General features: G+C 40.7%; 6 protein-coding genes, 1 long non-coding RNA gene and 2 pseudogenes across 13 annotated transcripts; all 9 read right to left on the reverse strand.

The window, feature by feature from the left end:
* Positions 1–639: 639 nt before the first annotated feature.
* On the reverse strand, positions 640–1,581 carry Or1f32 (olfactory receptor family 1 subfamily F member 32). The gene has a single exon (NM_001006598.1). It carries the CDS (start codon positions 1,579–1,581, stop codon positions 640–642), a length of 942 nt encoding a protein of 313 aa, NP_001006598.1.
* Or1f38-ps1 (olfactory receptor family 1 subfamily F member 38, pseudogene 1) lies at positions 12,876–13,538 on the reverse strand (annotated as a pseudogene).
* LOC134480654 (uncharacterized) lies at positions 14,145–15,751 on the reverse strand. The gene is made up of 2 exons (XR_010055298.1): positions 15,091–15,751; positions 14,145–14,320 (listed from the first exon to the last, which is right to left on the reverse strand). It is a non-coding gene; the product is annotated as an uncharacterized LOC134480654 (long non-coding RNA).
* Positions 15,752–16,184: 433 nt separating this feature from the next.
* Or1f21 (olfactory receptor family 1 subfamily F member 21) lies at positions 16,185–17,147 on the reverse strand. The gene has a single exon (NM_001000858.1). It carries the CDS (start codon positions 17,145–17,147, stop codon positions 16,185–16,187), a length of 963 nt encoding a protein of 320 aa, NP_001000858.1.
* A 34,036-nt stretch (positions 17,148–51,183) lies between these two features.
* Positions 51,184–108,646, reverse strand: Or1f20 (olfactory receptor family 1 subfamily F member 20). Of its 7 annotated transcripts, XR_010055220.1 has the most exons (4): positions 108,501–108,636; positions 107,694–107,827; positions 60,484–60,649; positions 51,184–54,261 (listed from the first exon to the last, which is right to left on the reverse strand). XR_010055220.1 is itself a non-coding variant. In XM_039086527.2 (3 exons), the coding sequence occupies exons 1-3, from the start codon at positions 108,621–108,623 to the stop codon at positions 60,619–60,621; spliced, it is 288 nt and encodes a 95-aa protein (XP_038942455.1). In that variant the 5' UTR covers positions 108,624–108,630; the 3' UTR covers positions 59,907–60,618. The 7 variants fall into 7 exon arrangements, 6 of the variants coding, with proteins under 6 accessions (XP_038942455.1, XP_038942453.1, XP_038942454.2 ...); XM_039086527.2 differs by lacking the exon at positions 51,184–54,261 and having other exon boundaries at positions 59,907–60,649; positions 108,501–108,630; XM_039086525.2 differs by lacking the exons at positions 51,184–54,261; positions 60,484–60,649 and adding an exon at positions 86,031–100,030 and having other exon boundaries at positions 108,501–108,646.
* On the reverse strand, positions 64,101–65,042 carry Or1f20b (olfactory receptor family 1 subfamily F member 20B). The gene has a single exon (NM_214824.1). The coding sequence runs from the start codon at positions 65,040–65,042 to the stop codon at positions 64,101–64,103; it is 942 nt and encodes a 313-aa protein (NP_999989.1).
* Or1f22-ps1 (olfactory receptor family 1 subfamily F member 22, pseudogene 1) lies at positions 109,540–110,500 on the reverse strand (annotated as a pseudogene).
* On the reverse strand, positions 121,055–121,996 carry Or1f20e (olfactory receptor family 1 subfamily F member 20E). The gene has a single exon (NM_214825.1). It carries the CDS (start codon positions 121,994–121,996, stop codon positions 121,055–121,057), a length of 942 nt encoding a protein of 313 aa, NP_999990.1.
* A 17,376-nt stretch (positions 121,997–139,372) lies between these two features.
* Or1f20d (olfactory receptor family 1 subfamily F member 20D) lies at positions 139,373–140,314 on the reverse strand. The gene has a single exon (NM_001000494.1). It carries the CDS (start codon positions 140,312–140,314, stop codon positions 139,373–139,375), a length of 942 nt encoding a protein of 313 aa, NP_001000494.1.
* Positions 140,315–144,179: the final 3,865 nt, after the last annotated feature.

The following is a 144,179-nucleotide window of genomic DNA, read 5'->3' on the forward strand; positions in this document are numbered from 1 at the left end:
GATGGAGGAAGGGTGGTTGGAAGGGAGAGTGAGAGACAGAGTGAAACAGAAAGAAACAAAAATGAAAAGAAAAGATAAAAATAAAAGGAATGAATATTTTCATTACAATTGAAAAGAAAAATCTTAGAAATAAAAATACACAAGATCAGTAAAACCAAGTTACAGGCACTAACTTTAAAATTTTTACTATGAAATGGAAATTGAAAGCTAATAAACTTTTTACTAAGTGAAACATCCAGGACAACTAGACCTGCATAGCAAGACTCTGTCTCATACAAAAGAAAACAAAACAAAACAACAGCAGCAGCAACAACAGCAGCAGCAAACAAGAACAAAAGAATTGCTACCTGGGAGCACCAGCAGACATTGACAGAGACAGGAAAAAGGGAAGAGGGACTGACAGGTCTGAAACCTAGAACTGTAGAAGGCACAGATCATTTGAATTGAATCGACCTATTTCCTGCTAAATGTTAAATGCCATAAAATGCCCAGATATCATTTTACAAGTTTACATATTCTGGGCTGTGTATTTGGGAAAGATAATTGATGCTTTTCTTACAAAAGGTAAGTGAGAAGTTTCAGATAATTGACAAAAGATGAAGAATTCTTAGACAATAGCTCCCTCTGTGATGTGCAACATTACTGCTTAGATGGAAATCTCATGGCGAGCACTTTCCTTAAAGCCACTTTCATGTCCCTGTTTCTCAGGCTGTAGATGAAAGGGTTCAGCATTGGGGTCACCACTGTATACATCACTGCAGCTGCCGTATCCCTCCCAGCTGAGTAAGAGGTTGAGGGGTTGAAATACACAGTGATGACTGTGCCATAGAAGAGGCAGACCACAGTCAGGTGGGAGCCACAGGTGGAGAAGGCTTTCCATCCTCCCCTGGGTGATGAGACTCTCAGGACAGCCCAGGTGATGTGGATGTAGGAGATCAGGATGCAGACAAATGGGGTGACCATGACCACAGCTCCCTCTGTAAGAATCATCAGCTCATTGAGATGCGTGTCTGAGCAGGAGAGTTTCAGGAGAGGAGTCACATCACAGAAGAAGTGGGGGATGATGTTGTCTGCACAGAAGGAGAGTCGAGCCATGAGCAGTATGTGCAACAGACAATTCATGTTGGCTACCACCCATGACCCCATAACGAGAAGGGCACAGACCTGATGGGTCATTTTTGTTGTGTAGCGTAAAGGGTGGCATATGGCCACAAATCGGTCATAGGCCATTACAGCCAGCAGGAAATTGTCCATGTCACCAAAGATACAGAGAAAATACAGCTGGGTGAGACACCCAGAGAAAGAAATTTTCTGACTCCCAAGTATATGGTTGGCTAGTACATTAGGGGCAGTGGTGGAGGAGAAGCAGACATCCACAAAGGACAGGCTGCAGAGGAAGAAGTACATGGGGGTGTGCAGGCGGGAGTCTGTGCTGATGGCCAGGATGATGAGCACGTTTCCCAGGACAGTGGCCAGGTACATGGTGAGGAAGAGCAGGAAGAGGAACTGCTGCTGCTGGGGCTGCCTGGAGAGTCCCAGGAGGAGGAACTCGGTGACACTGGACTGGTTGGTGCTGCTCATGAATCTGAGCCCAGCTACAGAATGAAGACGCAGAGGTCAGAAGGCCATCTTCAGGTTTGGATGCTACAACCAGGTTCACACTAATCCTGCATTACGGTTTCTGAATTAAGATTCACTCCTATTTTCTACACACTCCATTTACAAATCCCAGTTTAGATAGTGTTGGTTCCCCAGATTGACCCCTTCAGTTTTATTGGATATAGTACACAACCTTTCATGCATGTCACTCTTACCTGTATCTGGTAACATTTCCAATTTCCTCTCACTCCTTAGAAGCTCAAAGGAAAGGAGAAGAAGCCAGCTATTTTAGTGATCTCAAGCTCCAACTGGTGGAACTGTGACTCCTGCTGCTGCCCCCTCTATGGGAGAGAGTGAGCAGCACTTGGTGCAGAAGAAACATCAGAATTTCTAATGCCCTGAAAATACCAGAACATGGGAGCTCTATTATTTTACCTTGGAGGTGTTGAGTAATTGTGTTCATTATTCTAAGGATGGGGAAAACATGGGAATATGGTTAGGTTCTGAGGAGCTCAAGAGTGGATGATCACTGTCCCAGACCTCTGTGTCAGAAGGAGTTCTGGGAGAATTAGATAAGATGTCCCACTGGGGATAGAGTCCCTGAGTATCTCATTAAAGACCAGCAGAAAGTAGTTGTGCAAGCCTGCTCTTGGTCCCTCTTGACCAACAAGTGTGGAACATATCATGTAAGTTCACAGTCAGAACTTGGTGATGAAGCAGTCTGTGTGGAGTGAAGTCCCAAAGAGAATTCCCTGAGACTGATCTAAGCCTTAAGGGTTGAAGGATCTGTTCCCATTCTCCTTTCCCTCAGCACAGAACATGATGTTGTGGCACTGTCTGATGGAAAGTTCTGTCTTCCTCACATTTGATTATTTACCACATAGGGCTTTTAGCTGATCTGCCCATAGGCAGCCCTGGGAGTAACTGGCATTTCAGGGTCTGGTTCAATTCTGTGAAATACACAGTGCAATGTTCAGTGAGAGAAAGGTAGATTGGGGAGTGTGTAGTCCTCCATGCCTGAAGGATACCCATCCTCAGGAAACCTCCATCCTTGGGAATTGTGTCTTGCAAGCCCACAGTGATGTGTGCAGTTCTGAAAATGTATAGACCCTTGAGTGCATCTCCAACAGCTTCCTTTGTACTCCCCACCTTTTTCCTAGATACAATTCATGACAGGACTTCTAAACCTAGCATGGGTACATCCTCAATGTGATTATCCTGTCCATGTGCCTCCAGAAGCTTACAACCTACTTCTACTTCATTTACAGATGAATAAGCAAAATTCTGAGAGATGACAACAAACCTGCAAACACACAAGAGTAGTGGAAGGAAGTTGGAGAAAGTCCTACTTGCAGTTGAGTTCAAGATTTGGGGCACTTCTAATGACAAGATAGGTGAGGCCTTCCTTCCCACTCAGTGTCAAACTGTAGAAGCCAATTCTTTCTCAGCTCAGCCTGGGAAATAGTTGATAAAAATGATAGCATGTGCTGGCTTACACCTCTCATCCAGAGACACTGAAGTCCGAGAGAATGAGATTGCTGTCATGTTCCAGGCTAGCCTTATCTACCATACCAGACCCAGTCTCATAAAAACAAAAACAGCACAAAGGAAAGAGATATTAGAAGCTGGAGAGATGGCTCAGTGGTTTAGAGGACTGGTTGCACTTGCACAGGGACCAGGTTCCATTTCCACCCACAGGACCAAAGAAATAAAAAATAAAACAGGAAAATAAAGTTTAAGGGCACAGATGAAATTATACCAGGTTCTATTTAATTCTTGCATGTATGTGCTTGAATGTCTGTGCTGTCTATTCTTAACATATATTTGAAATTGTCTACAATAAAGTTCTTAGTTTAAAATCAGTCTTTTTGTTGGTCATGGAGGTCCATGATTTTATTCTCAGCACTTGGAAAGCAGAAGAAAGTGGGTCCCTGTGAATTTGAAGGCAGTCTGGCAACACAATGACTCTCTCTTAAGAAACAACGAAAATAGCATTACTTTAGCAAACTTGGATGGTGGCTCATTGGGCAAAGTGCATTCTCTGCAGCCTTAAGGACCCAGTTTATATCCCAGAACACCCAATATATGAAACAAGTATGGCAGCCAGCCCGTAATCCAAGTGCAAGAGTCAGAGAAGACATGCTGGCAGGGTAACCAGTTGAGTCAGCAAGCTCTGGGTCCAGTGATAGAGCCTGTGTCCACAGAGACTGTGTAAAGAGATCAGAGGATACATGGCCCCAATCTCTGAGTTCTACATGTATGTGCACAAGCATGGACCCCACTTGTGTGCATATATAGGAGCACACAAATATAAATGCATGGACATTGCACCCACAGACATGTGCTTTCACAACATAGCTATTCATTGATTAGTAAAATTTAAAGAAGAGGAATATCAGATCTGAGGATGAAGCAAAAGATAGCCTCATGACCTCCTTTAGAATAAGTTTATAGGCTGAGTGATGTTGTCCAACGCCTGTTTGTGTAATTCTCATCAAGAAGACTGAACAAGGATGATCTAGAGGCCAAAGTCAGCCTGGGTCCCACACCAAACCCACATGCACATGCACCCACACACACATGCATAAACACACACACACACACACACACACACACACACACACACACACACACACACACACACACCACTTTGGAGAATTTTCCAGAGTTAGAACAAATAGCAAGAATGACGGCAGAAACTACTTTTTGTAAAGATGCTATCAATGTTAATGGAATTTTAATTTTTTAAAAACTTTTTTTATTTGTATAAGTGTGTAGGACGTCCTTGTGCTCACATATAAGCCTAAGCAAGCCATAAAAGTTAAACTTACAGGTTTGTCTCTTCAAAAGGAGAAACCTATAAGGTATTTTCCTTCCAGAAAGATGAGAAAGGAGGTGGCTAATAGTATTGACTCCCTGTGTGGCCAGGCCAGAGTTGTCACACAGATCCTTATCTTGAACTTGTCTCAATCTATAGCACCAGCCTCTTCTTTAGCCTGCTTCCTCAGTTAATCTATGGATCCCATCTTTATGGAAGATGTCACATGTACTTTATGACTTTCCATTCAGTCATGTCTGAAGCTTTGTTATGCACATGGCATTGAGTTAGATACTCCCAGGAAACTTGTTTTCAAATTTACTTTCTGAAATATGTCTAAAATAAACTTCTTGGTATCAGACTTGCTAGGTTGAACCAATAGCTACGACTGAGTTGTGATGAATTGTATTGAACTGCATTTTTAAAAAATCTTTCCAAAGACTGTACAAAGAAGGAGAACTTCAGATTAATTTCCCTCATGAACATCGATGCAAAAACATTTAAAAAAATTCTTGAAAACTGAATTGAAGAACACATCAAAACAATCATTTGCCATGATCAAGTAGGCTTCCTCCCAGGGATGCAGAGATGGTTCAATATGTGGAAATCCATCAACGTAATTCACTATATAAATAAACTAAAAAAACCACAAGCTCATCTCATTAGACCCTGACAAAGAATTTGACAAAATTCAACACCCATTCATGTTAAACATTTTGGAATGATCAGGAATTCCAGGCACATACCTAAATATAGTAAAAGCAATATACATCAATCCTGTAGTCAGCATCAAACTAAATGGAGAGAAAGTCGAAGCAATCCTACTAAAATCAGGGACTAGATCAGGCTGCCTACTTTCTTCCCACCTATTCAATAAAGTACTTGAAGTCCTAGCCAGAGCAATTAGACAACTAAAAGAGGTCAAAGCAGTACTAATTAGAAAGAAATTAGAAAATATCACTATTTGCAGATGATATGATAGTATACTCAAGTGGCCCCAAAATTTCACCAGAGACTCCTAAACCTGATAAACAATTTCAGCAAAGTGACTGGATATAAAATCAACTCAAACAACCAGTAGCCTTCCTCTACTCACAGCATAAACAGGCTGACAATAAAACTTGGGAAATGACACCATTCACGATAGCCAGAAATAATATAAAATACCTTGTTTGACTCTAACCAAGCATGGGAAAGATCTATATGACAAGAAATTCAAGTGTCTGAAGAAAGAAATCAAAGATGATCTCACAAAATGGAAAGATCTCCCATGCTCATGGATTGGCAGGATTAATATAGTAAAAATGGCCATCTTGCCAAAAGCAATCCGCAGATTCAATGCAATTGCCATGAAAATTCTAACTCAATTCTTCATAGAGATAGAAAGAGCAATTTGCAAATTCCCCAGGATAGCAAAAACTATATTCAACAATAAAAGAAATTCTGGGGGAATCACTATCCCTGACCTCAAATAGTATTACAAAGCAATAATGATAAAAACTACATGGTATTGGTACAGAGATAGGCAGTTAGATCAGATTAATAAAACAGAATTGAAGACCCAGAAATGAATTCTTAGGTACATAGATTGAAATAAAAATTATCATCCTAAGTGAGGTAACCAGTCATAAAGAGCACACATGATATGCACTCACTGATAAATGAATATTAGCCCAAACACGTACAGTCACGTGATCTTTGACAAATGAGCTTAAACCTTTCAGTGGGAAAAAGATAGCATTTTCAACAAATGGTGCTGGTTCAACTGGAGGTCAACATGTAGAAAAATGCAAATCATCCCTTTCTTATCTCCTTTTACAAAGCTCAAGTTCAAGTGGATCAAAGATCTCTACATAAAACCAGATACATTGAAACTAATAGAAGAGAAAGTTGGGAAAAGCCCCAAACACGTAGGCACAGGGGAAATTTTCCTGAACAGAATACCAATGGCCTATGCTCTAAAATCAAGAATCAACCAATGGGACTTCATAAAACTGTAAACCTTTTGTAAGGCACAGGACACTGTCAATAGGACAGAACATCAACCAACAGATTGGGAAAAGATTTTTAACAATTCTACGTTCAATAGAGGGCTAATATCTAATATAGAAAGAACTCGAGAAGTTAGCCTCTGGAGAAGAAAATGATCCTAGTTAAAAATGGGGTAGAGAACTTAACAAAGAATTCTCAAATGTAGACTATTGAATGGCTGAGAAGCATCTAAAGAAATGTTCAACATCCTTAGTCACCAGGGAAATGCAAATCAAAACAACATTGAGATTACACCTCACATCAGTCAGAATGCTAAGATCAAGAATTCAGGTGAGAGCAGATGCTGATGAGGATGTAAAAAACACTCCCCCATTACTGGTGGGATTGCAGGCTGGTACAAACACTCTGGAAATCATGCTAGTTGTTCCTCAGAAAATTGGACATCATACTACCTGAGGACCCAGCTACACGACTCCTGGGCATAACCCAAAGGATGCTCCAACATAAAACATGGGTATATGCTCCACTATGTTCATAGCAGCCTTACTTATAATAGCCAGAGGATGGAAAGAACCCTTATATCCTTCAACAGTGGAATGGATATAGAAAGAATGGTGCATTTACACAATGGAGGAATACTCAGCTATTAAAAAGAATGACTTTATGAAATTTTTAGGTACATAGATTGAAATAAAAATTATCATCCTAAGTGAGGTAATCCAGTCATAAAGAGCACACATGATATGCATTCACTGGTAAGTGAATATTAGCCCAAAAACTGGGAATACAATTTAAAGACCAGATGAAGCTTAAGAAGAAGGTAGACCAAAATATAGATGCTTCAGTCCTTCTTAGATGGAGGAACAAAATACTGATGGGAGAAAATACTGGGAGAAATTTTGGAGCAGGGTCTGAAGATCCAGAGACTGCCCCACCTGGGGATCCATCTCCTATGCATTCACTGAACCCAGATACTGTTGTGCATGCCAAGAAGTAAATGATGACAGGAACCTGATTGATATAGCTGTCTTCTGAGAGGCTCTGCCAGAGACTTACTGATACAGATGTGGCTTGCAGCTAACCATCAGAGTGAGCACAAGGACTGCAAAGGAGGAGTAAGAAAAAAAAACTGAAGGAACTTAAGGGAGTTGCAAACCCATAGGAAGAACAACAATATCAACCAACTGGATCCCTCAGATGTTCCAGGGACTGAACCACTAACTAATACTAATTGGAGGGACTAATACACATGGAGGGACCCATGGCTCCAGCAGCATATGGAGCAGAGGATGGCATTTTATGGCGTCAATAGGAAGAGAAGCCCTTGCTCCTATAAAGTCTCATTTCCCCAATGTAGGGTACTGTTGAGGTAGGAGTGGGTGGGTTGCAGGGGGTGGATGGGAATGGGTACATCTTCATAGAAGCAGAGAGAAGTGTGGAGACCTGAAAGGAGAATGGGGAAAGAGGGATAACATTTGAAATGTAAATACATAAAGTATCCATTAGTAGAAAAAGAAAAAATCTTCCTTGGATTGTTGCTTTGCTGGCCTTGTGGTCATGAAGAGGTCATACAGACCCTTCTGTGAGTGTTTGTCTTGCATGCATGTATGTGCATCACATGCATGTCTCTTGCTCATGGAGATCAGAAGAGGATGTCAGATCTCTTGGATATTGTTTTCCTGATGGTTGTGACTGGCAATGTAGGTACTGGGTATAAAACCAAGGTCCTTTGAAAAAGTGATCACTGCTCTTACCTCTGAGCCTTCATTCTAGACCAGATGCTTAAGTGCACTTTATTTCTATCAACATAGTAAGTCATGGTGGTGTAACATACTAGAGTTTATCAGCTCTTGTGGTCAACAAACTGGAAGAGAGTTTAAATAACTTTTGGGCCATGCCAGGCTGATGACAGGGTGACTGAAAGTTGTTTTATGTGAGGATCCTCATCAGAGGATTCCAAGTGTCAGGGAAATAGACTGCATAAAATAACCCAGCCAATGATAAACAAGAGCAAACACAGCAAGGGGAACCAGAACCTCGATATGCAATGATATATTCCCAAAATATCCAGTTTTTGACAACAAAATGAAAGATTGCAAAGAAACAGGCAATTATGCACAAATATGTATGACCTTACAGCAGAAAAACTAGCAAGAGATATGCCTTGTGGCAAGAGCAGTAGCCATCTTTAACAAGAATATTCCCAAGAAGCCACTGTTTAAATGTTGGCAGATGGAAAGAAACAATATTGAAGAGGTAAAAAAAAAAAATGAAAACAATGTCAAATCAAATAGGGAATAAGGAGCCAAAAATTATGGAAAAAAGTCAAGTGGAAATTCTGAATTGGAAAGTAAACAATGGATATAAGCTGTTCACTAAATGTGCTCTACAAATTTGAACAGATGAATAAATAATGGGAAATTTTTCAAATAGTCATATAGACATTTGGGAAGTTGAAGAAAAGGAAATAGAAGCAGGAAAAAAATGAATACAGGGTCATGCATAGACAATGCTGCAAATACATACATTAAGGATTCTTAGGCGAGAGAAAGGAAAGATGATGTATGAAAAAATACTGACTGTAACCTCATTTAAAAATGATCTATGAATATAGGAGGCTCAGTTAATATAATTAGATTTTCATTTCCATGGCAAACACAGTCAGGAGTCATATTTAATCTGCTGAAAATAAAAGATGAGAAGGTACAACAGAGCAATGGATACAGAAAATGTGGTATATTTGCACAAGGGAGTACTACTCAGCCATTAAAAATAATGACTTCGTGAAATTCATAGGCAGATGGGTGGAAGTAGAAAATATCATTCTGACTGAGGTAACCTAATCACAAAAAACATACATGGGATGTCCTCACTGATAGGTGGATATTAGTCTAAAAGCTCAGCCTACCCAAGATACAATCCACAGACCACATGAAGCTCAAAAATGAGGGCAACAAAGTGCATATGCTTAGGACCTTCTTAAAAGGAGGAATAGAAATATTCATTGGAGGAGATATAGAGACAAAGTTTGGAGCAGAGACCAAAGGCAAGGGTATTCAGAGACTGCCCCACCTGGGGATCCAGCCCATATACATATAGCCATCAAACCAAGACAATATTGCTAATGCCAAAAAGTGCATGCTGACTGGAGCCTGATATAGTTGTCTCCTGAGAGTTTCTGCCAGAGCCTGACAAATGAGAAATACAGAGGTGAATACTTGCAGCCAACCACTGAAATGAGAACAGGGTCCCAATTGGAGGAATTAGAGAAAGGATTTAAAGAGCTGTAGGGACTTGCAGCCCCATAAGAAAAACTATACCAACCAATCAGAGCTCCCTGGGACTAACCCACCATCCAAAGAGTACACATGGACAGACCCATGGGTCTATCTGTATATGTAGCAGAGGATGGCCTTGTTGGGTACCAATGGAAGGGGAATCCCTTGGTCCTGTCAAGGTCCTCCCACCCCCACCAAGTGTACGGGAATGTCAGGGCAGGGATGCCAGAAATTTTGTCTGGTTCAGTGGTTGAACACACTCATAGCAGAAGGGGGAGTAGGGATGGGGATAATATTTGAAATATAAATTAAAAACTCCAATAAAAATTAATAAAAAACAAACAACTAAACAAACAATAGGGAGAAAATATTTTGTGTTTTCAATTTATTTCCTTTGGTTTTCTTTTTGCTGTTGTTGATAAAGACAGAATTTCACAGTGTAATATATGACCTGGAACTTATAAGATAAACTAGTCTGGCCACAAACTTCTGATTCTCCTCCCTCAGCCCCCTGGTGCTGGTACTGTAGGCCTGTGATACTATGTCAGCTTTATTAGGCATTTTCAAAATAATTTTCAAAATACGTGGTGTATTTACATGTTTTAAAAGAGAAATAGATTTACTTAGTGGTGGACATATATCAAAATCAATAAAAATGAGAGTACGAAGACTTGCAGTAATTTTGAAAGTCTGTTTTATACAGTAACTGTTGGAGACTTAAATGTAGACTCCTATTTGAGTAAAATTATCTGAGCCCATTTTCATAGGTATAACAGAAAGGGATAAAGAGTGCAAGTGACTGACATGCTGGATACTGGGATTGTAGAAAGCTTTTCCGTCTTTTTTTTTACCCTCCCATTTTCCTCACACATGTTCATGAGAAGATAAATCATCAGCACAAATGAGTAGTAGCATTTTTTTTGTAGCTTCAAAGAGTTTTTCCCTATCTGCACTATCAATATTGTGACATTGATATTTATTGATATAAAGCTCTCTGTCTGTCTGTCTGTCTGTCTCTCTGTGTGTGTCTGCCTTTCTATCTCTCCCTCTTCCTTCCCCCTCTCTCTCCACAGAAAGAGTCTCCACATAATCATAATCCCACTGCCCCGGAACTCAGTATGTAGACGATCCTGGCAGACATGCTCCCTGCACAGAAAACATGCACAGTAAACAATCAACAAACAAGCAAGTGTAAAACAGAACTAATGGAAAGTTTGACCAAAATGCCACCTCAAACAGATACTCAGGAAAGAGGAAATGTGAGAAAAGCAGGGATCGGGTGGAAGTTAGGGAATCAGGAAGATCCTGATATTGTATACAGCTCGTCAGAGGCCCTCAGCAGACTTGCACTGGAGGAACAAAGACTGAGCAAACCAGAAGACAGAGGGAGGGACAGTGCAAGCTGAGGCTCACAAAGGAAGGAAGAGCCAAGGACAATGGACAGAGGGTGAAGGCAGGCAGTGCTGCTAGATACATACAGAACCGGATTCTACAGGGAAGAGACAGTAAGGAGTTGGGGAACTGATTTTAGAAATAATGTCTGAAGTTCTCTCAAATTTCTTTGAGAAAAATAATCTAGACATCTCAGAAGTCTTACCAACTTCAACCATAAAGAGTGTTAGAACTAGAGCTGGTAGATGTCTTACAGGTCAAGCTGCACACATAGGCTCACAGTGGACTGACGATATATATGAGACATGTAAGCAGAAGTTAGACACAAGCAGTAGAGGAAGTGGGTATGAAGTTTCACCACTTGCTTCTAGAAGTAGAGCTCTTGATAAATGTTATCCAATAGGAAAGGAAGAGACAGTTTTCATGAAGACTGTAGTCTCTTAAATACAACCACAGTCCAGTGGAGGGAAACACATCGAAGTACATGGCAGCAGAAGTTAAACAGGATGGGGGTGAAAGAAAACAAGAACAAAATGAAAAAAGAAAGTGAGGAATGGAGGGAGGAAAGGAGATGAGGAGGATATGAGGGACAGTGCGACAAGCAGTCAGAGTGAAACAGAAAGAAACAAAGGAAAATGAAAAGATAAAAAAGGAATGAATATTTTCATTACAATTGAAAAAGAAAAATCTTAGAAATAAAAATACACAAGATCAGCACAACCAACTTAGAGTCACTAACTTTAAAAGTTATATTTTGAAATGTACATTGAAAGCTCATAAATTGTTTTTGCTAATTGAAATTTCAAGGACAGTCAGGCCAGTACAGTGAGACTCTGTCTCAAACCAAACAACAAAGCAGTTGCTACATGAGAACACCAGCAAACACTGACACAGGCGGGCAAAGAGGACAGAGGGGCTGTCCTGTCTGCACACTAGAACTGTAGAAGTCACAAATCAGTTTTATTAAATTGACATACGTGCTGCTCAATGTTAGATGCTGTATAGTGCCCAGATATCAAAAGTAACATCATAAGTCCAAGTGAGCTGCAGAAGTACAGTTTCCTGGAACTCCAAACCCTCCCTTCTCAACACACCAAGTCTGATCTTCCTGTGAGATTGGCTTAGGCTGAGGTCTCTGTGGTGAAAAAGAACAATCATCTGTGGTTTCCCAGAAGTGTCCCGGATACTCCTAGTTGGGTGCTGGTTCTGTGCCTAGGGACACAGAGCATTGCAAAGAATGTCAGAAGCAGATATAGGTGTCTGACACAGTGACAACACAAGATTTTGTAAGCACAACTGAGCACAAGAGCAGAGGATCTGCCGATGCCAACAAAATAGCAGCACGCCCATTGCCCTGGATATGGTGTAGTCATGTGGATGCTGCTGCTTGGCCAGTCAGAGCTCAGTCTTGTAGTGAACATCATGAAGAGAGTTATCCCAACTCCGAAACCTCATCCCATCTGGAGCAGGAGTCAATTCCAACACCCAACCCAGTTTTGAGCTTACCATTACTCACTTTCCAGTGTTGTCCCATTGAGACCCCTCACTCATGCCAAAATTGTGCAGGGGTTTTCATGGTGCATTCTGTCAAGGCATTGACATGGCAATGCAAATAACAACATTTGTTAAACACTTTTTCATTCTTTTACATAAAGGGTTTGTACATTGGGCTCTGTATCTGGAAGAGATAATTGATGCTTTTCTTACAAAAGCTAATAGCTAAGTTTCAGATAATTGACAAAACATGAAACATTCCTACACAATATTTCACTATGTAATGTTCAACACTTTCAACATTACTGCTTGAATGGAAATCTCAGGATAGGCACTTTCCTTGGAACTCCTTTCATGTCCCTGCTCCTCAGGCTGTAGATGAAAGGGTTCAGCATGGGGGTCACCAGTGTGTACATTATGGCACCTACTATGTCCCTCCCAGCTGAGTGAAAGAATGAAGAGGAGAAGTACTCAGCGATGATGGTGCCATAGAAGAGGTGGGAGCCACAGGTGGAGAAGGCTTTCCATCCTCCCCTGGGGGATGAGACTCTCAGAACAGCACAGGTGATGTGGATGTAGGAGATCAGGATACAGACAAATGGGGTGACCATGATCACAGCTCCCTCTGTATGAATCATCAACTCATTGAGATGTGTGTCTGAGCAGGAGAGTTTCAAGAAAGGAATTGCATCACAGAAGAAGTAGGGAATGATGTTGTCTGCACAGAATGAGAGGGGAGCCATGAGCAGTATGTGCAACAGACAATTCAGATTGGCTACCACCCATGACCCTATAACAGGAAGGGCACAGACCTGATGGGTCATGTCTATTGTGTAGTGTAAATGGTGGTGTATGGCCACAATTCTGTCATAGACCATCACAGCCAGAAGGAAATTGTCCATATCAGCAAATACACAGAAGAAATATATCTGTGTGAGACACCCAGAGAAGGAAATGGATGCTGTATAATGCCTAGTAAGTGGTTGGCCAGTACTCAACTGTGTGTTTCCTGGGCTACTAAGTACCAGAACACCTTTTCATCTGAGCAGAAAGACCAACAATTGAATTTATAAAGGGAACAAACTTATTCTAGTTCTCAGAGTGGGACAAAAACTTCCTTAGAATTTTCATCAGAGTAGCCATAAAGGAATCCATGTAAGGGTAAAAATATGTGTCTATAATGTGGAAAAACCTTCTCCCCAAATGAAGAAATTCTGCTTCATCTGCAGAGTCCATGAGACTGAGAGGCCATACAGTTATGGAATAAAACAAGAAACAAAGAAACATGGGAGAAGATTTGATCACATGAGAGAATTCACTCAGTTAATAAGATCCAGGAGCAGATATGGAACCAGGAAATGTCCTATCTCTACCTGAAAAGTTTCATAAAGAACCTCAAATGTTTTGGGATTAAAGAACACTTTGAAATAAACAGGTCAAAGGAAAAAAGTTTGCTGACATGTTGATATGAAAAACATGCAAGTAAAATTTAGCTTACAAAAAATTTCCAGATAAACCAAGAGAGGTGAGCAGGAACTCTGTGTCTTCTAGCGCATGTATAACCAAAGAGATGTGTAAGTAAGGGATTTATCTATTCATTTCTGCAGCAAAGTGCCTGAGAATATTCAGAGACTCTGTGTTTGACATCTCAGTCCACATTTGCTTGGCCTTGTTGCTTTGGATTTATGCAGCTCCACATTTCAAGATGGACATGTGTGTTGGAGAGGTCTGTTCACCTCATGGCATCCTGAAAGCAAAGAAGAGCACACACAGGAGAGGGTTTGGGAGTCCAAAATCTCCTTCAGGATCTGCTTGTGACCTGACATCTTTGCAGTCAGTCTTACCCCAAGATGTCCCACCACTTCCCAATAGCAACCAGATTTGTAACACATGAACCTGAGACCAGGTATCAGAAATCCCTGAGTAAGCATTACTACTAATCCCCTTGACATTAAAGAATGATAACAAGAGCTGGAGAGATGGCTCAGTGGTTAAGAGGCTGGCTGTCATTCCAGAGGAACTGGTTTGGTTCCCAGCATTCATGTAGCAGCCAATGTCTGTAACTCCAGTGCGGGAAGATGCAATGTTGATCTCTGGTCTTCTCAGGGACTGCACATATACAGTACACAGTCAAACATCAGGCAAAGCATCCATACACATAAATAAGGATCTCAAAGAAATAAAGAATGATAAAGGAATACTATGAAGAAATCTCACAAATTTAAAAACCTAGGTGAAACAGACCAGTTCTTTTAAAAAATTATTTATTTTCATTTAATGTGTACTGGTGTTTCCCTGCATGAATGTTTGTGTGATGGGATAGGATCCACAAGACTTGTGGTACTGACACTTACAAGCTGCCATGTTGCTGCTGGAAATTAAACCTGGGTCCTTTGGGAGAACAGCCAATGCTCTTAAACACTGAGCCATCTCTCCAGCCCCTAGAGCAGTTCTTTTAAAGACACAATCTGTATTGAGCCTTACCGAGGAAGAAATGGTCTGAACTGATGTACTCACCTTGCCAGCTTGGGGCTTCTTTTCAGATGGGCTCATTTCAAGGACTATGTTGTAAGAAAGGAAGCTTGGCACAGGCATGCAGGAGCTGGGGGGGCACGTGTTGAAAGTTTTTCTGATGAACACGGAGAGTTTCATAGAACAGTCATAGCAAGAAAAGTCTCTAGAATTGTGACATCACAGACACAAAAGGCCATTAAGGAATGACCTCAGATTACATAAACAAAAGTATTGTCCTAACCACAAAATGACCCACATTGCATGATGAACAGGAGTGGCCAGTCAGAGCTTAAGTTTATCTGTTCCTTTCTTCCAGCTGGATACATTAAAAGAGCCAATCACCAGCATCCTGATAGCAGCATCCTGTCTGAAGCAGCAGTCAAACCCCAATTCCTTTCCAACATCACCCTACATCCCTTCAGAGCTTATCATAATGTCCTTTAGCAGGTTCCAACTGAAACACCCCACTGGTCCCCAAACATGCCTAGTCTTCCCCTTTGTAATAAGAAGTAAGAGTAGCTGTGTTTGTGGTGTCTTCTGTTGGGATGGCATTCACGATTGAAATAAAGCGATTTGCTTGAAACATTTTCTGAGCAGGAGAGAGAGCTCAGCAGTCACTTGCTGTTCTGCCAGAGGAACCAGATTTGGTTTCCAGGACCCACATTGTGTGACTGACAAAGATCTGTAACTCAACTCTAGAGAATCCTCTTCCATTCTTCTTGGACGCCTATATACAGGTGGAACACACACACACACACACACACACACACACACACACACACACACACACAAATATATACATGTGGTACACACACAAACACACATGTGTCAATCACAATGTCATACTACGCACATTTTATGTCTGTAAAAAAAGAATTTTTATATTAATTTTGTCATGACTAGCGAATCACATTTCAACTTTGCATGGACCCAGGAATCGCTCTACAATTGATCTGCGTCCTGGGTGTCTAATCACTTCTTACCTCTTGTCTATAACATGGATTTCATTCTTCCAATAGGAATAGCAGATGCTTTGCTAACAAAAAAATTCTAAGTTCCACACAGTAAAATAAATAAAATGTTTTTTTGGAAATTAATTATGTATAAGATTTTCTTACACTTATCTGTAGATGAATATTCATGGTGAGCAGTTTCCTTAAAGCCCCTTTCATGTCTCTGTTCCTCAGGCTATAGATGAAAGGGTTCAGCATGGGGGTCACAATTGTGTACATTATGGCAGCCGCCATGTCCCTTCCAGCTGAGTGAGAGGATGAGGGGTTGAAATACAGGGATATGATGGTGCCATAGAAGAGGCAGACCACAGCCAGGTGGGAGCCACAGGTGGAGAAGGATTTCCATCCTCCTCTAGGGGATGAGACTCTCAGGACAGCACAGGTGATGTGGACGTAGGAGATCAGGATACAGAAAAATGGAGTGACTATGATCATAGTTCCCTCTGTAAGAATCATCAGCTCATTGAGATGTGTATCTGAGCAGGAGAGTTTCAGGAGGGGAGTCACATCACAGAAGAAATGGGAGATGATGTTTTCTCCACAAAAGGAGAGTCGAGCCATGAGCAGTGTGTGCAACAGAGCATTCATGTTGGCTACCACCCATGACCCAACCACAAGAAGGGCACAGAGCTGATGGGTCATCTTTGTTGTATAGTGTAACGGGTGGCATATGGCCATAAATCGGTCATACGCCATCACAGACAGCAGGAAATTGTCCATGTCAGCAAACACAGAGAGAAAATACATCTGTGTGAGACACCCAGAGAAGGAAATGACCTGACTCCCAAGTATATGGTTGGCCAGTACTTTAGGGACAGTGGTGGAGGAGAAGCAGACATCCACAAAGGACAGGTTGCTGAGGAAGAAGTACATGGGGGTATGCAGGTGTGAGTCTGCGATGATGGCCAGGATGATGAGCAGGTTTCCCAGGACAGTGGCCAGGTACATGGTGAGGGAGAGCAGGAAGAGGAGCTGCTGCTGCTGGGGCTGCCTGGAGAGTCCCAGGAGGAGGAACTCAGAGACACTGGACTGGTTGGTGCTGCTCATGAATCTGAGTCCAGCTATAAGAAGAAGAAGCAGAGGTCAGAAGGCCATCTTCAGCTTTGGATGCTACAATGAAGTTCACTTTAATCCTGCATCAGTGTTTCTGTATTAAGATCTAGTCCTATTTTCCACATACTCAATATACAAATCACAGTTTTAGGTCATGTTGGTTCCCCAGAGCTACCTGTTTAGTGTTTTTGAACTTAGCATAAAGGCGTTCATGCACCACTCTTACCTGTATCTGGCAACATTTCCAGTTTTCTCCCACTCCTTAGAAGCTTAAAGGAAAATATCGGCCAATTGTATTGATCTCAAGCTTCAAATAGTGGACCTATGGTTCCTGCTGCTATCCTTACAAGGGGAGAGAGTAAACAACACATGTTGCAGAAGAAACATTGGAATATGTACTACCCTGAAAATACCTGCACGGGCCAGTTTTATTGATTTTACCTTGATCTTGCTGGGAAATAGGGTTATTTATTGTAAGGATTGGAAAGTCTTGGGAATATAGAAAGGTTCTGAGAAGGTAAAGAGTGGATGATCACCACCACAGCTCTCTGTGTCAGAAGGAGTTCTGGGAGAATTAGATAGATATTTACTGCAGCATGAAGTCCCGCTAGGGAGAGAGTCCCTGAGTATCTCATTAAAGACCAGCAGAAAGTAGTTGTGTAAGGCAGTTCTTGGTCCCTCTTGACCAACAAGTGTGGAACATATCATCTAAGCTCGCAGACAGAGCTTGGGGATGAATAAATCTGTGTAGGGTCAAGTCCCAGAGAGAATTCTCTGAGACTGATCTAAGCCTTGTATGGTTGAAGAATCTGTCCCCATTCTTCTTCCTCTCAGCACAGAAAATGAAGCTATGGCATTATCTGAGGAAACATCTGCTCTTCTTCACACTTGGTCACTTTCCACATCTGGATTATGGAACATTAGCTTACAGGCAGCCCTGGGAATAACTGGCATTACAGGGCCAAATTTGAACCTGTAAAATTTACAGTGTAAAGTTCAACAAGAGAAAAGGTAGATGGGTGAGTGCATAGTCCACCATGTCTGAAGGCGACCTGTGCTTAGAGAATCCACATCCTTGGGGATGATGTCTTCCCAGCCTACAATGATATGTGCACTTATGAAAATCTATAGACTTTTGAGCGTAGTTCCAACAACTTCCTTTATTTTCCCCATTCCTTCCCCAGAGAGGATTCATGACAGGACTTCAAAACTTAGCATGGTTACATTCTTAGTGTGACTTGTCCTGTCCATGTACATCCAGAAGCTTACAACCTTTTCCTGCTTGATTGACAGATGAACATGCAAAATGGTGAGATATGACAACAGAAAGTGCAAGCACATGAGAGGAATGAATGGAAGCTGGGGGACAGTCCCAATGGGAGCTGAGTTCAGGATTTGGGACACTTTTAATGACTTGCATGATGAGGTCTTTATTCCCAGTCAATATCAAACAGTAAAAGCCAAGTCTTTCTCAGCTAAGCCTGGGAAAGAATTAATAAAAATGATAGCATGTGCTGGCTTACACCTCTCTTCCAGACACACTGAAGTCTAAGGCAAGAAGATTGTTCCAGGCTAGCCTTCTGTACCACACCAGACCCAGTCTCCTAAAAACAAAAAGAGTGCAAAGGAAAAGAGACATTAGAAGCTGAAGAGATGGCTCAGTGATTTAGAGCACTTGTTCTTGCAGAGGGATTAGGTTCTGCTCCAAGTAACCATATAGAGTTTCTCAATCATCCATAAGTCCAGTTTCAGGTAATCTGAGATATGGCACCACCTACTAGCCTCTTTGGACATGAAAATGGTGCACATGCAATGTATGTAGGCAAGTCAAATGCAAATATGTCTTTTAAAAAATAAAGTAAAAATGATAATGGCTATGTAGTCTTGGCTACAAAGGCATGCCTCACCATAAAACAACAGTACCAAAAATCCCCCAAAAGAAACAATCAAAAACCAATATACTACTATTACTACTACTACTACTACTACTACTACTACTACTACTACTGCCGCCGCCGCCACCACCACCACCACCACCACTACTAATTATAATAAAATATAGAAAAGCTAGCCAGGCAGTGGTAGCACATTTTTTTTATTCCAGCACTAGGGAGATAGAGACAGTTGGATCTCTGTGAGTTCTATGCCAGCCCTGTCTACAGATCGAGTATCAGGCAATCTAGGGCTGCTGCAATGAAACTCTGTCTCAAAAACCACCCCAAGAAACAAACAAACAAATAAATAAAATAAAATAGGAAATCAAAGTTTAAGGTTATAATGAAGTGATATTAGCTGTTAGGTAATTCTTGTATCCACATGCTTAAACATCTGTGCTGTCTGCTCATAATGTATGTTTGAAATTACTTACAATAAAGTTCTAAGTTTTAAATCAGAACTTTTGCTGGCCATGGTGGTGCATGTCTTTAATCCCAGTACTTGGAAAACAAAAGCAAGTAGGTCCCTGTGAATTCAAACCCAGTCTTGGCTATACAGTGAAACAAACATCAAAAAATCATTTGGAAACTTGGGAAGGTGGCTCAGTAGGTAAAGTGCTTGCTGTATAAGCTTGAAGACTGCAATTCAGATCCCAGCACCCACATATATACCAAAGAAGTGCCTAGCCAGCCTGTAACCTAAGTGCAAGAGGCAGAGAAGGGATCCTGGGGGAAAATTGGTTATGTAAACTATCAGAGTCAGCAAGCTCTAGGTTCAGTGAGAGAGTCTGCCTCTCCATACAGTATGTGAAAAGAGATAAAAAAGGTACCTGCACCAATCACTGACTTCTACTCGTGTGTCCACACACATGGACCCCACCTGTGTAAATGCACAGGAACACACATGCATAAATGCATGCACATTGCATGCAGAAATGTGTGCTCACTCACACATATCCATACACTTTTAATTATTGAGTATTAAAATTTAAAGAAAAGTAATATCAGAACTGCTGAAGATGAAACAAAAGGTAGCCTCATGATCTGCTGGAGAATAATTTTAAGTGATTGACTGAAGTGGTACAATGCATGTTTGTACTTGTCTAAATCTCCTCTGGGAGACCGAGGAGGGATAATTCAGAGGTCAAGGTCAGCCTGAGCTACACACACAATCAAAAGCAGGTAAACTATCGAAACAGGCCCATATCCCCATATCCCATAAGGAAATATAAGTCATTAAAAATGTTTCACCTCCCCCCCCCCGCAAAAAAGCCCAGGGCCAGACAGATTTAGTGCAGAATTCTACCAGACCCTCAAAGAAGACCAATTTCACTTATGAATATCAATGCAAAAGTACTCAATAAAATTCTTGCAAACCAAGAACACATCAAAACCATCATTTACCATGATCAAGTAGGCTTCATCCCAGGGATACAATGTTGGTTCGATGTATGAAAATCCATTAATGTAAACCACTATATAAACAAACTCAAAGGACACAATAATCTCCTTAGGTGCAGGAAAAGCTTTTGACAAAAATAAAACATCCCTTTATGTTAAAAGTATTGGTGAGATCAGGAATTCAAGGCCTATAACTAAACAAAATATATGCAATTTACTGGAAACTAAAAGCTATTATCAAATAAAATGGAGAGATACCTAAAGTAATCACACTAAAATCAGTGACAAGACAAGGATGCCCACTCTCCCCATATCTATTCAATATATGATATGATAGTATACATAAGCAACCCTCAAAACATTTAACAGCTGATAAACAACTTCAGCAAAGTGGCTGGATACAAAACTAAATCAGGAGCCTTTTTTTATACAAATGATAAAGGAGCTGAAAAAGAAATCAGAGAAACAACACTCTTCACAATAGTCACAACTAATATAACATTCCTTGGGGTAACTCTAACCAAACAAGTGAAAGACTTGTATGAGAAGAACTTCAAGTCTCTCAAGAAAGAAGCTAAAGACCTCAGAAAATGGAGAGATCTCCCAGGCTCATGGATTAGTAGAATTAACATAGTAAAAATGGCCATCCTACCAAAAGCAATCTATAGATTCAGTGCAATCCCCATCAAAATCCCAGCACAATTCTTCAAAGATGTATAAAGGTCAATTCTTAAATTCACTTAGAAAAACAAATAACCCAAATAGGGAAAACAATCCTTAACAATAAAAAAACTGGTGGGGGAAAAGGACTGAAGCCCCAGAGGGCCAGCAGGAAGAATGGAAACAGGCAACCTCAGGTGGGAGGTTGGTGGAGATGCTTCAGAATGTACCAGAGACCTGGGAGGTGAGAGACTTTCAGGACTCAAAGGGAGGGACCTTAGATAAAGTATCCTACAATAGGGAAAGGAAACTTGCTGTTGTTTCCCACCTCCAGCAGAAAGACAGGACATCAAGTGATGGATGAAATGTGTGGGGTTGCAATCCCACAGTCAAAACTCTGACCCATAATTCTTCCTGCCTGAAAAACTGCAGGTGTAGAAATGAAGAGAAGCCTGAGGAAAAGAAGGTCCAGCTATAGGGCCGAAGTGGAATACAGCTCTAGGGAATGCCCCAAGATCTAACAGTATTACTGAGGCTATGGAGCTCTCACAAAAAGGGGCCTATCATAACTGCCCTCTGAAAGACTCAACAAGTAGCTGACAGGGGAAGATACAGATATTTGCACCCAACCAATGAACAGAAGCTGCTGCCATTGAGATGGGAAAAGACACTTCATCTTCAATAAACATCTACCAAGATGACACCTCAATTCTGAACATCTATGACCCAAACTCAAGGACACCCACATTTGTCAAAGAAACATTAATAAAGCTTAAATTATATATTGAATACCACACATTAATAGTGAGACACTTCAGTACCCCACTCTCACCAATGAACAGGTCATCCAGACAGAAACTAACCAGAGAAATAATGGAACTAACAGACATAACGACACAAATGGATCTAAGATATCTACAGAAGACTTCACCCAAACACAAAAGAACAAACCTTCTTCTCAGCACCTCATGGAGCCTTTTCCAAAATTGATGGCATACTTAGTCACAGAACAATCTCAACAGATATAAGAATTGTGTTAATTGACATAAACCTTTGAGACACCACAGACTACCGCAGATTAAAGCTGGATTTCAACAACAACAGAAACAACAGAAAGCCTACAAACTCGTGGAAACTGAACAACTCTTTACTGAAGGACCAGTGGGTTAAGGCAGAAATAAAGAAATTAATGACTTCTTGGAATTCAATGAAAATGAATGCACAACATACCCAAATTTATGAAACACAATGAAAGCAGTGCTAAGAGGAAAGTTCACAGCACTATGTGTCTACATAAAACAATCTGGAGAGATTTTATATTAGCAACTTAAGAGCACACCTGAAAATTCTAAAACAAAAGAAGTAATCATACCTAAGAGAAATAGAGAGCAAGAAATAATCAAACTCAGTACTGAAATCAATAAAATAGAAATAAAGAACAATACAAAGAATCAATGAAACGAAGAGTTGGTTCTTTGAGAAAATTAACAGGCTAGGCAAACACTTATCCAAACTAACTAAAATTCAGAAAGAATATCCAAAACTCAAGAACAAAAAGGGACACACACACACACACACACACACACACACACACACACACTACTGCCATCATTACCATCACCACCACCAAAAGAACATAAATTGGAAAAAGAAGGAGATTACAACAGACAGTGAGGAAATTCAAAGAATCATTAGGTCATACTTCAAAAACTTGTACTCCACCAAATTAGAAAATCAAAGAAAAGGATGAATTTCTTGTTAGATACAATTTATCAAAGTTAAATCAAGATTAGATAAACAATATAAATAGATTTGTAACTCTTAAGGAAATAAAAAAGTTCATTAAAAGTCTTCCATCACAAAAAGCTTAGGGCCAAACCAGTTTAGTACAGGATTCTACCAGCCTTTTAAAAAATACCTAACGGGGTTGGGGATTTAGCTCAGTGGTAGAGCACTTGCCTAGGAAGCGCAAGGCCCTGGGTTTGGTCCCCAGCTCCGAAAAAAAAACCCCCAAAAAAAACCAAAACCAAAAACAAAAACCTAACACCAGCAGTCCTCAAATTATTCCACTGACAAGAAACATAAGGAACATTGAAATTTTCATTTCATGTAGCTACAGTCAACCAGACACTCAAAACACGCAAAGATTCAACAAATTACAGACCAATTTCCCTCCTGAACATTGACACAAAAATACTCAATAAAATACGCATAAACTGAATCCAAGGACACATTAAAAAGATAACCAAAGTAGGCTTTACTCCAGGGATACAGGAATGGTTCAACACATGAAAATCTGCCAATGTAGTCCACCATATAAACACACCAAAAAAGCCTATTCAATCATCTCATTAAATGTTGAAAAAGCCATTGACAAAATTCAACACCCCTTCATGATAAAAGTATTAGAGAGATCAGGGACAGAAGGGACATACATAAATATTAAAGTAAATTTACAGCAATCCTATACACAAGATCGACTTAAATGGAGAAAAATTCAAAACAATTGCATAAAATCAGGAAAAGGACAAGGTTGTCAACTCTCTCCATACCTATTCAATAAAGTACTTGAAGTTTGTGCTAGAGCAATAAGACAACTAAGGGAGATCAAGGGGATAAATTGAAAAGGAAGAGGTCAATGTATTGACATTTGCAGATAATATTATAGTATACATAAGTGACCCCAAAAATTCTACTGGGGACCTCCTATAGCTGATAAACACCTTCAACAAAATAGCTGGATGCAAGATTAACTCAAAAGCCATCATTACCCCTCCTATTTAAAATGACAAATAGACAGAACAAAATTATGAAAACAACACAATTCACAATAGTCATGTATTATATAAAATAACTTGCTGTAAGCAAGCAAGTGAAAGACCAATATGACATGAACTTCAATTCTTTGAAGAAGGAAATTGGAGAAGATATCAGAAGATGGAAAGATCTCTTGGATCAGTAAGAGTAACATAGTAAAATGGTCATCTTACCAAAAGCAATCTACAGATTCAATGCAATCACAATAAAAATGCCAACACATACAGGCCTACAAGAGACAGCCACGGGGAACTGGGATCAGACTAAAGGGATGGCCCCACTTAGAATGTACAATAGAAGACAAGGCCCAAGTTGCTTAAAAGATAAACGGACAATGACACACTTGAGGGGAAAGCTATACACCCCAGAGAACAAACAAAAGACTCACTTTGCCAAATACAGAAATGGACTCACTTAGATAAGAAGCTTGTCCAAGTAGTTAAGGTGTATGTAATAGGCTTTAAGATTCTAGCCAGAGAGACAGTAAAAAAAAATATAAGGTATGTCAGTAAGTGAATACTTAACAAGCAAACAGGGCAAAGAGACCTAGAGAGTTTAGTGAAAAGTCGAAGTGAACTTCACTGAGATAAAATCAGGAAAATATGATCACAAGTATCTCCTAGTGCTTGTAGATACCTTTCCAGGAATAGATAGAAGCTTTCCTCACCAAGCAAGAGATGGCCTTGGTAATCATCAAGAAGATATTGGAAGAAATCTTCCCCAGGTAATCTGGTCAGACAATAGCCCTACTTTCATTGCCAAGGTAAGCCAGGGTGTGGCCAAGTATTTAGAGGTTGATTGGAAATTACATTGTATCTACAGACCTCAACGTTCAGGACAGGTAGAGTAAATAAATAAAACTCTAAAAGAGACCCTGACCAAATTGACCATGGAGACTGGTGCAGACTGGGTGGCACTCCTTCCCTCTTGCTCTCTTCAGAGCAAAAAATACCCCTTCCAGACTCAGCCTTACTCCCCTTGAGATCTTATATGGGGCCTCAGCTCCTCTGACTGTATTAGATGATGTTACTAAACCAACATGTCATAGTAATAATGATTTGTATGCCAGGCTAAAAGACCTACAGGTGATACAGAAAGAAATCTGCTCACAGCTGGCAGCAGCCTATGCCCTGGGGACCCCCGAGACATCTCATCAGTTCCAGGTCGGAGACTTGGCTACATACAATGGCACCGAACCCAGACACTCGAGCACCTACCTGGTGCTGCTGACCACCCTGACAGCTCTCAAGTCTCAGCCCTCACCAGCCGTGTACTAGCTGTTGGGGCTGAGAGCTGGGACCTAGAGGGACACTCAGATCTTCAAAAAGTTCCCTAGACTTGCACATTAGATAGGTGGATACATCAGAGACATGACTGGGAGGTTGCTATAATGCTCACTTGAGGAGTGTGCTTTAGAAACAAGAATTTCATGTTTGCCCTGGGTATGGGGATAGGCTTAATTTCTATTGCAAATGATGTAACATCCCCTTACTATGAAGGCATTATGTGCGTTAGTACTTCTAACACTTCTTGGGACTGTGCCTCAGGGATCATAAGTTTAGAAGTTCTAAGATAGTCATGACCTTGGTGTGTAGGTTGAGATAGTGTCCAGATTGGAATCCTGATGCTAAAGACTTAGTAAGACACAAAAACTCATGTTAAGGGACACTTAACAAGATTGGTTTGAGTCTTGGTTCACTCGGTCTCCCTGGATGACTACCCTACTCTCTGCTATAGCTGGGCCATTACTAATAATTTTCTTGGTTTTAGTTTTTGGACCCTGCGTGACAAACAGGTTAATTGCTTCTGTTAAAAATTGAGTGGGTGCTGTGTGGTTGGTGGTTCTGAGACAACAGTACCAGTCAGGACAACTGGTGAGACCAAATACGAGACTTGATATCAAAATTCTAAGATTAGAATTACTTAGTAGAAGAAGAAGGGAATGAAAGGAAAATTATGCAGATTTAAGGTTTAAAAATATAAAATTAAAAGAGTAAGTTTCAAAATCCACAGACTCAGGGCTAAACACTGTCCAGGCAGGGCGGGGCCCGCCCTGCAGCCAGGACTGACAGGCCATAAAGATGCAGAAGGACACCTCCCCCAGCTTACTCAGAGTCACACCTTAACCAGATGTCCTTCAAACCCTGATAAGCCCCTAGCTTCTAAAATCCTGTACACTCCAGTCAGCACGTACTCTTCTGCTGTGCTGTAATCTCACTGCCATGTTTGAATGAGCCAATCACTTATAGCCGTGCCAGAAATAAGCCAATTGTGTGTAAATGCGCCAAACCCCCTAGCCTTCCCTATATAAACTCCTGACTTTTGAGCTTCGGGGTCGACACCTCTGTCTCCTGCGCGGGATATGTGTCGGCCCGGAGATCCCCGTAATAGATCTCCATAATAAACCTTGCCTTTGCTTTTTAAAAAAAATTCCAACACAGTTCTTTTCAGGCCTTGAAAGAACAATACTGAACACCATATAAAAAACAAAACAAACAAAGCAAAACAAACAAACAAACAAAACCAGGATGGCTAAAAGCAATCCTGTTCAATAAAAGAACTTCCAAATAAAAAGAAGTATCACCATCCCTGATTTCAAGCTCTAGTACAGAGCTATAGTAATATAAGCCACATGGTGTAGAATTTTGATCCAGCAAGGGATCACATCCAAAGACCCTCTTGGTCGATATAATCTGGCAGAATTGCAGACATATCCTTAGTATACACCTTTAAGATAAAAATAGTTTGTAGAAAGTAGCCATTTTTTGAATGTGATATCTAATTGAAGGGCAGACAAAGTATTGAATAAGAGAAAGTTTTGTCAGAATGAGTCAGAGGCAGGATATGTCCAACTCTCATGAGAACAGCTATTCTTATAAGGAAAGAGATACTATTTAAGAGAAGTGCATGGAGAGAGAGTCAGCCAGCTGGCAGTTAGTACAGTGAGAGCAATGCAGTGGAGTGGAGTTTGTTCATGAGATAATGCTGTTCAATGCAGATCATAAGGCAGTTGAAGACAGAGAACAAAAAGGAGCCAGAAGATTAGAACACAGTGCCAGAGTTAGTTTGAGGTCAAGCAGAGCAAGTCAGTGAGAAGCTGAGAGAAGCCAGATTGAATCAGTCAACTTGGAGAGAAGTTTAAATCAGAACAGCTGAGTTAAACCAGCCAGCTAGAGTTCAGAAAGAACCTAGAAAGGGTGACTTTATTCACTCTTAAAGCTCCAACACATCAATTACATCTGACAAATAAAAATTATTTTTATAGCATGATATTGGCATAAAAACAGACAGGTAAATTAAGGGAATTAAATTGAAGACCCAGACACATATATGTGGACCACGATCAAGTAGGCTTCAGTCCAGGGATGCTTGGATAGTTCAATATATGGAAATCCATCATTGTAATCCACTATATAAACAAACTCAATTAAAAAACCCTTATGATCACTTCATTGGGTGCTGAGAAAGCATTTGAGGACATTCAACACCCTTCATGTTAAAACTCTTAAAAAGATCAGGAATTCAAGGATCACACCAAAACATACTAAAAGCAATATACAGCAAACCAGTAGCAAACATCAAACTAAATGGAGAGAAACTTGAAGCAATCTCACTAAAATCAGGTACTACACAAGGCTGCCCATTCTCTCCCTATCTATTCAATATAGTACTTCTAGTCCTAGCTAGAGTAATTAGACAACAAAAAAGAAGTCAAAGGAGTACAAATTAGAAAGGAAGAAGTCTAAGTGTCATTCTTTGCAGATGATAAGGTAGTATACTTAAGTGACTCCCAGTATTCCAGCAGAGAACTTCTTCAGCTGGTAAATAACTTCAGCAAGGTGGCTAGATATAAAATTAACTCAAACAAATCAGTAGCCTTCTTATACTCAAAGGATTAACAGGCTAAGAAAGAAATGAGGGAAACAATACCCTTCATAATAGTCCCAAATATTATAAAATACCTCAGTTTGACTCTAACCAAGCAAGTGACAGATCTGCATGACAAGAACTTCAAGTCTCTGAAGAAAGAAATTGAAGAAGTTCTCAGAAGATTGAAAGATGCCCCATGATCATGGATTGACATGATTAATATCATTGCCAAAAGCAATCTACAGATTTAATGAAATCCCCATCAAAATTCAAACTCAATCTTCACAGAGATAGAAAAAGCAATTCTCAAATTGGTCTGGAATAACAAAAAAAACCCAGGGTAGCGAAATTAATCTCAACAATAAAAGAACTTCTGTGGGAATCACCATCCCTGATCTCAAGCTATATTATAGAGGAATAGTGATCAAAATGCATGGTATTAGTACAGAGACAGGCAGGTAGGTCAATGGAATAGAATTGAAGACCAAAAATGAACCCACACATCTATGGTTACTTGATATTTGACAAGCAAGTAGCTAAAACCATCCAGTGGAAAAAAGACAGCATTTTCAACAAATTCTGGTTCAACTTGAGGTCAGCATGTAGAAGAATGCAAATCAATCCATTCTTTTCTTCTTGGACAAAGATGAAGTCCAAGTGTATCAAGACCCTCCACATAAAACCAGATACACTGAAACTAATGGAAGAGAACGTGGGGATAAGCCTTAAATACATGGGCATAGGGGAAAATTACCTGAACAGAACAACAATGGCTTTTGCTCTAAGATCAAGAATTGACAAATGGGGGGCTGGAGAGATGGCTCAGTGGTTAAGAGCACTGACTGCTCTTTCAGAGGTCCTAAGTTCAATTCCCAGCAACCACATGGTGGCTCACAACCATCTGTCATGAGATCTGATGCCCTCTTTGGGTGTGTCTGACAAGAGCTACAGTGTATTTACATATAAATAAATAAATCTTAAAAAAAAGAATTGACAAATGGAACCTCATAAAATTGCAAAGCTTCTGTAAGGCGAAGGAAACTGTCAATAGGACAAAACAGTGCCCAACACATTGGGAAAATATCTACATCTGATAGAAGGCTAATATCTAATATATACAAAGAACTCAAGAAGTTAGATTCCATAGAACAAAATAATCCTATTAAAAATGGTGCACAGAGCTATATAAAGCATTCTCAACTGAGGAATATCGAATGGCTGAGAAGTACCTAAAGAAATGTTCGATATCCTTAGTGGTCAGGGAAATGCAAATCAAAACAACCCTGAGATTCTACATCACACCCGTCAGGATGGCTAAGATCAGAAACTCAGGTGACAGCAGATGCTGGCGAGGATGTGGAGAAAGAGGAACACTCCTCCATTGTTGGTGGGATTGCAAGTTGGTAAACCTGCTGTGGAAATTAGTCTGGTTGTTCCTCAGATAATTGGACATAGTGCTATCTGAAAGAAATGTTCAACATCCATAGTCATCAGGGAAATGCAAATCAAAACAACCCTGAGATTCCACCTCACACCAGTCAGAATGACTAAGATAAAAAACTCAAGTGACTATAGTTGCTGTCAAGGATGTGAAGAAAGAACACTCTTCCATTGCTGGCAGGATTGCAAGCTGGTACAACCACTCTGGAAATCAGTCTGGTGGTTCCTCAGAAAATTGGACATAGTACTACCTGAGGACTCAGCTATACGCCTCCTGGGCATATACCTAAAAGATCCTCCAACATATAACAAGGACTTATGCTATACTATACTATGTCATAGCTGCCTTATTTAAAATGGCTGAAAGCTGAAAAAACCCCAGATGTCCTTCGATGGAAGAATGGATACAGAAACTGTGGTTCACTTACACAGTGGAGTACTACTCAACTATTAAAAACAATGAATTCATGAAATTCTTAGGCAAATGGATGGAACTAGAAAATACCATCCTGAGTGAGATTACTCAGTCACAAAAGAACACACAAAGTATGCACTTATGGATAAGTGTATATTATCCCCAAAGCTCAGAATACCGAAGTATGCACAGACTGTATGAAGCTCAAGAAGAAGGAAAAACAAAATATGGATGCATCAGTTCTTCGTAGAAGGGGAACCAAATACTTAAGGGAGCAAATACAGGGACAAAGAGTGGAGTAGTGACTGAAAGAAAGGCTGTCCAGAGAGAGTCCCATCTAGGGATCCCTTCCATATGCAGCCACCAAACCCAGTCACTATTGCTGTTGCCAAGAAGTACTTGCTGTCAGGAGCCTGATATGGATTTCTCCTGAGAGGCTTTTCCAGATCCTTAATGACACAGATTAAGATGATTGCAGCCAACCATCAGACTGAGAACCTCTATGGTGGAGTTAGAGAAAGGACTGAAGGAGCAGAAGGGGTTTGGAACCCCATAGGAAGAACAACAATATAAACCAACCAGACCCCCTAAAGCTCCCAGTGACTAAACCGACCAAAGAGTACACATTGGGGGGGGGTCACCCATGTCACCAGCCACATATGTAGCAGAGGATGGCATTGTTTGGCATCAATAGGAGGAGAAGCCCTTGGTCCTGTCATGGCTCACTTCCCCGTTGTAGGGGAATGCCAGGGTGTTGAGGTTGGAGTGGTTGGGTAGGAGGGGAACATAGAGCCAGGGGAAGTGGGATTGGAGAGGGGGAACTGGGAAAGGGGATAATATTTGAAATGTAAATACATAAACTATCTAATAAAAAAGGAAAGATCTCAACATAAACCATATACACTGAACATAATAGAAGAGAAAGTAGGGGGATAGCCTTGAACACATTAGCACGAGAGATAATTTCCTGAACAGAACATAATAATACAGGCAATAAGATCAACAATAAGTGGAACCACGTGAAACTGAAAAGTTTCTGTAAAACAAAGGACACAGTGGATAGAACAAAACAGTAGCCTACAGATTGAGAAAAGATCTTCATCATTCCTCTATCTGATAAAGGATTAGTTTCCAAAATATATAAAGAACTCAAGCAACCAGACATCAAAACATGAAATGACCCAATTTTTAAAGTAAGGTACAGAGCTAAACACAGAATTCTCAACAAGGAATACCAAACGGTCAAGAAACACTTAAAGAAATGTTCAACATCCTTAGTCATCAGGGAAATGCAAATCACAATGACTCTGAGATTTCACATTACACCTGTCAGAATGGCTAAGACCAAAAATATCCATGCTAGCAAGGACGTGGAGCAAGGCAAACACTCTTCTATTGCTGGTAGGAGTGAAAATTAGTACAGCCAATTTGGAAATCAAAATAACTTGGTTTCTCATAAAAAAGGGAATCAATTTACCTCAAGACACAGCTGTAAAATTCCTGGGCATATACCAAAGAACACCCCATCACACCACAAGGACACTTGCTCGACTGTGTTCATAGAAGATTTATTTACAACTGTCAGAAGCTAGAAACAATGTAGATGCTCCTCAACCAAAGAATGAAGAAAACGTGGTACATTTACACAATAGAGTATTGCTTAGCTGTTAAAATAATGACATTATGAAATTTGCAGGCAAATGGATGGCACTAGAAAAAATCCTAAGGGAGGAAACCCAGACGCAGAAAGACAAACATGGCATGTACTCAGTTCATCAATTAGCCATAAAGTGCAATCCACACACCCAGAGAAGCTAAGTAACAAGGAGGGCTCAAGGAGAGAATACATGGCTTTTCCTAGGAAAGGGAAATAGAATAGACATCTTGGGTAGATGGTATGCTAGGGAAATGTAAGCAGGTGGGACCATGTAGCAGGAGGATGCAGGGGATACTGGGAGAGACAATTGAAATGGGGGTGTTTCCCAGAGATGATCTAGAAACGCAGTGCAATGGAAACTCCCAGGAATCTATAAGGGTGACCCCAGCTAAGACTCCTAGCAATGGGGGATACAGATCATGAACCAGCCATTCCTGTAACCAGACAAGACTTCCAATGGAGAGATATCAACCCAACCACAAACCTTTGAATTACTATTGCACTTACCTACAAGACATGCAGGGGTAAATGTGATGCAGAAATTGTGAGTGGCCAACCAATGACTGGTCCAGCTTGAGACCCATGCCATGAGAGAGAGTCTACCTCCCACAGTGACTGGATGGCCAGGACCCAGAGACTGGATAGTCCATAAACCTAGGATAGAACCAAACATGACTGGCAAAAAAAGTCAATGAAATGATTCCTAATGATATTGTTATACTCATAGTTGGCTTCTAGCCCAGTTGTCATCAGAGAGCAACTGATGGAAACAGATTCAGAGACCTGCAGGCAAATATTAAATGGAGTCTGGGGAATCCTGTGGGAGAGGTGGGAGAGGAAGAATGGTGGGAGCCAGAAGAGCCAAGGACATCACACAACACACACACAAAACCCCATAGAATCAACTAACCTGGGCCCATAGAGGCTCACAGAGGCAAAACTGACAACCAGGGAGCCTGCATGTGACTGAGCTAGGCCATCTGCATGTATGTTACAGTTGTGTATCTTGGTCTTCATGTGGGACTGCTAACAGCGGGAAGAGTGCCTTTCTCTGACTCCTTTTCAGGCATTTGAGACCCTTCTCCTCATAGTGGGTTGACTTGTCCAGGCTTAATATAAGGAGAGGTGCCTAGACTTATACGATCTTGGTATATCATGTTTGGTTGATATCCATGGGAGGCTTTCCCAATTCTAAGAGAAATGCAGAAGGAGTGGATGAGGAGGGTCATGGGTGGAGGTTGGGGAGACTGAAAGGAAAAAAGAGATGAGAAACTGCAGTAAGACGAAAAATAAATACATAAAAATTTAAAAACTAATAAAACGATTTTTTCTAAACATGAGTTGAATTCATTATACATAAGTAAGACTTTTAGAAAAAATAAGTGTTGCTCTGCCCCTAAACCCTGTGGGAGAGAGACCTCACCGCCTGGTCAGGTGGGCACTCCTGAGACTGCAGAGCGGAAGAGACCACCAACACTGCCCACCCCTGCCCACATCCCTAGCCCAAGAGGAAACTGTATAAGGCCTCTGGGTTCCCGTAGAGGAGGGCCCAAGAGCAGCAGGACCACTGCGTCGGAGACACCGCCAAAACCTGAAAGGATCTACCGGATCAACAGTTCTCTGCACCCAAATCCCTTGGGAGGGAGAGCTAAACCTTCAGAGAGGCAGACACGCCTGGGAAACCAGAAGAGACTGGACTTTGCACACATCTCTGACGCCAGAGGAAAACACCAAACGCCATCTGGAACCCTGGTGCACGGAAGCTCCCGGAAAGAGCGGCGCAGATCTTCCTGGTTGCTGCCGCCACGGAGAGCTCATAAGCAACACCCCACAAGCAAACTTGAGCCTCGGGACCACAGGTAAGACCAACCTTTCTGCTGCAAGAAAGCTGCCTGGTGAACTCAAGACACAGGCCCAAAGGAACAGCTGAAGACCTGTGGAGAGGAAAAACTAGACGCCCGAAAGCAGAACACTCTGTCCCCATAACTGGCTGAAAGAAAACAGGAAATCAGGTCTACAGCACTCCTGACATACAGGCTTATAGGACAATCTAGCCACTGTCAGAAATAGCAGAACAAAGTAACACTAGAGATAATCTGATGGGGAGAGGCAAGCACAGGAACCCAAGCAACAGAAACCAAGACTACATGGCATCATCAGAGCCCAATTCTCCCACCAAAACAAACACGGAATATCCAAACACACCAGAAAAGCAAGATCTAGTTTCAAAATCACATTTGATCATGATGTTGAAGGACTTCAAGAAAGACGTGAAGAACTCCCTTAGAGAAACACAGGAAAACATTAATAAACAAGTAGAAGCCTACAGAGAGGAATAGCAAAAATTCCTGAAAGAATTCCAGGAAAACACAATCAAACAGTAGAAAAAATTAAAAATGGAAATAGAAGCAATCAAGAAAGAACACATGGAAACAACCATGGATATAGAAAACCAAAAGAAGAGACAAGGAGCTGTAGATACAAGCTTCACCAACAGAATACAAGAGATGGAAGAGAGAATCTCAGAAGCAGAAGATTCCATAGAAATCATTGACTCAACTGTCAAAGATAATGTAAAGCAGAAAAAGCTACTGGTCCAAAACATACAGGAAATCCAGGACTCAATGAGAAGATCAAACCTAAGGATAATAGGTATAGAAGAGAGTGAAGACTCCCAGCTCAAAGGACCAGTAAATATCTTAAACAAAATCATAGAAGAAAACTTCCCTAACCTAAAAAAAGAGATACCCATAGGCATACAAGAAGCCTACAGAACTCCAAATAGATTGGACCAGAAAAGAAACACCTCCTGTCACATAATAGTCAAAACACCAAAGGCATAAAATACAGAAAGAATATTAAAAGCAGTAAGGGAAAAAGGTCAAGTAACATATAAAGGCAGACCTATCAGAATCACACCAGACTTTTCGCCAGAAACTATGAAGGCCAGAAGATCCTGGACAGATGTCATACAGACCCTAAGAGAACACAAATGCCAGCCCAGGTTACTGTATCCTGCAAAACTCTCAATTAACATAGATGGAGAAACCAAGATATTCCATGACAAAACCAAATTTACACAATATCTTTCTACAAATCCAGCACTACAAAGGATAATAAATGGTAAAGCCCAACATAAGGAGGCAAGCTATACCCTAGAAGAAGCAAGAAACCAATTGTCTTGGGAACAAAACAAAGAGAAGAAAAGCACAAAAACATAACCTCACATCCAAATATGAATATAACAGGAAGCAATAATCACTATTCCTTAATATCTCTCAACATCAATGGCCTCAACTCCCCAATAAAAAGACAGATTAACAAACTGGATATGCAACGAGGACCCTGCATTCTGCTGCCTACAGGAAACACACCTCAGAGACAAAAACAGACACTACCTCAGAGTGAAAGGCTGGAAAATAAATTTCCAAGCAAATGGTCGGAAGAAACAAGCTGGAGTAGCCATTCTAATATCAAATAAAATCAATTTTCAACTAAAAGTTATCAAAAAAGATAAGGAAGGACACTTCATATTCATCAAAGGAAAAATCCACCAAGATGAACTCTCAATCCTACATATCTATGCCCCAAATACAAGGGCACCTACATATGTAAAAGAAACCTTACTAAAGCTCAAAACACACATTGCACCTCACACAATAATACTAGGAGATTTCAACACCCCACTCTCATCAATGGACAGATCATGGAAACAGAAATTAAACAGAGACATAGACAGACTAAGAGAAGTCATGAGCCAAATGGACTTAACGGATATTTATAGAACATTCTATCCTAAATCAAAAGGATATACCTTCTTCTCAGCTCCTCATGGTACTTTCTCCAAAATTGACCATTGGTCAAAAAACGGGCCTCAACATGTACAGAAAGATAGAAATAATCCCATGTGTGCTATCGGACCACCATGGCCTAAAGATGGTCTTCAATAACAATAAGGGAAAAACGCCCACATATACGTGGAAGTTGAACAATGCTCTACTCAACGATAACCTGGTCAAGGAAGAAATAAAGAAAGAAATTAAAGACTTTTTTAGAAATTAATGAAAATGAAGGTACAACATACCCAAACTTATGGGACACAATGAAAGCTCTGCTAAGAGGAAAACTCATAGCTCTGAGTGCCTGCAGAAAGAAACAGGAAAGAGCATATGTCAGCAGCTTGACAGCACACCTAAAAGCTCTAGAACGAAAAGCAGCAAATACACCCAGGAGGAGTAGAAGGCAGGAAATAATCAAACCCAGAGCTGAAATCAACCAAGTAGAAACAAAAAGGACAATAGAAAGAATCAACAGAACCAAAAGTTGGTTCTTTGAGAAAATCAACAAGATAGATAAACCCTTAGCCAGACTAACGAGAGGATACAGAGAGTGCGTCCAAATTAACAAAATCAGAAATGAAAACAGAGACATAACTACAGATTCAGAGGAAATTCATAAAATCATCAGATCTTACTATAAAAGCCTATATTCAACAAAACTTGAAAATCTGCAGGAAATGGACAATTTCCTATACAGATACCAGGTACCGAAATTAAATCAGGAACAGATAAACCAGTTAAACAACCCCATAACTCCTAAAGAAATAGAAGCAGTCATTAAAGGTCTCCCAACCAAAAAGAGCCGAGGCTCAGACGGGTATAGTGCAGAATTCTATCAGACCTTCATAGAAGACCTCATACCAATATTATCCAAACTATTCCACAAAATTGAAACAGATGGAGCACTACCGAATTCCTTCTATGAAGCCACAATTACTCTTATACCTAAAGCACACAAAGACCCAACAAAGAAAAAGAACTTCAGACCAATTTCCCTTATGAATATCGATGCAAAAATACTCAATAAAATTCTGGCAAACCAAAGACAAGAGCACATCAAAACAATCATCCACCATGATCAAGTAGGCTTCATCCCAGGCATGCAGGGATGGTTTAATATACGGAAAACCGTCAACGTGATCCATTATATAAACAAACTGAAAGAACAAAACCACATGATCATTTCATTAGATGCTGAGAAAGCATTTGACAAAATTCAACACCCCTTCATGATAAAAGTCCTGAAAACAATAGGAATTCAAGGGCCATACCTAAACATAGTAAAAGCCATATACAGCAAACCAGTTGCTAACATTAAAGTAAATGGAGAGAAACTTGAAGCAATCCCACTAAAATCAGGGACTAGACAAGGTTGCCCACTCTCTCCCTACTTATTCAATATAGTTCTTGAAGTTCTAGCTAAAGCAATCAGACAACAAAAGGGGTCAAGGGGATACAGATTGGAAAAGAAGAAGTCAAAATATCACCTTTTGCAGATGATATGATAGTATATTTAAGTGATCCCAAAAGTTCCACCAGAGAACTACTAAAGCTGATAAACAACTTCAGCAAAGTGGCTGGGTATAAAATTAACTCAAATAAATCAGTAGCCTTCCTCTACACAAAAGAGAAACAAGCCGAGAAAGAAATTAGGGAAACGACACCCTTCATAATAGACCCATATAATATAAAGTACCTCGGTGTGACTTTAACCAAGCAAGTAAAAGATCTGTACAATAAGAACTTCAAGACTCTGAAGAACGAAATTGAAGAAGACCTCAGAAGATGGAAAGATCTCCCATGCTCATGGATTGGCAGGATTAATATAGTAAAAATGGCCATTTTACCAAAAGCGATCTACAGATTCAATGCAATCCCCATCAAAATACCAATCCATTTCTTTAAAGAGTTAGACAGAACAATTTTCAAATTCACCTGAAATAACAAAAAACCCAGGATAGCTAAAACTATCCTCAACAATAAAAGGACTTCAGGGGGAATCACTATCCCTGAACTCAAGCAGTATTACAGAGCAATAGTGATAAAAACTGCACTGCATGGTATTGGTACAGAGACAGACAGATAGACCAATGGAACAGAATTGAAGACCCAGAAATGAACCCACACACCTATGGGCACTTGATTTTTGACAAAGGAGCCAAAACCATCCAATGGAAAAAAGATAGCATTTTCAGCAAATGGTGCTGGTTCAACTGGAGGTCAACATGTAGAAGAATGCAGATTGATCCATGCTTATCACCCTGTACAATGCTTAAGTCCAAGTGGATCAAGGACCTCCATATCAAACCAGATACACTCAAACTAATAGAGGAAAAACTAGAGAATCACATCGGACACATGGGCACTAGAAAAAATTTCCTGAACAAAACAACAATGGCTTATGCTCTAAGATCAAGAATCAACAAATGGGATCTCACAGAACTGCAAAGCTTCTATAAGGAAAAATACACTGTGGTCAGGACAAATGGCCACCAACAGATTGGGAAAAAATCTTTACCAAGCCTACAACAGATAGAGAGCTTCTCTCCAAAATATACAAAGAACTCAAAAAGTTATACCGCAGGGAGACAAATAACCCTATTTAAAAATGGGGTTCAGAGGTAAACAAAGAATTCACAGCTGAGGAATCCCGAATGGCTGAGAAACACCTAAAGAAATGTTCAACATCTTTAGTCATAAGGGAAATGCAAATCAAAACAACCCTGAGATTTCACCTCACACCAGTGAGAATGGCTAAGATCAAAAACTCAGGGGACAGCAGATGCTGGCAAGGATGCGGAGAAAGAGGAGCACTCCTCCATTGTTGGTGGGGTTGCAGACTGGTACAACCATTCTGGAAATCAGTCTGGAGGTTCCTCAGAAAATTGGACATTGAACTGCCCGAGGATCCAGCTATACCTCTCTTGGGCATATACCCAAAAGATGCCCCAACATATAAAAAAGACACGTGCTCCACTATGTTCATAGCAGCCTTATTTATAATAGCCAGAAGCTGGAAAGAACCCAGATGCCCTTCAACAGAGGAATGGATACAGAAAATGTGGTTCATCTACACAATGGAATATTACTCAGCTATCAAAAACAATGACATTATGAAATTCGTAGGCAAATGGTTGGAACTGGAAAATATCATCCTGAGTGAGGTCACCCAATCACAGAAAAACACACATGGTATGCACTCATTGATAAGTGGCTATTAGCCCAAATGCTTGAATTACCCTAGATGCCTAGAACAAATGAAACTCAAGACAGATGATCAAAAGGTGAATCCTTCACTCCTTCTTTAAAAGGGGAACAAGAATACCCTTGGCAGGTAATAGAGAGGCAAAGATTAAAACAGAGACAGAAGGAACACCCATTCAGAGCCTGCCCCACATGTGGCCCATACATATACAGCCATCCAATTAGACAAGATGGATGAAGCAAAGAAGTGCAGGCAGACAGGAAACGCATGTAGATCTCTCCTGAGGGACACAGCAAGAATACAACAAATACAGAGGCGAATGCCAGCAGCAAACCAGTGAACTGAGAACAGGACCCCCGTTGAAGGAATCAGAGAAAGAACTGGAAGATCTTGAAGGGGCTCGAGACCCCATATGAACAACAATGCCAAGCAACCAGAGCTTTCAGGGACTAAGCCACTACCTAAAGACTATACATGGACTGACCCTGGACTCTGACCTCATAGGTAGCATTGAATATCCTAGTAAGATCATCAGTGTAAGGGGAAGCCCTGGGTCCTGCTAAGACTGAACGTGATTGTTGGGGGGTGGGTGGCAATGGGGGGAGGATGAGGAGGGGAACACCCATATAGAAGGGGAGGGGGATGGATTAGGGGGATGTTGGCCCATAAACCGTGAAAGGGAATAACACTCGAAATGTAAATAAGAAATACTCAAGTTAAAAAATAAAATAAAATAAAAAATTAAATTTACTTGTAGTAAAACTTAGTGGCATATTAAATCCTAAATCTTAAAAAAAAAGAAAAAGAAACAATAAGTGTTGAATTATATGCAGCAAATTAAGATTCAATCTTTTGTTACAAGTTTTTTTGAAGTTAGTTTTTATTGGATATTTTCTTTATTTACATTTCAAATGTTATGTCCTTTCTCAGTTTCCCCTCCAAAACCCCCCAATCCAATGCCTCTTCCCCAGGCTTATATAAGAGTGTTCCCACATGCCCTCCCTACTCCATGCTGTTGCATTCCCTACACGGGGATATTGAACCTTCACAGGACCAAGGGCTTCTCCCATTGATGTATGAGAAGGCCACCCTCTGCTACTTATGCAGCTGGAGCCATGGGTCCATATATGTGTTCTCTTTGGTTATTGGTTTAGTCCCTGGGAGCTCTGGGGGATCTGGTTGGTTGTTATTGTTCTTCCTATGGGGGTTGCAAACCCCTTCAGCTCCTTCAATACTTTCTCTAATTCCTCCATTGGAGACCAACCAGTTCAATGGTTGGTTGAGAGCATCTGCCTCTGTATTTGTCATGCTCCAGCAGAGCCTCTCAGGATATATATATATATATATCTCCTGTCAGCATGTACTACTTCTTGGCCTCAGCAATATTGTCTGGGTTTGTGGCTGTATGTACAGGGGCTGGATCCTTGGGTCAGGCAGTCTCTGGATGGCCTTTCCTTCAGTCTCTGTTCCAAACTTTTTCTCCTTATCTTCTCCTATGAATATTTTTGTTCTCCCTTCTAAGGACTGAAGCATCCACACTTTTGTCACCCTTCTTCTTGAGCTTCATGTGGTCTGTGGATTGTATCTTGAGTAATCTGAGCTTTTGGGCTAATATCTACTTATCAGTTAGGGCATACGTGTGTGTGTGTGTGTGTGTGTGTGTGTGTGTGTGTGTGTATCTATATCTATCTATATCTATCTATCTATATCTATCTATCTATCTATCTATCTATCTATCTATCTATCTATCTATCTATCTATCTATCTATCTATCTGCTGCCACATGTGGGGCAGGCTCTGAATGGCTGTTCCTTCAATCTCTGCTCCTAACTTTGCCTCCATATACCCTCCTATGAATATTTTTGTTCCTCCTTTTATGAAGGAGTGAAGCATCTGCATTTTGCTCATCCTTCTTCTTGAACCTCATGTGGTCTGTGGATTGTATCTTGAGTAATTCAAGCTTTTGGGCTAATATCCACTTACCAGTGAGTGAACAACTTGAACACCTTGTGTGTTTTTCTGTGATTGGGGTACCTCACTCAGGATGATATTTTTTAGTTCAATCTATGCTTCTGAATTTCATGAACTCATTGATTTTGATAGCTGAGTAGTACTCCATTGTGTAGATGTACCATATTTTCTGTATCCATTCCTCTGTTGAAGGACATCTGGGTTCTTTCCAGCTTCTGGCTATTATAAATAAGGCTGCTATGAACATAGTGGAGCATGTGTCTTTGTTGTATGTTGGAGCATCTTTTGGGTATAAGCCCAAGAGAGGTATAGCTGGGTCCTGAGGAAGTGGAATGTCCAAATTTCTTAGGAACCTCCAGACTGGTTGTACCAGTTTGCAACCCCACCAACAATGGAGGAGTGTTCCTCTTTCTCCACATCATCACCAGCATCTGTTGTCATCTGAGTTTTTTTTTCTTTTTTCTTTTTTCGGAGCTGGTGACCGAACCCAGGGCCTGTCAGCTGAGTTTTTTATCTTAGCCATTGTGACTGCTATGAGGTGGAATCTCAGGGTTGTTTTGATTTGCATTTCCCTGATGACTAAGCATGTTGACCATTTCTTTAGGTGCTTCTCAGCCATTCGATATTCCTCAGCTGAGAATTCTTTGTTTAGATTTATATCTCATTTTTAATAGAGTTATTTGGCTCTCTTGATTCTAACTTCTTGAGTTCTTTGTATATTTTGGGTATTAGCCCTCTATAAGCTCTAGGAGTGGTTAAGATCTTTTCCCAATCTGGTGGTTGCTGTTTTGTCCTAACGACAGTATCCTTTGCCTTATGAAAGCTTTGCAGTTTTATGAGGTCCTATTTGTTGATTCTTGATCTTAGAGCACAAGCCATTGATATTTTGTTCAGGAAAATTTCCCCAATGCCTGTGTGATTGAGACTCTTCTCCACTTTTTCTTCTATTAGTTTGAGTGTATCTAGTTTGATGTGGAGGTCCTTGATCCACTTGGACTTAAGCTTTGTACAGGGCAATAAGAATGGATCGATCTGCAGTCTTCTACATGTTGACCTCCAGTTGAACCCAGCAGCATTTGTTAAAAATGCTATCTTTTTTCCATTGGATAGTTTTAACTCCTTTGTCAAAGATCAAGTGATCATAGGTGTGTGGGTCCATTTCTAGGTATTCAATTCTATTCCACTGATCTACCTGACTGTCTCTGTACCAATATCATACAGTCTTTATCATTATTGCTCTGTAATACTGCTTGGTGATTACCCCAGAAGTTCTTTTATTGTTGAGTATAGTTTTCACTATCCTGGGTTTTTTGTTATTCCAGATGAATTTGCAAATTTCTCTAATTCTGTGAAGAATTGAGTTGTAATTCTGATGCAAATTCCATTGAATCAGTAGATTGTTTTTGGCAAAATGTCCATTTTTACTATATTAATCCTGCCAAATCATGATCATAGGAGTTATTTCATCTTCTGAGAGTTTCTTCAATTTCTGTCTTCAGAGACTTGAAGTTCTTGCCATACAGATCTTTCACTTGCTTGGTTAGAGTCACACCAAGGTATTTTTTTTTTTATTTGAGACTATTGTGAAGGGTGTCATTCCCCAAGTTTCTTTCTGAGCCTCTTTTTCCTTTGAGTATAGCCTACTGAGCTGTTTGAGTCGATTTTATACCCAGCCCCTTTGCTGAAGTTGTTTATCAGGTTTAGGAGTTCTCTGGTGGAACTGTTGGGGCCACTTAAGTATACTATCATGTTTTCTGCAAATAGTGATATTTTGACTTCTTTTCCAGTTTGTATCCCTTTGACCTCCTTTTGTTGTCTAATTGCTCTGGTTAGGACTTCCTGTACTATATTGAATAAATAGGGAGAGAGTGGGCAACCTTGTGTAGTACCTGATTTCAGTGGTTTTGCTTCAAGTTTCTCTCCATTTAATTTAATGTTAGCTACTGGTTTTCTGTATATTGCTTTTAATATGTTTAGGTATGGGACTTGAATTCCTGATCTTTTCAGGACTTTTATCATGAAGGGGCGTTGAATTTTTTCAAATGCTTTCTCTGTATCCCATGAAATGATGATTGGCTTTTTCCTTTGAGTTTGTTTATATAGTGGATTATGTTGATGGATTTCCCTATATTGAACCATCTTGAAGCCTACTTGGTCATGATGGATGATTTTTTTGTCTTGCATTTGGTTTGCAAGAATTTTATTGAGTATTTTTGCATTAATATTCATAAGGGAAATTGGTCTAAAGTTCTATTTCTTTGTTGGGTCTTTGTGTAGTTTAGGTATAAGCATAATTGTGGCTTCATAAAAAGAATTTGGTAGTGCTCTGTCTGTTCTATTTTGTGGAATAGTTTGGACAGTATTGATATGAGGTCTTTGATAAAGGTCTCATAGAATTCTGCACTAATCCACCAGGTCCTGGGCTCTTTTTGTTTGGGAGACTTTTAATAACTGCTTCAATTTCTTTAGGAGTTATGGGTTTGTTTAGATGTTTTATCTGATCCTGATTTAACTTTGGTACCTGGTATTTATCTAGAAAATTGTCATTCCCTTCAGATTTTCCAGTTTTATTGAATATAGGTTTTTGTAGTAGGATATGATGATTTTTTGAATTTCCTCAGAGTCTGCTGTTATCTCTTCCTTTTCATTTCTGATTTTGTTAACATGGATACACCTCTAGTTATTCTGGGTAAGCGTTTATCTATCTTGTTGATTTTTTCAAAGGACCAGCTCCTGGTTTTCTTGCTTCTTTATGTAATTTTTTTGTTTCTATTTGGTTGATTTCAGCCATGACTTTGATTATTTCCTGCTGTGTACTTCTCTTGGGTTTATTTGCTTCTTTTTGTTCTAGAGCTTTTAGGTGTGCTGTCAAGCTGCTAATGTATGCTCTCTCCTGTTTCTTTTTGGAGGTACTCAGATCTGTGAGTTTTCCTCTTGCCATTGCTTTCATTGTGTTCCAATAGTTTGGGTTTGTTGTGCCTTCCTTTTCATTAAATCATAAAGATTCTTTAATTTCTTTATTTCTCTCTTGACCAATTATCATTGAGTAGAATGTTGTTTTACTTCCATGTGTATGTGGACTTTCTGTCTTTTTTTGTTTTTTGTTTTTGAAGACCAGCATTAGTCTGTGGTGATCTGATAGGATGCATGGTATTATTTCTTGTATCTGTTGAGACCTGTTTTGTGACTGATTATATGGTCAGTTTTGGAGAAGGTACCATGAGGTGCTGAGAAGAAGCTATATTATTTGTTTTTGGATGAAATGTCCTATAAATATATCTTAAATCCATTTGGTTCATAACTTCTGTTAGTTTCTCTGTGTCTCTGTTTAGTTTCTGTTTCCATGATGAGAGTGGGGTGTTGAAATTTCCCACTGTTTCTGTGTGAGGTGCAATGTGTGCTTTGAGCTTTAGTAAAGTTTGTTTTATGAATGTAGGTGCCCTTGCATTTGGAGCACATATATTCTGGATTGAGAGTTCATCTTGGTGGATTTTTCCTTTGATGAATGTGAAGTGTCCTTCCTTATCTTTTTTGATGATTTTTGTTGAAAGTCGATTGTATTCAATATTAGAATGGCTACTCCAGCTTGTATCTTGGGACCATTTGCTTGGAAAATTGTTTTCCAGCCTTTTACTCTGAGGTTGTGTCTGTCTTTGTCACTGAGGTGTGTTTCCTGTGTGCAGCAAAATGCTGGGATTTCTTTATGTATTTAATCAGTTAAACTTTGTCCTTTTACTCAGAAATAGAGTCCATTGATGTTAAGAGATATTAAGGAGTAGTGATTGTTGTTTCCCGTTATTTTTGTTGTTAGGGGTAGAATTATGTTTGAGTAGCTTTCTTCTTCTGGGTTTGTTGCAAGAAAGTTACTTTCTTGCCTTTTCTAGGGTGTAGTTTCCCTCCTTGTGTTGGAGTTTTCCATCTATTATCCCTTGTAGGGCTGGCATTGTGGAAAGATACTGTGTAAATTTGGTTTTATCATGGAGTATCTTGGTTTTTCCATCTATGTTAATTGAGAGTTTTGCTGGATATAGTAGCCTGGGCTGGCATTTGTGTTCTCTTAATGTCTATATGACATCTGCCCATGATCTTCTGGCTTTCATAGTCTCTGGTGAGAAGTCCATTGTAATTCTGATAGGTCTGCCTTTACATGTTACTTGAAGCTTTTCCATTACTGCTTTTAATAATCTTTCTTTGTTTCATGCATTTGGTGTTTTGATGATTATGTGACCAGAGGTATATCTTTTTTGTTTCAATCTATTTGGAATTCTGTAAACTTCTTGTATGTTTATGGGCATCTCTTTCTTTAGGTTAGGGAAGTTTTATTTTGTAATTTTGTTGAAGATATTTACCAGCCCTTTCAGTTGGGAGACTTTGTTCTCTTCCATATCTATTATCCTTAGGTTTGATTTTCTCTTTGTGTTCTGGATTTCCTGCATATTTTGGGTTAGGAACTTTTTGCCTTTTACATTATCCTACGGTTGTTTCAATGTTATCTATGATATCTTCTGCACCTGAGATTCTCTTTTCTATCTTTTGTATTCTATTCGTGATGATTGTGTCCATGACTCCAGATCTCTCTTCTAGGTTTTCTATCACCAGGGTTATTTCCCTTTGTGATTTTTCATTGTTTATATTTCCATTTTTAAATCCTAGATGATTTTGTTCAATTCCTTCACCTGTTTGTGTTTTCCTGTAATTCTTTAAGGAATTCTTTACGGGATTTTTGTGTTTCCTCTTTAAGGTCTTTTATTTGTTGACCTGGGTTGTCCTGTATTTCTTTAAGGGAGTTATTTATGTCCTTATTAAAGTCCTCTATCATCATCATCATCATCATGAGATGTGACTTTAAATAAAAATCTTCCTTTTCTGATGTGTTTGGAAATCCAGTATTTCCTTTCATGGGAAAACTGGACTCGGATGATGTCAAGTAATCTTGGTTTCTGTTACTTAGGTTCCTGTGCATGCCTCTCGCCATCAGGTTGTCTCTGGCATTACCTTTTCTTGCTGTCTCTGACAGTTGCTTGTAGCACCTGTACATCTGTGTGTCAGCACTCCTGTAGACCTTTTTTTTTCATCTGCATCTGGGTACAAATATCTGTGGGACTAGGTCAGCTCTGGGCACAGGCGGAAGCCAGAAAGGCCTGTCCCAGACTGCACCTGGGTTTGGGTGTCCTGAAGCCTTCAATTGTGTCCCTTGGAGCAAAAGAGTTGGTTTTACCTCTGCTCTCGGGTATATCAGCCGTTCTGGTGACTGGCTTTCAGCTCTGGGAGCAGACAGAAACTGGAAGTGTCCTGCCCCTGACTGCTTCAAGGTTCCTGTGCCCAAAAGGCACAGAGGGCACTATATAGGTTCCCCTTCAGCCAGAAATATGAGCAGAAGTAGCTGTCTCCTCTAAGCTTTCAGGATTGTCCACACTTCTGAGAGTCCAGGTCTCTCCCCCATGGGATTTGGCTACAGAGGGCTGTGGGACCAGTTCAGATCTGGGCACAGGCAAAAACCAGAAACATCCTGCCTGTGACTGCTCCTAGATTCCTGTATCCAGAGGGTACTAGGCAGGTTCTTCTTGGGCCAGGAATGTGAGCACAGGTGGTAGTCTCTCCTGAGTTCTCAGGATTGTCTGCACTTCTAAGAGTCCAGCTCTTTCCCTCATGAGATTTGAGTACTCTGTTTTCAATTTTTTAAGAATTTTATCTGTATGAGTATATAGGAAGTCCCTGTGCTCACACATAAGCCTTAGTGAACCATAAAAGTTAAGCATACAGGGTTGTCTCTTCTAAAGGAGAGACATATAAGCTGTCTTCCTCTTAGAAAAAATGAGAGAGGATGTGGCTTGTAGCCTTTGGCTTTCTGTGTGGCCAGGCCACAGTTGTCACCCTTATCTTGAATTTGTCTCAACCTATAGCACCAGTCTTCCCCAGGCCCTCATCATGAGCTTTTTCAAAATCTTAAACATGTTTCCTCAGTTAATCTACGATCCTATCTTTATGGAAGATGTCACTTTTACTTTATGACTTTCTATGTAGTCATGTCTGAAGCTTTGTTGTGCACATGGGACTGAGTTACTTATATCCAGAAAACTTGTTTTCAAATTTCCCTTCTGAAATATGCCTAAAATAAACTTTTTGGTATCAGACTCTCAAAGGTTGTATCGACACCCACTACTGCACTGTAATGAACTCCATTGAACTGCCTATTTGAAATCTCCCTTGGATTGTTGCTTTGATGGCCTTGGGGTCATGAACAGATCACAGAGATCCCTTTATGAGTGTTAGGTTTGCATATATACACATTACACATACACATACATATACATGCATATCTGGTGCCCATGGAGACGAGAAGAGGATGCCAGATCCTCTGAAATGGTATTACTGATGGTTGTGAGTTGCAATATACATGCTGGGAACCAAACCCTGTTCCTCTGAAAAAGCAGTCACTGCTCTTACCTCTTAGCCACCACTCTACATCAGATGCTTTAATGGACTTTATCAATACAATAAGTCAGTCTGGTATAAACTAATGGAGCTTATCAGTCCAAGTTAATAACTTCAGAGACATGCCAGGCTGACTGAAGGCTGTTTTTCATGAGGTACCTCATCAGAGGATTCAGAGTGTTAGAGGAAATAGATTGCATAAAATAACCTAACCAACAATATGCAAACAAGCAATATCAAGAACAAACACAACAGGGGGAACCAGAACCTCTATATGCAACGATATATTTACTAAATATCCAGTTTTTGAGAAGAAAGTGAAAAATTGCAAAGAAACAGAAAAGTATGACCTTTCAACAGAATAACAAGCAACAGATATGGCCTCTGGAAAGAGCAGAAGCCATTTTTTGGGAGAAATATCTTCAAGTAGCCATCATAAAAATTTTCGCAAATGGAAAGGAGTGCATGATTGAAGATGTAAACAAAAGTATAAAGACAATGTCAAATGAAATAGGGAATTAATAGACAAAAATTATGGGGGAAAGGTTAATAAATATTCTGAGTTGGAAAGTAAACAATGGATATAAACTGTTCACTAAATGAACTCTACAAATTTGAAGCAGATAAATACATAATTGCCCAATTTGTAAATAGTCACAAACAGATTGTGGACATTGAAGGAAAAGAAAATGAATGAGGAAAAAATGAATGCAGGATCAAATGTAGAAAATGTTAATACAGCAAATACATACAGTAAGGACTCAGGGGAGAGAAATGGAAAGGCAAACTAGGAAGAAATAAGGCAGAAAACTCATTTTTAAGAAATGACTTATGAATACAGGAAGCTCAATTGATTACAACTAGAGTTATAACTACAGAGTAAGGACTCATAATAAATGTGCTGGAAATAAAAGATGAAGAGAGAGAGACCTGAGTGCCAACTGGTTTGCACCAGTGCCTGGAGCAGAGCCTCTGCTCTGGATCCAAACCCACATAGCCCACACTCCAGTGGCAGCTTGACTTCTCAGGAGTTCTCACACATCTAGGACCACAGGATCACAGGCTCACAGGAAGGACAGGATCTGGTCAGATACAGTGAGACCACTCAACACCAGAGATAACCAGATGGTAAGCTTCAAGTACAAGAACATAAGCAACAGAAGCCAATATGACTTGGCAACCTCAAAACCCAGATCTCTCACCGCTGCAAGCCTTGGTACCCCAACAGACCTAAAAGGCAAGATTTAGATCAAAATTCTCATTTGATGAAGATTACAGAGGACTTTAAGATGAACATAAATAACTCTCATAAAGAAATACTGGAGAACACAAGTAAACAAGTAGAAATTCTTAAAGAGGAAATACATAAATCCATTAAAGAAATACAGGAGAACAGGTGAAGGAATTGGACAAAACATTCAGGATCTAAAAATAGAAATAGAAACATTAAAGAAAACACTAAGTGAGTCAGCCCTGGAGATGGAAAACCTAGAAAAGAGAGCAGGAGTCACAGATGCAAGCATCACCAAGGAACTACAAGAGATAGAATAGAATCTCAGTTGTAGAATATACTGTAGAAGACATCAACACAACAGTCACATAAATACAAAAACTAAAAGTCCTAACTCAAAACATTCAAGAAATCGAAGACACAATGAAAAGACCAAACTGAAGAATAATTGGTCTAGAAGAGAGTAAAGATTCCCAACTCAAAGGGGCAGCAAAAATTCTTCAACAAAATTACAGTACAAAACCACCTAAACTAAAGAAAGAGATGCCCTTAAGCATACAAAAAGCACAGAACACCAAACAGATTGGACCAGAGAAGAAATTCTTCCCATCACATAAAAAAAAAAAAAAAACAACCATCAAGTGTACAGAAAAAGGAAAGAATATTAAAAGTAGTAAGTGAAAAACATCAAGTGATATATAAAGACAGACCTATCAGAATCACATCAGACTTCTCAGGAGAGACTATAAAAGCAAGAAGACCTTGGGAAGATGTCATGCACACCCGAAGAGAACATAAAGACCAACCCAGGCTACTACACCCAGCAAATTCTGAATTAACATAGATGGAGAAATCAAGGTATTTAAAGACAAAACCAAATTTACACAATATCTTTCTGCTAATCCACCCCTACTGAGGATAAGGAAAAGTCCAACACAGTGAGGGAAACTGCATACAAGAAAATCAAGAAATTAATCTTTTCATAACAAATCCTATAGAAGAGATAAACATAAACGTAATTCTACCTCTAACAACAAAAATAACAGAAAGCAACAATCATTGGTCACTAATACCTCTCAATATCAATGGACTCAATTCCCTAATAAAAAGACATAGCCAAAAAAAAAAGACATAGCCTAGCAGACTGTATATGTAAACAGGATCCAGCATTTTGCTGCACACAGGAATCACACCTCAGTGACAAAGATAGACATTACGTTAAAATGAAACCCTGGAAAAATTTTGCCAAGCAAATGGTCCCAAGAAACAAGGTGGAGTAACTATTCTAATAGCCAAGAAAATAGACTTTCAACCAAAAGTCATCAAAAACGATGGGTAAGGACATTACATACTCATCAAAGGAAAAATCCACCAAGAGGAACTCTCAGTTCTGAACATCTATGCTCCAAACACAAAGGCATGCAAATTTGTTAAATAAACTTTACAGAAGCTCAGAGCTGACATTGAACATAACACAATAATGGCAGGAAATTTCAACACACCACTCTCACCAATGCACAATCATGGAAACAGAAACTAAAAAGATACAGTAAAACTAAAAAAAAAAAACTTATGTTGCAAATGGATTTAACAGATATCTACAGAACATTTCACCCTAAAACAAGACAATAAACCTTATTCTCAATACTTCATGGAACCTTCTCAAAAAAGAATAATGTATTAGACACAAAACAAAACTCAACACAATCAAGAACATTGAATTAATCTCAGGTATTCTATCAGACCACAATGGATTGAGGCTGGTCTTCAGTAACAACAAAAACAACGGCAAGACCACATAGACATGAAAGCTGAACAACTTTCTACTCAATGATCACTTGGTCAGGGAAGAAAAAAAGAAAGAAATCAAAGACTTTAAGAATTTAATGAGGGGCTGGGGATTTAGCTCAGTGGTAGAGCACTTACCTAGGAAGCGCAAGGCCCTGGGTTCGGTCCCCAGCTCCGAAAAAAAGAACCAAAAAAAAAAAAAAAAGAATTTAATGAAAGTAAAGGTTCAACATACCCAAATTTGCAAATTTATTTGGAATAACAAAAACCCCATGATATTGAAAACTATTCTCAACAGCACTAGAATTTCTGGGAGAATCACCATCCCTGACCTCAAGGTATAGTACAAAGAAGTAGTTATAAAAACTGCATGGTATTGATACAGAGACAGGCAGGTAGATCAGTGGAATAGAATTGAAGACCCAGAAATGAACCCACACCCCTATGGTCACTTGATCTTTGACAAAGAAGTCAAAATCATATAGTGGAAAAAAGAGAACATTTTGAAAAATGGTGCTGGTTCAACTGTTGATCTGCATGTAGAAAAATGCAAATCAACATCTTCTTATCATCCTGTACAAAGCTCAAGTCCAAGAGGTTCAAGGACCTCCATATAAAACCAGATAAACTCAAACTAATAGAAGAAAAAGTGGGGAAGAGTCTCAATCACTTGGGCACTGGGGAAAATTTCCAGAACAGAATACTAATGCTTTAAGATCAACAGTCGACAAATGGGCCATCATAAAATTGAAAAGCTTCTGTGAGCCAAAGGGAACTATTAATAGTACAAAAAGGCAACCTACAGATTGGCAAAAGCTATCAACAAACCCTCCATCCAATAGAGGGCTAATATCCAAAATATGAAGAATTCAAAAGTTATAATCCAGAGAGTCAAATAATCCTATTAAAAAGTGGAATACAGAGTGAAACAGAATTCTCAACTGAGGAATATCAAATGGCTGAGAAAAACCTAAAGAAATGTTCAACATCCTTAGTCATCAGGGAAATGCAAATCAAAATGGCCATGAGATTTCATGTCAACATCAGTCAGAATGGCTAAGATAAAAAATGCAGGTGACAGCAAATGCTGGTGAGGATATGAAGAAAGAGGACCACTTCTTCATTGCTTGTTGGACTTAAAGCTGATACAACCACTCTGGAAATCAATCTGGCTGATTCTAAGAAATTTGGAAATAGTTTTACCTGAAGATCTAGCTATTTATTGAACATATATCTGAAAAATTTTCAAACATATAATAAGGATACATGCTCCATAGGTTCATAGCTGTGTTATTTATAACAGCCAAATGCTGGAAATAAACCAGATGTCCCTCAGCAGAAGAATGCATACAGAAAATATGGTACATTTACACAATGGAGTATTGCTCAGCTATTAAAAACAATGACTTCATGAAATTGACACTGGAAAATATCACCTTGAGTGAGATAAACCAGTCACAAAAGAACACACTTGGGATGTACTCACTGATAAGTGGATAGTAGTCCAAATGTGCACAATGCCCAGGATTCAATCCACAGACCATATGGAGCTTAGGAGGAAGGATGACCAGGGTAGGGATGCTTCATTCCCATCTTTAGAGGGGAACAGCCTCATCACGGGAGGTGGAGGGAGATGGGGACCTGGGAGGGAGAGAGGAGAAGGAGGAAATAAGGGGCAGTATCAGGTACTGGAAGGGATGGGAGAGGTACAGAATATCAGGTAATCAAATACAAGTATGTAGCAGGGGAGGAATGAGGAACCGGGGATAGCCATTGGAGGGTCCCATATACCAGGGAAGCAAGAGGTTCCCAGGATCCAAAAAAGATGACCTTAGCTGAAATGCATGCAGCAAAGGGGGAGATAATACCTATAGAGGCCACCTCCAGCAGATAGGCAAGGTCCCCTCTGGAGTGATGAGGGCACCACCCATTTCAGAGTTTTTAACCCAGAAATGTTACTGTCCAAAGGAAGAAAGGGGACAAAAAATGAGCAGAGTCTGAAAGAAGGGCCATCCGGGGATGCTCACCTGGGGATTCATCCTGTCTGTAGACATCAAAACCTACACTGTAGCTGTGGTCAAGAGGTACTTGTTGACAGGAACTTGGCATGGCTGCTCTTTGGGAGGTCCAGCCAGCATCTGACCAATGCAGGTGTCAGTGCTTGGAGCTAACCATCAGACTGAGCTCAGCGACTCTGGGGCAGAGATGCAAAAGGACTAGAGGAGCACAGGGGGTATTGCAAATCCAGAAAAAGAACAATATAGGCTGACCAGACCATCCAGTGCTCCCAGAGACTAGACAACCAACCAAGGAGTTTACAGGGAGGGGTTCATGACTACAGATGTAGCAGAGGATGGCCTTGCCTGACAGCAATTGGTCCTGGGGAGGTTTGAAGCCTCAGCATAGGGGGATACTAGAGTGCTTGGGCAAGAGAGGTTAGGTGTGACCCATCCAGTGAGTCTAGTTATTCAGGGTTCTGAAGAGGTGCTACCTGAGGGTCAAGGGGGGGGGGAGAAAAGAAGGAGACCAAGCAAGGTTCTGTTGTCAAGGTCTCATTTATTGGGGTGAGTGTTACAGCTTATAAGGCATTCAGATAGGGGGAGTGCCCTTTGTGAAACACAAAGGAAGGAGGGACGAGGGTACTCTGATAGCAGGAGGTGAAGAAGTCATGTGGTGGAGACACCGGGTGTTTGCTCAGGAGACATCTGGTATTTGCTCGGGCTGAAGCATTCTGTGGTTGTTATCTTCTTGTGCCATAAATTCATGGGAAAGGCTTTTGATCAACAATCTCATGACTTTATGGCAGTCATTTTAGGGCTGAACATCTGTGGCATGCAGTCACGTAGGCATTCTGAGCTATACAGTCACAAAACGGCCAGCCCCAAATCTAATACGGCTTCCTACATCTCCCCTATTTTTCTCTTATAAAAGACCATTAGATGGAAGTAGTGGTCTGAGAGAGATCAGACATGCCTCACAGAGTGCCCAGCTCGGCCATGGCAAGCCACTCTTGCAGTTAGGACTGCACCCCAATGTCTAGGAATGAAGTTATGCGGTAACACACCGTTCTGGGCTACACTTGTGTGTTTTTTGGGGGGAGAAACTGGGCAGAGGAGCATTTGACCGGCCTGTACGTTTAAATGGGGTGTAGCCACCTCTGTCTTAGGATCAACCCCTCGAACCCTAGCCTTATCCGTCATAGGATTACCTTGTCACCCTCAAGGCTCCGTGTCTTAGATTGGTCAAGGGTCAGAGGAAGTTGCCCGTCACTAAATATGGCTACTTTGGGTCATCTTCTCATTCCTTTTACTTGAGCCCAGGGGCGAAAGAGTAGGGGCCAGGTGGCATTAATTTAGGAGATTGTGGAAGTTGAGCCTCTCCTGATATGTTGTGGGCACCTCATCTTGTTTATCATCTCTCTGGTTCTCCTCAGCTGTTCCAGTCTCCAAGCAATGATAATGTACTGAAACAGAATTTCTAGGCAAAGCAGAATCTATTTGTGATTTAATAAAGCGTGTAAGTTGTTGAAAGGCCCAAGGACTGAAGGAAATCAACAGATGCAGGCCCACAAGGGGTCCTAAAATCGAAGGCAACAGGGTAGAGAGCCATGGGGATGTAGAGAACCAGTTTTTATACCAGGACTCTTGTTGTTCTCGTTCTCTCTTTCATTTTTCTAGGCTATCTCTCACTTTTCTTAGACTGTCTTCTACAAGTCCAGTCTTACCTACATAAACACAGCATTCCTCTTTTAAGGCTGCACAAAATCCTCCTTGTTGTAGGAAGAGCAAATCAAGCCCTCTTCTATTTTGCAATACTACTTCTGAAAGGGAGGCAACAGAATCTTTTAAATTGGCTAAGCCCTCTCTCAGTTCAGCTAGGTCCTGGTCAATTGCAGCACTGAGTAAATGATAGGGTTGTTGATTTTGTTGGGAGGTCACAAGAGAAGTGATGCCTGTGCCTGTCCCTGCTGTCCCTAACCCCAAGAGAACTGCGAGAGTGATGGCCAATATAGGCTCTCTCTTTTTTTTCGATGAGGTGCACCAGCGTTTCTATCCCAAAAATCCAAGATATCTTGTGGCTCATGAATGTTGAGTCTGGGGAGTAATTGTACTAATACACAATAATCACGCTGCTGCAAGAAATCAGATATTATTACATAGGTAGTCAGCCCTGATGAACATGCCAGATAGGTATGATTTGGGGCAAGCAGGAACTCATGTTTGTTAACAACCAAGGTATGGTTGCATATTTCTAACAGCTGGTGAGGAGGGAACATATGTTCTCCCAAAATACCTTGGTGAGGGTAAATCCTAAAAAGTCTCCATCTTCCTCCAAGGGCACAGGAATGACTCCGGGGACCTGAACCAGGAGAGCTGAATCTTCATGCTCCCAGGATCAGCATGTCTCACCAGCCACTCAGGCAGCTGGCACACTCCTGTAGCATCCTGTAGAAAAAACACAAAGATTCCCTCTTCCCCATAAAAATACCTGGACAGGATCATGCCAATATGTGGATCTTTCTATTTCACCTAGGCAGAAGTATGCCTAGTTGTAGGGTGCCATAAACACTCAGAGTGTTCCTCGGCGTCAAAATTTTAAAATTGAAATAAAAAGACCATTATTTAGCATACAGGGATAACTCCCCCTTTTATTTATTAAGATATTGTTAAAATATATACTTTGATTTTTATAACAAATTATTGTCTCCAGCATTATTGTTTTGGTAATATAAAGAATGAGATTTTTTGACTAATTGTTACTATGTAAGGCCTATAGGTCCAGGCAGTCCAGTTTGAGTTCTTAAATGGCCTATAAAGGAACAGTACTTAGTGCTCTTAACCACTAAGCCATCTCTCCAGCCCCTCATCAGCTTTATTTACCTAAACATAAGCATTAATTAGAAATGCCAAATCCTGTAAACATGGTCCAGATTTAGCCTTACTTAGAAATCCCTGAGTTGGCAAGGTGAGGCTGGAAGTTGAGAGTAAGCAAATGGAGTCTTCCTCTTTCTGTGAGGGTGTGCTATCAACTCCATTATCATTTCCAAGGAGCTGGGTGTGAGTCTATGGTTTTGTTTAGTTGTCTGAGGCAGAGCACTGAAAGGACAGTGAGTTGTCAGACATTCACACTGAAATCATCACTCACTGATTTCATGTACAAAACTTGCCTCTGATAAAGCACTAAGTAATTGTAAAATTTGAGGGTTAGTAGTATCTAAAAAAAAGGAAAACTTTTTAATCAATTGTAAACCTTAAGCCACACATTGGCTATCAGTATATGTATTGAAAGCTTGATTTTTTTAACATTTTAAAAACAGTGGCTATAGCATGTAATTTAATAATCTGTGCTGAAGCAGGGGAGAATAAACAAGTGGTCCAATCATATATGTAGCATTTTTATTAGATGAACTGCCTATAAATACAGTAAGCACATTTTCTATGGGTTATATTGAAAGATCCCCGTTTGATATTAGTGCAGCCATTTCTTAAGAATGAGAATCTTTTAAGGTGGCCCTTGTTCAGCCCCCAGATGTTAGACATTAGACCAGAAAGTACAGAAAGCACATTCCTACCCGCTCTCTAGGAAGCTGCCAGACCATAAGAACAGATGGTATAGAACATATTTACTGCAGGGCAATTACAAGACAAGAAACATCTCTGGGAAGCTAACTGACCACTATAGAAGTGAGATGTCCTTGGTACTGAATGCAGCTATGCTGACATAGCTATAGCTTTGTCCTAGGAACTCCAGAAGAGAAACACCTGCCAAGACAGATATCCTTGGTCCTTGTCCTGGGAATCCCAGGATAAGAAAACATATATCAAGTCAGAAATCCTTGGTACTGAAATAGCTGCATTGATGTGGTTACCGCCTTATCCCAGGAATTCCAGGATGAGAAACATCTGCATAGTTATCCTTGGCACCGAAATAGCTGAGCTAATGAAACTGTGTAATCTTTAATGACCATTTAAGCTGTACATTTCTGTTGTTTGAGGCTCTTCACATCCCTCCTGCGTGAGGACCGTGTTGAGCCCTAATGCATTGGTATCCCAAAGTAAACCTCTTGTTTTTACATCAAGACTGAGTCCCTTATGTTCGTGGGGTGATGAGTGTCCTCAGGACTGGAGCGAGAGTCTCCTCTGTCTGAGGGTCTTTCAGTATGTACTAATTTACAGTAAATACAAAAGCATGCAAAGAGTAAAAGTATGAATTTTGCCTGAAAGATTTGTTTATGTAATAGGCCAAATATCAGTATTTGTAATAACCAATTTAATTGCTGTTTGGAATAAGATATGTTTTACCAGGTTTCTTTTTAAAATACTTTCAAGACTCTAGCCTACAATTCTGTATTAACACAACTGAAGCTTTATCTCCAATGAGGATAACAAACAAAGGCCTAAGTCCTCTGGTAAGTCCTCTAGCCAAGTAACATATACTTAGAAGCTTAAAATTAGTTTCAAATATTCTTTTCTGGAGTAGTGCAACAGCTACTCCCCAAATATTAAAGCTCATTTTGAGAGCAAAGGTTTGTAGTAACAATTTCCATATACACTGAAAGATTTAAAGTTTTAACCTCTTACATTGAAGAAGTGACAAAATTACATAATATAAGGCTATTAGCCATTTTTTGTAAAAATTTTAATGATATTGAAAGGAAAATTATACAGATTTAAGGTTTAAAAAAATAAAGTTAAAAGAATAAGTTTCAAAATTCACAGACTCAGGGCTAAACACTGTGAAAAGCAAGTCCAGGCAGACCCACCCTGCCGCTAGGACTAACAGACCATAAAGATAAAGAAAAGAAATGCAGGAACCAGCCTGAGTTATCAGGACTGACTCAAACCATCTGGCAGAAGGGCACCTCCCCCAGCTTACTCAGAGTCACACCTTAACCAGATGTCCTTCAAACCCTGATAAGCCCCTAGCTTCTAAAATCCTGTACACGCCAGTCAGCACGTACTCTTCTGCTGTGCTGTAATCTCACTGCCATGTTTAAATGAGCCAGTCACTTATAGCCGCGCCAGAAATTAGCCAATTGTGTGTAACCGCGCCAAACCCCCTAGCCTTCCCTATATAAACCCCTGACTTTTGAGTTTCAGGGTCGACACCTCTGTCTCCTGCGCGGGATACGTGTCAGCCCGGAGATCGCCCGTAATAGATGTCTGTAATAAACCTCGCTTTTGCTTCTTACATCCAAAATGGTCTCTCTGTGTCTGGGATCCGCAATTTCCCGAGACTTGAGTAAGGGTCTCCCTTAGGGAATCTTTCATTTGGGGGCTCATCCGGGATCGGTGTTTCCTGGGGCACGCCATCCTGAGACTCGAGCTAGGTTCTTTCAATATCATTTCATGGGCTCTGTAAAATTATAAGCAAGCTCACGAAATGAAAACTTCTCACACTCGCCAGGATGTAAACAAATTGCATAAAAACAATCCTCTAAATCTATCTTGAAATGGCAGTTGGAGTAAACAAACAGGCTGTAATGCTCTCATAAGTTCCAAAACCTCATCAGTCCTTTGTAAATCCTGTAACAATCTCTACCTGTTTGATTTTTTCTTAATTATAAATAAGTTTGAGCTAGTCAATGTAACACTGGCAATCCTTAATCACAATCCTTAAGTTCTCCTTGTAACATCAGAGCACAACCACAACTTTGGGAAGTCACCTGAGTTCTGAGTACATGACTAGGCAGCTGTCCTTGGGGCAGTAGAATTAGTATCAAAATACAGATAACTTCAGGGCAAACCACAACCTTGGAAAGCAAAACTCAACTTCCAACAATCTAGTCTCCAAAATCTAGTCTCCAAGACACCGAGTCTATCCTTCATGCTACAAAGTTTGACTGCCAATTCCTACATATGAATGCATGATGGTGCGGTCTCCAATACCTCAACAAAGAGACATTGCCCTAAATTCTTTTAAAAGCCTGATTGCTAGGATAAGAGTTCCATAAAAATATTATCTCAATTTAGACCTGTTTCCCAAGGTTGGCTCATGCCACATGTTGTCTAGAATGACTCCATACAAATTACCAGTTTTATGTCAACTTTCTGTTACTGACATATAATTTTTTAACCATATCTAATAACTTAAAAGCCAATAATCCATGACCAAGGCATGCAGAATATATTTATACATTTAAAACCAGTCAGAAACAAAATTGAAGTGGCTACACATGTTTTTAATATTTAGACCAAGCACCATTTTTACTTTTCTAGCTGTGATTTTAAGAGAAGCACCTTGTCACCTGCTAATAATAAGTCAGGGATTTTTCTAACAGAAACAGCCATTAGCTCCTGTACCATAGAAGCTGAGGAGCTGTTGGCGCCTTTAAGATCAGCTCCTGCAGACATCAGCCCCCGGGCAGCTTCTCCAGCTGATCTAGGCTCTTAGCTACAGGTGCAGGGCTCCAAAGGCTGATTGAAACTGTTTTTTATTCATTTGTTCCTTTTTTTTTTGAAACGAGTTAAAACCAAATCAAGGTGTGAACGACCAGCAGATAAAGGTTTTACCATTTTTTCTTTTGAACATGAAAAATAAAACAATTAAACAACGAGAAACAAAAACCACAGACATAAACTGACAGACATGGACAGCTTGGTGACAGACAATAGACATAGAGGGGAAAAAGTAGATGGTGTCCCACCGAAGGGACCCAGATATCCTACCTATGGAACCCAGAACCAGAAATAAGCATTTCTCCAATAGGAGCCAGCAGAGAGGCAGGACATCTCCTGCCTTTCTTCTGTTCCCAGGAGAGCTCTGAAAGTTTTTCTCTTTCTCCAAAGCATCCGCGGAGAGTCCGGGAGGACTGTTTTTCCCAAACCCATTCTCTTTCATGTCTAGGGTGTAAACTATCTCTAATCAGAGTCCAAAGACTAAAACATAACTCTAAAAGAAAGCATACACAAAAACACCTTACCATTACCTTGTCCCTTTTTTATTACAAGTTTTACTCATGCTAGTCCAAATCATCGAGGCCTTTTCTAGCCCATCTTACCCCAATATGTCCCTACTTCTGCCCCGGCTTCTTCACCTTGAAACTCCTCTTATGCTGACTTGGCCTGAGCTGTGCTGTTGCCCACACACAGCCTGTAGCTTGCTTGTTAGCAGGCCTGTACGCTTGTCACCCTCAGCCCCACACTTCCCTACTCTGTGTTGTCCCCCCCTTAGAGGCTGGGAGAAAAAGTAATTAAAGGAAGAGGCTGTGAGCCCCAGGGGATAAGGGGATGTTAAAGGGGAATGTCAAAGATACCACAAGTTACAGGATTGTTTTACGGCTCCAGGAGATAAGGGGACACCAAAAGGTTTTATGGCCCCCTGGTTCCTGGAACAGAGCTACTAAATCAGAAGGGTCGGGTCCTCAGGTCCTCATTATTTTTATCTCTTGTCCTGTTAGGGTAAAAGTGTGTCAGAGTTGATGAAGCATCTGCATTTGAAACACATCTGGTTAGGCTTGGGCTGACCGGTTTCCTGGAATGCTCCCTGCAGGAGCAATGGCTGAAAAGGCACAGTGGGGGATTAAACAAACACCACAGGGGCAGAACAGTTACTCACACCGGTGATAAGAAAGTAATTCTCTTGCATTTTTAACAACCTGTCTTCCTGAGTCAGGTCCTGTTGCTGAGTTTTGGGCTAATTTAAAACTCTATCTCTCATTCCCCTCTTCTAACTCGGCCTCAGAGGCAGGGTCTAGACCTGAGTCAGAAGGGCGGCAATAGTAGCGGCTTTTGGCCACAGCCGCCGCACCCGCCGTGTATGTTGCTCCTGGACTGAACCAGCTGCCCATGTCCCGTGAACACCCAGACAGCCCTCCCGTCTGCCCGCTTCAGTCCAGCTTCCCCGCAGTGGCCTGGCGCCTATGGCACCGCGGTCGGCCCACAGCCCCCATGCCGGCTCGGAGGGCGCAGCACTTGGGAGGAGCCGCGCAGGGCGCTGATGCCGCAGGGCGCGCCAAGGAGCGCCCCGAGCAGCAGAGTCCTTTTTTTTTTTAAAACAGTCTAGTTGTCAAGAGTTAGAGAAAGGGGTCGTGCCAGCTCTGGTGGCGCAGGCCGGTAGGATTTGCTGAAGGAGGCAGAGGCAGGAGGATCTGGAGTTCGAGGCCAGCCTGGGATACACATTTTTGGGTTGGGGATTTAGCTCAGTGGTAGAGTGCTTGCCTAGCAAGCGCAAGGCCCTGGGTTTCATTCCCCAGCTCCGGAAAAAAAAAAAAAAAAAAAAAAAAGAAAAGAGAAAGGGGTCGTCAAGTCTGTCCCATCATCAAAGTCACAAGTAACACAAAACAAAGACCTAAGACACACAGTAGACGGCACAAAACACAAAGACACAAAGACACAGACACTATCTCCTGAATCAGAACCGCCTAGGATCCTTTTCTACACAATAAGACATTTAAACATTTTCCAACCTTATTCCAACCATAGGAATTAATTTCTGGTCCTTCAATAATAAACCAAAGACAAGTTTCTGACAAAGACAAAAAAAATTGCTTAAAATTAACCAGGGACACTTTTCATCAATAAAACAAAAGAACTTAATTAAATCTTTTTTCTTAACTCTTAATCCTCTCTCCCTGAGTGAGCCCTTGATCTCTCCTATGAAACAAGCCTCCTTAATCCATATCTTCCCCATGACAATGGGACAACAACTATTCGACAGGTCCTTACCTCCCTTTCCAGCCACGCATGAGTGATATGGCCTGAAGAGCCCTCGATTCCCGCTGCAGCTCTCTTGTCTCCGTCGTCCAGTAGTTGGCTGTGCTTTGGGTCCCTGTTCAGCGCCACTTGACCGGTCCAATGGGTCTAGTTATTCAGGGTTCTGAAGAGGCGATACCTGAGGGTTGGGGGGGGGGGGAAGAAGGAGACCAAGCAAGGTTTTGTTGTCAAGGTCTCATTTATTGGGGTGAGTGTTACAGCTTATAAGGCATTCAGATAGGGGGAGTGCCCTTTGTGAAACACAAAGGAAGGAGGGACAAGGGTACTCTGATAGCAGGAGGTGAAGAGGTCATGCAGTGGAGACACCAGGTGTTTGCTCAGGAGACATCTGGTATTTGCTTGGGCTGAAGCATTCTGTGGTTGTTATCTTCTTGTGCCGTAAATTCATGGGAAAGGCTTTTTATCAACAATCTCATGACTTTATGGCAGTCATTTTAGGGCTGAACATTTGTGGCCATGCAGCCAAGAGTCACGTAGGCATTCTGAGCTATACAGTCACAAAATGGCCAGGCACAAATCCAATACAGCTCCCTATATAGGTGGGTGGGGAAGCACCCTCATGGAGGGAGAGGGGATGGGAGAAAGGGTGGATGTTGTATCAGGGGTTTGTGGAGGGTTGACCGGGAAATGGCATATCATTTCAGATGTAAACAATTGGAATGATTAATTTAAAAAAGAAAAAGAAAGATGAGGAGAAAACATTTCATGTTTCAAATTAATTTTCTTTTGTTTTATGTTGTTTATTGAGACAGAATTTCACAATGTAGCCTATGACCCAGAATCCATAATATAATCTAGGCTGGCCACAAACTCATCACTATAGATCTGTGATATTAGTCATTTCAAAATAAATTTCAAATTCTTCTGTACATTTTCATGTTTTAAAAGAGAAATAGAATTACTAAGGTGTGGACATACATAAAATTAATAAAAATAGAAGTACAAAAACTTGCAGTATTTTGGATACCTCTTTTATGAAATAGATATGACAGAAAGGGATAAAGAGTGCAATTCAATGACATGCTGGATCCTGTGATTGCAGAAGACCTTTCCCTTTTAATTAACCATTTTCCTGATTTAATATTGTATGTCACTCTGCATAAACATCCACTCAAATGTAGTAGAATTGTTTTTCTGTTAGCATCAAATAAAATTTTCCCTATTTGCAGCATCAGTACTGTGATATTGATATATATCAAAATCAAGGTCTCTGTGTCTCTGTCTCTGTCTCTCTGTCTCTCTGACTCTCTCTCTGTGTCTCTGTCTCTGTCTCTGTCTCTGTCTCTGTCTCTCTCTCTCTCTCTCTCTCTCTCTCTATCTCTCTGAAACAGGGTCCTCACATAGTCCCACTGTCCTGGAACTCACTATGTAGACAAAGCTGGCTGACATACTCACTGACCAGAAATCATGCACAGTAAACAAACAACAAGTAAGCAAATGTAAAATGGAACTAAGCAAAAGTTTGACAAAATTGCCAGATTAAAGAGAGACTTCAGAAAAAAGAAATGTGAGAATAGCAGGGATCAGGTAGAGATAGGTAATCGGAAGATCCTGATCAAAAGAAACAGGTCATTAGAGGCCCTTAGCAGACTTGTACTGGAAAAAGAGTGAGCAAAGCAGAAGACAGGGTGAGTGGTAGTGCAAAGCTGGGGCTCAGAGAGGAAGGACAACAGACAAAGGATGAAGGCAGGAAGTACTACCAGATACATGACTGAATTCTACAAGGAAAGGAAGGAAGGAGTTGGGGAACTGCTTTTACAAATAATGTCTGAAGATGTCTCCAATTTCTTTGAAAACAACAATCCACACATCTCAGAAGTCCTACCATCTTTAACCATAAAGAGTGTAAGAACTAGAAGTGGTAAATGTCTTTTGGGTCAAGCTGCACACATTGGCTCACAGTAGTGTGACAACACATATGAGATCTGTGTAAGCAGAAGCTACACACAATTAGCAGAGGAAGTGGCAATGGAGTTTCTCTGGAAGCCTCTGGCTATAGAGCTGTTAGCAAGTGTTAGCCACCAGGAAAGGAAGAGATGGTTTTCATTAAGAATGTAGCAGCTTTAACTCAACCACAGTCCAGTTAAGGCCACACATCAGAGTATATATGGCAGCACAAGTTAAAATGGTGTGAAAGAAAGGAAGGAAGAAAGGGAGAGGGAGGAAGGTAAGAGTGAAGGGTAGATGGAGGAAGGGAGGAAGGGAGGAAGGGAGGAAGGGAGGAAGGGAGGAAGGGAGGAAGGGAGGAAGGGAGGAAGGGAGGAAGGGAGGAAGGGAGGGTGACTGAGAGACAGAGTGAAACAGAAAGAAACAAATAATGAAAAGATAAAAATAAAAGAAATGGATATTTTCATTACAATTGAAAAAGAAAAATCTTAGAAATAAAACTACACAAGATCAGTAAAACTGAGTTACAGGCACTAACTTTAAAAGTTTTACTATGAAATAAAAATCGAAACCTAACAAACTTTTTACTAAGTGAAAGATTCGGCACAACCAGGCCTGCATAGCAAGACTCTGTCTCATAAAAAACAACAAGAACAACAACAGCAGCAGCAGCAACAGCAACAGCAACAACAACAGCAACAAGAACAACAGCAGCAGCAAACATGAACAAAAGAGTTGCTACACGAGAACACCAGTAGACATTGACAGAAACAGGAAAAGAGGACAAAGGGACTGAAAAGTCAACCTAGAACTTTAGAAGGCACAGATCATTTTAATTGAATCATCATATTTCCTGCTAAATGTTAGATGCTATATACTGCCCAGATATTAAGAATAATATCAGAAGTCCAAATGAGCTGCAGAGGGAGGGTTTCTGGAGCTCCAATCCCTCCCTTCTCAACACACCAAGTCTAATTTTCCTGTGAAAAGGACTCAGGCTCTGTGGTGAGAATGAATAGCTGTGGTTTTCCAGAGGTGTCCCAGATATTCCCATTTGGTTCCTGGCACTTGGCCAAGGACAGGGAGCATTGCAAAGAATGTCAGAAGCAGATAGGTCTCCGACATAGTGACAGCACAAGATGTTGTAAGCACAACTGAAGACCAGAACAGAGGATCTGCTGATGCCAACAAAATAGGAGCACACCTATTGTCCTGAAAATATCGTAGGAGTATAGCTGCTACTGCTTGCCCAAGTAGAACACAGTCTTCTATTGAACCCTCGTGAACGTCAGGAAGAGAGGCATTCAGAATTATCCCAACTCAAAAACCACATCCCATTTGGAGCAGGAGTCAATTCCCCATTTTTACACATCACCCAGTTTTGAGCCTACCATTACTCACTTTCCAGTGTTGTCCCATTGAAACACCTCACTCTTCTCCAAAAGTGTGCAACAGTGCACATGGTGCATTCTGCCAAGGCATTGACATGATAATTCAAATAACAATATTTGTTAAAGAGTTTTTCATTCTTTTACCTAAAGGGTTTGTATCCTGGACTACGTATCTGGTAAAGATAATTGATGCTTTTCTTATAAAAGATAAGTGCTAAGTTTCAGATAATTGACAAAACATGAAGAATTCTTAGACAATAGTTCCCTCTGTGATGTTCAACACTTTCAACATTACTGCTTAGATGGAAATCTCATGGTGAGCACTTTCTTTAGAGCACCTTTCATGTCCCTGTTCCTTAGGCTGTAGATGAAAGGGTTCAGCATGGGGGTCACCACTGTGTACATCACAGCAGCTGCCATGTCCCTCCCAGCTAAGTGAGAGGATGAGGGGTTGAAATACAGGGATATGATGGTGCCGTAGAAGAGGCAGACCACAGCCAGGTGTGAACTGCAGGTGGAGAAGGCTTTCCATCCTCCCCTGGGGGATGAGACTCTCAGGACAGCACAGGTGATGTGGATGTAGGAGATGAGGATGCAGACAAATGGGGTGACCATGATCACAGCTCCCTCCGTGTGAATCATCAGCTCATTGAGATGTGTGTTTGAGCAGGAGAGTTTCAGAAGAGGAGTTGCATCACAAAAGAAGTGGGGGATGATGTTGTCTGCACAGAAGGAAAGTCGAGTCATGAGCAATATGTGCAACAGACAATTCAGATTGGCTACCACCCATGACCCCATAATAAGAAGGGCACAGACCTGATGGGTCATCTCTATTGTGTACTGTAAAGGGTGGCATATGGCCACAAATCGGTCATAGGCCATCACAGCCAACAAAAAATTGTCCATGTCACTAAACACACAGAGAAAATACAGCTGGGTGAGACACCCAGAGAAGGAAATGGCCTGACTCTGGAGCATGTAGTTGGCCAGTACCTTGGGAACAGTAGTGGAGGAGAAGCAGACATCCACAAAGGACAGGTTACTGAGGAAGAAGTACATGGGGGTGTGCAGGCGGGAGTCTGTGCTGATGGCCAGGATGATGAGCAGGTTTCCTAGGACAGTGGCCAGGTACATGGTGAGGAAGAGCAAGAAGAGGAGCTGCTGCTGCTGGGGCTGCCTGGAGAGTCCCAGGAGGAGGAACTCTGAGATGCTCGACTGATTGGTGCTGCTCATGAGTCTGAGCCCAGCTACAGAAAGGAGAAGCAGAGGTCAGAAGGCAGTGTTCAGGTTTGGATGGTATAATTAGGTTCACATTAATCCTGCATTAGAGTTTCTGAATTAAGATCCAGTCTGGGATCTTAATTTACATATACTCAATTTACAAATTTCAGATTTAGGTTGTATTGATTCCCCAGATTGATTCATTTAGTTTTATTAGATATAACATACAAGGATTCATGCACAGCACTCTTACCTGTATCTGATAACATTTCCAGGCTTCCTCCCACTCCTTAGAAGCTCAAAGGAAAAGAGAAGCAGCCAGTTTTTGTATTTATCTCAAGTTGCAACTGGTTGTCCTGTGACTCCTGCTGCTGCCCCCTCCCCTCTATGGGAGAGAATGAACAGCACTTGATGCAGAAGAAACATCAGCATGTCTAATGCCCTGAAAATATCAGAACATGCCCCCTCTATCATTTTACCTTGGAGGTGTTGGACAATTGTGTTCTTTATTCTAAGGATTGGAAAATCTTGGGAATATGGTTAGGTTCTGAGAAGTTAAAGAGTGGATGATCACTGCCCTATGACTCCATGTTAGAAGAATGAAGTCCCACTGGGAATAGAGTTCCTGAGTGTCTCATTAAAGACCAGCAGAAAGTAGATGTGTAAGCCTGATCTTGGTCCCTCTTGTTCAACACAGGTAGAACATATCATGTAAGTTCATAGTCAGAACTTTGTGATGAAGCAATCTGTGTGAAGACCCAGAGAGAATTCCCTGAAACTGATCTAAGCTTTTAGGGTTGAAGAATCAGTTCTCATTCTTCTTCTCCTCTGCACAGAAAATGAAGTCATGGCACTATCTGAGGGAAAGTTCTCTCTTTCTTACATTTGATTACTTACCACATAGGGCTTATGGCTCATCTATCTATAGGCTGCCCTGGGAGTAACTGACATTTCAGGGTCTGGTTCAATCCTGTGAAATACACAGTGTAATGTTCAGTGAGTGAAAAGGTAAATGGGGGAATGTGTAGTTCTCCACGCCTGAAGGATACCTGTCCTCAGAAACCCACATCCTTGGGAATTGTGTCTTCCCAGCCCACAGTAATGTGTGCACTTCTGAAAATGTATAGACCCTTGAGTGCAGTTCTAACAGCTTCCTTTATACTCCCCATCCCTTTCCTAGATACGATTTATGACAGGACTTCTAAAACTAGCATGGGGACACCCTCAATGTGACTTGCCCTGTCCATGTACCTCCAGAATACAACCTGCTTCCACTTGACTTACAGACTAATAAGCAAAATTTTGAGATGACAATAAGAACTGCAAACATACAAGAATAGTGGAAGGAAGTTGGGGAAAGTCCTACTAGCTCTTGAGTTCAAGATTTGGGGCACTTTTAATGATAAGCTAGATGAGGCCTTCCTTCCCAGTCAGTGTCAAACAGTGAAAGCCAATTCTTTCTCAGTTCAGCCTGGGAAGTGGTTGATAAAAGTGATAGCATGTTCTGGCTTACACCTCTCATCCAGACACACTGAAGTCCAAGGGAACAAGATTGCTGTCATGTTCCAGGCTAGCCTTACCTACCTATACCAGACCCAGTCTCATAAAAAGAAAAACAACACAAAGAAAAATTTACATTTGAATCTGGAGAGATGCCTTAGAGATTTAGAGCACTTGTTGCTCTTGTGGAGGGACCAGGTTCCACCCCCCCCCAACCCACAGGATCAAACAAACAAATAAAAAAGAAAATACGAATATGTTGTGGTTTGCCCTGGAGTTGTCTGTGTTTTGACACTAATTCTGCTGCCCCAAGGATGGCTGCTTAGTCACATACTCAGCACTCAGGTGACTTCATCAAAACCTTTTCCCCATTTTAACTTGTAAAATAAAGGAAAGAGCCAGTGATTGGTCAGGTGGGGCAGAAGAGGGGAAGAAAGGGGGTGGATCAAGGAGAGAGGAGGAAGGGAGTTGGAGTTGAAGCACATGGCATGGAGAAACCACAAGTTAAAAGGGATTTCACAGTTAGGGAATAGAGTAGTGTAGTGGTAGATCTGCCCAGTACATTTATATTGTACTCATATTAATCGAGTTGTGTTTTCTTTGCACAAGGTTATTCAGGTTGCAGAGGTTACTGCAACAAATTGGCACCCAACCTATCCATTTGAACTCAACTAACCTGAGATAAAGTTCACTCCTCTCTACCCCCAGAATTCGATGCTGACAGAGATCTGGGCTGGAGTACTGGTGGATTCATAGCTGGCTGGGTCTGAGGAGTCTACAGAGAACTACAGAGAGGCTCCCTCCCCCAAACCCCAGACAGAGAGCTACAGCCAGGGGCAGCACCAAGAATCTCAGGGAGGGATAGGAGAACCTGGAGCACAACTGCCTGTGAGGTAGTTTTCTGGCCGGCACATTGAAGAGGTTGCCTGAGATCAGCACACAAGCAAGCACTGCCAGTGGCAACCCAAAGAAGCCCCTCTCTCGGATTTAAGAATTTGAGAGGACTGCACTGTTCTGAGTCCCAACATCAGAGGGAGAAAAAGGTACAAAGGGCTCCAGATCAGGTATTACTTTGATATAAAGAGAGATACATATCCTTTCGTTACTTAAAGATGAGAAACACAATGGTTATCTTTTGAACTTTATGGAGGGATATTTTGAATGGTCTGACAGGGATGGATTTTGAGGAAATAGACACCTTATCATTTACTGGTACTGCAATATTTATTCTCTTGATTTACTATGTCTTCTCAAAAGACAGGGCCCTAGATAGCAAATTCCTTGCTTTACAGAAGAAATTACAAGTAACACTAGAGCAAAATTTTCTCAAGTTTATAGAGGAGTTTGAACAACAGAGGGATAAGCTTAAGACTTGGAAGCATGGCATAGAGGAAACATTAGAACTAAAGGTGCAGGAACTCATAGGTCAAAATAAGCAGCAGAAAGAAGAGAATGAAGGATGGAGACAGGAGCTGGAAGAGATGCTAGGGAAAAGAATTCGACAACTCACAGATCAGATTGAACAGCAAGGAAATAGAGATAAAATTTGGAAGCAAAGTCTAGAGAATAATTTACTAAATCTAGCAAATCAAAACAAGGCAGATGCTGCAATATCAGAATTAAAACATGAAGAGAAGCTAAGATTATGGAAGCAGAGGTTAGAACAGAAAATACAGGAACTTATGGAACAGCATGAACAACAGAAAGAGAAATCTAAGACTTGGCAATGTGGCCAAGGAAACACTAGAAAGCACAGGAAAGTATAGATCAGAATAAGAGACAGAAAGATGAAAAAGAAGGTGGGAGGCAGGTGCTGGAAAAGTTGTTAGAACAAAACATGCAGCAGCTCACCGATCAGACTGAGCAGCAAAAAGAAAATAATGAGGTTTGGAAGCAAGACTTACAGAATAACTTCTTAAAATTAATCATTCAAAAATAATGGACAGCAGACTATCATATGTGCAATATAGAGAAAAATTTAAAGTGTGGAGGCAGAATCTTGAACAGAGAACACAGGAACTCAAGGAACAAGAAGAGCAGCAAAAGAAGAGATATGAAGCATGGGCACAGACCTTAAGGGAGGAATTTAAAATTTCAATTAAGGAAAATACTCAGGTGGAGATAGAAGACAGAATTAGAGAAAGCTGACCTAAGGTTATTAGAAAACAAATTTTAGTCTGTCCGATTAGTGTACAACAAAGACCTCCAGATGATGATCTTCTACAGGGTTAAGAAGAATTTGAATGGCAACCCATGGATGTGTTAGAACTCAGGAAATTTAAGAAAAGTGTAACTAATTTTGGAATGCATTCACCATTTGTAAAACAAATCCTGATTTCTTGGGCTATTAAAAATAGAATAATCCCCCAAGACTGGAAAGATATGGCAAGAGCAAAACTAGAGACTGCTGCAAATTTACAATGGATCTCATGGTGGAGAGAAGAGGTGAGGGAAGATAGCATGATGAAATAGAGTCAGGGGTAGAGAGATTTCCACAGATCAACTGCTTCCTTCCTAATAAAAATTTTAAATTGTCAGGGAACATTATCAAAGACAGTTATAGACTATCCAAGCTGTCCATAAACATAATACAGTAGAGGCTGATAATTTAGTTCTACCCCAAGGAACCACAGCTGCTAAGACAGCAACAGCCTTGATCAATGGTCTATGATAAAAGAAAAACTACAGGAATTAGAACAGCTAGTCCAGGAGCAGCTGGAGGCTCAGGATATAGAGAAGTTCACCAGTCCTTGGAATTCTCCAGTATTTGTCATTAAAAAAAAGGTCTGGGAAATGGAGGATGTTAACAGATCTCAGAGCGATTAATAAGATTATTCAATCAACGGGCTCCCTGCAGCCTGGGATCCCACTGCCTTCCCTGTTGCCTAAGGAATGGCCTATCATAGTGATTGACCTGAAAGATATTTTTCCCAATTCCTCTACATGAAGGCAATAGGGAAAGGCTTGCTTTCTCAATACCTACCTTCAATAGAGATCACCCAATAAAAAGATATCAATGGAAAGTCCTGCCACAGGAATGTTAAATAGCTCTACCTTGTGTCAATATTTTGTACAACAGTCATTGGAGATGATTTGCAAACAATTTCCCCAATCTATTATTTATCATTAAATGGATGACATTCTTTTGGCTGAGCCAGATATAAATATCCTGGAAAGAATGTTTGCTGAAGTTAAAAAGAAACCTTGCCTTGCTGGGGATTGCAAATTGTTTCTGGAAAAATGCAAAGAGGGAATTCTATTAATTATCTAGTGTATAAAGTAAGTCTACAAACGGTTAGGTCACAAAAGGTGCAAATCAGAAGAAACCAATTAAAGAGCCTTAATGATTTTCAGAAGCTACTGGGAGATATTAACTGGCTGAGGCCTGCGATTGGCTTGACCACTCAAGAGCTAAGCAATTTATTTCAAACCTTACAAGGTGACAAAGATTTAAATAGCCCAAGGAAACTATCAGCTGTGGCTGAGAAAGTGCTAGCTTTGGTAGAAAGGAAATTGCAGGACACACATCTAGATCGTATTGATCCAAAGATGGCCTGCATATTAGTCATCTTACCCTCTACTCATTCCCCTACAGGAATTATCATGCAGAGAGAAGATTATATCTTAGAATGGATATTTTTAGCACATAAACAGAGTAAGAAACTAAAAACCTACATTGAGAAGGTTTCTGAATCGATACTAAAAGGAAAAATGAGACTTCAATAATTAGTCGAAATGGATCCAGCTGAAATTGTGGTACCTTTTACTAACACAGAAATTGCCTCTTTATGTGTACAAGAAGATCATTGGCAAAGAGAATGCAGTAACTTCTTGGGAGAGATTAACAACAGATACCCTAAAAGCAAGAGACTTCAGTTCATAAAAAGAACTAATTGACTTCTTCGTATAATAAAGGGAACTCCAATATATGGAGCCCCTACATTTTACACTGATGCCAGGAAGTCAGGAAAGGCAGGATATAAAACAGAAGATGTAAGTAAGATGGCTGAGAGTTCGTATAAGTCAGTTCAAAAATCTGGATTATATGCGATACTCATGGTGTTATCGGATTTTCAAGAGTCTCTTAATTTAGTAACTGACTCTCAATATGCAGAAAGGGTCGTTTTACACAGAGACTGCTGACCTTATTCAGGATGATTCTGAATTGACTTCACTATTTACTTAGCTACAACAAATGATGAGAAATAGGAGTTACCCAATATGTATGTATATATATGTACATACCCATACATACATATTGGGTAACTCCTATTTCTGAACTGTTAAGCATTGGTTACTATTGGACATATGCAGGTCAGTCCATGCATAGTCTTTGGGTAGTGGTTTAGTCCCTGGAAGCTCTGGTTGGTTGGCATTAGTGTTCTTATGGGGTTGCAAGTCCTTTAGCTCTTTCAATCCTTTCTCTAATTCGCTTAAAGGGGATGCTGTTCTCAGTTCAGTTGATTACTACTAGCATTCACCTCTGTATTTGACATGCTCTGGATGTGTCTCTTAGGACAGATCTATATCCAGTCTCTTTCAGCATGCACTTTTTAGCTTCATCAATCTTATCAAATTTTGGTGGCTGTATATAGCTGGGTCACATGTGCGGCAGGCTCTGAATGACCATTCCTTCAGTCTCTGCTCTAAACTTAGCCTCCATATCCCCTCTTATGAATATTTTTGGTTCCCCTTTTAGGAAACAGTGGAAGCATCCAAATTTTGGTCATCCTTCTTCTTGAGCTTCCTGTGGTCTGTGAATTGCATCGTGGGCATTTTAAGCATTTAGGCTAATATGCACTTATCAACGTGTGCAAATGAAGTGTGTTTTTCTGTGATTGGGTTACCTCACTAAGGATGATATTTTCTAATTCCATCCACTTGCCTATGAATTTCATGAAGTCATTGTTTTTGATAGCTGAGTAGTACTCCTTTGTGTAGATGTACCACATTTTCTGTATCCATTCCTCTGTTGAAGGGCATCTGGGTTCTTTCCAGTTTCTGGCTATTATAAATAAGGCTGCTATGGACATAGTGGAGCATGTGTCTTTGTTATATGTTGGGGCATCTTTTGGGTATATGCCCAAGAGAGGTATAGCTGGGTCCTCAGGTAGTTCAATGTCCAATTTTCTGAGGAACCTCCAGACTGATTTCCAGAATGGTTGTACCAGCCTGCAATCCCACCAACAATGGAGGAGTGTTCCTCTTTCTCCACATCCTTGCCAGCATTTGCTGTCACCTGAGTTTTTGATCTTAGCCATTCTCCCTGGTGTGAGGTGAAATCTCAGGGTTGTTTTGATTTGCATTTCCCTTATGACTAAAGATGTTGAACATTTCTTTAGGTGTTTCTCAGCCATTTGGCATTCCTCACCTGTGAATTCTTTGTTTAGCTCTGAACACCATTTTTTTAAATGTGATTATAGGTTTTTTTTTGTTTTCTAGTTTGTTTTTTATTAACTTGAGTATTTCTTATATACATTTCAAGAGTTATTCCCTTTCCCAGTTTCCGGGCAAACATCCCCCTCCCCCCTCCCCTTCTTTATGGGTGTTCCCCTCCCCACCCTCCCCCATTGCCGCCCTCCCCCCAACAATCTAGTTCACTGGGGGTTCAGTCATAGCAGGACCCAGGGCTTCCCCTTCCACTGGTGCTCTTACTAGGATATTCATTGCTACCTATGAGGTCAGAGTCCAGGGTCAGTCCATGTATAGTCTTTAGGTAGTGGCTTAGTCCCTGGAAGCTCTGGTTGCTTGGAATTGTTGTACATATGGGGTCTCGAGCCCCTTCAAGCTCTTCCAGTTCTTTCTCTGATTCCTTCAACGGGGGTTCTATTCTCAGTTCAGTGGTTTGCTGCTGGCATTCGCCTCTGTATTTGCTGTATTCTGGCTGTGTCTCTCAGGAGCGATCTACATCCGGCTCCTGTCGGTCTGCAATTCTTTGCTTCATCCATCTTGTCTAATTGGGTGGCTGTATATGTATGGGCCACATGTGGGGGAGGCTCTGAATGGGTGTTCCTTCTTTGTCTGTTTTAATCTTTGCCTCTCTATTACCTGCCAAGGATATTCTTGTTCCCCTTTTAAAGAAGGAGTGAAGCATTCACGTTTTGATCATCCGTCTTGAGTTTCATTTGTTCTAGGCATCTAGGGTAATTCAAGCATTTGGGCTAATAGCCACTTATCAATGAGTGTATACCATGTATGTCTTTCTGTGATTGGGTTAGCTCACTCAGAATGATATTTTCCAGTTCCAGCCATTTGCCTACGAATTTCATAAAGTCGTTGTTTTTGATAGCTGAGTAATATTCCATTGTGTATATGTACCACATTTTCTATATCCATTCCTGTGTTGAAGGGCATCTGGGTTCTTTCCAGCTTCTGGCTATTATAAATGAGGCTGCAATGAACATAGTGGAGCACGTGTCTTTTTTATATGTTGGGGCATCTTTTGGGTATATGCCCAAGAGAGGTATAGCTGGATCCTCAGGCAGTTCAATGTCCAATTTTCTGAGGAACCTCCAGACTGATTTCCAGAATGGTTGTACCAGTTTGCAATTCCACCAACAATGGAGGAGTGTTCCTCTTTCTCCACATCCTCGCCAGCATCTGCTGTCCCCTGAGTTTTTGATCTTAGCCATTCTCACTGGTGTGAGGGGAAATCTCAGGGTTGTTTTGATTTGCATTTCCCTTATGACTAAAGATGTTGAACATTTCTTTAGGTGTTTCTCAGCCATTCAGCATTCGTCAGCTGTGAATTCTTTGTTTAGCTCTGAGCCCCATTTTTTAATAGGGTTATTCGTTTCCCTGCGGTCTAACTTCTTGAGTTCTTTGTATATTTTGGATATAAGGCCTCTATCTGTTGTAGGATTGGTAAAGATCTTTTCCCAATCTGTTGGTTGCCGTTTTGTCCTAACCACAGTGTCCTTTGCCTTTCAGAAGCTTTGCAGTTTTATGAGATCCCATTTGTCGATTCTTGATCTTAGAGCATAAGCCATTGGTGTTTTGTTCAGGAAATTTTTTCCAGTGCCCATGTGTTCCAGATGCTTCCCTAGTTTTGCTTCTATTAGTTTGAGTGTATCTGGTTTGATGTGGAGGTCCTTGATCCACTTGGACTTAAGCTTTGTACAGGGTGATAAGCATGGATCAATCTGCATTCTTCTACATGTTGACCTCCAGTTGAACCAGCACCATTTGCTGAAAATGCTATCTTTTTTCCATTGGATGGTTTTGGCTCCTTTGTCAAAAATCAAGTGACCATAGGTGTGTGGGTTCATTTCTGGGTCTTCAATTCTATTCCATTGGTCTATCTGTCTGTCTCTGTACCAATACCATGCAGTTTTCATCACTATTGCTCTGTAATACTGCTTGAGTTCAGGGATAGTGATTCCCCCGGAAGTCCTTTTATTGTTGAGGATAGTTTTATCTATCCTGGGTTTTTTTGTTATTCCAGATGAATTTGGAAATTGTTCTGTCTAACTCTATGAAGAATTGGACTGGTATTTTGATGGGGATTGCATTGAATCTGTAGATCGCTTTTGGTAAAATGGCCATTTTTACTATATTAATCCTGCCAATCGATGAGCATGGGAGATCTTTCCATCTTCTGAGATTTTCTTCAATTTCTTTCTTCAGAGGCTTGAAGTTCTTATCATACAGTTCTTTCACTTGCTTGGTTAAAGTCACACCGAGGTATTTTATAGTATTTGGGTCTATTATGACGGGTGTCGTTTCCCTAATTTCTTTCTCGGCTTGTTTCTCTTTTGTGTAGAGGAAGGCTACTGATTTATTTGAGTTAATTTTATACCCAGCCACTTTGCTAAAGGTGTGTATCAAGTGGTGGAATTTTTTTGATCACTTAAATATACTATCATATCATCTGTAAATATTCAGTGTTTGCTTTGTTGGGAGAATTGGACTCTGATTGCCCCGTGCTATATCGCCAGCAAGAACACGCGGGGACACACGAATCTTACTGTAGCTAAACGTTTATTGAATCTTAAAGAGAGGGCCAGGTGTGCCAGCATTGCGTGGCTTATATACACCCTAGCGCAGTGCATCCACACCTGATTGGTTGCTTACCCATGATCTCATTAGGCACTCCCTGGAGTGGGCAAAGACCTGGTACGAAGGCACTCTTGCACATGTGCACACAGTTAACTTCCTGAAAGGAAGTCGGCTGGTGCGGCGGAGGCCAGCGCCATCTTGTAATGGCAAAGCTATCCCGGCTTTCCACGTGGGGCGCAGTGGAAGCCAGTGCCATCTTGTGGTGGCAAATGTTATTGTGGCTCTTCACATCTCCCCCTTATTGTTTTATTAATATGATCCCCCTTATTGTTTTATTAATATGAGGCTGGTCTAGGTCCCTGTAGTTACCTCCATCTGCTGTGGCTCCTGTCTTAGGTCGTTCCTCTATGTCACAGCCTTATCCGTCGAAGGGTATCCCTATCGCCACTGGGCCCCGTGTCTTAGATTGGTCTGTGCATGAAGAAAGTTGCCCATCTCTGGATACCGCAGTGCTGTGTGACAGTAACTGTTAAATGACCTACGGCGAACTCTATAAAAGAGGCCAGCCAGAAAATGAGTTGGTGGGGAAATCATGATCACCCTATCGCGTGCAATGAGGAAACCTCAGCGATGTAGAAGGGCTGATCAAAGAATCATTGAGTCCCTCTAATCCCAGTGTAATGGATCCACAGATCCATGGGGTGTAAGAGCAGAGAACTCAGATACTGACTAATTCCTGAGCATAGATAACCAAATTCAGGGGAGGCCCCTTGTTCAATGGCCACAAGTGTTTGAGTGATAACAACCTTGTCACGTTTTTGTTGAGATCTGAGTTTGCAAACCAACCATAGTATGAACACTAATCCACAGCATAGGGCTGTACCAAACAGAGCCACCCCCGATAAGTAGTGGGCACCTCATCTGGTTCACCTCAGCTGTTATCACCAAGGGCCATAGTCAAGCCACTCCTATAATAAAATTTAGAATTTCCAATTGTTAGCAACTACTCCAGAAAGTTCACCCACTGTGCTTGCCTAACAATAGAATGGGGGAGGGTAACTCCAGACACTGTAGACACAATGGCTATAGCAGTAAATGTCTGCTACGATAGCAGCGAAAATAACAAGGTGTTTCCCAGGACAGTTTAGGATCAGTCATTCTTTTCTGGAACAACCAGCGGACAATGGAACCATGTCTGAGATCTGCATAACCAGGGCAGAATTCCCCAGTCCACAGCAGCTTTATGCAGGTGGCATTCCTGTGAAGCTATAGACTGCAAAATGACAACACCAGTTAAGGCAGCAAGAGTCACCAGGGAAATGAGGGGGGCAGCAACGGCTGGAGTCCAGTCTTCTCCAGCAAGCAGCAGTGTACAGAGGGTCAGAGAGCAGGCCACAGTGGGATGGGACACACGCAGCGGTAACACTGACTGTAGCAACGCCAAAATCTGTGATGACAAAAGATGAGGGGGAATCTTCCATCTTCCTCTCAGGGCAGAGGAATGACTCCAGGGACCCGAACCACGAGAGCTGAATCTTCATGCTCCCATGATAAGCAAGTCTCAGCAACCACCTCTGGCACCTGGCATACTCTTGTAGCATCCTGTAGAAAAAACACAAACATTCCCTCTTCCCCATATAAAATATTTGAACCGGATCATGTCAATACGTGTATCTTTCTATTTCACCTAGGCAGAAGTATGCCTAGTTGTAGGGTGCCATAAACACTCAGAGTGTTCCTTGGCACCCAAATTTTAAAATTGAAATAAAAGGAGCATTATATAGCATACAGGGATAACTCCCCCTTTTTATTTATTAAGATATAGTAAAGATATTATTTATTAAGGTAAGTCCTCGAGGATTAAATTGAGGACACTGAGCACTTTTATTTATTTATTTATTTATTTATTTATTTATTTATTTATTTATTAACTTGAGTATTTCTTATATACATTTCGAGTGTTATTCCCTTTCCTGGTTTCCAGGCAAACATCCCCCTCCCCCCTCCCCTTCCTTATGGGTGTTCCCCTCCCCACCCTCCCCCCATTGCCGCCCTCCCCCCAATAGTTTAGTTCACTGGGGGTTCACTATTAGCAGGACCCAGGGCTTCCCCTTCCACTGGTGCTCTTACTAGGATATTCATTGCTACCTAGGAGGTCAGAGTCCAGGGTCAGTCCATGTATAGTCTTTAGGTAGTGGCTTAGTCCCTGGAAGCTGTGGTTGCTTGGCATTGTTGTACATATGGGGTCTCGAGCCCCTTCAAGCTCTTCCAGTTCTTTCTCTGATTCCTTAAACGGGGGTCCTATTCTCAGTTCAGTGGTTTGCTGCTGGCATTCGCCTCTGTGTTTGCTGTATTCTAGCTGTGTCTCTCAGGAGCGATCTACATCCGGCACCTGTCGGTCTGCACTTCTTTGCTTCATCCATCTTGTCTAATTGGGTGGCTGTATATGTATGGGCCACATGTGGGGCAGGCTCTGAATGGGTGTTCCTTCTGTGTCTGTTTTAATCTTTGCCTCTCTATTCCCTGCCAAGGGTATTCTTGTTCCCCTTTTAAAGAAGGAGTGAAGCATTCACATTTTGATTATCCGACTTGAGTTTCATTTGTTCTAGGCATCTAGGGTAATTCAAGCATTTGGATAATAGCCACTTATCAAAGAGTGCATACCACGTAAGTCTTTCTGTGATTGGGTTAGCTCACTCAGGATGATATTTTCCAGTTCCAACCATTTGCCTACGAATTTCATAAAGTCATTGTTTTTGATAGTTGAGTAATATTCCATTGTGTAGATGTACCACATTTTCTGTATCCATTCCTCTGTTGAAGGGCATCTGGGTTCTTTCCAGCTTCTGGCTATTATAAATAAGGCTGTGATGAATATAGTGGAGTACGTGTCTTTTTTATATGTTGGGGCATCTTTTGGGTATATGCCCAAGAGAGGTATAGCTGGATCCTCAGGCAGTTCAATGTCCAATTTTCTGAGGAACCTCCAGACTGATTTCCAGAATGGTTGTACCAGTCTGCAATCCCACCAACAATGGAGGAGTGTTCCTCTTTCTCCGCATCCTTGCCAGCATCTGCTGTCACCTGAGTTTTTGATCTTAGCCATTCTCACTGGCGTGAGGTGAAATCTCAGGGTTGTTTTGATTTGCATTTCCCTTATGACTAAAGATGTTGAACATTTCTTTAGGTATTTCTCAGCCATTCAGCATTCCTCAGCTGTGAATTGTTTGTTTAGCTCTGAACCCCATTTTTAATAGGGTTATTTGTCTCCCTGCGGTCTAACTTCTTGAGTTCTTTGTATATTTTCGATATAAGGCCTCTATCTGTTGTAGGATTGGTAAAGATCTTTTCCCAATCTGTTGGTTGCCGTTTTGTCCTCACCACAGTGTCCTTTGCCTTACAGAAGCTTTGCAGTTTTATGAGATCCCATTTGTCGATTCTTGATCTTAGAGTATAAGCCACTGGTGTTTTGTTCAGGAAATTTTTTCCAGTGCCCATGTGTTCCAGATGCTTCCCTAGTTTTTCTTCTATTAGTTTGAGTGTCTGATTTGATGTGGAGGTCCTTGGTCAACTTGGACTTAAGCTTTGTACAGAGTGATAAGCATGGATCAATCTGCATTCTTCTACATGTTGACCTCCAGTTGAACCAGCACCATTTGCTGAAAATGCTATCTTTTTTCCATTGGATGGTTTTGGCTCCTTTGTCAAAAATCAAGTGCCCATAGGTGTGTGGGTTCATTTCTGGGTCTTCAATTCTATTCCATTGGTCTATCTGTCTGTCTCTGTACCAATACCATGCAGTTTTTATCACTATTGCTCTGTAATACTGCTTGAGTTCAGGGATAGTGATTCCCCCTGAAGTCCTTTTATTGTTGAGGATAGTTTTAGCTATCCTGGGTTTTTTGTTATTCCAGATGAATTTGCAAATTGTTCTGTCTAACTCTTTGAAGAATTGGATTGGTATTTTGATGGGGATTGCATTGAATCTGTAGATCGCTTTTGGTAAAATGGCCATTTTTACTATATTAATCCTGCCAATCGATGAGCATGGGAGATCTTTCCATCTTCTGAGGTCTTCTCCAATTTCTTTCTTCAGAGTCTTGAAGTTCTTATTGTACAAATCTTTTACTTGCTTGGTTAAAGTCACACCGAGGTACTTTATATTATTTTTTTTCTTTTCTTTTTCTCGGAGCTGGGGACCGAACCCAGGGCCTTGGGCTGGTACTTTATATTATTTGGGTCTATTATGAAGGGTGTCATTTCCCTAATTTCTTTCTCAGCTAGTTTCTCTTTTGTGTAGAGGAAGGCTACTGATTTATTTGAGTTAATTTTATACCCAGCCACTTTGCTGAAGTTGTTTATCAGCTTTAGTAGTTCTCTGGTGGAACTTTTGGGATCACTTAAATATACTATCATATCACCTGCAAATAGTGATATTGTGACTTCTTCTTTTCCAATCTGTATCCCCTTGACCTCCTTTTGTTGTCTGATTGCTCTGGCTAGAACTTCAAGAACTATATTGAATAAGTAGGGAGAGAGTGGGCAGCCTTGTCTAGTCCCTGATTTTAGTGGGATTGCTTCAAGTTTCTCTCCATTTAGTTTAATGTTAGCAACTGGTTTGCTGTATATGGCTTTTACTATGTTTAGCTATGGGCCTTGAATTCCTATTCTTTCCAGGACTTTTATCATGAAGGGGTGTTGAATTTTGTCAAATGCTTTCTCAGGATCTAGTGAAATGATCATGTGGTTTTCTTCTTTCAGTTTGTTTATATAATGAATCACGTTGATGGTTTTCCGTATATTAAACCATCCTTGCATGCCTGGGATGAAGCCTACTTGATCATGGTGGATGATTGTTTCGATGTGCTCTTGGATACGGTTTGCCAGAATTTTATTGAGTATTTTTGCGTCGATATTCATAAGGGAAATTGGTCTGAAGTTCTCTTTCTTTGTTGGGTCTTTGTGTGGTTTAGGTATAAGAGTAATTGTGGCTTCATAGAAGGAATTCGGTAGTGCTCCATCTGTTTCGATTTTGTGGAACAGTTTGGATAATATTGGTATGAGGTCTTCTATGAAGGTCTGATAGAATTCGGAACTACACCCGTCTGAACCTGGGCTCCTTTTGGTTGGGAGACCTTTAATGACTGCTTCTATTTCCTTAGGAGTTATGGGGTTGTTTAACTGGATTATCTGTTCCTGATTAACTTCGGTACCTGGTATCTGTCTAGGAAATTGTCCATTTCCTGCAGATTTTCAAGTTTTGTTGAATATAGGCTTTTATAGTAAGATCTGATGATTTTTTGAATTTCCTCTGAATCTGTAGTTATGTCTCCGTTTTCATTTCTGATTTTGTTAATTTGGACACACTCTCTGTATCCTCTCGTTAGTCTGGCTAAGGGTTTATCTATCTTGTTGATTTTCTCAAAGAACCAACTTTTGGTTCTGTTGATTCTTTCTATGGTCCTTTTTGTTTCTACTTGGTTGATTTCAGCTCTGAGTTTGATTATTTCCTGCCTTCTACTCCTCCTGGGTGTATTTACTTCTTTTTGTTCTAGAGCTTTTAGGTGTGCTGTCAAGCTGCTGATATATGCTCTTTCCTGTTTCTTTCTGCAGGCACTCAGAGCTATGAGTTTTCCTCTTAGCACAGCTTTCATTGTGTCCCATAAGTTTGGGTATGTTGTACCTTCATTTTCATTAAATTCTAAAAAGTTTTTAATTTCTTTCTTTATTTCTTCCTTGACCAGGTTATCATTGAGTTGAGCATTGTTCAATTTCCATGTATATGTGGGCATTCTTCCCTTATTGTTTTTGAAGACCAGTTTTAGGCCGTGGTGATCCGATAGCACGCATGGGATTATTTCTATCTTTCTGTACCTGTTGAAGCCCGTTTTTTGACCAATTATATGGTCAATTTTGGAGAAAGTACCATGAGGAGCTGAGAAGAAGGCATATCCTTTTGATTTAGGATAGAATGTTCTATAAATATCTGTTAAGTCCATTTGGCTCATGACTTCTCTTAGTCTGTCTATGTCTCTGCTTAATTCCTGTTTCCATGATCTGTCCATTGATGAGAGTGGGGTGTTGAAATCTCCTAGTATTATTGTGTGAGGTGCAATGTGTGTTTTGAGCTTTAGTAAGGTTTCTTTTACGTATGTAGGTGCCCTTGTATTTGGGGCATAGATATTTAGGATTGAGAGTTCATCTTGGTGGATTTTTCCTTTGATGAATATGAAGTGTACTTCCTTATCTTTTTTGATGACTTTTAGTTGAAAATTGATTTTATTTGATATTAGAATGGCTACTCCAGCATGCTTCTTCCGACCATTTGCTTGGAAAGTTGTTTTCCAGCCTTTCACTCTGAGGTAGTGTCTGTCTTTGTCTCTGAGGTGTGTTTCCTGTAGGCAGCAGAATGCAGGGTCCTCGTTGCATATCCAGTTTGTTAATCTATGTATTTTTATTGGGGAGTTGAGGCCATTGATGTTGAGAGATATTAAGGAATAGTGATTATTGCTTCCTGTTATATTCATATTTGGACATGAGGTTATGTTTGTGTGCTTTTCTTCTCATTGTTTTGTTGCCAAGACGATTAGTTTCTTGCTACTTCTAAGGTATAGCTTGCCTCCTTATGTTGGGCTTTACCATTTATTATGCTTTGTAGGGCTGGATCTGTAGAAAGATATTGTGTAAATTTGGTTTTGTCATGGAATATCTTGGTTTCTCCATCTATGTTAATTGAGAGTTTTGCAGGATACAGTAACCTGGGCTAGCATTTGTGTTCTCTTAGGGTCTGTATGACATCAGTCCAGGATCTTCTGGCCTTCATAGTTTCTGGCGAAAAGTCTGGTGTGATTCTGATAGGTCTGCCTTTATATTTTACTTGATATTTTTTCCCTTAGTGCTTTTAATATTCTTTCTTTATTTTGTGCGTTTGGTGTTTTGACTATTATGTGACAGGAGGGGTTTCTTTTCTGGTCCAATCTATTTGGAGTTCTGTAGGCTTCTTGTATGCCTATGGGTATCTCTTTTTTTAGGTTAGGGAAGTTTTCTTCTATGATTTTGTTGAAGATATTTACTGGTCCTTTGAGCTGGGAGTCTTCACTCTCTTCTATACCTATTATCCTTAGGTTTGATCTTCTCATTGAGTCCTGGATTTCCTGTATGTTTTGGACCAGTAGCTTTTTCTGCTTTACATTATCTTTGACAGATGAGTCAATGATTTCTATGGAATCTTCTGCTCCTGAGATTTTCTCTTCCATCTCTTGTATTCTGTTGGTGAAGCTTGTATCTACCCCTCCTTGTCTCTTCTTTTGGTTTTCTATATCCAGGGTTGTTTCCATGTGTTCTTTCTTGATTGCTTCTATTTCCATTTTTAATTCCTTCAACTGTTTGATTGTGTTTTCCTGGAATTCTTTCAGGGATTTTTGTGACTCCTCTCTGTAGGCTTCTACTTGTTCTCTAAGGGAGTTCTACACATCTTTCTTGAAGTCCTCCAGCATCATGATCAAATATGATTTTGAAACTAGATCCTGCTTTTCTGGTGTGTTTGGATATTCCATGTTTGTTTTGATGGGAGAATTGGGCTCTGATGGTGCCATGTAGTCTTGGTTTCTGTTGCTTGGGTTCCTGCGCTTGCCTCTCGCCATCAGATTATCTCTAGTGTTGCTTTGTTCTGCTATTTCTGACAGTGGCTAGACTGTCCTATAAGCCTGTGTGTCAGGAGTGCTCTAGACCTGTTTTCCTGTTTTCTTTCAGCCTGTTATGGGGACAGAGTGTTCTGCTTTCAGGAGTGTAGTTTTTCCTCTTTACAGGCCTTCAGCTGTTCCTGTGGGCCTGTGTCTTGAGTTCACCGGGCAGGTCACTTGCAGCAGAAAAGTTGGTCTTACCTGTGGTCCCGAGGCTCAAGTTTGCTCGCAGGGTGCTGCCCACGAGCTCTCTGTGGTGGCAGCAACCAGGAAGATGTGTGCCACCGTTTCTGGGAGCTTCAGTGCACCAGAGTTCCAGATGGCATTTGGTGTTTTCCTCTGGAATCAGTAATGTGTGCAGCATACAGTCTCTTCTGGTTTCCCAGGCGTGTCTGCCTCTCTGAAGGTTTAGCTCTCCCTCCCACGGGATTTGGGTGCAGAGAACAGCACTTGTATTTATAAATTGACTTGTATATCAAATTATTGTCTCAAGCATTATTGTTTTGGATATATAAAGAATGAGATTTTTTGACTAATTGTTCTTATGTAAGGCCTATAATCTGTCTGGTATCATTGTCCTCTAGCACCTCACAAACTTTATTTATCTAAACATAAGCATTAATTAGAAATGTCAAAACCTGTAAATATTGTCCAGATTCAGTCTTACTAGAAATCTCTGCACTGGCAGGGCAAGGCTGAGAATTTCAAGTAAGAAAATGGAGTCTTTCTCGTTTTATATCAACTCTATTACCATTTTTAAAGAGCTGGGTCTATGGTTTTGTTTAGTTGTCTGAGCTAGAGCACTGAAAGGACAGTGAGTTGTCAGACAATTCACACTGAAATTATCACTCACTAATTTCAAGTAGAAAACTTGTCTCCAATAAGGCATTAACTAATTGTAAAATTTAAGGGTTAGTAGTATCTAAAAAAAAAAAAGGAATACTTTTTAATCAATTGTGAAACCACAAGCCACACATTGGCTATCAGTATATGAATTGAAAGCTTGATTTTTTTAACATTTTAAAAACAGTGGCTACAGCACATAATTTAATAGTCTGTGTTGAAGCAGGGGAAACTCAAGAGTATAAACAAGTGATCCAATCATACATGTAGCCTTTTTATTAGATGAACCACCTATAGATACAGTAAGCGTATTTCCTATGGGTTGTATGCACAAATATACAGGAAGTACAAAAGCATGTAAAGAGTAAAATTATCAATTTTGCCTGAAAAATTTGTATATGTAATAGGCCAAATATCAGTATTTTGTAATAACCAATTTGATTGTTGTTTGGAATAAGGTATGTTTCACCAGGTTTCTTTTTAAAATACTTCCATGACTCTAGCCTACAATTCTGAATTAACACAACTGAAGCTTTATCTCCAATGTGGATAACAAAGACCTAAGTCCTCTGGCAAGGTGAGGTACTTAGCCAATTAACATATCTTTAGAAGCTTAAAATTAGTTTCAAATATTCTTTCCTGGAGTAGTGTAACAGCTACTCCCCAAATATTAAAGCTCATTTTGAGAGCAGAAGTTTTTAGTAAAAATTTCCATATACACTGAAAGATTTAAAGTTCTAACTTCTTAACATTGAAGAAGCGACAAAATTACACAATACAAGGCTGTTAGCCATTCCTAATGATATCACTTTATGGGCTCTCTAAAATTATAAGCAAGCTCATGAAATGAAAACTCAAAATCAATCCTTTAAATCTATCTTGAAATGGCAGTTGGAGTAAACAAACTGGCTGTAGTGCTCTCACAAGTTCTAAAACCTCATCAATCTTTTGTAAATCCTGTAACAATCTCTACCTGTTTGATTTTTTTCTCAATTACAAATAAGTTTGAGTTAGTCAGTGTAACACTGGCAATCCTTAATCACAATCTTTTAGTTCTCCTTGTAACACCAGAGCACAGCCACAATTTTGGAAAGTCACCTGAGTTCTGAGTACTGACTAGGCAGCTGTTCTTGGGGCAGTGGAATTAGCATCAAAATACAGATAGCTTCAGGGAAAACCACAACTTTGGAAAGCAAAACTCAACCTCCAACAATCTAGTCTCCAAAATCCAGTCTCTAAAACGCCAAGTTTGTCCTTCATGTTACAAAGTTTGACTGCCAATTCCTACATATGAACGCACGATGGTGTAGTCTCCAGTACCTCAACAAAGAGACATTGTCCTAAATTCTTTTAGAAGCCTGGTTTCTAGAATAAGAATTCCATAAAAATATTACCTCAATTTAGACCTGTTTCCCTAGGTTGGCTCATGCCACATGTTGTCTAGAATGTCTCCATCCAAATTACCAGCTTTATGTCACCTTTCTGTTACCAATATTATACCTTTTTAACCATATCCAATAACTTTAAAGCCAACAATCCATGACCAAGGCAAGTAGAGCATATTTATACATTTAAAACCAATGAGAAACAAAATTGAAGTGGCTACACATATCTTTAATATTTAGACCAAGCACCATTTTTACCTTTTTAGCTATGATTTTAAGAGAAGCACCTTGTCACCTGTTGAATCTAATAATCAGCTCATGTAGACGCTCACCCCTTGGCAGCTTCTCTAGCTGACCTAGACACCTGGCTACAGGTACAGGGCTCTAAAGGCCTGATTGAAACTGCTTTTTATTCATTTGTTCCTTTTTGAACGAATTAAAAATCAAATCAAGGTGTGAACGACCAGCAGATAAAGTTTTTACCATTTTTTCTTTTGAACATGAAACATAAAACATTTAAGCAACAGAAACAAAAACCACAGACATAAACTGACATACATGGACAGCTTGGTGCACCAAGGACAGACAATAGACAAAGAGGGGAAAAAACCAGATGGTGTTCCACGAAAGGGAACCCAGATTCCAATAGGATTCAGCAGAGAGATAGGATTTCTCCTTTCCCACCACTTCTATGGTGACCATCCACTCGAGTGGAGATGATATGGATGATGGATTGTCTCAATTCCTGGACTAGTCCATCAACGTGTTGAAACCAAATTCCTGTAAGATACTGAGATATATTATGGGATATCTGAGCAGCACAACTGACATTCACAAATGGTATGGAAGTGAAACACAGTCCTGAATATTTCTACTCACAACCCAATTACATTAACTCCATCAAGCTGTGTATGGGCATTGAGATGTCCTTTTGTTTGATTCTCCTGAATAAATTTTCAGGTGGTCTACCTCTATCAAATCTGATCAGTATGACTCTGTGAAGCTTCCAGAGCCTAATCACACCTTTTAAGCACAAAGACAAAATTTTTCTCCCCAAATCCTGTGTTCCTTTTATCTCCTCCCTTTTTTTCTCCCGGGGCGTTCTTTCCCCAACCTCTCACTTCCTCAGATCTGAAGTCTTTGTAAGGGTCTGTCTGTTTATATTTATCTTTTCTCTTTGAGCTCTTTAATTTTTTTACCCCACTCTGTTTCTGACATGTTGTCTTGTAACTTCCCTAGCACTCTCTGTCCCGCCACCACAGTTGGGCGGCATTTCCCATCTTCTAGGCACGACCTCTGATGGTGCCTAGCAGCAGCCACGAAATCAAAAACCAAAAGAGAAAACATGAAGGCTGCTGAAACGATAACAAAAATTTCTGCCGCATCTTCTAGCGAGGGAGTGAAGTGGAACAGATCAAGACCAAACATATCTCTCAGAGCTTTACCCACGTCCTGTAGCTTTTGGATTCTCTCCGCGGATGGAGGACCTTTCTCTCTCGGCGCCTGGCGATGGTGTGGCGTTTTTTTTGCCGGGTTTCGGCACCAGATGCCCCGCACTATCTCGCCAGCAAGAACACGCGGGGACACACAAATCTTACTGTAGCTAAATGTTTATTGAATCTTAAAGAGAGGGCCAGGGGCGCCGACATGGCATGGCTTATATACACCCTAGCGCGGTGCATCCACACCTGATTGGTCGCTTACCCATGATCTCATTAGGCACGCCCCGGAGTGGGCACGAAGGCACTCTTGCACATGCGCACACAGTTAACTTCCTGAAAAGAAGTTGGCTGGTGTGGCAGAGGCCAGTGCCATCTTGTAATGGCAAAGCTATCCCGGCTTTCCACGTGGGGCGCAGTGGAAGCCAGCGCCATCTGTGGTGGCGAATGTTATTGTAGCTCTCCACATCTGATGATGCCATGTAGTCTTGGTTTCTGTTGCTTGGGTTCCTGGGCTTGCCTCTGGCCATCAGGTTGTCTCTGGCATTACCTTGTTCTGCTATTTCTGACAGTGGCTAGATTGTCCTATAGGCCTGTGTGTCAGGAGTGCTGTAGACCTGTTTTCCTGTTTTCTTTCAACCAGTTATGGGAACAGAGTGTTCTGCTTTCGGGCGTGTAGTTTTTCCTGTCTACTGGTCTTCAGCTGTTCCTGTGGTCCTGTGTCCTGAACCCACCAGGCAGGTCGCTTGGAGCAGAAAAGTTGGTCGTACCTATGGTCTGGTGGCTGAAGTGGCTCCTGGGTGACTGATTTTGAGCTCTCCATGAGGGCAGCAACCAGAAGGGCCTGTACCACCTTTTCCCGGGGCCCCCATGCACCAGGGTCCCAGATGGCGTTAGTTGCTTTCCTCTGGAGTCAGTAATGTGGGCAGAGTGTAGTCTCTTCTGGCTTCCCAGGTGTGTCTGCCCCTCTGAAGGTTTAGCTCTCCCTCCCATGGGATTTGGGTGCAGGATTTTTTGATCGGTTTCCTTCAGATCCGGGTGGTGTCTGGACCGCAGGGGACCTGCCGCTTGAGTGCCCCTATCTTCTGGTTCCCAGAGTCCCTAAACAGTTTCCTCTTGGGCCAGGGATATGGGAAGGGGTGGGCAGTATTGGGGGTCTTTCCCGCTCTGCAGTCTCAGGAGTGCCCACCTGTCTGTGCGGTAAGCTCTCTCTCTCAAGGGGTTTGGGAGCAGTGAGCTGTGGGCAGGGATCAGTGAGGTTGGGGCTCCAGCTAAAAACCAAAAGTATCTGGTTCCAGAGGAATTTTGCCTCTCTCTGTCCTGAGTCTACCAGGCAGGTCCCTTACAGCAGAAAAGTTGGTTTTACCTGTGGTCCCTCGGCTGAAGTGACTCCTGGGCATCTGCTTTTGAGCTCTCTGTGAGGGCCTTGAACTGCATTTTAAAAACATCTTCCCAGAGACTGTACTGAGGAGAAATTCACACCAATTTCCCTCATGAATATCGATGCAAACACTCAAAAAATTCTCAAAAACTGAATCCAAGAAAACATCAAAATGATCATTCACCACCATCAAGTAGGCTTCATCCCAGGGATCCACAGATGGTTCAATATATAGAAATCCATCAACACAATCCACTATATAAACAAACTCAAAAAACTCGTGATCATCTCATTAGGTAATGAGAAGCAAGTTGATGAACTTCAACACCTCTTCATGATAATAGTCTTGGAAAGATCTGGGATTCAAGGCCCATACATAAACATAGTAAAGGTAATAAACAACAACCTAGTAGTGAACATCAAACTAAGTGGAGAGAAAGTTGAAGCAACCCCACTAAAATCAGGGACTAGACAAGGCTGCCCACTCTCTCCCCACCTATTCAATATAATACTCAAAGTCCTAGACAGAGCAATCAGACAACAAAAAGAGGTCAAAAGGTACAACTTAAAAAGGAAGAAGTCAAAATATCACTAATTGCAGATGATAGGATAGTATACATAAGTGACCCCAAAATTCCACCAGACAACTCATAAACCTGATAAACAATTTCAGTAAAGTCGCTGGATGTAAAATTAACTCAAACAAACCAGTAGCCTTCTTATACTCAAAGGATAAACAGGCCAACAAAGAAATTTGAGAAACGACACCCTTCTCAATAGCCAGAAATAATATAAAATACCTTGTGTGACTCTAACAAAGCAAGGGAAAGATTTGTATGACAAGAACTTCAAGTCTCTGAAGAAAGAAATCAAAGATAATCTTAGAAAGATTTCCCATGCTCATGGATTAGCATGATTAGTACAGTAAAAATGATGATCTTGCCAAAAGCAATCTACAGATTCAGTGCAATTTCCATCAAAATTTTAACTCAATTCTTCATAGAGTTAGAAAGACCAATTTGCAAATTCATTTGGAATACAAAAAACACAGGATAGTGAAAACTATTCTCAACAATAAAAGAACTTCTCAGAGAATTGCCATCCCTGACCTCAAGATGTTTTACAGAGTAGTAGTGATAAAAACTATATGGTATTGGTACAGAGATAGGCAGTTAGATAAGATTAGTGACAGAACTGAAGACTGAGAAATGAACCCAAACATGCATGGTCATGAGCTAAAACCAGCCATTGGAAAAAAGGTAGCATTTTCAACAAATGGTGCTGGTTCAACTGGAGTTCAGCATGTAGAAAGATGCACATCATTCCTTTTTTATCTCCTTTTATAAAACTCGCATCCAAGTGGATCAAAGACCTCCACATAAAACTAGATACACTGAAACTAATAGAAGAGAAAGTCAAGAATAACCACGAACACATAGGCATAGAGGAAATTTTCCTTACCAATGGCTATGCTTTAAGATCAAGAATCAACCAATGGGTCCTCATAATATTTCAAAACTTCTGTAAGGCAAAGGACATGGTCACTAGAACAAAAAGGCATCCATGAAATTGGGAAAATATCTTTACCAATCTTACACTTGAGGGCTAATACCTAATATACAAAGAAGTCAAGAAGTTAGAGTTTGGAGAATCAAATAATCCTATTTAAAAATGGGATACAGACCCAAATTCTGTGGAGGAGAGAGCTGAACACCCAGAAGTTAGGACAATCCTTAGACTCCAGGACAGTCCTTCACTTCTGCCCACCTCTCTCACCTCCCTGCCTAAGAGGAAACTGCATAGAGCTTCTGGATACAGGAATACAGGAGCAGTCAGGAGCAGGAAACTCGTGGGTCCAACCTGTGCCCAGAATTGAACTGAACCAGTCGTATAGCTCTCAGTACTTAAATCTCCTTGGGGAGAGAGCTGGACACTCAGCAGTGCAGACACTCCTGAAAACTCAGAGGAGACTACTCTCTGCACACATTCCGACCCAAGAGGAAATCACCTAGTGCCATCTTTGTCCCATGGGCACAGGGACCGAGGAGCAGTCAGGGGCAGGACTGTTCAGGTTTTTCCCTATTCCTAGAGCTGAAAGCCAGTCAAGAGGAGCACCTACACACCTGAGAGCAGAGCTCTCTGTTCCCAGAATCAGCTAAAAGAAAACAGGTCTACAGGAATGCTGATACACAGGTCTATAGGAGGGTCAACCCACTGTCAGAGACAGCAAGACATGCTAACACCAGAGACAAACTGATGGCAAGAGGCAAGCACAGGAACCTAAGCAACAGAAACTAAGTCTATTTGGCATCATCAGAGTCCAGCTCTCCCACCCAAGCAAATACTGGCTATACTAACACACCTGAAAAAGCAATATTTAGATATAAAGTCACATTTTATGATGATGATGGAGGACTTTAAGAAGCACACAAATAACTCCCTTAAAGAAATACAGGAAAACATGAGTAAACAAATAGAAGCATTTAAAGAGGAAACACAAAAATCCCTTAAAGAATTACAGGAAAATACAACCAAAGTGGTGAAGGAATTGAGTGAAACTGTCCAGGATAAAGAATGGAAGTAGAAACAATAAAAAAGCACAAATGGAGACAACCCTGGATATAGAAAATCTAAGGAAGAGACCAGGATTCATAGATTCAAGCATCACCAACAGAATACAAGAGATAGAAAGGAGAATCTCAGGGGCAGAAGAAACCATAGAAAATATTGACAGAACCATCAAAGATAATGTAAAATGCAAAAAGCTCTTAGCCCAGAACATTCAGGAAATCCAGGACACAATGAGAAGATCAAACCTAAGGATAATAGGTATAGAATAAAGTGAAGACTCCCAACTGAAAGGGCCAGTAAATATCTTCAACAAAATTATAGAAGAAAACTTCCCCAACCTAAAGAAAGGGATGCCTATAAACATACAAGAAGCATTCAAAATTCCAAATATATTGCACCAGAAAAGAAATTTCTCCTGTCACATAATAGTCAAAATACCAAATGCACAAAATGAAGAAAAAATATTAAAAGCACTAAGGGAAAAATGTCAAGTATCATATAAAAGCAGACCTATAAGAATTAGATCAGACTTCTCACCAGAGACTATGAAAGCCAGAAGATCATGGGCAGATGTCATACAGACCCTAAGAGAATACAAATGCCAGCCCAGGCTACGATATCCAGCAAAACTCTCAATTAACATAGATGGACAAACCAAGATATTCCTTGACAAAACCAAATTTACACAATATCTTTCTACAAATCCAGCCCTAGAAAGGATAAGAGATGAAAAACTCCAACACAAGAAGAGAAACTATACTTTAGAAAAAGCAAGAAAGTAACCTCCTTGCAACAACGCCAAAAGAAGAGAGACACACCAATATAATTCCACCTCCAACAATAAAAATAACAGGAAACAACAATGACTATTTCTTAATATCTCTTAACATCAATGGACTCAATACTCCAATAAAAAGACATAGACTAAGAGACTGAATACGTAAAGAGGACCCAGCATTTTGCTGCATACAGGAAACATACCTCAGAGACAAAGACAGACACTACCTCAGAGTAAAAGGCTGGAAAACAACTTTCCAAGCAAATGGTCCAAAGAAACAAGTTGGAATAGCCATTATAATATCGAATAAAATCAATTTTCAACCAAAAGTCATTAAAAAGATAAGGACGGACACTTCACATTCATCAAAGGAAAAATCCATCAAGATGAACTCTCAATCATAAATATCTATGCTCCAAATGCAAGGGCACCTAAATTCATAAAAGAAACATTACTAAAGCTCAAATCACCCATTGCAACTCACAAAATAATAGTAGAAGATTTCAACATTCCACTCTCACCAATGGACAGATCATGGAAACAGAAATTAAACAGAAACAGAGAAATTAACAGAAGTTTTGAATCAGATGGTCTTAACAGATATTTATAGAACATTTCATCCTTAAAAAGGATATACCTTCTCAGCACCTCATTGTACCTTCTCCAAAATTGATCATATAATTGGTAACAAAACAATCCATAGCATATACAGGAAGATAGAAATAATCCCATGCATCCTGCCAGATCACCACAGACTAAGGGTGGTCTTCAATAACAACAACAATGACAGAAAGCCCACATATACATGGAAGTTGAATAACACTCTACTCAATGATAACTTGATAAAGGAACAAATAAAGAAAGAAATTAAAGACGTCTTAGAATTTAATGAAAATGAAGGTAAAACATACCCAAACTTTTGGGACATAATGAAAGTCATCCTAAGAGGAAAACTCATAGCTCTGAGTGCCTGAAGAAAGAAACAGGAGAGAGCATATGTCAGCAGCTTGACAGCACACCTAAAAGCTCTAGGCCAAAATAAGCAAATACACCCAAGAGGAGTAGAAGGCAGGAAATAATCAAACTCAGGGCTGAAATCAACCAAGTAGAAATGAAAAGGACTATACAAAGAATCAACAGAACCAGAAGCTGGTTGTTTGAGAAAATCAACAAGATAGATAAACCCTTATCTAGACTAGGTAGATGACACAGAGAGTGTATCCAAATTAACAAAATCAGAAATGAAAAGGACAACAAAAGAATCTGAGGAAATTAAAAAAATCATTAGATCCTACTACAAAAGCCTATATTCAAGAAAACTGGAAAATCTGGAAGAAATGAACAATTTTCTAGACAAATATCAGGTACCAAAGTAAAATCAAGAATAGATAAAAGATCTAAACAACCCTATATCTTCTAAAACAGAAAGCAGATATTAAAACTCTCCCAACCAAAAAGAGCCCTGGACCGGTTGGATTTAATGAAGAATTTTATCAGTCCTTCATAGAAGTCCTAATACCAATACTGTACAAAGTATTCCACAAAATAGAAACAGACAGAGCACTACCAAATTCCTTCTATGAAGCTACAATTACTCTTATACCAAAACCACACAAAGACCCAACAAAGAAAGAAAGAGAACTTCAGACCAATTTCCCTTATGAATACCAACACAAAGATACTCAATAAAATTCTTGTAAACTGAATTAAAGAACATATCAATATGATTGCCCATCATCATCAAGTAGCCTTCATCCCAGAGATGCAGGGATTTGACTATATGAAATCCATCAACATAATCCACTATATAAACAAACTCAAAGGAAAAAAATATGATCATCTCATTAGATGCTAAGAAAGCATTTGACAAAATTCAACACCCCTTCATGTTAAAACTCTTGGAAAGATCAGGAATTCAAGGTCCATAACTAAACCTAGTAAAGGCAATATATAGCAAACGAGTAACCAATATCAAATTAAATGGAGAGAAACTTGAAGCAATTTCCTAAATTCAGGGACTAGACAAGGTTGCCCACTCTCTCCCTATTTATTCAGTATAGTAGTGGAAGTCATAGCCAGAGCAAACAGACAACAAAAGGAGGTCAAAGGGATACAAACTGTAAAGAAAGAAGTCAAAATATCACCCTTTGCAGATGATAGGATGGTATATACTTAAGTGACACAAAAGATCCTCTGGAGAAGTAGAAAGCCTGATAAACAACTTCAGCAAAGTGGCTGGGTATAAAATTAACTCAAAGAAATCAGTAGCCTTCATGTACTCAAAGGATAAACAGGCTGAGAAAGAAATTAGTGAAATGACCCCCTTCAAAATAGTCATGCATAACATAAAATACAGTGTGACTTTAACCAAGCAAGCAAAAGATCTGTATGACAGGAACTTCAAGTCTTTGAATAAAGAAATTGAAGAGGATCTCAGAAGTTGAAGAGACCTCCTATGCCCATGCATTGGCAGGATTAATATAGTAAAAATGGCCACTTTGCCAAAAGCAATCTACAGATTCAATGCAATCCCCCAACAAAATTCCGACACAACTCTTTATAGTTAGAAATAGCAGTTTGAAAATTCATTTGGAATAACAAAAAATCCAGGATAGTGAAAAGTATCCTCAACAATAAAAGAACTTCTTGGGGAATCCCCATCCCTGACCTCAAGCAGTAGTATAGAGCAATAGTGATAAAAACTGCATGGTATTGCTACAGAGTCAGGCAGGTAAATAAATGGAATAGAAGACCCAGAAATTAACCCACACACCTATGGTTACTTGATCTCTGACAAAGCAGCTAAAACCATCCAGTGGAAAAAAGATAGAATTTTCAACAAATCATGCTGGTTCAACTGGATGTCAGCATGTAGATGAATGAAAATCGATCTATTCTTATTGCCTTGTACAAAGGTTAACTCCAGGTGGATCAAGGACCTCCACATAAAATCAGATACACTCGAAGTAATAAAAGAAAAGTAGGTAAGAGACTTGAACACAGGGGCACTGTTGAAAATTTCCTGACTAAAACACCAATTGCATATGTGCTAAGATGAAGATTTGACAAATGGGAACTCATAAAACTGCAAAGTTCTGTAAGGCAAAGGATACTGTAATTAGGACAAACAAATTGTGAAAACAGCTAACAAATTGTGAAAAGATCCTTACCAATCCTACACCCGAGAGTTAATATTCAATATATACACAGAACTCAAGAAGTTAGACTCCAAAGACAAATAATCGTATTCAAAAGAGGTACAGTGTTAAACGAAGAATTCTCAGCTGAGGAATATTGAATGGCTGAGAAGCACCTAAAAAGGTTCAACATCCTCAGTCATCAGGGAAATGCAAAACAAAACCACCCCGAGATTCCACCTCACACGAGGCAGAATGCCTAAGATCAAAAACTCAGGTGACAACAGATGCTTTTGAGAATGTGGAGAAAGAGGAACATTCCTCCATTGTTGGTGGGATTGTGAGCTGCTACAACTACTCCAGAAATCAGTTTGAAGGTTCCACAGAAAATTAGATGTTTTACTACCTGATGACCCAGGTATACCACCCCTGGGTATATACCCAGATGATGCTCCAATATACAACATAGTCACATGCTCTACTATGTTTATAGCAGCCTTATAATAGCCAGAAGCTGGAAAGAACCTAGATACCCTTAAACAGAGGAATGGATACCGAAATGTGGTACATCTACACAATGGAGTACTACTCAGCTATCAAAAACAATGACTTCATGAAATTAAAGGCAAATGCATGGAACTGGAAAATGTCATCCTGAGTGAGGTAACCCAATCATCAAAAACCATACATGGTGTGCACTCACATCATCATGGTGTGGATATTAGCCCAAAAGTTCGAATTACCCAAGATAAAATCCAGAGACCACATGAAGTTCAAGAAGAAGGAGGACCAAAGTGTGGATGCTTCAGTCCTTCTTAAAATGGGGAACAAGACTATTCATAGGAGGGGATATGGAGACAAAGTTTGGGGCAGAGACTGAAGGAATGGCCATTCAGAGACGGATGTGTGTGTGTGTGTGTGTGTGTGTGTGTGTGTGTGTGTGTGTGTACATATATATATATATACATATATATATATATATATGCAATCACCAAAACTAGATAATATTAATGAAGTCAAGAATTGCATTCTGTCAGGAGCCTGATAAAGCTGTCTCCTGAGAGGCTCAGCCAGAGCATGACAAATACAGAGACAAATGCCAGCAGCAAAACATTGAACTGAGAATGGGGTCCCAACTGGCAGAGTTAGGGAAAGCATTGAAGGACCTGAAGGAGGTTGCAACCCCATAAGAACAATATCAACCAATCAGAGCTCCTAGGGATTAAACCACTACCCAAAGCATAAACATGGATAGAAGCCTGGCTCCAGCAGCATATGCAGGAGAGGATGGCTGTGTTGGGCATGAATGGGAAGAGAAGCACTTGGTCATGCCAAGGCTGAACCCTGCAGTGTAGGGGAGGGAATGTTAGTGTGGGGAAGCAGGTAGGGGGTGTGTTTGGGAAGGGGGAACACCTTCCTAGAAGAAGGGGGTGGTGGATGGGCTAGGAGTCTTATGGATAGGAAACTGGGAAAGGGAATAATATTTGAAATGTAAATAAACATATTCCAAAATATATAAATAAAAGGAAACAAAAGATGAGAATATATTTTGTGTTTCAAATTTATTTTTTTCTTTTATTTTGTTCATAAAAACAGAAATTCACAGCACAGCCCATGGCCCATAATCTATAATATAACCTAGTCTGGTTACAATCTTGTGATCCTACTCCCTCAGCCCCCCAGTGCTGGTACTGTAGGCCTGTGATACCGTGTTAGCCTTATTAATCATTTTCAAAATAAATTTCAAAATGCATGGTATACTTTTAAGTTTTAAAAGAGACATAGAATTACTAAGGGGTGGACATACATAAAATCAATAAAAATAAGGGTACAAAGACTTGCACTAATTTTTGAAAGCCTGTTTTATAAACTAACTGTTGAAGGCTTAGATGTAGAATACTATTTGAGTAAAATTATCTGAGCCCATTAACATAGGTATGACAGAAAGGGATAAAGAGTACAAGTGACTGACATGGTGGATACTGGAATTGTAGAAGGCATTTCCCTTTCAATTAACCATTTTCCTTCTTTAATATTGTATGTCACACATGTTTATGAGAAGATAAATCATTAGCTCAAATGAATAGTAGAATTGGTTTTCTGTGGCTTCAAATATTTTTCCCTATTTGCACCATCAATATTAATATTGATAAATATTGATATGTATTGATATAATGATCTCTCTCTGTCTCTCTCTCTCTGTCTCTCTCTCCCTCTACACACACACACACACACACACACACACACACACACACACACACACACACACATTCTTGGAACTCACTGTGTAGACTAACCAGGCAGACTTACACCCTGCCCAGGAAACATGCACAGTAAAGAAATAAAAAGCAACCAAGTGTAAAACAGAGCTAAAGGAAAGTTTGACAAAAATGCCACCTCAAACAGAGACTCAGGAAAAAGCAAATGTGAGAAAAGCAGTGATCAGGCGGAGATTAGTTAATCAGGGAGATCCTGATAAAGTATATAGCTCGTCATTGGCCCTCAGCAGACTTGCACTGGAAGAGCAAAGACTGAGCAAACCAGAAGACAGAGGGAGGAACAGTGCAAGTTGAGGCTCACAGAGGAAGGAAGAGCCAAGGACAATGGAGGGTGGCTGAAGGCAGGTGGTGCTACCAGACAGTTACAGAACAGGATTCTACAGGGAAGAGACAGTAAGGAGTGGGGAAACTGCTTTTAGAAAAAAAATGTCTGAAGTTGTCTCAAATTACTTTGAGAAAAATAATCCATACATCTCAGAAGTCTTACCTACTTTAACCATAAAGAATGTTAGAACTAGAGGTGGTAGATGTCTTACAGGACAAGCTGCACACACATGGGTTCACAGTGGAGTGACAAAATACATGAGACATGTATAAGCAGAAGCTAGACACAAGAAACTGAGGAAGTGGGTATGAAGTCTCACTGCTTGTTCCTAGCTGTGGAGCTCTTGATAAATGTTAGCCACTAGGAAAGGAAGAGACAGTTTTCATGAAGAGTGTAATCACCTTAACTCAACCACAGTCCAGTGGAAGGTATATACACATCAGATATACACATAAGAGTATATGACAGCACAAAATTGGTGTGTGTGAAAGAAAGAAAGGAAGTAATGAATGGAGGAAAGGAAGGAGATAAGGAGGGTGGGGGGACAGGGAGACAAACAGACAGTGAAATAGAAAGAAACAAAGAAAAATGAAATGTTAAAAGTAAAAGGAATGAATATTTTCATTATAATTGAAAAGAAAATCATAGAAATACAAATACATAAGCTTAGCACAACGAAGTTAGAGTCACTAACATTAAATGTTATATTATGAAATGAACATTGAAAGCTCATAAATTGTTTTTGCTAATTGAAATTTCAAGGACAGTCAGGCCTGTCCATTGAGACTGTCTCAAAGCAAACAAAAAAGCAGTTGCTACATGAGTACACCAGCAAACACTGACACAGGCAGGGAAAGAGGGCAGAGGGGCTGTCCTGTCTGCACACTAGAACTGTAGAAGGCACAGATCAGTTTTATTAATTGACATACGTGCTGCTCAATGTTAGATGCTGTATAGTGCCCAGATATCAAAAATAACATCGTAAGTCCAAATGAGCTGCAGAAGTACAGTTTCCTGGAGTTCCAAACCCTCCCTTCTCAACACACAAAGTCTGATCTTCCTGTGAGATTGGTTTAGGCTGAGGTCTCTGTGGTGAGAAAGAACAAACATCTGTGGTTTACCAGAGGTGGCCCAGATATACCAAGTTGGATGCTGGCACTGTGCCAAGGGACACAGAGCATCGCAAAGACTGTCAGAAGCAGATATAGGTGTCTGATACAGCGACAGCACAAGATGTTGTAAGCACAACTGAATACAAGATCAGAGGATCTGCTGATGCAAAAAAAATAGCAGCATGCCCATTGCCCTGAAAATGATGGAGGTGTGTGGATGTTGCTGCTGCTTGGCCATTCAGAGCCCAGTCTTGTAGTGAACATCATGAAGAAAGCCATTTAGAATTGTTCCAACTTAGAAACCACATTCCATCTGGAGCAGGAGTCAATTCCAACACCCAACCCAGTTGTGAGCTTACCATTACGCGCTTTTCAGTGTTGTCCCATTGAGACTCCTCACACATGCCCAAAATTGTGCACAGGTGCTCATGGTGCATTCTGCCAAGGCATTGAAATTACAATGCAAATAACAAAATTTGTTGAAGAATTTTTCATTCTTTTACCTAAAGGATTTGTATTATGTGTTCTGTATCTGGTAGAGATAATAGATACTTTTCTTACAAAAGGTAATTGCTAAGTTTCATATAATTGACAAAACATGAAGAATTCCACACAATATTTCTCTCTGTATTGTTCTACACTTTCAACATTACTGCTTGGATGGAAATCTCAGGATAAGCACTTTCCTTAGAATTCCTTTTATGTCCCTGTTCCTCAGGCTGTAGATGAAAGGGTTCAGCATGGGGGTCACCACTGTGTACATCATGGCACCTGCCATGTCCCTCCCAGCTGAGTGAGGGGATGAAGAGGAGAAATACTCAGCAATGATGGTGCCATAGAAGAGGCAGACCACAGCCAGGTGGGAGCCACAGGTGGAGAAGGCTTTCCATCCTCCCCTGGGGGATGAGACTCTCAAGACAGCACAAGTGATGTGGATGTAGGAGATCAGGATACAGACAAATGGGGTGACAATGATCACAGCTCCCTCTGTAAGAATCATCAGTTCATTGAGATGTGTGTCTGAGCAGGAGAGTTTCAGGAGGGGAGTTGCATCGCAGAAGAAGTGGGGGATGATGTTGTCTGCACAGAACGAGAGGGGAGCCATGAGCAGTATGTGTAACAGACAGTTCAGATTGGCTACCACCCATGACCCCATGACAAGAAGGGCACAGAGCTGATGGGTCATCTTTGTTGTGTACTGTAAAGGGTGGCATATGGCCACAAATCGGTCATAGGCCATCACAGCCAGAAGGAAATTGTCCATATCAGCAAACACACAGAAGAAATACAACTGTGTGAGACACCCAGAGAAGGTAATGACCTGACTCCCTAGTATGTGGTTGACCAGTACCTTGGGGACAGTGGTGGAGGAGAAGCAGACATCCACAAAGGACAGGTTGCTGAGGAAGAAGTACATGGGGGTGTGTAGGTGGGAGTCTGTGCTAATGGCCAGAATGATGAGCAGGTTTCCCAGGACAGTGGCCAGGTACATGGTGAGGAAGAGCAGGAAGAGGAGCTGCTGCTGCTGCTGGGGCTGCCTGGAGAGTCCCAGGAGGAGGAACTCGGAGACACTGGACTGGTTGGTGCTGCTCATGAGCCTGAGGCCAGCTACAGAAAGGAGAAGCCGAAGTCAGAAGGCCATTTTCAGGTTTGGATGATATAACCAGGTTCACATTAATCCTGCATTAGAGTTTATGAATTAAGATTCACTCCTAATTTACATGTACTCTATTTACAAATTTGAGATTTAGGCTGTGTTAGTTTCCTAGATTGTCTCATTAATTTTATTGGATATAACATACGAATATTCATGCACATCATTCTAACCTGTATCTGGTAACATTTCCCGTCTTCCTTCCACTCCTTAGAAGCTCACAGGAAAAGAGGAGTAGCTAGTTATTTTATTGATCTCAAGCTCCAACTGGTGGTCCTGTGACTCCTGCTGCTTCCTCCTCTATGGGAGAGAGTGAGCAGCACATGTTGCAGAAGAAACATTGGCATCTCTAATACCCTGAAAATAGTTAACATGCCAGTTCTATTACTTTTACCTTGGAGGTGTTGGGTAATAGTGTTCATTATTCTAAGGCTTGGAAAATCTTGGGAAAATGGTTAGGTTCTCAGAAGGTGAAGAGTAGATGATCACTGTTCCAGACCTCCGTGTCAGAAGGAGGTCCAGGAGAATAAGATATTTTCTGCAGCATGAAGTCCCACTGGGGATAGAGTCCCCAAGTATCTCATTAAATACCAGTGTAAAGGAGTTGTATAAGTCTGCTCTTGGTCCCCCTTGACCAACAAGTGTGCAACATATCTTCTAAACTCACAGTCAGAACTTGAGGATGAAGCAATCTGTGTGAAGTCCCAGAGAGAATTCCTTGAGACTGATCTAAGCCTTTAGGGTTGAAGATTTGGTTCCCACTCTTCATCCCCTCAGCACAGAAAATGAAGTCATGGCACTGTATGAGGGAAAGTTCTCTCTTCCTCACATTTGATTACTTACCACTTAGGTCTTATGTCTCATTTGCCTATAGGCAGCCCTGGGAGTAACTGGCATTACAGGGTCTGGTTCAATCCTGTAAAATATACAGTGTAAGGTTCAGTGAGATAAAAGTTAGATTGGGGGTGTGTGTAGTCCTCCATGGCTGAAGGATACCCGTCCTCAGATAACCCACATCCTTGGGAATTGTGCCTTGCAGTCCACAGTGATGTGTACAGTTCTGAAACTGTATAGACCCTTGAGCGCAGCTCCAACAGCTTTCTTTATACTCCCCATCCCTTTCTCAGAGATGATTCATGACAGGACTTCAAAACCTAGCATGGGGATATCCTCAATGTGACTTGTCCTGTCTATGTACTTCCAAAAATTTACAACCTGCTTCCACTTGATTTACAGATGAATAAGCAAAATTCTGAGAGATGACATCAAAAACTGCAAACACACAAGAGTAGTGGAAGGAATCAAGGGTAAGTCCTACTTGTTATTGAGTTCAAGATTTTGGGCACTTCTAATGTCAAGTTGACAAAAATGATACCATGTGCTGGATTGCACCTCCATCCAGACACATTTAAGTCTGAAGCAACAAGATTGCTGTCATGTTCCAGGCTAGCTTTATCTACCATACCAGATCCAGCCTCATAAAAACAAGACAGCACAAAGAAAAGCGATATTAGAAGCTGGAGGTGGCTCAGTGGTTTAGAGCAGTTGTTGCTCTTGCAGAGGGACCAGGTTTGACTCCTACCCACAGGAACAAACAAGCAAATAAAAAATAAAATAAGAAAAGAAAGTTTAATGGCATAGATGAAATGATATGAGCTGTTAGATTATTCTTGCATCCATGTGCTTAAACATCTGTGCCATCTGCTCTTAATTTGTGTTTGAAATTAACTACAATAAAGTTCTTAGTTTAAAATCAGTACTTTTCCTGGCTATGGTGATTCATTCCTTTATTTCTAGCACTTGGAAAACAGAAGCAAGTGGGTCCCTGTGAATTCAAAGGCAGTCTGGACTACACAACCAACCTGTCTTAAGAAACAAACAAACAAACAAACAAACAACACATTAGCAAACTTGGAAGGCAGTTCAGAGGGTCAAGCGCTTGCTGTGCAGGGTTAAAGTCCGCAGTTTAGATCCCAGTGCCCACAATATACCTAACAAGTACGGCAGCCAGCCTGTAATCTAAGTGCAAGAGTCAGAGAAGAGATTCTGTCTTAAAGGGGCTAGGTAACCTAGCTTAGTCAGCAAGCTCTGGGTCCAGTGATAGAGTCTGCTTCTGTAAAGAATTTGGAAAGAGATCAAAAAGGATACATGGCACCAATCTCTGAGTTCTACATGCGTGCACACACACATGGACCCCACCTGTCTACACACATAGGAGCACACGAGCATAAATGCATGGACATTGCCTTTACACATGTATTCTCACAACATATCTGTACAGTTTTATTCATGGATTACTAAAATTAAAAGAAGAGGAATATCAGAACTTCTGAGGACGAAGCAAATGATAACCTCATGACCTGCTTGAGAATATGTTTAAGTCTGATTAAGTCGTCCAGTGCCTGTTTGTATTTGTGTAATTCTCATCAGGGAGACCAAGAAAGGATGATCTAGAGGCCAAGGTCAGCCTGGGCTACACACACACACACACATACACACACACACACACACACACACACACACACACACACACACACACACACATACACACACACACCTGGGTGTGTTGGAGTGCTGCTTGGCAGAATTTTCCACAGAGTCAGAACACATAGAAGCAATATCCTCAGAAAATATTCTTTGTAATTATGCTATCAGTCTTAATGTATTTTTAATTTTATTAAAAATTTTTATCTATGTAAGTTTGTAGGAGGTCCTTGTGCTCAAAGTAAGCCTCAGGGGGCCATAAAAGCTAAGCATACAAAGTTGTCTCTTCAAAAGGAGGGACATATATTTTGTTTTCATCCCAGAAAGATGAGAGAGAATGTGTTAGTAGCCTTGGCTCCCTGTGTGGCCTGGCCAGAGTTGTCACCCAGACCCTTATCTTGAACTTTTCTCAATCTAGACCACAGGCCTCTCCCAGGCCCTCATTATGAGTTTCTTCATCTTTAACCTGCTTCCTCAGTTAATCTACAGCTCCTAACTTTATGGAAGATGTCACTTGCAGTTTATGAGTATCCATGCAGTCACATCTGTACACATGGGATTGAGTTAGTTACACCCAGGAAGCTTGTTTTCAAATTTCCTTTCTGAAACATGTACAAATAAACTTCATTGTATCAGCCTCTCAAGGTCAATCCAACAGCTATGACCGAGGTGAGCTGAACTGTATTGAACTGCATTTTAAAATAAAACTTCCCAAAGACTGTACAAAGAAGGAGAACTTCAGACCAATTTCCCTCATGAATATCAATGCAAAAACACTCAATAAAATTCTTAAGCATTGAATCCAAGAACACATCACAATGATCCTTCACCATGATCAAGTAGGCTTCATCCCAGGGTGGCAGGGATGGTTCAATATGCAGAAATTCACCACCATAATCTGTACATTGATGTCAGTATGCAGGTGATGGCATGTACAAGATAGAATGATGCCTGTCATAGGACGGGAAGAACGAATGGGTGGAAGAACAGTTTTAGAAAGGGAGGAGACCAGAATGAGAGGAGTGAGCAGACAAGAGAACATGGAGGCTGATGTTAAGATTTCTCTCTGCACATTTACAGGTTGTTATGACTATTTATTAGGGAAGGATGTGTGCAGTATTTTGTGTTGTCCAGATGAGCTATTTTATCTTTATCAATTGGATCAGAGGTTATTGTGTGGTGTGTTCTTTCATGTGGTAATTTAATTGAATTCAAGAGAGTGTGAGGTGGCAGGACACAATGGGCCTGCCACAGAATTGGGATGTGTATGTCTGGCAACCTGCCTTGGGAACTAGATGGGTAGGGAGATTGCTGCCAGGCTTATAGAGTAGCCATTAGCAGTGTGATATGAGATGGAACTTAGCAGGTGAGATGCTTTGTTGACTGAGATGAAAATATCCCACAGATGCCATGTGGCCCTACAGTGCCAGCAATAGTGTGAGATAAAAGAAACCTTTTTAAAAAAATTATAGAGCAACAGTAGTCCACTATATAAACAAACTCAAAGAAAAAAAACCACATGATTATCTCATTAAATTCTGAGAAAGCATTTGTTAAAATTCAACACCCCTTAAGGATAAAAGTCTTGGAAAGATCAGGAACTCAAGGCCCTTACATAAATGTAGTTAAAGGCAATATACAGAAAACAAGTAGCCAACATCTAAATACATGGAGAGAAACTTGAAGCAATCCTACTAAAATCAGGAACTAGAAAAGGCTGCCCACTTTCTCCCTACCTTCTCAATATAGTACTCCAGGTCCTAACCAGAGCAATTAGACAACCATAAGAAACCAAACAGATACAAATTGGAAAGGAATAAGTCAAAATATCAGTATTTGCAGGTGATAAAATAGTATACCAAAGTGACTCCAAAATCATAGGAGAGAACTTCTAAACATGATAAACAATTTCAGCAAATTGGCTGGATAGAAAATTAACTCAAACCAGTAACTTTTCTGTACTCAAAGGATAAACACACTGAGAAAAAAACTTGGGAAAGGACATCCTTCACAATAGTCACAAATAACAGAAAATACCTTGGTATGACATGTATGAGAAAAGAGATCTGTAAGTAAGGGATTTAGCTATCCATTTCTGCAACAAAATGCTTGAGAAAATTCAGAGACTCTGTGTCTGACATCTCAGTCTACATTTGCATGGTCTTGTTGCTTTAGATTTATGAAGCTCCACATTTCAAGATGGACATGTGTGTTGGAGAGGTCTGTTCACTTCATGCCATCCTTAAAGCAAAGAAGAGCTCAGGAGAGAATTTGGGAGTCCAAAATCTCCTTCAGGATCTGCTTATGACCTGACATCTTTGCACTTAGCCTTACCCTGAGATGTCCTACCTCTTTCCAATAGCAACCAGATTTGTAACACATGAACCTGAGACACATCTATCAGAAATCCCTGAGTAAGCATTACTACTAATCCCATTCACATTAAAGAATGATAACAAGAGCTGGAGAGATGACTTAGTGGTTAAGAGACTGTCATTCCAGAGGACCTTACTTGGTTCCTAGCATTCATGTAGCAGCTAATCTGTATAACTCCAATTCCAGAAGATGCAATGCTATTCTCTGGTCTTCCAAGGAATTGCACATATAGACTACACAGCCAAACATACAGGCACATGATAGCACCTGCACCACCATGGTATCAAGAACTGGGTGTATGCCTGGGGGATTGAACAGAAGACACCGACTCGGGTTATTCGTGCTGCAAGAATGCCAATTCTTTACTGAGGTTCACAGAATATACACGCCAAGTCCACAGGGTGTAAAAAGCCCTGGAAGCACAATGGAAAAACAAGTTTATGTTCTCAGGATGAAAACAGGAACTGACCCAATGGTCTTACAGCCCATGGCCCAAATAACAAAAGCCAAGATGTAAACAAAAGTTTACATATGTGTCAGTAAGGCTAAGCAGGGGGCAAATGCTGCGGTAGCCCAGAAGGGTCCCACAAGTCCCCCTTTTCGATTTTAAAGTAGCACCTGTCTTAGGCCACTCTGGGAAAACCAATACCATTTCACATCATTGGGAGTCTCTGCCAGTCTCAGTGCCCCTGTCTTACGTGGGAGCTGATCTCAAAGGGTTGTCCATCATAGAGTAGCTACTTCTTGTAAAGGCTGAGCCAGATTTGGGCAGGGGGATTGTCTCCTGCCAAGGAGAGCAACACTTGCTTAGTTGCTGCCTGGGACTGGGAATGTTGCCTATGCATGTGACAAATAAGTAAAGCCAACTACCGCAGCATCAAGGGCCATAACACCGAAGGCTAGTGTAAGGTTTTGAACTCTACCTGGAATCACACAAACATGTGTGAAACTAGGAAAACAGGAGACTATATGAGATAAAAGTGCTGTCTGTTCAGCCATTCCTGACCTGAAGAAATACACAGATACACTGCTAGAGTTCTGTGCTTAAAGTGACAGACAGAAGTTAATGAAAAGACAGAAAAATCATTACATATATCTAAAAATGAAGATCTCAGCCATACATTGAAAGACTGGATCTACCATTATTGCGGGATTGCAGACCTCCTGATGGAATGGCATTCATAGAACAGGAAAGATCTTTAATGACAAGGTAAAAATCAGACACTCTGAATGGTTGCCGGATTGGTTGCAGAAGAGCCATTGTATTACACTCTTACAATTTTTAGTAATGAAGCATATGCTGATTATGAAATGTCAGAAATGATATTGGAGATCCTGATGGTACAGACCTATCATCCAAGCTTCTAGCAAAAATGAGACTGTAAGATAACAAATTCATGGCATGCCTTGGTTACAAAGTAAATGGAAATTCAGTCTGAGTATTTTGGTGGAAAACTAACCATTCAAAAAAAGCACAAAATGGGACAGGATGTCACCCAGTAGTAGCATGCTTTCCTAGCATGTGCAAAGCTCTTTTGATCCAACATCTTTATTATCAAAAACAAATAACAAGCAAGCAAGTACACAAACGAACAAAAAGAATGGAATCGAAGAAGGTTTTAGCATCTGTAGCAATGTTCCAGTCTTTCATTCAACTAGTGATGGAAATTGCTGAAATGGTTCTTGAACCATTGGTTACAGAAATAAATATAACAAAAAGTGTATCTGTACTGCACAGGCGATAACTGTACCTGGCCTAAGGTGTTCAGTTTGGAATGGGTTGAAAACAGTACGTATTAGTAACACACTATTGACTTACGAAACTCTAGAACAATCTCCATGATGTATGCATAGCTAATGAGGTTAGTGACTCAAGGGGAAATTTGAAAATGTCTACCTTCAAACACCTCCTGTTCTGTAAATAAAGGTCCTGTCATCTGGAAAAAAAAGTGCTGTCTGTTCATTTAAATTTAGAATTCCCAATTGTCAGCAACTTCTTTTTTCAGTTTATCCACTGTGCTTGCCTTAACAACAGACTGGGAGAGGGCAATCTCAGATACTGCAGCTGCAGTGGCTGCAGCAGCAATGGCTGTTAAAATAGCAGCAATGATGCCAAAAATCTCAGGATTAGCTGATTTTCTCCTGAATGATGGACAGGCAATGGAACTATGCCTGGGATCCTAACAACCAGGGCAGAGTCCTCTGGTCCCAAGCAGTTTCACATAGATGGCATTCCTGTGAAGAATAGTAAAGTCTATCTCCAGCATTAGTACCATTACAAACCACAAGGAAAATGGAGGAATTAAGACATATTAAAATTTTTACTAAACCTACTATTTTCAAATTTAAGGAAACCTTCAAAGGTGATAGACATATTGTAACAGGCAGTGAAATTAAAAGCTACCCCCTGTCTTAACATCAGAGGAGCAGCATCTAGGCATGTAAGAGCACCACAAAGAAACATTCCAGGATTAAGTGGAGGGAACAATGTGTCCTGCCTGCAACAGCTTGCACATAAGCCCATGTGCTGCCTCCAATCCCCCAGAGAAAAGGGGCCACCACTACACCCACATAGGATCATAACAGGAAGCAACTTAGTAGTGGCCCTCATGACAAGCCTCCCACTCCCATTCCATCTGCATGGGGTCGAATAACCAGTTCCCCATTACACACAGGTTGAGGGTCCCCCTATCACACTTCCCCAAACCCTTACCAGGGGCAAATCCCTGTTCATGCAGCATTTTCTGCACTGTTTTGGTGGCAACTACTGCTCCCATATCATGCAAGATGTTTCTCTCCCATAACACAGAGCATCTCTCTGAGCTGTCTGGGTGTACTGCTCCCAACATTCTCCTCTCCATATGAGATAATCTCCCCCAGACAGCATTGTCCTACATAATTGTAAGTAAAGGGAGCAAATTGTAAGTAAAGGGACCATAAGCAGAGCAACTCCTTAAAACTCAGAGGAATATGTTGTCTAATAAATTGACCTGCGTTGTTGGGGTCCGAGACCTCAACAACAGGATATGCTGCTCCCTGTCTAGGGGGAGGCTCAGGAAAAATTACCACTGTCCTTGGAGCCTTGTCTCCATAACACCACTCTAAGAAAGCAGAGGGTTCATAAGCAGGAGGAGCAGTAGTTCCTTCTTTAAAGAAAGGATTTTCACTAGGAGGGCGAGGTTCTGATATTTTTTAGCAACCTTGCACTTATTAATCTTCCTCTTATGTTCCTCTATTTCTTTTTCTAATGCCTCTTCTTCATCCTCCTCTTAGCTTGAATCCTGATCTGAATCAGAAATTTGTAAAGACTTACCAAAGGCATCATCCCGTGCTGCTCCAAATGATCTTTCTCTAACATTTGTTCCTTTATTTTAGCATTAATACTCAAGAGAGCACCCTTAACCAATCTTCACAAAGAGAATGTGGCAACATGAATGCTCTCAGGGCCATCTCTCTGCAGCGTTTTTTTGCAAATCTGTCTTAACATGATCCCGATCAGAAATACTAAGTCCTCCTGAATGAACAAACCAAGGACTAGTCTTTTCTAAAGTTTTAATAAAGTCCTCAGCTGTTTTTAACCTTTATCCCTGTTCCCTGCTGTTTGAGCAGAGCTACTGCCTGATCTGTTAGCTGTAATGTGGAACTCAAGGTTGCCATGGTGCAACCCTTTTACTTATTGTGAAGTAAAATTACCTTTGGTTTGTCACTGCACCACTCACCCATTATGTTCCTTCCACTTCGCTGGCTGGCTTCCTCCAACGATCCCATCAGGGATTCCTCTCTTTCCCAATCTCAGTGGGACCTCCACTTCATGGTCCCCGCATTGCCACAGTACTGAGAACTGGGCATAAGCCTGGGAGATTTAAAAGAAGTCACAGCCTTGGGTCATTCATGGTACGAGAATGCCAAAGCTTTACTGAGGTTCACAGAATATATACACCAAGTCCACAGGGTGGAAAAACCCGTGGAAGCACAATGGAAAAACAAGTTTACGTTCTCAGGATGAAAACAGGAACTGACCCAATGGTGTTACTGCCCATCGGCCAAACAGCAAAGGCCAAGATGTTCTTCTCTTAAAAACAAAAGTTTCCACATGCGTCAGCAAGGCTCAGCAGGGGCCAAACGCTGAGGGAGCCCAAGAGGGTCCCACAGCCAAAGCATCCATACACATAATAAGAATCTCAAAAACTTAAAGAATGATAAAGGAATACTATGAAGAAATCTCACGAATTCGAAAATCTAGGTGAAACAGACCAGTTCTTTAAAAAATATTTATTTTTATTTCATGTGTACTGGTGTTTATCCTCCATGTATGTTTCTGTGACAGAATAGGATCCACAGGACTTGAGTTATAGACGCTTATAAGCTGCCATGTTGCTGCTGGGAATTGAACGTGGGTCCATTGGGAGAACAGCCAATGCTCTTAAACACTGAGCCATCTCTCCAGCCCCTAGAGCAGTTCTTTTAAAGACACAATCTATATTGAGCCTTACCGAGGAAGAAATTATCTGAACAGATGTACTCACCTTGCCAGCTTGGGGCTTCTTTTCAGATGGGCTCATTTCAAGGACTATGTTGTAAGAAACAAAGCCTTGCTCAGGCATGAAGGGACTGGGTGGGCAAGTGTTGGGAGTTTTCCCTATGAACATGGAGAGTTTCATAGAACAGCCATAGCAAGAAAAATCTCTAGAATTGTGACATCACAAGACACAGAAGGCTGTTGTGGAATGACCACAGAGTACATAAACAAAAGTATTGTCCTAACCATAAAATGACCCATACTGCATGCTCCAGCATGATGACAGGAGTGGCCAGTCAGAGCTCAAGTTTATCTGTTCCTTTCTTCCAGCTGGATACATTAAAAGAGCCAATCACCAGCATCCTGATAGCAGCATCCCATCTGAAGCAGCAGCTAAACCCCAATTCCTTTCTAACATCACCCCCCAACCCTCAGAGCTTATCATAATGTCCTTTAGCATCTTCCAACTGAAACACCCCACTGGTCCCCAAACATGCCTATTCTTCCCTTTTGTAATCAGAAGTAAGAATAGCTGTGTTTGTGGTGCCTTCTGTTGGGATGGCATTCATGGTTGAAATAAAATAATTTCCTTAAAACATCTTCTGAGCAGGAGAGATAGCCCAGCAGTCACTTGCTGTTCTGCCAGAGGAACGAGATTTGGTTTCTAGGACCCACATTGTGTGATTGACATAGATCTGAAACTCAATTCTAGAGAGTCCTCTTTCATTCTCCTTGGACACACATATACAGGTAGAACACACACACACACACACACACAAAAACATGTGGTACACACAGATGTGGTACACAAACAAATTTTTAATCTTTAAAAGAATTAATTTTTATATTTATTTTGGCATGACTAGGGAGTCAAACCTGAACTTCATATGGACTCAGGAAGTGCTCTACAACTGAGCTGTATATCGAGTGTCTAATCATTTCTCACCTCTTGACTATAACATGGATTTTATTCTCCCAAGAGGTATATCAGATGCTTTCCTAACAAAAATTCTAAGTTTCACACCATAGATTAATAAAACCATTAATTATGTATATGATTTTCTTAGCCTTATTGGTAGATGTAGATTCAAGGTAAACACTTTCCTTAAAGCCCCTTTCATGTCCTTGTTCTTCAGGCTGTAGGTGAAAGGGTTCAGCATGGGGGATACAACTGTGTACATTATGACAGCTGCCATGTCCTTCACAGCAAAGTGAGAGGATGAGGGGTTGAAATAAAGGGATTTGATGGTGCCATAGAAGAGGCAGAACACAGCCAGGTGTGAGACACAGGTGGAGAAGGCTTTCCATCCTCCTCTAGGGGATGAGACTGTCGGGACAGCACAGATGATGTGGATGTAGGAGATCAAAATGCAGAAACATGGGGTGACTACAATCGTAGTTCCCTCTGTAAGAATCATCAGGTCATTGAGATGTATGTCTGAGCAGGAGAGTTTCAGGAGGGGAGTTGCATCACAGAAGAAGTGAGGGATGATGTTTTCCCCACAAAAGGAGAGTTGAGCCATCAGCAGTGTGTGCAACAGAGCATTCAGGTTCATTAAAACCCAGGACCACTCAACAAGCAGGACACAGAGCTTATTGGTCATATTTCTTATATAGTGTAAAGGGTAGCATATGGCCACAAATTGGTCATATGCCATCACAGCCAGCAGGAAATTGTCCATATCAGTAAATAAAAAGAGAAAATACAAATGGATGAGACATCCAGAGAAGGAAATGCTTGACTCCTGAGTTTGTGATTGTCCAATACCTCGGGGACAGTATTAGAGGAGAAGCAGACATACGCAAAGACAGGATCTTGAGGAAGAAGTACATGGGGGTGTGCAGGCAGGAGTCTGTGCTGATGGCCAGGATGATGGGCATGTTTCCCAGGACAGTGGCCAGGTACATTATGAGGAAGAGCAGGAAAAGGAGCTGCTGCTGCTGGGGCTGCCTGGAGAGTCCCAGGAGGAGGAATTCAGAGACACTTGACTGGTTGGTGCTGCTCATGAGTCTGAGCCTAGCTACAGAAAGGAGAAGCAAAGTTCAGAAGGACATCTTCAGGTTTGGATGCGACAACCAGGTTCATATTAATCCTTCATTAGAGTTTCTGAATTAAGAACCACTTTTATTTTCTACACACTCAATTTACAAATCCCAGTTTTAGGTTGTGTTGGTTCCTCCAAGTTAACCATTTAGTCTTACTGGAAAAAACATATAAGCATTTATGCATATATTCCACTCTTTTTTTTCTCATCTTTATTAACTCGAGTATTTCTTATTTACATTTCAATTGTGATTCCCCTTCCCGGTTTCCAGGCCAACATCCACCTAACTCCTCCCCCTCCCCTTCTCTATGGGTGTTCCCCTCCCCATCCTCCTCCCATTACCGCCCTCCCACCAAGAATCCCGTTCACTGGGGGTTCAGTCTTAGCAGGACCAAGGGCTTCCCTTTCCACTGGTGCTCTTACTAGGCTATTCATTGCTACCTATGAGGTTGGAGCCCAGGGTCAGTCCATGTATAGTCTTTGGGCAGTGGCTTAGTCCCTGGAAGCTCTGGTTGGTTGGCATTGTTGTTCATATGGGGTCTCAAGCCCCTTCAAGCTCTTCCAGTCCTTTCTCTGATTCCTTTAAAGGGGTTCTGTTCTTAGTTCAGTGGTTTAATGATGGCATTCGCCTATGTATTTGCTGTATTCTGGCTGTGTCTCTCAGGAGGGATCTACATCTGGTTCCTGTCAGCCTGCACTTCTTTGCTTCATCCATCTTATCTACTTTGGTGGCTGTATATGTATGGGCCACATGTGGGGCAGGCTCTGAATGGGTGTTCCTTCAGCCTCTGGTATAAACGTTGCCTCCCTATTCCCTGCCAAAGGTATTCTTGTTCCCCTTTTAAAGAAGGAGTAAAGCATTGACATTTTCATCATCCTTCTTGAGTTCCATGTGTTCTGTGCATTTAGGGTAATTCCAGCATTTGGGCTAACATCCACTTATCAATGATTGCATACCATGTGTGTATTTCTGTGATTGGGTTACCTCACTCAGGATGATATTTTCCAAAACACCAATGGATTATGCTCTAAGATCAAGATTCGACAAATGGGATCTCATAAAACTGCAAAACTTCTGTAAGGCAAAGGACACTGTTGTTAGGACAAAACGGCAACCAACAGGTTGGGCAAAGATCTTTCCCAATCCTACAACAGATAGAGGGCTTATATCCAAAATATACAAAGAACTCAAGAAGTTAGACTGCAGGGAGACAAATAACCCTATTAAAAATGGGGTTCAGAGCTAAACAAAGAATTCACAGCTGAGGAATGCCAAATGGCTGAGAAACACCTAAAGAAATGTTCAACATCTTTAGTCATAAGGGAAATGCAAATCAAAACAACCCTGAGATTTCTCCTCACACCAGTGAGAATGGCTAAGATCAAAAACTCAGGTGACAGCAAATGATGGTGAGGATGTGGAGAAAGAGGAGCACTCCTCCATTGTTGGTGGGATTGCAGACTGGTACAACCATTCTGGAAATCAGTCTGGAGGTTCCTCAGAAAATTGGACATTGAACTACCTGAGGACCCAGCTATACCTCTCTTGGGCATATACCCAAATGATGCCCTGACATATAACAAAGACACATGCTCCACTATGTCCATAGCAGCCTTATTTATAATAGTCAGAAGTTGGAAAGAACCCAGATGCCCTTCAACAGAGGAATGGATACAGAAAATGTGGTACATCTATACAATGGAATATTAATCAGCTATCAAAAACAATGACTTTATGAAATTCACGTATACCACTCTTACCAGTATTTAGTAACATTTTCTATTTTCCTCCCACTCCTTATTTTCAAAGGAAAATAGAAGCAGCCAGTTAATGTATTGATCTCATGCTCCTACTTGTGGACCTGAGCCCCACTATGGAAAAGAGTGAGTAGAACTTGTTGCAGAAGGAACATTGGCCTCTCTACTACCATGAAAATACCTGCACTGCCCAGTTCTATTTTTCCATCGAGTTTCTGGACAATAGTGTTCTTCATTTAAATATCTGAAAGTCTTAGAAATAGAGAAAGGTTCTGAGAAGGTGAAGAGTGGATGATCACCTTCCCAGCCCTCTGTGTTAGAAGGCAGTCTGGGGGAATTAGACAGGTATGTACTGAAGCATGAAGTCCCACTGGGGATAAAGTCCCTGAGTATCTCATTAAATACCAGCACAAAGTGTTTGTATAAGCCATTTCTTGGTCCCTGTTGACCAACAAGTGTGGAACATAACATCTAAGCTCACAGTCAGAACTTGGGGATAAAGCAATCTGCATGGATACAAGTCCCAGGAGGATTCCTGGAGAGTGATCTAAGCCTGTAGGGTTGAAGAATATGTCTCCATTCTTCTTCCTCTCAGCACAGAAAATGAAGTTATGGCATTATTTGAGGGAACATCTGCTCTTCTTCACATTTGGTCACTTACCACATAAGGAATATGCAACATTTGCTTATAGGCAGTCCTGGGAGTAACTGGCATTACAGGGTCTGGTTCAATCCTGTAAAACACCCAGTGTTAAGTTCAATGAAAGAAAATGTAGATGGGAGAGTGTGTAGTCCTTCATGGCTAAAGGCAATCCATGCTCAGAGAACGTACGTCCTTGGGGATGTTGACTTCTGAATGCACAGTGATGTGTGCAGTTCTGAAAATCCATAGCATCTTGAGTGCATATTCAACAGTTTCCTTTATACTCCCCATCTCTTCCTTAGAGAAGATTCATGATATGACTTCAAAATCTAGCATTGGGACATCCTCAGTGTTTCCTGTCTTGTCTATGTATAGTCAGAAATTTACCGCCTTTTCCCATTTGCAGATGCACAAGCAAAATTCTCAGAAATCACAACAAAAACTGCAAACACACAAGAGTAGTAAAAGGAAGTTGGGGAAAGTCCTACTTACTGTTGAGTACAAGATTTGGGACACAAAATAGAAACAGCAGGAACACTACCCAATTCATTCTATAAAGGCACAATTACACTGATACCTAAACAACAAAAAGCCCCAACAAGGAAAAATAACCTCAGAACAATTTCTCTTATGAATATTTATAAAAATCAATTAATTTCTTGCAAAATGAATTTAAGAACACCTCAACATGATCATTCACAGTGATCAACTAGGCTTCATCTCAGGAATTCAGGGATGGTTCAATATATGGAAATCCATCAATGCAATTCACTATATAATCAAATTCAAAGGAAAAAAACACATGATTGACTCATTAGATAGTTAAAAATCTTTTGACAAAATACAACATACATTCATGTTCAAAGTTTTGGAGCAAGCAGGAACTCAAGGTACACACCTAAATATAATGAAAGCAAAGTACAGCAACAGCGAATATTATACTAAATGGAGAGAATGCAAAGCAACTCCATTAAAATCAGGAACTAGAAAAGGCTGCCCAGTCTCTCCCTACCTATGCAATATAGTCCTCAAATACCTTGCTAGAGCAAATACAGAACACATAAGAGATCAAAGGGATACAAATTAAAAAGAAGAAAGTCAAGATATCACTATTTGCAGATGATATGATAAGCAACTGCAAAAATTCTACCAAAGAACTCCTAGAGCTTGTAAACAACATTAGCAAAGTGGCTGGATATAAAATTCGCTCAAACAAATCAGTAACCCATTTATCAGCAAAGGATAAATAGGTAGAGAATGAAATTAAGGAAACAACATCATTCACCACAGTCACAAATAACATGAAATATATTGGTGTAACTCTAACCAAGCAAGTGAAAGATCTATGTGCCAAAATTTCAAATCCCTGAAGAAAGAAATCAAAGACCTCAGAAGATCTCTCATACTCATGGATCAGAAGGAGTAATATAGTAAAATTTGCCAGCATACTGAAAGGAATCTACAGATTTAATGCAATGTCCATCAAAATTCCAACTCAATTCTTCATAAACTTAGTAAGAACAATTCTCAAATTCATTTGGAATAACAAAAAACCCAGGATAGTGAAAACTATTCTCAATAACACAAGAATTTCTGGGGAATTCACTATCTCTGAACACAAAGTATACTACAAAGAAATAGTTATAAAAACTACGTGGTATTGGTACAGAGTTTGACAGGTAGATGAATGGAATAGAATTGAAGACTCAGAAATGAGCCCACACACCTATGGTCATTTGATCTTTGACAAAGAAGCTAAAACCATTCAGTGGAAAAAAGACAGCATTTTGAACAAATGGTGCTGGTTCACCTGTGGTCTGCATGTAGAAGATTGCAAATTGATCCATTATTTTCTTGTACAAAGCTCAAGTTCAAGAGTTTCAAGAATCTCCACATAAAACCAGATACAAAAGATCTAATAGAAGAAAAAGTGGGAAGAGCTGTGTATACTTGTGTACAGGGAAAAACTTCCTGAACAGAATACAAAATGGCTTGTGTTTTAAGATCAACAATTGACAAATGGGACATCATAAAATTGAAAAGCTTCTATAAGGCAAAGGGCACTATCAATAGAATGAAAAGGCAACCCACAGGTTGGGAAAAGCTTTTGTAAACAATCCTACATCTGATAGTCATCTAATAACCAAAATATACAAAGAATTTAAAAGTTAGACTCCAGAAAAACAAATAACCCTATTAAAAATTAAACTCCAGAGTGATACAGAATTCTCAACAGAGGAATCTCAAATGGCTAAGAAGCACCTAAAAAAAATTCAACATCCTTAGTCATTAGGAAAATGCAAATCAAAATGGCCCTGATATTCTACCTCAACACCAGTCAGAATGGCTAAGATCAAAAATGCAGGTGACAGCAGTTGCTGGTGAGGATATGGAGAAAGAGGAACACTTGTTCATTGCTTGTAGGATTTCAAGTTGGTACAACCACTCTGGAAATCAATCTGATTGTTTCTGAGAAATTTGAAAATAGTTCTACATGATGAGCCAGCTATACCATTACTGAGCATTATCCAAAAAATGTTCCAACATATAAAAAGGACACATGCTCCCCGAGGTTCATAGCAGTCATATTTATAATATCCAGATGCTGGAAACAACCACCAGATGTCACTCAACAGAAGAATGGATAAAGAAAATGTGGTACATTTACACAATTGAGTACTACTCAGCTATTAAAAACAATGTCTTTACAAAATTTACAGGCCGATGTTTGGACCTAGAAAGTATCATCTTGAGTGAGGTAAACCAGTCACAAAAGAACACACATGGTATGCACTCACTGATAAGTGGATAGTAGTTCAAAATCTCACAGTGCCCATGATTCAATTCACAGACCATATGGAGCTTAGGAGAAAGGAAGACCAGGGTGTGAATGTTTCATTACCACCTTTATAGGGGAACAGTATCATTACTGGAGGTGCAAGTAGAGGGGGACCTGGGACAGAGAGAGGAGAGGGAGGAAATAAAGGGGTAGTATCAGGTACTAGAAGGTATAGGAGAAAGATACAGAAGGTCAAGAAATCAAATACAAATATGTATCAGGGTGAGGGATAAGGAACTGGAGGTTCCATATGCCAGGGAAAGGGTGGACATCAGCCAAAATCCATGCAGCAAAGTGAGAGATAGAACTTGTAGAGACCACCTCCAGCAGATAGGCAAGGTCCCCTGTGGAGGGATGAGGGCATCACCCATTTCAAAGGTTTTAACCCAGAAATATTACTATCCAAAGGAAGAAAAGGGAAAAAATGATCAGAGTCTGATAGAGGGGCCATCAGGAGACTGACCCACCTTGGAATCCATCCTGTCTGTAGACATCAAAACCTATACTGGTGCTGTGATCAAGATGCATTTGCTGACAGGAACCTGGTGTGACTGCTCTTTGGGAGGTCTGGCCAGCAACTGACCAATGCATATGTGGATGCTTGGAGCTAACAATCAGACTGAGCTGAGGGATTCTGTGGCAGAGCTGTGAAAGGACTAGAAGAGCCTTCTAGAGGGTTTGCAAACCAAGAGGAAGAACAATGTAGGCCGTCTGGACCACCCAGTGTTCCCATGGACTAGACAGCCAACCAAGGAGTATACAGTGTACCATGTGTTGCGGTAAAATTTGAAAAATGTTTCTTTTATCCCATACTAGTGCTGGCACTGTAGCGTCAAATATTATCTGTGGTATATTTTCATCTCAGTTAAAGTGTCTCACCCGCTAAGCTCCATCCCATATCACACTGCCAATGGCTACTCTCTAAGCCCGGCAGCAATCCCTCTACCCATCTGGTTCCCAAGACAGGTTGCTACCATGCCAGGGAAACACACCCCAATTCTGTAGTGGGCCCAGTGTGTCCCACCACCATACACTCTCTTGAACTCAATGAAGTCACCACATGAAAGGAGAGACCACACAATAACCTCTAATCCAACTGATAAGATGTAATTGTCCATCTAAACAGCACAAAATCCTGTAAACATCCATCCCTTAAGAAAAGTCATAAAACCCTGTATCTATGGAAAGATGCATGGTGAGGATCATTCCCGCCTGCTTCGGGATTGAAGTATCAAAGAAAACACTATCCTGGAGGGGTAGTGCAACTAAGCTAAAGTGGTTATGAGGAATGAGGGTGGGGGTTGGGAGGACAAAGGATCATTGAACCAAGTAATTGTCCCATGGGTTGTACAGTTTGAGGTTTTAAACAGATTAATCTAGCTAGACATCATGTTTTCCTTACTATCATGTAACTTTCCCCAAGTTCAGTAGCCATTTTGCTTTGGCAAGAGAGTTTATCTGTAGCTGGGAGGTCCCAAGTTTGGGGGATGACGGTCTCAGCTGTTATCTGTGGATCTCAGTTTGTGTCTCCGGGAGTCATCAGTCAAATGGGGTGTGTGGAGAAAGGTACCTTTGTTGACCCAGGCAGGTCAGAGGAGATGGCATTCAGTCTTGGATGGATCTGTGGAAACAGCACTGAAGAAAAACCTGTAGGGTGATCACAACAGAGAAGTGTGAAGTCTGCATAGGATGGGTAGTGTGGGTTAAACCTGTGATGATTTGCTTGGGAGCACTTCATGGTCTGCTGTTATGATCCTAGAAATACAAGTGTGTTTGAGGAATTTAGTCATGGAAGGTGTCTTTTAACTCTGCTTTGAATGGCTGAGGAAGAAAATAGCTTGTTAATTATGTATCTCCATAGGCAGTAACAGTTTGTGAAAAAAAACTGATTGTTAATTAAGGATTAAATAATGGTTATCAGTATAGTTGGTTTGACCTGTGGGAGTAGATAAGATGACTTTTAAACCTTATAGGAAAATTGGAAAATTTGGGGACTTAAATCATGAATGCTAGGGAGAAAATAAATATTTTAACAAAGAGACATGGAAATTTTAGGTTTGAGAGATGGCGTCTTAAGGCAGATAAGAAAATGAAAAATTCCAGGGCATCTGGTACTGATTCATTCACCGGCCCTCCGAATGACTCCGGATGTGTGTAAACGAGTAACAAGCCCTACCCCTGTGATGTTTGTCCAAGTCCTTATTGTATACTGTTCTAGTCATTGTGTCCTGCAGATAGAGTTCCAGGGAACTGGAGCAAAGCCTATCCAGATGTTTATCAGGTGCAGGAGCTTCATCAACTCTAACAAACATTTACCCTAAAAGGACAAAGAAGAGGCCTGCTTTGGGAACAATGAGGATGACCTGACCATCCTCCGGCCTCAATAGCCATGCTCCAGGAACTAGCTGACCATAAAACACTGTCATGAGGACAATCCTGTGACTTTGAGAGTTTCCCCTTGTGACATTTTTGGTATTTCCTTCTGACATACCCCCATCTCCTGGAGCTTGTGACTTCTTCCTTTAAAAATCCCTTCTCCCAGCAACTCGGGGTCGACACCTCTGTCTCCTGCGTGGGATACGTGTCAGCCCAGAGATCTCCGTAATAGGTCTCCGTAATAAACCTCGCCTTTGCGTATTACATCCAAAATGGTCTCTCTGTGTCTGGGGTCCACGATTTCCCGAGACTTGAGTAAGGGTCTCTCTTCAGGGATCTTTCACTACCAGTTCTGCTCCTTTCAGCTTCTGACACGTCAGTTCCTCCCACTGGACTGAGCCAGTAGTTGACTGACTAGCTGGTAAGGCATGCAGGGGAGCTTCTGGCGGCGATGTTGGGAGAGCAGATCTCTTCTCGAAACGGTGGTGTTACAGCTCTTATGATAGAAGTTCTCAGACAATGGAATAATTCCTGCACACCTTTAATTTTGAACACAGTACTTAAATATAGTTTTTGGATGGGTCAGTGTCTGACAGCAGGTACTTCCTATTGGTTTGGGCTGAGATCTTGGGAAGACTTCATCTACATATTTGGTGGTGTGGTCCTGCTTCTGCATCTTCTCTGTCTTGAGCCTACATGACCTGTGGTCATGTCCTCACTTGTGGAAGAGGGGCTTGGGGCATTGCTCTACGAAATTGGTCTGTCTCAAACCTCAAAAAAAGAGTTTATGGGGGGCTGCAGCTAGTAAAGCCTTGATCTGGGAGGCTGGGAATGCATCTGCTCTCCCTATTAGGGTTTCCCGGGATTCAACCTGTCTCGACCAGGAATCAGGGTATCATTCACAGCTCAGTGCCCCACAATTTTCTAATTCCCATATACTGTACATTTCCATGTTTCAAAAGATAAACAGAATTACTAAGGTGTGGACTACCTAAAATTAATAAAATAGAAATATAAAAACTTGAAGTAATTTAGAAAATTCTTTTATAAAATAGATATGACAGAAAAGAATAGAGAATGCATGAATGGCATGCACTATACTGGGATTATGGAAGACATTTCCCTTTTTATTAACCATTTTCCTGCTTTAATATTGGATGCCACATATTTTCATGAGAAGATAAGCATCCACTTAAATGAGTAGTGGAATTGTTTTTCTGTAGCTTCCAATAAAATTTCCCTATTTACACCATCAGTACTGTGATTCTGATATATATATTGATATCAAGGTCTTTACATCTCTATTTCTGTCTCTGTGTCTGTGTCTCTTCTTTCTGATTCTGACTCTGTCTCTCTGTATCTCTGTCTCTGTCTCTGTCTCTGTCTCTCTCTCTCTCTCTCTCTCTCTCTCTCTCTCTCTCTCTCTGAAACAAGGTCTACACATAGTCCCACTGCCCTGGAATTCACTATGTAGACAAAACTGGCAGACATACTCACTGACCAGAAAAGAAACAACAAGCCAGCAGGTGTAAAACAGAACTAAACAAAAGTTTGACAAAATTGTCAGATTAAACAGAGACTTCAGGAAGAGGAAATGTGAGAAAAGCAGGGATCAGGTAGAGATAGAGAATGAGAAGATCCTGATCAAAAGAAACAGCTTATTAGAGGCCCTCAGTAGACTTGTACTGGAAGAAGAAAGAGTGAGCAAAGCAGAAGACAGGGAAAGTGTTAGCACAAGCTGGAGATCAGAGAGAAAGGAAGAGACAAGGACAACAGACAAAGGGCAAAGACAGGAAGTACTGCCAGACACATGACAAGATTCTACAGGGAAAGAAAGGAAGGAGTTGGGAAATTGCTTTTACAAATAATGTCTGAAGATTTCTCCAATTGCTTTGAAAACAATAATCCATACATCTCAGAAGTCCTATTAACTTTAAACATACAGCGTATAAGAACTAGAGGTAGTAGATGTCTTCTGGGCCAAGCTGCACACATGGGCTCACAGTGGAGTGACAACACATCTGAGACGTGTGTAAGCAGAGGCTATAAACAAGTAGCAGAGGAAGTGGAAATGAAGTCTCACCGCTAGCCCCTAGCTATAGAGCTGTTGGCAAGTGTTAGCCACTAGGAAGAGTCTGTTTTCTCTAAGAATGTATCCTCTTCTGTTCAACCACAGTCCAGGGGAAGGCCACACATCAGAGTATATGGAAGCAGAAGTTAAAATGGTGTGAAAGAAAACAAGCAGGGATGAAAGGGAGAGGGAGGAGAGTAAGAGGGAAGGATGAATACAGGAAGGGAGGAAGGGTGGTTGGAAGGGAGAGTGAGAGACAGAGAGAGTGAAACAGACAGAAACAAAAAATGAGAAGAAAAGATAAAAATAAAAGGAATGAATATTTTCATAACAGTTGAAAAAGAAAAATCTTAAAAATAAAAATACACAAGATCAATAAAGCCAAGTTTCAGGCACTAACTTTGAAAGTTTTACTATGAAATAATAAACTATTTCCTAAGTGAAAGATTCAGGCTTGCATGGAATGTCTGTCTCATACAAAACAGCAACAACAGCAAGAGCAACAACAACAAGAACAAAAGAGTTGCTACCTGGGAACACCAGCAGACATTGACAGAGACAGGAAAAGAGGACAGAGGGACTGAAAGGTCAACCAAGAACTATAGAAAGCACAGCTCATTTTTATTGAATCAACCTATTTCCTGCTAAATGGTAGATGCTATGTAATGCCCAGATGTCATCATATAACATCACATATTCTGAGCTCTGTATCTGGTAGAGATAATTGATGTTTTTCTTAGAAAAAGTAAGTTCTAATTTTCAGATAATTGACAAAGTATGAAGAATTCTTAGACAATAGTTCCCTCTGTGATGTTCAACATTTTCAACACTACTGCTTAGATGGAAATCTCATGTTGAGCACTTTCCTTAAAGCCACTTTCATGTCATTGTTCCTCAGGCTATAGATGAAAGGGTTCAGCATGGGGGTCACCACTGCATACATCACTGCAGCTGCTATGTCCCTCCCAGCTGAGTGAGAGGATGAGGGGTTGAAATACACAGCGATGATGGTGCCATAGAAGAGGCAGACCACAGCCAGGTGTGAGCCACAGGTGGAGAAGGCTTTCCATCCTCCCCTGGGGGATGAAACTCTCAGGACAGCACAGGTGATGTGGATGTAGGAGATGAGGATGCAGACAAATGGGGTGACCATGACCACAGCTCCCTCTGTATGAATTATCAGCTCATTGAGATGTGTGTCTGAGCAGGAGAGTTTCAGGAGGGGAGTCACATCACAGAAGAAGTGGGGGATGATGTTGTCTGCACAGAAGGAGAGTCGAACCATGAGCAGTATGTGCAACAGACAATTCAGGTTGGCTACCACCCATGACCCCATAACAAGAAGGGCGCAGACCTGATGGTTCATCTTTATAGTGTAGTATAAAGGGTGGCATATGGCCACAAATCGGTCATAGGCCATCACAGCCAGAAGGAAATTGTCCATGTCACCAAGCACACAGAAAAAATACAGCTGGGTGAGACACCCAGAGAAGGAAATGGCCTGACTCCCAAGTATATGGTTGACCAATACCTTGGGGACAGTGGTGGAGGAGAAGCAGACATCCACAAAGGACAGGTTGCTGAGGAAGAAGTACATGGGGGTGTGCAGGCGGGAGTCTGTGCCGATGGCCAGGATGATGAGCAGGTTTCCCAGGACAGTGGCCAGGTACATGGTGAGGAAGAGCAGGAAGAGGAGCTGCTGCTGCTGGGGCTGACTCGAGAGTCCCAGGAGGAGAAATTCAGAGACACTGGACTGGTTGGTGCTGCTCATGAGTCTTAGTCCAGCTACAGAACAAAGAAGCAGTGGTGAGAAGTCCATCTTCAGGTTTGGATGCTACAACCAGGTTCACATTAATCCTGAAGTTAATTAAAAATTAGATTTTCTGTATTAAGATCCACTCCTATGTTCCACATACCCATTTTAGAAATCCAAGTTTTAAATAGTATTGGTTCCTTTCAGTTTTATTGGATATTACATACACACTTTCATGCACATCACTCTTATCTGTATCTGGTAACAAATTTTGTCTTTTTCCCACTCCTTAGAACCTCAAAAGAAAAGAAAAGCAGCCAGTTATTTGGATCTCAAGCTCCAACTGGTGGAACTGTGACTCCTGCTGCTGCCTCCTCTCTGAGAGAGAGTGAGCAGCACTTTGTGCAGAAGAAACATTGCATCTCTAATACCTTGAAAATGCCTAACATGCCAGTTCTGTTATTTACCTTTGGTGTTGGGTAAGAGTGTTCTATATTCTAAGGCTTGGAAAATCTTGGGAAAATGGCTAGGTTCTCACAAAGTGAAGAGTGGATGATCACTGTCCCAAACCTCTGTGTCAGGAGGAGGTCTGGGAGAATAAGATATTTTCAGCAGCATGAAGTCCCAGTGGGGATAGAGTCCCTGAGTGTCTCATTAAAGACCAGAAGAAAGTAGTTGTGTAAGTCTGCTCTTGGTCTCTCTTGACCAACAAGGATGAAACATATCATCTAAGCTCGTATCAGAACTTGGAGCTGAAGCAATCTGTATGGAGTGAAGTCCCAGAGAGAATGTCCTGAGACTGATGTAAGCCTTTAGGGTTGAAGAATCCATTCCCATTCTTCATCCCCTCAGCAAAAAAAAGTGAAGTTATGACACTATCTGAGGGAAAGTTCTCTTTTGCTCACATTTGATTCCTTACCATATAGGACTTATGTCTCATTTGCCTATAGTCAACCCTTTGAGTAACTGGCATTACAGGGTCTGATTCAATCCTGTGAAATATAGAATGTAAAGTTCAGTGAGAGAAAATTTAGATTGGGGAGTATGTAGTCATCCATGGCTGAAGGATACCCATCCTCAGACAACCCACATCCTTGGAAATTGTGTCTTGCCAGCCCACAGTGATGCTGCTCCAACAGCTTCCATTATGCTCTCTGTCACTTTAATATTTATTATTCATGACAGGAATTCAAACTCTAGCATGGGAACATCCTCAATGTGACTTGTCCTGTCCATGTACCTCCAGAAGCTTACAACCTTTTCCCACTGGATTTATAAATGAATAAGAAAAACTCTGAGTACTGACAACAAAAACTGCAAACACACAAGAGTAGTGGAAGGATGTTTGGGAAAGTCCTACTTGCTGTTGAGTTCAGGTTTTGGGGCACCAATCTCCGAGTTCTACATATATGTGCACACACATGGACCCCACTTGTGTATACACATAGACACACACACAAGCATAAATGCATGGACATCACACACACACACATGTGCCTCACAACAATTTTATTCATTGATTACTAAAATTTAAATAAGAGGAATATCAGAACTTCTGAGGATGAAGCAGCAGATAGCCTCATGCCCTCTTAAGAATAAGTTTAAGGGATGAGTAAAGCCTGTATATACTTGTGTTAGTCTCATCAGAGAGACTAAGGAAGGATGATCTAGACACCAATGTCAGCCTGGGACACACACACACACACACACACATACACACACACACGTACACCTTTGAGAATTTTCCACAAAGTTAGAACACAAAGCAAGAATGACCTCAGAAACTATTCTCATAAAGATGCTATCAATCTTAATGGATTTTTAATTTTTAAAAAAAATTTATTTGTACAAATGGGTAGGAGGTCCTTGTGCTCACATATAATCCTAAGGGTACCATAAAAGTTAAAATTATAGGGTTGTCTCTTCAAAAGGAGAAACTTATAAGCTGTTTTCCTACCAGAAAAATGAGAGAGGATATTGCTAATAGCCTTGACTCCCTATGTGGCCAGAGTTGTCACCCAGGTCCTTATCTTGAACTTGTCTCAATCTATAGCACCAGCCTCATCTTTACCCTGCCTCATCAGTTAATCTACAAACCATATTTTATGGAAGATGCCACTTGCACTTTCTGACTTTCCATTCAGTCATGTCTGAAGCTTTCTTGTGCACAAGGGATTGAGTTAGTTACTCCCAGGAAACTTGCCTTCAAATTTCCCTTCTGAAATATGTCTAAAATATACTTCTTGGTATCAGACCTGCTAGGTTGAACCAATAGCTACAACTGAGTTGTGCTAAACTGTATTGAACTGCATTTCAAAAATATCTTCCCAAAGACTGTAAAAAGAAGGAGAATATCAGACCAATTTCTCTCATGAACATCGATGCAAAACAGTCAAAAAATTTCTAGAAATCTGAATCCAAGAACACATCAAAAAGATCATTTGCTATGATCAAGTAGGCTTCATCCCATGGATGCAGAGATGGTTCAATATATGGAAATCCATCAAGGTAATCCACTATATAAACAAACTCAAAAAACAAAACAGATGATCATTTCATTAGATAGTGAGAAATAATTTGATGAATTTCAACACCCCTTCATGATAAGAGACTTGTAAAGATCAGGAATTCCAGGCCTATGCCCAAACATAGTAAACACAATATACATCAATCCAGTAGTCAACATCAAACTAAATGGAGAGAAAATTGAATCAATCCTACAAAAATCGGGGACTAGACAAGGATACGCATTCTCTCACTACCTATTCAATATAGTACTCGAAGTCATTGCCAAAGCAATTAGACAACAAAAAAGGTAAAGGGGGTAAAATTGGAAAGGAAGAAGTAAAAATATCACTATTTGCAGATGATATGATGTATATGATAGTATACTTAAGTGACCCCAAAATTCCACCAGAGAACTCCTAAACCTGATAAACAATTTCAGCAAAGTGACTGGATATAAAATCAACTCAAACAGACCAGTAGCCTTCCTCTACTCACAGGATTAATAGGCTGAGAAAGAAACTTGGGAAATGACACACTTTACAATAGCTAGAAATAATATAAAATCCATTGTCTGACTCTAACCAAGCATGGGAAAGATCTATATGACAAGAAATTCAAGTGTCTGAAGAAAGAAATCAAAAATGATGTCATAAAATGGAAAGATATCCCATACTCATGGATTGGCAGGGTTAGTATAGTAAAAATGGCCATCTTGCCGAAAGCAATCTACAGATTCAATGCAATCTCCCTGAAAATTTTAACTCAATTCTTTATAGAGTTAGACAGAGCAATTTGCAAATTCATTTGGAACAACAGAAAAATCAGGATAGTGAAACTATACTCCACAATAAAGAACTTCTGGGGGAATCACCATCCCTGACCTCAAGCAGTATTACAGAGCAATAGTAGTAAAAAGTGTATGATATTGGTACAGAGACAAGCAAGTAGATGACTAGAATATAATTGAAGTCCCAGAAATGACCCCAAACACATATGGTCACGTGATCTTTGACAAATGAGCTAAAACTATCCAGTGGAAAAATGATACCATTTTCAAAACATGGTGCTGGCTCAAGTGAAGGTCGGCATGTAGAAAAATGCAAATAACCCCTTTTTATCTCCTTTTACAAGGTTCAAGTTCAAGTGGATCAAAGACTTTCACATAAAATAAGATACACTGAAACTAATAGAAGAGAAAGTTGGGAAGAGCCTCAAACACATTGGCACAGGGGAAATTTTCCTGAACAGAACACCAATGACCCATGCTTTAAGATGAAGAATCAATGAATGGGACTTCAGAACATTTCAAAGGTTCTGTAAGGCAAATGACACTATCAATAAGATAAAATGGAAACCAACAGATTGGGAAAAGATGTTTACCAATCCTACATTTGATAGAAGGCAAATATCTAATATCCAAATAACTCAAGAAGTTAGACTCTGGAGAACCAAATAATCCTATTTAAAAATGGGGTAGAAAGTTTATAAAAGAATTCTCAAATGATGGATATTGAATGGCTAAGAAGCATTTAAAGAAACGTTCAACATCCTTAATCATCAGGGAAATGCAAATTAAAACAACCCTGAGATTCCACCTCACACCAGTCAGAATGACTAAGATCAAGAACTCATGTGACAGCAGATGCTATTGAGGATATGAAGTAAATTCCTCCATTTCTGGTGGGATTTCAACTTGGTCCATCCTATCTGGAAATCATGTTGGTGGTACCTCAGAAAATTGGACACAGTATTATCTGAGGACCCAGCTATACCACTCCTGGGCTTATAGCCAAAGGATGCTCCAACATATAACAAGGGCACATGCACTACTATGTTCATAGCAAACTTATGTATGACAGCCAAAAGCTGCAAAGAGCCCTGATGTCCTTCAACAGAAGAATGAATACAGAAAAGGTGGTACATTTACACAATGGAGTTCCACTCAGCTATTAAAAACAATGACTTTATGGAATTCTTAGGTACATAGATTGAAGTAGAAAATATCATCCTGAGTGAGGTAACCAAGTCATAAAGAACACAAATGATATGCAATCATTGATAAGTGGATATTAGCCTCAAAGCTGTGAATACTCAACAGTTTAAAGACCATATGAAGCTTAAGAAGGAGGAAGACCAATATGTAGATGCTTCAGTCATTATTAGAAGGGAAAACAAAATACTCATGGGAGAAAATACAGGGATAAATGGTGGAGCGGGGTCTGAAGGAATTTGATCCAGAGACTGCCCCCCCCTGGAGATCAATATCATATGTAGCCACCAAACCCACATACTGTTGTACATGCCAAGAAGTACATGATGACAGGAACCCAATTGATATAGCTGTCTTCTGAGAAGCTCTGCCAGAGACTTACTGAAACAGATGAGGGTGCTTGCAGCTAACCATCATACTGAACACAAGGACTCCAATGGAGGAGTTAGAGAAAAGACTGAAGGAACTGAAGAGGTTTGCAACCCCATAGGAAGAACAACAATATCAACAAAATCACCCAGATCTCCAGAATACTAAACCACTAACCAATTAGTACACATGGAGGGACCCATGACTCCAGTAGCATATGGAGCAAAGGATGGTATTGTCTGGCATCAATAGGAAGAGAAGCCCTTGGTCCTTTAAAATCTTGTTTCCCAAGTATAGTGGAGTGCCAGGGTGTTGAGGTAGAATTGGGTGGGTTGGAGGGGGTGGATGGGAAAGGGGACATCTTCATAGATGCAGGACAAAGGGGGGAGGCCTAATGGAAGAACAGGAAAAAGGGGAAAACATTTGAATGTAAATACATAAAGTATCCTATAAAAGAAATAGAAAAAATCTTCCTTGGATTGTTGCTTTGCTGGCCTTGGAGTCATAAAGAGGTCACACAGACCCCTTTGTGAGTGTTTACTTTGAATGCATGTATGTGCACCACATGCATGCCTCTTGCCCATGGAGAGCAGAAGAGGATGTCAGATCTCTTGGAAATGGTTTTCCTGACGGTTGTGAACTACAATGTAGGTACTGGGAATAAAACAAAGGTCCTTTGAAAAATCAATCACCGCTCTTACCTCTGAGCCTTCATTCTAGATCAGATGCTTAAGTACACTTTATTTCTATCAATATAGAAGTCGATGTGGTTTATCAGCTCCTGTGGTCAACAAAGTAGACAAGAGTTTTATTAACTTTTGAGCCATGCCAGGCTGATGACAGGCTGAAAGTTGTTTTATGTGAGGATCCTCATTAGAGGATCCACAGTGTCAGAGGGATAAACTTCATAAAATAACCCAGTCAACAATAAACAAGAACAAACACAGCAGGGGGAACAAGAACCTCAATATGCAATGATATATTCCCAAAATATCCAGTATTTGAAAACAAAATGAAGATTGCAAAGAAACGGGCATTTACATGCAAATATATGTATGACTTTTACATCAGAAGGACAAACAAGAGATATGTCCTCTGGCAAGAGCAGAAGCCATCTTTAACAAAAATATCTCCAAGTAGCCATTGTATAAATGTTGACAGATGGAAAGGTGAATAATATTGAAGAAGTAAACAAAAATATGAAAACAATGACAAAAAATCAAATAGGGAATAAAGATCCAAAAATTATGGAAAAAAGTTAAATGGGAATTCTGATTTGGAAAGTCAAAAATGGATATAAACTGTTCACTAAGGCTGTTCAGACTCTGACCAGATCTGAAGGGACCCGGTCAAACAGCTCCCTGCACCCAAATTCCATGGGAAGGATTGCTAGACCTTCAGAGAGGCAGACACCCAGCTCTGAGGAGCGAGTTCAGGCCTGAGATAAGAGGTAAGACCAAATTTTCTGCTCTAAGTGACCTGACTGGTGGACACAGGACACACGCCCACAGGAACACCTGAAGACCAGTAGACAAGAACTGCTACATGCCTGAAAGCAGAACACTCTGCTCACATAACTGGCTGAAAGAAAACAGGAAAACAGGTCTATAGCACTCCTGACACACAGACCTATAGGACAGTCTAACCACTGTTCTATAACAGAAATAGCAGAACAAGGTAAGACCAGAGACAATATGATGGCAAGAGGCAAGTGCAGGAACCCAGGCAAAAGAAACCAAGACTACATGGCATCATCGGAGCCCAATTCTCCCACCAAAGCAAACACTGAATATCCAAACACAACAGAAAAGCAAGATCTAGATTTAAAATCACATTTGATCATGAGGATGGAGGACTTCAAGAAAGACATAAAGAACTCCCTTAGAGAAATGCAGGAAAACACAAAATAAATAAGCAGAAGCCTATAGAGAGGAAACACAAAAATCCCTGAAAGAATTCCAGGAAAACACAAACAAACAGGTGAAGGAATGAAAAATGGAAATAGAAGCAATAAGGAAAGCACCAAGGGATATAAAAAACCAAAGGAAGAGACAAGGAGGCATAGATACAAGCATCACCAACAGAATACAAGAGATAGAAGAGAGAAATCTCAGGAGCAGAAGATTCCGTAGAAATCATTGACACAACTGTCAAAGATAATGTAAAACAGAAAAAGCAACTGGTCGAAAATATACAGGAAATCCAGGACTCAACGAGAAGATCAAATCTAAGGATAATAGGTATAGGAGAGAGTGAAGACTCCCAGCTCAAAGGACCAGTAAATATCTTCAACAAAATTATAGAAGAAAACTTCCCTAACCTAAAGAAAGAGATGCCCATAAACATATAAGAAGCCTACAGAACTCCAAATAGATTGGACCAGAAAAGAAACTCCTCCCATCACATAATAGTCAAAACACCAAATGCACAAAACAAAGAAAGAATATTAAAAGCAGTAAGGGAAAAAGGTCAAGTAAAAAGTAAAAAGGTCATATAAAGGCAGACCTATCAGAATTACACCAGACTTCTCACCAGAGACTATGAAAGCCAGAAGATCCTGGACAGATGTCATACAAACCCTAAGAGAACACAAATGCCAGCTCAGGTTACTGTATCCAGCAAAACTCTGAATTAACATAGATGGAGAAACCAAGATATTCCATGACAAAACAAAATTTACACAATATATTTCCATAAATCCAGTGCTACAAAGGATAATAAATGGTAAAGCCCAACATAAGGAAGCAAGCTGCACCCTAGAAAAAGCAAGAAACTAATCACCCTGGCAACAAAACAAAGAGAAGAAAAGCACACAAACATAAACTCACATCCAAACACGAATATAAGAGGAAGCAACAATCACTATTCCTTAATATCTCTAAACATCAATGGACTCAATTTCCCCCCCCCCACAAAAGACACAGATTAACAAACTCGATATGCAATGAGGACCCAACATTTTGCTGTCTACAGGAAACACACCTCAGAGACAAAAACAGACACTACCTTAAGGTGAAAGGTTGGAAAACAACTTTCCAAGCAAATGGTCTGAAGAAGCAAGCTGGAGTAGACATTATAATACCGAATAAAATCGATTTTCAACCAAAAGTCATCAAAAAAGATAAGGAAGGACATTTCATACTCATCAAAGGAAAAATCCACCAAGATGACCTCTCAATCCTAAATATCTATGCCCCAAATATAAGGGCACCTACATACGTAAAAGAAACCTTACTAAAGCTCAAAACACACATTGCACCTCACACAATAATAGTAGGAGATTTCAACACTCCACTCTCATCAATGGACAGATCAGGGAAACAGAAATTAAACAGAGACATAGACAGACTAAGAGAAGTCATGAACCAAATGGACTTAACAGATATTTATAGAACATTCTATCCTAAAACAAAAGGATATACTTACTTCTCACCACATCATGGTACTTTCTCCAAAATTGACCATATAATCAGTCATAAATCAGGGCTCAACAGATACAGAAAGATAGAAATAATCCCATGCATCCTATCAGGCTACCACAGGCTAAAGTTGGTTTTCAATAACAGTAAGGAAGAACGCCCACATATACATTGAATTTGAACAATGCTCTACTCAATGATAACCTGGTCAAGGAAGAAATAAAGAAAGAAATTAAAGACTTCTTAGAATTTAATGAAAATAGAGGTACAACATACCCAAACTTATGGGACACAATGAAAGCTGTGCTAAGAGGAAAACTCATAGCTCTGAGTGCCTGCAGAAAGAAACAGGAGAGATCAGCTTGACAGTACACCTAAAAGCTCTAGGACAAAAAGAAGCAAACACACCCAGGAGGAGTAGAAGGCAGGAAATAATCAAACTCAGAGCTGAAATCAACCTAGTAGAAACAAAAAGGACTATACAAAGAATCAACAGAACCAAAAGCTGGTTCTTTGAGAAAATCAACAAGATAGATAAACCCTTAGCCAGACTAACCAGAGGACACAGAGTATGTGTACAAATTAACAAAATCAGAAATGAAAAAGGAGACAGAACAACAGAATCAGAGGAAATTCAAAAAAATCATCAGATCCTACTACAAAAGCCTATCGTCAACAAAACTTGAAAATCTGCAGGAAATGGACAATTTCCTAGACAGATATCAGGTACCCAAGTTAAATCAGGAACAGATAAACCATTTCAATAACCCCATAACTCCTAAAGAAATAGAAGCAGCTTTTTAAAAGTCTCTCAACCAAAACAAGGCCAGGACCAGATGGGTTTAGTGCACAATTTTATCAGAAATGCATAAAAGACTTAATACTAATACTTTCCAAACTATTCCACAAAATAGAAACAGAAGGAACATTTCCCAGTTCCTTCTATGAAGCCACAATTATGCTTATACCTAAACTATACAAAGACCCATCAAATAAAGAGAACTTCAGACCAATTTCCTTTATGAATATCAAAGCAAAAATAGTTGATAAAATTCTTGAAAACTGAATTCAGAAACACATCAAAGAGATCATTCAGAATAATCAAGTAGGCTTCATCCCAAGGATGCAGGTACGGTTCAATATGTGGAAATCCATCAACGTAATCCACTATATAAACAAACTCAGAAAAACACATAATCATCTCATTAGGTAGTGAGAAAGAATTTGACAAACTTCAACACCCCTTCATGATAAGAATCTTGGAAAGATCAGTAATTCCAGGCCCATACCTAAACACAGTAAACACAATATACATCAATCAAATAGCCAACATCAAACTAAATGGAGAGAAACTTGAAGCAATCAAGTTACTGAAGTCAGGGACTACACATGGCTGCCCACTCTCTCCCCACTGATTGAATATAGTACTCAAAGTCCTAGCCAGAGCAATTAGACAACAAAAAGAGGTCAAATGGGGACAAATTGGAAAGTAAGAATTCAAAATATCTCTATTTGCAGATGATATGATAGTATACTTAAGTGACCCCAAAATTCTACCAGAGAACTCCTAAACCTAATAAACAATTTCAGCAAAGTGGTTGGTTATAAATTAACTTAAACAAACCAGTAGCCTTTCACTAATCACAGAATAAACAGGCTGAGAAGGAAACTTTGGAAATGACACCCTTCACAGTAGCAAGAAATAATATAAAATACTCGTGTGACTCTAACACAGTAGGAAAAATTTGTATGACAATAAATTCAAGTCTCTGAAGAAAGAAATCAAAGCTGATCTCATAAGACAGAAAGATCTCCCATGCTCTTGGATTGGCAGGATTAATATAGTAAAAATGGCGATCTGCCAAAAGCAATCTATAGATTCAATGCAATCCTCATCATAATTTTATATCAATACTTCATAGAGTTAGACAGAGCAATTTGCAATTCATTTGGAATAACTAAAAATCCAGGATAGCAAAAATTATACTCAAAAATAAAAGAACTTCTGGGGGAATCACCGTCCCTGACCTCAAGCAGTATTACAGAGGAATAGTGATAAAAACTGTATGGTATTGGTACAGAGACAGGCAAGTAGAACACTGGAATAGAATTGAAGACCTAGAAATGAACCTACACACTTTGGTCACATGATCTTTGACAAATGAGCTAAAACCATCCAGTGGAAAAAAGATAGCATTATCAAAAAATGGTGTTGGCCCAGCTGCAGGTCAACATGTACAAAAATAAAAATCACCCCTTTCTTATCTCCTTTTACAAAGCTCAGTCTAACTGGATCAAAGACCTCACATAAAACTAGATACACTGAAACTAATAGAAGAGAAAGTTGGGAAGAGCCTCAAACACTTAGGCACAGGGGAAATTTTCCTGAACAGAATACCAATGGCCTATGCTCTAAGATCAAGAATCAACCAATGGGACCTCATAAACTTGCCAATCTTCTGTATGGCAACAGACACTGTCAGTAGGCCAAAATGGCAACCAACAGATTGGGAAAAGATCTTTACCAATCATACATTTGATAGAAGGCTAATATTTAATATCCAAAGAACTCAAGAAGATAGACTCTGCAGAACCGAATAATCCTATTTAAAAATGGGGTAGGGAGTTTAACAAAGAATTCTCAACTGAGGAGTATTGAATGGCTGAGAAACATCTAAAAAAGGTTCAACATCCTTACTCACCAGGGAAATGCAAATCCAAACAACCCTGAGATTCCACATCACAGTATTCAGAATGGCTAAGATAAAAAACTCAGGTGACAGCAGATGCTGTTGGTGATATGAAGAAGACTCCCCCATTGCTGGTGGGATTATAAGCTGGTACAACCACTCTGGAAACTATTCTGGTGGTTCCTCAGAAAAATCGGACATAGTACTACCTGAGGGCCCAGTTATCCTACTCTTGGGCTTATATACAAAGGATGCTTCAACATATAACAAGGACACATGCTCCCCTATGTTCATAGCAGCCTCATTAATAATAGCTAGAAGCTGAAAAGATTCCCCCATATCCTTCAAGAGAGGAATGGATACAGAAAAGTTGGTACATTTACACAATGGAGTACTACTCTACTATTCAAAACAATAACTTTATGAAATTCTTAGGTACCACGTTCAAACTAGAAAATATCCTGAGTGAGGTAACCCAGTCATAAAGAACACACATGATATGTACTCACTGAGAAGTGGATATTAGCCCCAAAGCTGGGAATATTCAACAATTTAAAGTTCAAGAAGAAGGAAGACCAAAATGTTGATGCTTCAGTCCTCCATAGATGGGGGAACAAAATACTCATGGCAGAAAATACAGAGAGAATTGGTAGAGCAGGGTCTGAAGGAAATGTGATCCAGAGATTGCCCCACCTGGGGATTCGGGCCATATGCAGTCACCGAACCCAGACACTGTTGTGCATGCCAAGAAGGGCATGATGTCAGGAACCTGATTGATATAGCTGTCTTCTGAGAAGCTCTTCCAGAGACTTACTGATACAGATGAGGGTGCTTGCAGCTAACTATCAGACTTAATACAAAGACCCCAATGAAGGAGTTAGATAAAAGACTGAAGGAGCTGAGGGGGGTTTGCAACCCCATAGGAAGAACAACAATATCAACCAACAAGTACCCCAGAGCTCCTGGGTACTAAACCACTAACCCATTAGTACACATGGAGGGATCCATGGCTCCAGCAGCACATGAAGCAGAGGATGGCATTGTCTGGCATTCATATGAAGAGAAGCTCATGGTCCTGTAAAGGCTTGTTTCCCTAGTGTAGCAAAAAGCCAGAGTGTTGATATAGCTATGAGTGAGTTATACAGGTAGATGGGAATGGGTACTAGTTCATAAAAGCAGAGGGAAGTGGGGGAGGCCTGAATGGAGAGCGGGGAAAGAGGGATAACATTTTAAATGTAAATACATAAAGTATCTAATAAAAGAAAAAGAAAAAAATCTTCCTTGGATTGTTGCTTTGCTGGCCTTGGGCTCATGAAGAGGTCACACAGACCCCTTTGTGAGTGTTTGTCTTGCATGCATGTATGTGCATCACATGCATGCCTCTTGCCCACAGAGAGCAGAAGAGGATGTCAGAATCTCTTGGATATAGTTTTCCTGATGGTTGTGACTGGCAATGTAGGTGCTGGGAATAAAACCAAGGTCCTTTGAAAAAGTGATCACTGCTCTTACCTCTGAGCCTTCATTCTAGATCAGATGCTTAAGTGCACTTTATTTCTAACAACATAGTAAGTCATTGTGGTGTAAAGTTCATCAGCTCTGTGGTCAACAAAGTGGAAGAGAGTTTTACTAACTTTTGAGCCATGCCAGGCTGATGACAGGCTGACTGAAAGTTGTTTTATGTGAAGATCCTCATCAGAGGATTCACAGTGTCAGAAGGATAGACTGCCAACAATAACCCAGCCAACAATAAACAAGAACAAACACAGCAGGGGGAACAAGAACCTCAATATGCAATGATATATTTCCAAAATATCCAGCTTTTTACAACAAAATGAAAGATTGCAAAGAAACAGGCCTTTATATTGATATATATGTATGACCTTCTTTACAGCAGAAGAACTAGCAAGAGATATGTCCCCTGGCAAGAGCAGAAGGCCATGTTTAACAAAATATCCCCAAGTAGCCACTGTACAATGTTGGCAGATGGAAATGTGAACAATATTGAAGAAGTAAACAAAAATATGAAAACAATGTCAAATCAAATAGGGAATAAAGATCCAAAAATTATGGAAAAAAGTTAAATGGAAATTCTGACTTGGAAAGTAATCAATGGATATAAGGTGTTCACAAAATGGGCTCTACAACTTTGAACAGATCAATAAGTAATAGGCAAATTTTCAAATAATCATATAGACATTTTAGAAGTTGAAGAAAAGGAAATAAATCAGGAAAAAAAATGAATGCTGGTGATTCAGCCCAAATACTTACATTAAGGATTCTTAGGTGAGAGAAAGGGGGAAATGACTTATGAAAAAATACTGACTGTAACCTCATTTAAAAATGATCTATGAATATAGGAAGCTCATTTGATAGAATTAGATTTACATTTTTATTGCGAACACAGTCAGGAGTCATATTCAATCTGCTGAAAATAAAAGATGAGGAGGTACAACAGAGCAATGGATACAGAAAATGTGGTACATTTGCACAATGGAGCACTACTCAGCTACTAAAAACAATTACTTCATGAAATTCATAGGCAGATGAATGAAACTAAAAAATACCATTCTGAGTGAGGTAACCCAATCACAAAAAAAATACATGTTATGCACTCACTGATAGGGGGACATTAGCCTAAAAGCTTGGATTACCCAAGATACAATCCACAGACCACATGAAGCTCAAAAAGAAGGGCAACAAAGTACATATGCTTAAAGTCCTTCTTAAAAGGGGGAATAAAAATATTCATTGCAGGAGATATAGAGACAATTATTGGAGCAGAGACTGAAGGAAAGGCCATTCAGAGCCTGCCCCACCTGGGGATTCAGCCATTACACATACAGCCACCAAATGCAGACAATATTGCTGATGCCAAAAAGTACATGCTGACGGGAGACTGATATAGTTATCTACTGAAAGGTTCTGCCAGAGCATGACAAATGACAAATACAGAGGTGAATGCTTGCAATCAACCATTGAACTGAGAACAGGGTCCCCATTGGAGGAGTTAGAGAAAGGCTTGAAAGAGCTGAAGGGACTTGCAGCCCCATAAGAAAAACAATACCAACCAATCAGAGCTCCCTGTGACTAACCCACTATTCAAAGAGTACACATGGACAGACCCATGGTTCCAACTGCATATGTAGCAGAGGATGGCCTTGTTGGGCACCAATGGGAGGAGAACTCCTTGGTCCTGCCAAGGCTGAACCCCCCCCCCCAAGTATAGGGAAATGTCTGGGAAGGGATGCTGAAGGTTTTGGATGGTTGGGTGGGGGAACACCCTCATAGAAGAAGGGGGAGGTGGGATGCGATAGGGGGATTAGGGATGTGACGCCAGGATATGGAATAACATTTGAAATGTAAATAAAAACCCAATAAAAATAAATAAAAAACAAACAAACAAAGAAATGTTAGGGAGAAAATATTTTGTGTTTCAAATTTATTTCCTTTTGTTTTCTTTTTGTTGTTGTTGTTGTTGATAAAGACAGAATTTCACAGTGTAACCTATGACATGGAACCCATAATATAACCTAGTCTGGCCACAAACTTGTGATCCTCCTCCCTCAGCCCCCTGGTGCTCGTACTATAAGGCTGTGATACCAAGTCAGCTTTATTAGTTATTTTCAAAAGAAATTTCAAAGTACAAGCTACATTTTCATGTTTTAAAAGAGAAATAGATTTGTTAAGAGGTAGACAAACAAAAAAATCAATAAAAATGAGAGTATGAAGACTTACAGTAATTTTGCAAGTCTGTTTTATCTAGTAACTGTTGAAGGCTTAGATGTAGACTACTATTTGAGTAAAATTATCTGAGACTATTAACAGAGTTTTGACAGAAATGGATAAAAAGTGTAAGTGACTGACATGCTGGATACTGGGATTGTAGAAGGCATTTCCCTCTTAATTAACCATCTTTCTGCTTTAATATTGTGTGTCACACCTGTTCACAAGAAGATAAATCATCAGCTCAAATGAGTAGTAGCATTGGTTTTCTGTGGCTTCAAAGAGTTTTTCCCTATCTGCACCATCAATATTGTGACATTGTTATTTACTGCTATAATGCTCTCTCTCTCTCTCTCTCTCTCTCTCTCTCTCTCTCTCTCTCTCTCTCTCTGCCACACTCTCTCTCTGCCTATCTGTCTGTCTTTCTCCCTCTCCTTCTCCCCCTCTCTTTTCCCAAAACAGCATCTTCATACAGTCCCACTGTCTGGAATTCAGTATGTAGACGATCCTGGCAGACATGTTCCCTGCACAGAAAACATGCACAGTAAACAATCAACAAACAAGCAAGTGTAAAACAGAACTAACAGAAAGTTTGAGAAAAATGCCACTGCAGACAGAGAAAAGATGAAAATCAGGAAAGATGAAATGGGAGAAAAGCAGGGATCAGGTGGTGGTTAGGGGATCAGGGAGATCCTGATAAAGTACACAGCTCATCAGGGCCCTCAGCAGACTTGCACTGGAAGAACAAAGAGTGAGCAAACCAGAAGACAGAAGGAGGGACAGTGCAATTGAGGCCCACAGAGGAAGGAACAGTCAAGGACAATGGAGGGTGGCTGAAGGCAGGCAGTGCTGCCGGATACATACAGAACAGGACTCTACTGGGAAAAGACAAGAAGGAGTGGAGGAACTGCTTTTAAAAATAATGTATGTAGATGTCTCACATTTCTTTGTGAAAAATAATTTATACATTTCTTAAGTCCTACTATTTTTAACCATAAAGAATGTAAGATCTAGAGGTGGTTGATATCTTCCAGGCTAAGCTGCACACACACACACACACACACACACACACACACACACACACACACACACACACACACACTTACAGTAGAGTGAGAACATATATGAGAGGTGTAAGCAGAAGCTAGATACAAGCAGCAGAACAAGTGGATATGAAGTCTCACTGATTGCTTCTGTGCTACAGAGCTCTTGATAAATATTATCCACTAGGAAAGGAAGAGACAGCCCAGTGGAAGGAAACACATTGGAGCATATGTCTGCACACGTTAAACTTGGTGTGTATGAAAGAAAGAAAGAAAGGAGAAAAGAAAGAAAGTGAGGAAGGGAGGGAGGGAGATAAAGAGGATGAGAGAAACAGTAAGAAAATCAGACAAAGAAAGTGAAACAGAAAGAAACAGAAAAACAAAAAGACAAAAATAAAAGGAATGAATATTTTCATTACAATTTAAAAAGAAAAGTCTTAGAAATACACAAGATCAACAAAGCTAAGTTATAGTTAGTAACTTTAAATGTTATACTATGAAATGAACATTGAAAGCTCATAAGGTTTTTTTTGCAAAATCAGATCTTTAGGACAGTCAGGCCTGTACAGCGAGACTCTGTCTCAAACCAAACAACAACAAGATAGTTGCTACATGAAAACACCAGCAAACACTGACAGAGGCAGGGAAAGAGGCCTCAGAGACTGACAGATCTGCCCACTAGAACTGTAGAAGACACAGATCATTTTTATTAAATTGGCATACTTGGAGCTTAATGTTAGATGCTATATAATTCCAAGACATCAAAATAACATCATAAGTCCAAATGAGCTGCAGAAGTAGGGTTTTCTGGAGCTCCAAACCCTCCCTTCTCAAACCACCAAGTCTGATCTTCCTATGAGATTGGCTCAAGCTGAGGTCTCTGTGGTGAGAAAGAACAAATCTCTGTGGTTTTCCAGAGGTGGACCAGAGACTCCCAATTGGGTGTTGGCACTCTGTCAAAGGACACAGAGCATTGCAAAGAATGTCAGAAACAGATAGGTGTCTGACACAGTGACAGCACAAGATGTTGTAAGCACAACTGAACACAAGAACAGAGGAACTGCTGATGCCAACAAAATAACAGCACGCCATTGCCCTGAATATGGCATAGGCAGTGGATGCTGCTGTTTGCCCAGTCAGAGCTCAGTCTTGTAGTGAACATCATGAAGAGAATCATTCAGAATTATCCCAACTCAGAAACCACATCCCATCTGGAGCAGGAGTCAATTCGAACACCCAACCCAGTTTTGAGCTTACCATTACTTGCTTTCCAGTGTTGTCCCATTGAGTCTCCTCACACATGCCCAAAATTGTGCAGAGGTTCTCATGGCATTTTGCCAAGTAATCGACATTTGTTAAAGGGTTTTTCATTCTTTTAGCTGAAGGGTTTTTATCCTGTGTTCTGTATCTGATAGAGGCAATAGATATTTTTCTTACAATAGACAAGTACTAAATTTCAGATAATTGACAAAACATGAAACACTCTTCTTCTTTTTTCTTTTTTTTTCTTTTTTTTTTTTTTCGGAGCTGGGGACTGAACCCAGAACCTTGCGCTTGCTAGGCAAGCGCTCTACCACCGAGCTAAACCCCCAACCCCAACATGAAACATTCTTAGACAATAGCTCCCTCTGTGATGTCCAACACTTTCAATATTACTGCCTTGATGGAAATCTCATGGTGAGCACTTTCCTTAAAGCCCCTTTCATATCCCTGTTTCTCAGGCTGTAGATGAAAGGGTTCAGCATTGGGGTCACCACTGTATACATTATGGCACCTACTATATCCCTCCCAGCTGAGTGAGAGGATGAAGAAGAGAAATACTCAGCGATGATGGTGCCATAGAAGAGGCAGACCGCAGCCAAGTGGGATCCACAGGTGGAGAAGGCTTTCCATCCTCCCCTAAGGGATGAGAATCTTAGGACAGCACAGGTGATGTGCATGTAGGAGATCAGGATGCAGACAAATGGGGTGACCATGATCACAGCTCCCTCTGTATGAATCATCAGCTCGTTGAGATGTGTGTCTGAGCAGGAGAGTTTCAGAAGGGGAGTTGCATCACAGAAGAAGTGGGGGATCATGTTGTTTCCACAGAAGGAGAGTGGAGCCATGAGCAGTATGTGCAACAGACAGTTGAGATTGGCTATGATCCATGACCCCACAACAAGAAGGGCACAGAGCTGATGGGTTATCTTTGTTCTGTAGTGTAAAGGGTGGCATATGGCCACAAATCGGTCATAGGCCATCAAAGCTAACAGAAAATTGTCCATATCAGCAAACACACAGAGAAAATAGAGCTGAGTGAGACATCCAGAGAAAGAAATGATCTGACTCCCAAGTATGTAGATGGCCAATACCTTGGGGACAATTGTGGAGGAGAAGCAGACATCCACAAAAGACAGGTTGCTGAGGAAGAAGTACATGGGGGTGTGCAGGCGGGATTCTGTGCCGATGGCCAGGATGATGAGCAGGTTTCCCAGGACAGTGGCCAGGTACATGGTGAGGAAGAGCAGGAAGAGGTGCTGCTGCTGCTGGGGCTGCCTGGAGAGTCCCAGGAGGAGGAACTCTGAGATGCTCGACTCGTTGGTGCTGCTCATGTGTCTGAGCCCAGCTACAGAATGAAGATGCAGAGGTCAGAAGGCCATCTTCAGATTTGGATGTTACAACCAGGTTCACATTAATCCTGCATTACGGTTTCTGAATTAAGATCCACTCTATTTTCCACAATCTCAATTTACAAATCCCAGTTTTAGGTTGTGTTGCTTCCCCAGAGTGAACCATTTAGTCTTATTGGAAGTAACATACAAGCATTCATGCACATACAGCACTCTTACCAGTATCTGATAACATGTACTGTCTTCCTCCCACTCCTTAGAAGCTCAAAGTAAAAGAGAAGCAGCCAGTTATTTTATTGTTCTCAAGCTCTTACTGGTGGTCCTGTGACTCTTGCTGCTGCCACCTCTATGGGAGAGAGTGTGCAGCACTTGTAGAAGTAACATTGACATCTCTACCACTCTGAACATACCTGGAAATGCCAGTTCTATTACTTTACCTTGGAGTTGTTGGGCAATGGCTTTCTAATCTAAGGATTAGAAAATCTTGGGAATATGGTTAGTTTCTGAGTAGGTGAGGAGTGGATGATCACTGTCCCAGACTTCCATGTCAGAAGGATGTCCGGGAGAATTTTATAGATATTTACTGTAGCATAAATTCCCTCTGTGGATAGAGTCCCCAAGCATCTCATTAAAGACCAGCAGAAAGTAGCTATGTAAGCCTGCTCTTAGTCCCTCTTGACCAACCAGTGCGGAATATATCATCTAGGTTCTCAGTCAGCACTTGCGGATGAAGCAATCTGTGTGGAGTAAAGTCCCAGGGAGAATTCCCTGAGACTGATCTAAGCCTGTAGGTTTGAAAAATTAATTTCCATCTTCTTTCCCTCAGCACAGAAAATGACATTATAGCACCATTTGAGGGAAAGTTCTCTCTTTCTCACATTTGATAATTTTCCACATGGTGCTTATGGATCATTTGCTTATAGACAACCCTGGGAGTAACTGGCTTTACAAGGTCAGGTTTGATCCTATAAAATATACAGTGTAAAGTTCAAGGATAGGACAGCTTGATCAAAAAGTGCACAGTCCTCCATGTCTGAAGGTGTCTTGTGCTCAGGGAACCCACATCCTTGGGCATGGTGTTTTCCCAGCCCACAATGATGTGTGCACTTCTCAAAATCTATAGACTCTTGAGTGCATCTCCAACAGCTTCCTATATACTCCCCATCCCTTTCCCAGAGATGATTCATGGCAGGACTTCAAAACCTAGCATGGGGACATCCTCAGTGTTTCTTGTCCTGTCTATGTACCTCCAGAAGCTTATAACATTTTCCCACTTGATTTACAGATGAATAAGCAAAATTCTGAGAGATGACAACAAAAACTAAAAAAACACAGAATTGTGAAAGGAAACTGGGAAAAGTCCTACTTGCTATTGATTTCAGGATTCAGGGCACTTTTAATGACTGGAGAGATGAGGCCTTCATTCCCAGTCAGTATCAAACAGTAAAAGCCAATTCTTTCTCAGCTAAGCTTGGGAAGTAGTTGATAAGAATGTTAGCATGTAAACCCTGAGAGAGAGAGAGAGAGAGAGAGAGAGAGAGAGAGAGAGAGAGAGAGTTAGTTCACTGCCCAGATAGGTGGGCACTCCTGAGACTGCAGAGTGGGAGAGACCGCCAATACTGCCCACCTTTGCCCACATCCCTGGCCCAAGAGGAAACTGTATAAGGACTCTGGGAACAGGAAGATAGGGGCACTCAAACGGCAGGTCCCCTGCAGTCCAGACACCACCCAGATCTGAAGGGACCCGGTCAACAGCTCCCTGCACCCAATTCCATGGGAGGGAGAGCTAAACCTTCAGAAGGGCAGAAATGCCTGGAAATCCAGAAGAGACTACACTCTGACCACATTTCTGACTCTAGAGGAAAACACCTAATGCCATCTGGGACCTCTGTGCACAGGGGCCCGAGAAAAGGCGGGGAAAAGGTGGGGCAGGCCCTTCTGGTTGCCTCCCTCATGGAGAGCTGAAACACAGCCCCCCAGGAGTGACTTCAGCTCCAAATGACATTCTTGGTGGACTCAGGACACATGCCCACAGGTGCAGCTAAAGACAAGTAGACAGTAAAGACTACACGCCTGAAAGCAGAACATTCTGTGCCCATAATTGGCTGAAAGAAAACAGGAAAACTGGTCTACAGTACTCCTGACACACAGGCCTACAGGATGGTCTAGCCACTGTCAGAAATAGCAGAACAAGGTAAGACCAGAGACAACCTGATGGCAAGAGGCAAGCGCAGGAACCCAAGCAACAGAAACCAAGACTACCTGGCATCATCAGAGCCCAATTCTCCCACCAAAGTAAACACTGAATATCCAAACACCCTAGAAAAGCAAGATCTTGATTTTAAATCACATTTGATCATTATGATGGAGAACTTCAAGAAAGACATAAAGAACTCCCTTAGAGAAACAGAGGAAAACATAAATAAACAAGTAGAAGCCTATAGAGAGGAATCACAAAAATCCCTGAAAGAATTACCAGAAAACACAATCAAACATGTCAGAGCCTCCTGGGTTCCCTGCAATGTTTCACCACCCTTGCCAGACCCTTCTGGGTCTCTTGCAGGGTTTGACCCCTGCTGAGCCCTGCTGATGCATGTGGAAGCCTGTTCCTAACAAAGGAGCAGTCTGGCCGGATACTGACACACCCACACCAGGGCAATGGTCAATCCATTCCTGTCTTTTGTCTTCCCAGTCTTTTGTTTTTGAGATTTAGGCTGGTCTTCCAGGATTTCTCCCTAGTAAATTCACTCTTTTGTTACCGAAGTCTTGAGCTGGGGTTTCCCACTGTGCTTCCCAGACCTTTTCCACCTGGTAAACTTGGGGTATATATATTTGGTGAATAAAGCTACAGGAGCCCCCTTCCTTTTCTTGCTTAACATGAGTAACCTGTGTGTGTATGTTTTTTTAATTCCGCAGACTTATGCCCAATTCTCGGGGTCATGTCGGTGTGGGCATCGACAACTGGAGGTTCCACTGAGATCGGAGAAGAGAATATTTCTGACGGGACATCCTGGAAGGCTGGCCAGTGAGGAAGCAGGGACGTATTGGGGTAAGATGACTAGAAAAGGCCTAGGTGATTTGGGCCAGCATGAGTAAAACTTGTAATAAAAAAAGGACAAGTTAACAGTAAAGTGTTTTTGCATATGACTTCTTTTAGAGTTATGTTTTAGTCTTTGGATCCTGACTAGAGATAGTTTATACCCTAGACATGAGAGAGAATGAATGGGTTTGGGAAAAACAGTCCTCCCGGACTCTCCGCAGATGCTTTGGAGAAAGAGAAAAACTTTTTCAGAGCTCTCCTAGAAACAGAAGGAAGGCAGGAGACGTCCTGCCTCTCTGCTAGCTCCTATTGGAGAAATGCTTATTTCTGGTTCTGAGTTCCATAGGTAGGATATCTGGGTCCCTTTGGTGGGATACCATCTAGATTTTTCCTTCTATGTCTATTGTCTGTCCTTGGTGTACCCAGCTGTCCGTGTCTGTCAGTTTATGTCTATGGTTTTTGTTTCTCATTGCTTAAATGTTTTATGTTTCATGTTCAAAAGAAAAAATAGTTAAAAAACTTTATCTGCTGGTCATTCACACCTTGATTTGGTTTTAACACATTTCAAAAAAGGAACAAATGAATAAAAAACAGTTTCAATCGGCCTTTGGAGCCCTGCACCTGTAGCTAGGAGCATAGGTCATCTGGAGAAGCTGCCCGGGGTGAGCGTCTGCATGAGCTGATCTTCAAGGCGCCAGCAGCTCCTCAGTTTCTATGGTAGGGAGCTGATGGCTGTTTCTCTTAGAAAAATCCCTGACTTATTACTGGACTTAGCAGGTGACAAGGTGCTTCTCTTAAAATTACAGC

This window comes from Rattus norvegicus, chromosome 10 (assembly GCF_036323735.1).
Source record: "Rattus norvegicus strain BN/NHsdMcwi chromosome 10, GRCr8, whole genome shotgun sequence".
Taxonomy (NCBI): domain Eukaryota; kingdom Metazoa; phylum Chordata; class Mammalia; order Rodentia; family Muridae; genus Rattus; species Rattus norvegicus.

What these genes read in the sequence shown, in the direction of transcription:
- Or1f32 (NM_001006598.1), bottom strand. Translation starts at nt 1,581, where the DNA reads ATGAGCAGCACCAACCAGTCCAGTGTCACCGAGTTCCTCCTCCTGGGA.
- Or1f21 (NM_001000858.1), bottom strand. Translation starts at nt 17,147, where the DNA reads ATGAGCAGCACCAACCAGTCCAGTGTCTCTGAGTTCCTCCTCCTGGGA.
- Or1f20b (NM_214824.1), bottom strand. Translation starts at nt 65,042, where the DNA reads ATGAGCAGCACCAATCAGTCGAGCATCTCAGAGTTCCTCCTCCTGGGA.
- Or1f20 (XM_039086525.2), bottom strand. Translation starts at nt 99,054, where the DNA reads ATGAGCAGCACCAACCAGTCCAGTGTCTCCGAGTTCCTCCTCCTGGGA.
- Or1f20e (NM_214825.1), bottom strand. Translation starts at nt 121,996, where the DNA reads ATGAGCAGCACCAACCAGTCCAGTGTCTCTGAATTTCTCCTCCTGGGA.
- Or1f20d (NM_001000494.1), bottom strand. Translation starts at nt 140,314, where the DNA reads ATGAGCAGCACCAACGAGTCGAGCATCTCAGAGTTCCTCCTCCTGGGA.